This window comes from Accipiter gentilis, chromosome 32, assembly GCF_929443795.1.
Source record: "Accipiter gentilis chromosome 32, bAccGen1.1, whole genome shotgun sequence".
Lineage (NCBI taxonomy): Eukaryota > Metazoa > Chordata > Aves > Accipitriformes > Accipitridae > Astur > Astur gentilis.
The window spans coordinates 12,122,411-12,264,000 of record NC_064911.1 but is presented as its reverse complement, the minus strand read 5'-3'; the positions used below and the strand labels follow the sequence as shown (position 1 = coordinate 12,264,000).

Here is a 141,590-nt window from a genome sequence, read left to right as displayed (position 1 = left end):
CTGATGAGGCAGGACTTGGGCCAGCCTGTGACTGGGCAATTTGTTTTCCTGTCCTCAAAGATCTTACTCTTCCCAGGGTTTGGGCACCCCATGTACCACATGAGCAAATATGCTCGGACCAATGCAGGCAAGGTCATCCTGGCTGTAACCTGGGCAAGCTGTCCACATTTATATCAAGAGTCCCATGACACTCTACAAACAATATAGTGAACAGGAGCTGCAGTATCTCCCCCTGAACTGCATGCCCTCCTGTGTGTCAGGACTGCAGCCAGGCAGACAGCCAGCACACTGAGGGATGTTCTAAGCAAGGCCTCTGAGACAAACCTCTGCTTTCAATAAAGTGCCACAGAATTTTTAATGCCCATGCAGAGCAGGCAGCTGTTACCCAAAGGACATTCTCCACCCTAAAATTACATGGAAATTATTTGCCTCTGAAGCTATGTTTAGCCTACAGAGATTCAAACATATAATTCTAGGATATCTAGTTATTTGATTAAAATGCTAATATAGCCACCTAACTGCTAATGCTGCCAACCAACCGGACTCCCTAGGGCAGTGCTGTATGTTTGCTTTTCGTGTCTCACTCTAAGCCAGTCTCACCCTAAATCGGGGGATCGTGATCACTGCTTTAAGCTCAGGGGTTCAACCTCCTCAGCACAGTGACTCAGATCAGCCAGCTCAAAGGCTGGAGAGGATGCACAGAGGTTTGCCCACTGCTTCATTCCAGGCAATTTCCCTCTCCCACTACGAGCTCCCGAGCAGCAGAAGTTGTGGCAGGTTCCTGAGGAAGTTACGCCTGCTGAGGAGGCACGTCTTCTACTGAGAAACTGCAATTTTTTAAAAGGAGCAGCTAAGTATGTGAATGGGTGCCACGAGCTTTCCCCCACAACTTTTTTTAATTGCCTTTTGCTCACTGTCACTACAAGGACTGGGAACTGTGCCTTCAACATTTTCCCTGTGAAGAACAGCTCTCATTTTATCCAAAATTACCTCTGTCCAACTTGATTTAAAATTTGTGATTTGTCATAGTTAATTATTTCCACTGAAAATCCAGGTACCAAGATGCTCAAAACCAATATTAAGTATGAAGCAACCCACTGCACATCATTTTAAGCTCCTGATATGAGCAAACATCCCTTCATCCTACATCCTTTTCCCGCCTCAGGGTCTCAGCAAAGAACTACGCCCCAGCAATACTACGTGATTTTATGATAAATAGATCTAAGTTCTTCTTCTAGTGATTCCTGGGGTTTGTCACAGCTGCTATTCATTTTTTAATAGCCCCTTTTGCTGAGAGGGCACAGAAATGATGACCATCCTGATGGTGTCAGTCCTAGTGCTCCAGCCTGACAGCAGGGACTGAGCACAAGACCGGTGATGCTCTGTGCTTCACAGTATCCGTGTCTGTATAAGCTGTCTCATCGCTGGCTCCGCAGGAATCGGGAGAGAGTCTGAGAGGGTACTTTTTCAGAAGAACAAGGAGGGGAAGGATGAGTGTACATGCCTGATTAGTTACAGGCAATTAAACACGTCTAGCTTCCCCTTGCCTCTCATCCCTAACCTCCAGCCAGTGGAACAGCTCGCCTAGCAGAAATCCAGCACAGCCATCTCCTGATGCACGAACCCTATATCGCCTCACCTTTGTAATATGGTGCCTGAACTTTTTCACCCCTGGGCATCAAGGCACTTGCACCCACAGGAGAGTGAAGCACCTCAGGACTGTAAGGAAGGAGATCATGCCTTGCCTGCCGACCGATCCTGCCTCTAACTCGCTCCCTGAAGCTGCCGTTGCTCATCTTGAAGCAGAGCAGAGGCAGCTTTCAGAGATACAGGGTTGCAAGAAACTTCTGTCACCCTCTAGTTTGCAGGCCTGTGGGCTTCCCTGGCTTCACACTGATTTGACCCAGGGCACTTCCTTTACAGAAACATTCTGTCTTGACCTAATTTAAAAACTGCTTTTGCTCCAGCACCTGTCCTCCCTGAAACTTTTCTTGACCAAGAGCAGAGCAGTCTCAGGGGTTCTCCCATAAGCTCGCTGCTGTCCTAGGGTGGGAAGGATCAGGGTGCTTGTCCCCTTCCTCCTGTCCTTCCCCAGGGGCTGCCATATAGCCTCCTAAGACCCTATCATCCCCTCCCCCCCAGAGTTTCTAGTACTGTGGCCAAGCTCTCCAACAAAAGTCTCACCTCACCAGGGCTGGGTATCATCCCCACCCACGCTCCCCATCCTGCTGCTTCTGCCACTTCCACCTCCAGGGAACAGGCTCTAGACTGCTCCTGCCAGCGAGAAAAGCAGCCTCTTGCTGTTTAAGGAAAGAGGTGGGTGGGGAGAGAGTCCTCAAGCTAAGCAGAGAGGTAAAATCTGCAGTCAGAACTGCAAAAGCTGTTCCTCCCCAGTGTACTTGTCCCTTCCAGGCCACAGCCTTGGCCTTCTCCCCAGAATATGTTTGACCCTGCTGTGTTAGACCCTTCCCCACCTGAGACTCCCAGACCAACTGGTCCATTAACAAAAGAAAAGGAAACGTGTCCAGTACTTCTCTGGCATTACCCACCACCTGCTCTGTCCATTGAGCACCTGGGCATGCTTTCACATCCCAACAGATCTGCAGAAGAGGGTCACACGTCAGCGTCCCCCTGCCACTCCCTGGGCTACTTTTTGCATCAGGAGCCCTCCCTAGTCTGTCAGAAAATTGCATGTGTCACAGATGATCTTTTTCTCCTTCCAGCTGCCACTGTTCCTACTACTGCTGAAGCCGTAGGTGAGAGCTGCTGAGGCCAGTGCTTATTTCATTACAGCCTGTACCTCTTCCAAACAGAGTACAGGTACATGGATGGAAAAGACAGAATAAAAAAGTCCACAGGATTAGTCTTACTACAGCATGTAATTGTGTTTGAACATGGTCACCACCAAAAAATCACTACAACTGAACACATCTCAGCTTTAAGTGCACACAAGAGCAAATTGGGATCAATTTTAACCCCTGTGTTGCCAAGTCTCATCATTTTACCAAAGACCTTGTGATACCCAATACTCTTTAAAGCCTGTGTTCCGGGATTCGGTTTACACGAGAATTTCACATCAGTCTCTTTTCCACATATACTTCTTTGTGTCTGCTTTTTTGTCTCCCTCATACAGCTTCCTGACTTTGTGAACCCCAAAGTTTCAAAAAATAGATAGACACCCTCTTCCTCACTGAGATTTTTTACCTCATGACCAAGGGGGGCAGCTGGACTTCCGATTTTACACTAGTTGGACTTCGCAGTACTATAAGCACAGCAACTCAAATACAGACAACACACAAACTTCCAAAATGCCTTTTCCTCACAGACACTGTGCCAAAACCCATGTCTAATGTCTAACCCATGAACACAATGGTGTTCAATTGTGAGAAAACATTGAACTGAAGGCAGACCTTAGCACACAGAAGAGGGCTAAAAACAAGAGTGAAGAAGCTGAAAGCATCTTTACCTTTTTCTAAGATCTCTCTTCATGCCCAGCATCTCACGTCATGGCCCAGATATACCTCACGCAGCCCAAACCTTCTGTCCTGCTCTCCCTGCGTGTCTTTTTAGCCATCTGCTGTAAGCTGCTTTTACACAGAATAAAACCGAGTTCTACTCCAAGTTATGTGCTGTCAATCCAAAGCATCGGCTCACTCTGTTTAACTACAGGCATGGGGAACATTAGAAACTATTTCCATAAAAGGGTACTAGACTGTGATTTGATACAGGGGTCAGAGTAGAGGACATGGTCTAGATTTGACCAAGACAGAGTTTAAAAGTGGTCTGGATAAATGGAGTTTCTCTGTAGAGTAGACAAGGTTAGAGGTCAGCCTTTGCAGAGAAAGAAGAAAAGAGTACTGATCCAACTAGGTAATTTCTGCAAAAAGCAGACTTATTTATCAAAAACTGAATTGATCTAGCTCGCACAACATTAAAGCCAAAGAATAAATAATAAACAGCACCTCCATTTGTCACATAGTAAAAAGAACAAAAGTGCACAACTGGGAAAATGTAATTTGGAGGAAAGTCCAATACGGAAAAAAATAAGGCAGAGTTGCACTAGTGAAATAAAACCAACCTGTGATTTATTAGCTACTATTGTGTGCTCTGTGCTGTATTTCTTTATTCAAATAAAGCCCTGTGCAAATTCCTCTGAGATGACTTTTCAGCAACATTTAGCACATTGCAAGGCAGGGCTTGAGGGTCACGAGTTCAAGAAAGGACTTGTGTTCCTCTGTCCTCCAGCCACCTGATCTGAGCTACAGACATGACTTATTCAGCTGTGGTGATGCTGCTGGTGGGAGGGAATAGTCTGCCTTGTGCATTAGCGTCTCCTGTAAATTATCTTAGGAACAAGACTGATATAGCTACAGACTGAAGCAGCATTTCAGCTGTCCTAGGCTGGAGGGAAGCTACAGCTGATGACAAGAAAGGGAAAGAAGCAAGGAAGAGAGAAAAATGTAATTTTGGAGGGTGCAGTATGAAAATTTTAACTGCATTATTTGCACAGGCCAAACAGCAATAAAACACAAACGTGTTGGAATAGCTTATTCTCCTCTGGCTTCAAGCAATGCGGGAAGATCTGCTGTTAGGTCTCCCAATGCCACTTTTTTTTTCCCCTGTTTTATTATTAGCCTCCTACATTTTCTCTGCCTTTAACGGTAAATTGCTTTCCAATCAGCATGCTGTGACAAGGCTAACCAGAGGCAGCCAGAGCCTGTGCAGTGCAGGGCCCAGGCAGGCGGTGACGACTCCTATTCACAGCAGTGACACCTCCGTGTTATTTTTCTTACCTTCCCTGACCCTTTGAGATCAGGGGGCCCTGACCATAATGCTCAGGCAGTGAAAAAACACAAATCCTGCTGGACTTGCAGCTGGGGGAGAAACAACCTCAGGAACTGGGAAAGGAGCTGTCAGCCTTCATTATTAATATCCAGCTGTTAATATTTAATGTCATAAAACCGCGGCTCCCTCCACAGCCTAGTCATCAGACATGCAGGGGTCACACCAGCCAGAATCCTTTAGACAGACGATTCAATGTCCCTGTACTTTAGCTTCATGCCAGGACTGCTAAAGGTGTTCTAGATGTATTTGAGATTAAATGCTAGAGCTTTAATAAAGCCTGAGATTAAAAAAAAAAAAGAGAAAAGGAAAAAAAGGTGGTTACATTCTTGCCTTCTCAGCCAGCTATGCTCTTCAGCGCTGACCCCATCCGCTAAGCCAAAGGGCACCTGCAGCTGGCAAAAAATAAACAGCACTGGCCAAAGCAAGAGCGAGTGTTAGCATAGCATGGACGTCACCCACCGCTGCAGCTGAATCTGCAGGGCCAAATCGCTGCCCTAGGCTTGGTGTCCTGGCACAGAGGAAAGGTTTGAACACGAGGTGAAGAGAGGGCCAAGATTTAAATCCTTTAGGCTACTAAAGCCAGACAATGCTACATTAGGAAAAAGACCATCTAGTCCACCCCAGTCTGTGTTCCTGGGCAGTGTGGCACAGGCTGAGTGCAAAGCAAAGCACGCTAGGAAATTATATTGAATGTCTGATCTCTTAGCAGATGAAGAGAGACAGAGAGAGGGCCTCTATCACAAGGGGCAGGCAAGGGGCATTTTAGTGGTTATTTTCAGAGCCTTCATCCTTACAGCTTCACAGAAGGGTCAAACACCAATGTCGCTAGCAGGCAGTTTCCCTCTCGCAGGAGCGGGAGTGCGGCACCTCTGCTGGCACAGAGCCACAGGTCCTGTTCCCCCCCTGCAGATCCCGGGCTCTCCCTGCTAGCGGTTCTGCTTGCTCTGCCAACATTGCCACTAAAGCTGCCTCGCAGTATTAATTTTTAAAGACTCCTTCCTCCTCCCGGGCATAGATTCAGAGACAGCTCCAGAAGCCCACACATACATACCAGCACAGCGTAGCAGCCAAACGCGTCAAACGAGATTTTAAGGGAGAATGGGGGAATAAAAAGCACAGCCAGAATGTTTTGGCACACAGCGCAAAGATAAGCGTGGCACCCCGTGCTACATCTGCTACTCCTTGGCCTTTCCTGCCTCTCCTGTTTCCACCTGTAAGCTCAAGATTGATTTCTTTCTTTTTTTTACGGAGCAGTGTAGTCAGAGGGGCTGGAGCACTCCAGGCAATGAAGAAACATAAGTAATGAGAATCCTCCAAGTTATGTTAGTCAGCACGACGTGAAGACAGCTGAGGCGGTCCACAAAGAATCGGTCAGATCCAGCAGAGCTCATTAGCTCTGGCTTGGGGCTACTTCTGCCAGACCTAGGGTAGCACGAGGTCCCAGGTGTCTCCGAGCTGCACTCTAGGCTCCAGGCCGTCGCATCAACCCAGCACCAGCCTTTGCTGGCACTGTGGCTCAACATAGCACAGCCCCTCAGTTAGGTGAAGTGCTGCAGAGCACGGTGCAGAGATACCCAAGTGGGTCTTCAGAAAGCAACCTGGATGCAGCAGTGCCTATACTGAGATGGAGCTGTAAAACTTAGCTGGGCTTGAGCTGGCTTTATGCAGTGCCCTCAGGTGCCTCTATACTCCAGCCCCAACTTGTGTTTTGGGCAACACAGTGCAGAGACACCCCAATGGCCCTGCCTATGAAGCCGTCTCGGGTTTGCAGAGATTAGTAGTGCAGACTCAGCACTCTGGAACATATGAGGTCCAGACCCGTTTTGGTCTGGAAGCAGATAGCTGCATCCTTGCAGCGCTGTGCCAGAGTCCAGCTCAGGCTGTTATGAACAAGGGCAGTTCCAGCTTCGTACCCTTGTTATGGATAATCCACAACTCAATTAAACTGACTACAGACGGTGAGGAACTGACTGCAAGCGAATACTAAAAACAGGGTGATTATGACTATAGTGGTCAGATGTGATGAGCAGGACAAGGCAAACCTCCCATTCCACCACACTCAGTCATGGTAAAAGTGACTATTTGCAGATAGCGTCTCCCTGTCTATGGATAACAGTAACTTCAGACAACTCTTGCAAACTAGGACAACAAGTCAACTCCAGCAGTTAATTATAGTAAATATTTACATAATGGCTGGGCCCTTCAAATTTAGAAGGAATACTTAATGCAAGGACATGCCCTTTAACCATCCCATTTTATTACATAAATCACTAGGGAGCCCAGCACACTAAGATTTGCAAATGAAGTGTTTGATATTGGCTGAGACATTAAACTACTTACCTAGTGCTATAAAATGCATAGGTACAGTACATTATTCTTTTTGCAGAAATTTCAACCCCATTTACTTTAGTTAACTCTTCCTCTGCACTTAATGTTTTGTGTGCTACAAAGAAACACAGTACATAACCCTGAATAGACCTGGTGCCACTGCTTAGCAGAGTCTGACTTAAAATAAAACTGTTTTCCCCTTTGCTGTTACTAAATTTGGCATCACTTATGTAGATTCTATTGATGTGTCTAATCTACTTAACATCCTCAATGTTCTCCTATTAGCTGGTTGCTTGGGAATTTGCCTCACACAAAAGATTCTGCTTCTGTGTCCCATCCCCTGCTTACCACACACACACTGTGTAATTAAACCAGGTTCTGTAAGTGGGGTAATATTTTATCATCCAAAATGACTTGGTTCTCATGAGCATTGTAGCAAGTCCTGTAACAGCAAATGCTGTGGATGCTGGGACTGAAGGTGCTGCATGGTTTCCAGCCAGGACATAGTTTTAAAAGGATCATGGTCTGAGGTTGGGAATCCAAGTCAGTCACAAGCACCCTCGACTGGCAGGATTCAGATGTGCCTTCAGTAAGGTTTGATCTACACCAGGAGCAAGATGAGTCACTGGCGACTCTCAGGAGACACCAGTTGTGGCCAGTGGCTGGAGTAGCTCCAGAAATATCTGAAGACAAAGCACAATGAGATGTTCGTCTTCAGGAGCTCAGTGTGGAAGAAAAAGGAAAGGAATGAAACGCAAAAAATTCCCCACTACAAAAAATTGCATTCCCAGCTGCACAAATCAAATATGGGAAAGGGTTGCCCATGGTTGCATTAGACATAGTTTTAGGTCGTCCATAAAAGAGCTCTTCTTTCTGAAATGTTATCCCAGGTAGTATTTACTGCTCTATGACTTCCTTTCTAGAGGATTTTTGTGTTACCTTGGGGAGGAAAATGCTGAAAGGTATCATAAGTCAAGGTGCCAAAGTGTGCAGTGTAAAATTAGCTGAGAAGAGAGGATGAAGCAGCCCAAGAAATGGTCAAGTTTAGCCAAGGGACAACTGCTGCAAAATCAGGAACCCAAAGCACTTAATGAATGGGGGTTTTGCATGCATCAGAAACCTTCTGCCAGGCTGGCTGATTTATGTGACTGAGAAGGCACAGATGAACCCTCCCTCCTGAGCTTGCTCATAACATTATGGGGTAGGCTAAGAGGGTTACTCAACGTTATTACTGCTGTTGCTGTTGTTTATTTATTAATGCATCTGTATCAGAGACGGTGGCTGATCCTGGGAGTCTCGCTGTGCTACGTGCACAGGATGCAGAGCAAGAAAGAGCAGCCCCTGCCCGAGAGCACTCCGGGTGCTCCCTTTCCCCGGAACCGGAGCAAGCTCCCAAAGCTGCCCCCAGGGACACAGATCCCCCTTTGCGCTGCCATGTTAGCCACTTATTATTTCCCAGCATAAATATGTTTTATAGAGAAATAAAGTCTGCAATTCTGAAAAGGGAGTGCTTTCACACACCCGCTTCTCATCTATAAAGGCCCATGATTTGGCATCTCAGGTTAGAGTATGAAATTATGACACCAGAATTGACTTTAGGAGTTTCTGATGCTTCCTTGGATGATTGCTTCTATAACTTATAGAGACAGGGGAGCGTTTGTATTCTACTGAACACATAAATTAATATCCATACATGAAAACGATGTGGAGAGAGCAGGACTGGGCCAGGGATGAGTTTTCTATAGTGTGTAACACCAAAGGACGGCTTGTCAGCAGCAGTTTCTGTTGTATTTGGAGTGTTGTGGTTAAAGTCTGCAAGTGTAATGAAGTAAAATAAAAACGTTTTATACTTGACTTTTTAAAGCAGCTGAGAAATTTATGGGTTTTTCCATCACCACGCCATTTTGCAGGGGGGGGAAGCACTACCAAAAATAAATATACATTTTGATTCTTGCTGGTAGATACAAACCAGATTTTCATATTTTCACATGTGCTCTGTATACTTTACACCATGAGCAGGGCAGGTTATTTTGCAGACTAAAGAACAGGTGTCAAGGTATCAGACTCTGGCGTTATAATGCATAAGAGATAAGGTTCTACTGTTCATGCTTGCTAAAAGATTTATTTTAGTCTGTCATGACAGAGACAAAATTATTTGGGTTTGCTTCTCCCCTACGTTTCTAACAGCAGCAATATTATATCTGTTGAAAAGAAATTAGAGCAAAATAGGCAACAGAATGCCCCATCCCCTGGACCCCAAAGCTTGTTAAATCCATGTCAGCAAAGCTTTAAAAGCAGAGGGGATGAAAACCCTAGCCCCATTGATGTCAATGGGAAGCTCTCAGTGAGGCACAGGAAACAGGGGAGCTAGATTTCACCATGTCCCCTGATACCGTCTTACATTAGAAACAGCAACTAAGATGTTTCTGTTTCACTTGCCTCTGAATTAAATCCTTTTAAAATTTAAAATAAAATGCTATAGGTGCAACATCAAAGAGTTGGAGACACAAAAGAAACCTTGGGCTGCTCCTGGCCCTACACATTGGTGAAACTGTAATGCTGCGTGAGCAGAGACAGCAGGTAAGACGCTCCCATCGGCGCGGCACGCTGCCTGTCGGATGCCGCTGCCATTAGGAGCAAGAGAAGAGCTGCGTGACACGCACCAGTGGCTGGACCAGATGGAGGCTTTGGACGCCACTGCAATATTCGAGTTCTCCCCAGATCTGATGGCAAAGTCATATGCCAGTTTGTTAGTCTGGAGAGCTCAAAGCGATCCTGAGAGAAACCCTTATTCCACATAAATCCACTGGAGCTGATGGATGGCAGGAGCCTCAACTATAAAAATCTCGGCCAGAAACATGATAAATAGTTGCATCCTGTTAAAAATAGGCAGCAGAGCAGCAGTCACATACATTGGCTGAGTAGGAAAGCCAGTCAATGACTGAACTGCCAAGGCATTTTGGCGTTCATCTTCAAAACAGGATTTCAGGCTATTCTTGCAAGTGAACAACCTCTGTAGTAACCTGCTTTTCAGTTCACATTGAATTTCCTCTGGATACCTTAGGAGTTGGCAGAAGCAAGCCCAGAGGAATGTTTTGGTTGACTCTGGTTTTTATATATAGCAGGTACTGAAGCCAGCTTCTCCTGGCCAAAACCAAGTCTTTCCCTGGGGGCATCATTTAAATTTGTTTGCTTTACCACCAAATCCTTATTTTGTATAAAGTACTCAAGGGAAAAAGTTGCCTCCCTGCCTCCTCCACCAGTGTTTCTGCGTTTACTGTAACAGTAGCATATTTGCATGGCGCCTGCTGCATTGGAGACTCAGACTCCCATAGTGCAGGTAATAAACAAATATTACTGTGAGCTTTCTGGAGCAATTCTGTCCCTCATAAGAACTTCTATAAAACAACAGTCACTAGATTACAGACAGAACAGCAAACCTTTTAAAAAGATTCTCTCAACACTTAAAACTGCAGTCTAGGTATATCGGTTGCATGCAGTTTGCTCTATATGCAGAGGAACTAATGAAACCTTGCAAATTTGGGTCATACAGCCCAAAACTTCCTCCCTATGACACTTAAAACTTTATCTTACTATGGAATTTCCACTGTAGCACCCCAAATCCTTCCCAAGACCATAGTCTCCCGCCTGTTATAGCTTCAGATCTCTTCCATGTTCCTTAAACACTCAAACTAGGTCATCTTTTCACCTCCACTGTGTCTTCCTCCTGTCCTGTGTGACTCCTACTATGACCACATATGCCCTGACACCATTTTTCCAGCCTTTCAGCTTGGCAAGAGACAGCACATGCTGTGACTCAACCAGAAATATGTAGATTTGGACCAGGGAGCTGTCAGGTGCCAAACAGCATGGGTAACATCTTCTCTCCAGCTTTTCTTTGGTGGGAGTACTAATTGGTGTCTTTCTGCTCTAAGTACTGCCATTGCCACTGCCCTCTGCCAAATTTGATTCCATGCTGACCAGCGGAGCTCAAAAGCTCATAGCTGGGCACTAACAGATAAACAGTGTGTTTGTGTAACTTTTGTGTCCCTAGGAAATGAGGCTGAAAACAGGAATATGAACTATGTCCTGTTAGCATGTTTACAGGTATCTTTCTTGCTAATATTTCTGTTGAACTTGCCCCTGAGACTCTGAGCAACTCAATGCTAAGCACTGTATAAACAGATAGTAAGGTATGGTCTCTACTCCAATTAAAGAAGACAAGTAAAGTATGAAAAGCTATACTGTTCAGCTATCAAAAATAATGGCTCTTGTAAATATGCAGTGAGGAATAAATTGCACACAAGCATGGCACACAAACACAGTCACAGCTTCAGGCTGAGGTTATCCATATCTGATTAGCTGAAAACAAAGATAGATCCAAACTTGTCTTATCTGAACCCGACTTTGAAAACATACATGGCTTGAAAAAGGCATTCACAGCAGTTCAAATGCTAAATACAAAACCCCATCCACAAGACGGGAGGAAATGCTAACGAAAGGGTTAAGTCTTAAACCACATCCCTTGTACGGCATCAACCACTCAACTTCAGACTGGCGACAGAAGCTTATCCTCTCTAGAGACTCACCACTCTGCTCCACTGCCTCATCATTAACCATCCATCATGTTTTCCTGAATAGCCATGGGTTCAGGATACTCATTGGCAGGGAGGACACTTGTCTCAAAACTCCACTTGGCCCAGACTTGAACCTCTATAGATGCAGCCTCTCCTCATGCTGCTGTTTCACTTCATGTTTCCTTGGAGCAGAGATTGGCATCTTTCTCAGCTGTAGCTCAGGGAGATGCCCTAGCCACAAGATCACAGAGGCAGCAATCATGTTGGCTCTAATATTTCATCAGTCTATATCATCGTGATGGGCTCTGATTGGAATAGTCAATAGCTTGATGGTCAGGCCACTTTGCTGGGAGAAGGTCTTAGATCTGCCCAAATTAGGCAGGGTGAGGCTCTGAAAACAGGTTTTCCATCTGTTAAGAAATTGCTCTAACCAATGGATGATGGGTGGAACTTGCCCACAAGCTCAGGAAGTAGCTCAGTGGGGAACATGGGCCTCTCAGCATACCTAACTAGATGCCTGAATGCCTTAGCTGATTTGGGCCTTATTTTAAAACTTTTCTATACATGTGAACCAAATCAGACCAGAGTTTTTTCCATCAAGGCTCTGCAGATAAGCAGGACACTCAACCATCATGTTTCTTTCTCTTTGCTGCATCAAGAAGGGGTTATGCAACTTTACATTTTGCTGATTGGGGCGTACAAAACAGACTTAGCCCTTCCCACAGAGTGTCCCTTGGCCATCCCAGGAAGCTCTAGCATGCATGCTTGGCTCAGTGTGAAGCCCCTAAAAGAGCTCGTGTTGGTTACCAACATCAGCAGAACATGACTTGAGAACTAGGATTCCTGGTTTGCAAAATACTGCCATGATACCATCCAGCAAGTAGCTAGAAGTTAACTACACACATTGCAATGAAAATGGACATGTAAAGGTTCTCCTCACTGGTTAATATGGTTTTGGTTTTGGTTTTGGTTTGGGGTTTTTTTGAAATGGAAGAGGTTTGGGGTGGGTGTAGAAGACTTGGCAGTGAAGTATCAGGAAAGCAAATCAAATAGAGAAGTGGTAAGGACTTAGTTTTTACATCTCGTCTTGAATCCCAGCTTTCCTACAACTAGATTTATGGGGAGGGATGTGGGAAGGGAAATCTGCACTTATTTATTTCTGGAAGTTAGGATGAAGTCATTATGGCTTGCACAGTATGTTTGCTATTATGAAGCTGCAAACAGAGCTACAGAAAGGGCATTTAGTGGGAAATATTGTCAGCTGGCAGTCTCGGGCACTTGAGTACCCTCCATAACATGCATAACGGAATCAATTTAAACCTAGTGAAAGGGACATTGTCTGATAAAGTAATTCCTCTTTGAACACAAGATGGCAGCCTTAAATAAATGCAACCCCGCACAGCTTTTAATCTTACACATCATTAAATTCCTAATTTACACATTATGTTTTCATGGGCCAACCCATAACTCATTAGTGTTGAACTCATGAGTTGTAAAGACCAACACACTAGACAAATGCTGGTTTCTTTATCCGCTTTTCTTTGGGTGGCAGTTCTCTTTTAATTTACCACAGAGCCAAACTTCAAATTCAACATTAAGAAAGCTTTCTGATCTTGTGCACTTTGTGCACCCTCTACCCCGAAGAAAAACCTCTCTGATTACTGCACTGTACCCACAGATTTTACTGACAGAGGGTGGAGTACGGAATGGGGAATACCAAGGGTTTTCTCCTTGTTCAAGATACTGGAGTTCCTTGGAAGATATATCTTTCTGCGGGAGAATTTCAAACAGGCCTTGAAGTCAAAAACAAAACAGACTACAAAAAGCTTAGGGTTTGGAGCTGGTCTTCCTACTTTTCCACAAAACTTAACACACCACATAATGTTTTGATCTCCTGTCTTTCCATTTTCTTGCCAGGGTGTTGCCTGAAAGAAGGTAAATCACAAATGCCATCTGAAGAGGAAGGGCTCCATAGTGCTCCAGTACCATGACACTAGAAATAACTGTACCAGCATGGGTGGCGATGGGAAGAGAAAGGTTACAATCACTTTCTCTGCCTTGGAAACGATATGTCAAAAAATGTCAAGCGTAGAAGAAGTCTTTGCAAGAGACTTGGTACCACTGCTTTAATATTGCATGTAAGAACATAAACGGCTATTGGAGCAGGTCAGGCCAAGTGCCCTTTCAAGCCAGCCCCTAATCTCGATTGCACCATGCAGGCAGTGGCAGTGAGGAAGTATGAGTCACCATGTGGGGCCATGGAAAGCAGAGCAGCAAGGCAAGGCTTGAGGCTAAGTTTGTTCTTCCTGGGCTGGGCTGCAGTTTATCATGGCCACAGGGTTATTGGTCTGTAAGAGCAGCTACTTTGAGCAAGCCAAGGTCCAGCAGCCCAGAGCCCTGTGTGCCCTGCTGGAACAGGGCTGAGGTTCACAGATGGCTGGGAATGGTGCTCATGACAAGGAGAAGTTCAGGATCATCCCTTTCCACCACGGTTGAGCAAGCTTCTGGGGAAAGTCAGTACTCCTCAGGGGAATATTCTGCTGTGCTACTGCCCAAGAAAAGCCACAAACCTAACAGCAAGTAACATTGTTAAGGAGAGAGGAGGAATATTCCCACCTCAATGTAAACAGTTGCAGGATCTCCTCCCCATCCTCCACTAAGCTAAATGAAGGCCATCCACAACACCAGCCGAAGAAATCATCGTGAAAGTCCCCATCTATTCCCTTGTTAGTCATGCCTCTAGCAGCTTGCAGTGCTTGCACCACTGGGCACCCTTCAACCCTTTTAGAGAATGACAGTGCTGACACGAGTCATCTGCTCGGCATCCCCCTGTAGCTTACTTCTTATTCTTATAGGATGGACATCTTCACCCTCACCCAGTCCCTTTTTCTATTTGTTTTATTACATAAGCATTCATTTTTCTCCAGTTTTCTTTATCGCTCCTTTCTCTTTTCTTTTGGTGGATGAGTACATACAATTCTGTTCATGATGAGTTAACGTCCACCTACAGGGGGAAAGTCAGTAGAGAAAGACATAATAACCAGGCAAAGTATCTTTCTACTGACACCACTTCCCACTGGAACCTCCCAATGAGTTTGTGGATGGTGAGGGACAGTCAGTGTGTAGCAGTGGGGGACATTCTTGTGTGGCAGATAAAGGGACTGTGTCTCTTTACGGAGAGTAAACTACCTGGGGAAGAAGACAGGCTTGTGATGTACAACCGAACATCAGCATCAGTAGGTTTTGCTTTAATCTCCAGCACAGATTTTCAGTATGACTTAAAATCATACTGGGCTTCTCTATGCCTTAGTTTACTCCTAGGGGAAAAGGGTCGGAGCATTTATACTTTTACTCGGAGCATTTATGTGATGATTCCACTTCACACTCCTGCAAACACATTGAGACTTGGAGACTCAAGTTGCATTCTGTCCTTTCTCCACGTCTTCCCCATTAGTGATCACTCTAGAGGTCTAATGCAAACCCCAGCAACAACTGTGCAACCTCATAAGGACATAATTTTAAAACAATGGATTGCACAAGCATACCGGGAAGGGATGGATTCCTTTCGTGGTTAAAGCACAGCAGGAGGCCTTCGAAGATTTAGGTTCCATTCTCAGCTCTGCCCAATCGTTTGAACAAATCATTCAATCTTTCCAAGCTTCCTGTTCCCCTTTGTGAAAGGGGAACAGCATTTAATGGCGATGGCTATGAGGATTAATGCACGTGACATGAAGGAGGTGAGGGTTGTATTCCTAGATGCATAACAGCGAATACTCTCCTTGGCTTGCCAAATCTCCTATACTCCTGCCAGAGATGGGACACAGCCTCCAGAGGTGGCAATTACAGCACCGCCAAGTATTGCAGCGATGTGTGGCACAGGGCACGGCCACCCCTCCTTGGCAGGGTGCCTCTCCAAACAGGGTTGAGCCGCACAACCGCTCCCGGGTAGGGCAGTGCCCCTGCAGGCAGCCCAACCCTGCCCACGCAGCTCTTGGGCGGCTGCGGAGCCAGGGCAGCCGGCAGCCTCAGTGCCCGCTGCCGCGCTGCCCGCCTCTGCTGCCGTAAGCACGGTGGTGGGCCTCAGTGCAGCCTGGACCGGCCAGCACCCTGCCTGCGCTGCTCCAGTGATCGGCCTGCCCGCAACTTGCCTCTGCTGCCCACAACCTGCCTGCCTTGCCCGTGCCACCCTGCTGCCTGTGCTGCCCCGCTGCCTGCCCTGCCCAAGCTGCCCACACCCTGCTCACGCTGCCTTGCTCCCCATGCCCTGCCTGTGGCACTGCTTACCCTGGCAGTGCTGCTCCTCTGCCTCCCCAGAGGCTCACCCAGAGCCCCCCACAGCCATCCGTTGCCCCACACCCCCTAGTTCTGCACAGCCCCTCTCCAGCCAGCCCCCACCAACTCCTCCAGAGTCAGCACTTCCCAAGCGCCTGCCCCCGCTGCTGATATCCACACACACAGAGTCAGGTTTATACACCTTTCCATGCACCGCATCACGGCTCACTCCCATGGGCACAACCCACCTGGCCATACGTCCCGGTGGCCCCCACCTCTGCACACCCACAGCCCCTCTGCAGGAGACTGAATGGAAAGACAGCAAGGCGGTGTGATCGGACCATTAGTGGAGGGAAGCCTAAAATCCCAGTCAGGAGCCAGCGTGCTACTTTTTAGGAAATGTTGTTACGACTCTTGCAACTGCATTCACCTCAGTCACACGCCAGCTCCGTTATACACTGTGTCACAAGGTCTTCATCTGTACTCACCACTTGCCCATACCCCACTGACATTTACCATCCAGGCTGTTCTCAAACACTGCTATAATGGACAAACCCTATGGCAGAAACAAATGCTCTGAATCAAATATATCTCTCCACCGGTTTGCTCCACATGTGCAAACACAAAAGTCCTGGCTCCAGGGCTGTGCTGCATATATCCCAAGCGCTCCCTACCTAGCTCTATGCCCGTATACTTTACAGACACTACCTACTTCTATAAGTATCCCAAATAAAGCCCCTACATTTCCACAGGAGTGACTTCCCAAACTCTCTGTGCAGCTCAGGCGCCATGAGTACATCCACGGATCCCATATGGATTTTCATCCTATCCAAGCCAATAGTGCTCTACTGGCAGGGCAAGTTACATTGTGGCTGCCAAATCAAGAAACAGATCCCTTAGATCTTCATTAGAGGTAGATGCAGTCTGCCCAGAACGGGGACTCAGACTGCTTAGGGCTTTACCCAGCTTATTCATTTGTCCACCTGTATTTAACAAATTAGCTAAAAAAATTGTAATATTTATTTCTATTTTTGCAGCAAAACACACATCACGATCCCATTGTGTCTGATGCTGTATGAAAATAGATCAAGAGCTGACCTTCGCGCCAAACAAAAGCAAGAAGATACAACAACCAGTAAGTACTAGAGATGATGGCATTATGCAGAGCCATTCTGTTCTCTCCTCCTGCCTTACCACTTGAATTTACTTTCAAAATCTCTTATCATTCTTAACACTGCAGTGAGCTGCTTTATGCCTTCCTGCACTTTGGACACTAGAAAAAAGCAGGGTTTTTCTCTCTGTCACACTGGTGGTGTAATCAGCTCTGCCTTGGTTTTCCCTGGCTTCCATCTCCAGTTTCTGGCCATAGGTAGTGCCTTTGGTGAGATTTCACCCCACTTGATGCCCTTTCAGTTGTCACAAGGTCAGGTCACTTCCTTAGAAGTGACCTGCTGTGGTCAAGGTTGTTTTCCTTGACCTGGTTTATTGCCTTTTAAATGTTTTAGTGTTTTGACTGTTTCTCAGGTTGAGCACAGGATGTTTGTTGCACTGGTAAGAGGTTAGCACTGTGAAGCCTAGGGAGTGATATATGGATGGTTCATGCTTTCTTTTGGATTTAATTTTTCATCCTCTAGTGCTCTGTGGTGAAAGGAGTGTTTGCTGCTAGCCTAGGGAGACATCTGACATTTAGACTTTATCTTCTGTAAAGGCTTGGGCCAAAATTCTCTTCTCTGACTTTGGGAGTGGCAGAAAAGGACGCACAGTTGAAGTGAAGGAGGGGACAAGGAGGGATTTGCTCCCTTCTGATCCCAGGCTGCAGTAACTACACAGCCCTCTGACAAAAATCGGTTGTTCCAATATAAAGGGGGCTTTCACTCCCCAGGCACCTTGCAGTTTGCCCTGCAGAAACTCCTCCATCCCATAGTATTCCTGGGCCTTGTGGTGGAAGAGAAGAAAAGAAGAGCAAATTGGGCTATAGCATCCTCCTATAATGTCCTGACCAGGGGAGTGCCCAACATCTGGTTTTGGAGCTTTCACAGCCCCTGTAGACCCAAGCAGAATACAAGGGCTGAAGAAAAGGGAAAGAATCTTTCCTTTGAATACTTTGTGCTCAAAGCACTGAAATGCACAGGGTTTCCTTTCTTCTTCTCCCTCACTCTCTCTCTTTTTTTTTTTTTTTTTTTTTTTTTGGCTGAGACCTAATTTTGCATTGTCCTAACCTGATTTGGCTGCCCCTGCCTCTGGCTGTAGCTCATGTCCTGAGCCAGTAATGTTGATTTAACAGAGACAGATCTGACAGGAGCAGAAAGAACAGGGAAAGGAGACCTTTCTGGAGATAACCCTCCAGTGTAAAACAGATAGGTGTGTGAATCTTCTCATCTCCAGGTTCACTGGGGAGCAACGATCTCTCCCTCCAGAGCACTCACTTTCCAAGAACTAAGCACACTGGCTTTCGGAAATTCTCTCCTTAGCTGCTTACAGCTGATTTTCTAGGTGGGACTAACACCAAGAGATGCTATGGGTATAGCTGGTCTTCCCATAGCTCTTCATTCCTGACTTTCCCTACCCCGACCAGCCACAGCAGCAGAGGACGGTTCTGAAGGGGAGGGCAGCTCTGTGGGGCATATGAATGGTTGATCATGGGTCAAAGATGCCAGGAGAGGTTTCTTCTGTGAATGAAAGGCTGAAGGTTTGTGTTCCTCGCTCCTAAGACACAACCATCCTGTGAGGTTAGTTCGTACTGCCTGTGCCCACACCTGCGCCTTCCCAATCATTCAGATAATCTAAGCTGCAATGACTGATGGTCCATTAATAGCTAAAAAGCCCCCTTGGCACAGTTGCTAAAAGAGGTGTGAACTTTCTGTAAATGGCACTGGTTTATAGTTGTTGGAATAAATGCTACTTAGCTGGTTTCCCAATTTTAGATAAGGATTTTTTGTCTTTCTTGATGTGCTCAGTGTGAGAAAAGATCAGTATGGTTGCGTTTTGCGGTTGCCACTGCTGGCTTCCCTGTGGATAAGTAGTAACTGCTTGCAGAACTGTAGGTGAAGATCTTCCGCATAAATCTTTTATTTCATCAAGTATCATCAAGGCTTTAAAAGTTAGACCTGCAGCTTTTACTCCTATGCAAGAAGGACAGAGTTACGCTCTGTCCAATTCTTTTTTATCAGAAATCTCACTGGCGGGTTGCATCTATCAGGTGGATTGTTCATAGTGTGGAAATGCTGGCGAGCACTCCTTGTCATGCTTTGAAAGGAGGCCTGAACGTCCTTGGTCTGATAGAATTTAGAGTGTGTTTAATTTCCATGTCGCTGAAATAAAATAGTATTTGTTTTAGAGATTTTGTGAAATACTGTTGTTGTTTTCTAGGCTGACCTTTAGAGGCTTTGTATTGCTGTGGCAGTATGTTGCTATGGGGATCACCTCACATGGGTGAGAGCACGAACCAGTACCTAAAGATATACTGGGTGCTTTATGCTGCACCTATTCAGTGGTGCTGTACAATTGGAAAGTGCTCCCAGAAATCTGGTAGGCTGACTCATAAACACATAGGAAGATCTTGTTTCAAATTACATCCCTTTTTTTCTATATTTTCCTGTATTGTTTGGTGAGGGTAACTTTTTCATAAGTAAGTTACTTATTTTCAGTGGTGCCATACATTTTGCTTTCTTCTAGCAAATACAACTTGCAGCAAATTGAGGATCAGTCCTGGAGGAGTCAGATTAAGTCAAGGATTTAAGCTATACATATCTATGATGTAATTAAGTACTTTCTTCTTTTTTTTCTTGTTTTTTCTATTTTTACATCACCTGTAAGGTAGAAGTATGCCAGTGGTTAATTCCTCCTGGAGAAATCCAATACAAATTCAGAAATACTTTGTTGTTGGACAGATGGCTGAAAGGAAATGATCAATCTACTAACCTTGGATTTAGGAGATATGGATTCGAGTCCCTGCTTGCTGCAGATTTTCCATGTGACACTGATGCATAAATATCCTAGAATATGGCCACTAGCCTCTGTGCTTGAGTTCATAGACTGTAAAATAGCATCACCCTGTCTCTCAGGGCAAGGTGAGAAGAATGAAGGCACATGGCCTCAGCTGGGTAATCCCAGCTTCTTTATGAGGGAGGCTGCAGGCCCATGGCAGCAGGATGAGCAGAAGATGACTGGGACAGTACCTGAAGTGTACGTGGGAGGGAAGGTGGTGGCAAAATATTTTGTTACAGTTCTAGGGTGGTGTAGACATATATTACAAACTGAGCCTCTTGGATGCTGTGGGGATGGGTACCATACAAGCACCTGGCAAAAACAAGGCTGTTTTCAAGAAGCTAGACCATAATTTGCAACTGCTCGTGCTGACACAGATTTTTCTACAGTTTCATGTCTTGAGGACACTTCTGTTCTGTATGGGCATAATTAGTGCCAATGACCATCTCCCAGGGGAGTGTCTGAACTGGAATGCAGCCATCCTGAAGACACAGTATCATGTGAAGGTTTTCTGAAAAAAACAGGCACGTCTTCCTAACACCCCTACCTGTTCTCTTTCTCCATCCCCATATCCCATATGCAACCTCCTTTATACAGACCCAAGTACTTATTAGTTCCTCAACTGTTCTGAAGGACAGACCTGATATTTGCCAAAAAGCTCTCTCCTTCTTTGGCACCCCACGTGCAACATGAGACACACTATGAGGCTGGCTGTAGGTACCGCATACACTCTTCCGACACCACCACACAACTCAAATGCACAAGTCCCACGAAAGGAGTCTTTGCATGTGGAGCATACTTGTTAAACATGTGTGATGGCCCCTCTAGTGACTAATCTACAGGGGAAAACAGTTCATGCTTGTTGCTACACGTGCTATCTTCAGACCATCCTAAAAAGCAGAGATGAAGGCACAAAACCCCAGTGTTCCACCTAGTCCCTCGCACATCTTCCACAAAAGTACTCCCCCCCCCGAAACAGGGCTTCTCTCTGCCTTTTTGATGAAAAATCCATCATCAAAAGTATTTCTTTGGTTTAAGTGAATCCAGAAACCAAGTCTCCGAGCTGCTGTCTCTTGCAATTTCCTGAGCCGACCCCACTTCTCTACACAATTCATCATTGCTTTCTTTGTGCTCTGCCTGCTCTACCCCCAAGAAACGTTCAAAGACAATGAGTACAGGCCTTAAAAGTACACATGCCTGCACACGGCTGTCTCTACACATCCTGAGGCTGTATAGGCTGAATTCTCTAGGATTTGGAGCTTGGGGGAGGAATGCATCCAGCAGACAGGTCGTGGGCAGGGGCTGGGAGAGGTATTGCCAGGGTTGAGTGTAAAGGTAGATATGTTGGAGAGAAAAATCACAAACATTCCCCAGCAACTGGGACCATGGTCCATCTCCAAGAAGGGCTTCACATCTGGGAAGAAACTGCCTGCGGGTAATTGGGTTAGCTAGATTTGCCTCTCTAATTAATAAGTGATTTGACTTGGAGATTGGAAATAATAGTTGAAATGATGGCATAAGCACAGGGGCATTGGGGCTGCTGCTGCTGTACTATTAAGAAAGGACTTTCCTGCAGAGTCTAATGACACTATATGGCAGTTTGAGGAATGTGAAGTTGTTTGCCCAGGAGACCAACAATGTGATAATATTGGCATATAACCTTCTAGTATTTGAGTAATTAGTTGCTTAGCTACTTTGGATAGGTCATTATTTTGCAAACTGGAAACATTTGCAAGTGGTGATATTTTCCTCGGTATGGTGAAAGAGCTAAACCTATTCTGGCAGTGTTCAACTCCTAGAAATATATATGCATAAATTGTTTCTAATGAGACCATCTGCCTTTTATAGCCCCTTTGGAACTAAATAGTACCCAAAGACCACTCTGTCTTTTAGATATCTGTGGTCAAAAAGGCTGCTCCTGGCAATAACAGTACATGGGTTTTTGCAGATAGAGAAGCTTTTTGATTCCTACATTTCAAGACGTGTGTTTGTCTGTGTATATGTATGTGTCCGCACATGATACTGCTTATATTTGTTAAAATTATTAGAAATCACCGGCCCAAATCTCTTAAGAGATAGCATCTGGTAACTCATCTGCCAAATTAGTATTTTCAAAGATAACAGTAAGTCCAATCTCTCACTTACAGGGCTGGGGGGAGCTCTGCAAATCTTCACCATGTCACTATCTTCCTGTATTTGCAAATAAATAGCATTATTTTAAAGGAATATCCTCAATTTAAAATCACAGCTGAGTTGCTCAGCCTCAGCCTCTCACGCTGAAGTGCTCACATTTTGACTATGGTACAAAAATTGCGTGACGTGCAGGTTGCCGCGTACTCACAGCTCCTGCTGAGGTCAGCCTGTCGCCCTGCAGGTGGGGGATGCACAGGGGCTCAGCACCTCTCAGTCTCCAAGCAGCTGTCGTCCTGGTGCCTGCATCAGGCCGAGGGAACAAGTTTCTTCTTTTACTTGTGTTTATAACCATACACCAATTACTACAAAAATAATATGGTAACCTGTAATTCAGCGCTTGCCTCCTCCTTGCCTTCTCTTGGCTGGCAGCTAGAGCCGACCAAAAGAGTATAGAGGAGTCAGGTGCTTTCTTCACTGCTAGTTTTCAGTCGAATCTCCTTTCAAGCCCTTCTGCGGCAACACAGACCTTTAAAAAGCCTCCAATGAATGTTTGTTTGTTGTTTTACTCCGCAACCACGTGGATGTATTGGCGTTAGTCTGAAGCTTCATAAAGTCATACTCCGTGCGGTTTCTCTTTAAATACTCCCCGCGGTTTCTGTCTTCTGAGGAGATGGCCTTAGGTGTTGCCCTGGCTCTGTCTCGGAGGGACGATCCCTACAGGGGAGAGCAAACCCGTCCCACGGTGTTACAGGCAGCACGGAGGAGCGCTAACGTCAGTGCGACAGGGCTGCACGCAGCACCGTCACCTGGGTAAGCAAAACCACGCGGTTTTGTCCTGGTGACTTGAAGGCGTACAGCGTCAGCTCCGCTTGTCCCGGAGGAGGAGGAGGTGTCTCCCTCTCCCGCAGCCCGCCGCCCGCGCCGCCATCCCTCGCCCTGCTCCCATCATGGCGGGCAGGCCCCGCCACACGCGCAGTCACCTGGCGGCACCGCCACCCAATCGCAGCGCCTACGCTGCCCCACCAGCCAATGGCAACACTGCGCGTGCCTCGGGGGGGACCAATCAGGAGGAGGGTGGGGCAGGCGGGGAAGGCAAAGGGTGGCAAGGCGGGTCGTCATGGCGTCTGCCCCAGGGCGGCAGGGCCCGTGCCCGGGGTCGTGTCTCCTGGCAGCTCGCGAGGGCAGATGGAGGCCTGGCCTCCGGCCCCGAGCTGACGGCGGCTGGGCACGCTGGTTATACTGGGCACGCTGGTGAGCAAGCGGTGTTCGCTCAGGGAAGCGGCGGGTGTAGGAGGAGGCGTGATGGGCCTGCGTGAGGGAGGAGGCCGGGGGGCACGGGCTGTTGAACAGGGAGGTCACCCGGGGAATGACCGTCTTGAGGCAGCTCTGCAACCCTCTCCTTCCTGAGGAGGCCCTTCCCCTCGGCGTGGGGCTCCAGCCCCTCCAGAGCCCTTGGGCAAGCCCACAGCCAGACCCGCCTGGCTTGGAGGGGCCGGGGAGCAGCAGCAGGAGAAGCCAGGCAGCTAATCCGCACCCCACCCCAGGGAGAGCAGCGGCGAGTGCAAAAGGAGCCAAAAAACATAGTGTAGGAACAGCCTTGAGCCTGTTTCTGGATTATTAGCTCAACTAAAAGCCGTCGGTGCCCCCAGGACGGCGCACCAGAGGGGTTTTTCAGGGCGTACCTGGTAGGTGACCAGCCCTGAGGCAGTCAGATGTTTCCGTGATACTCTGTCTTGAATTAAATATTATCTGCCAGGTCATGTTAATTAACATTCCATCTGTCATAACACAGCAGGGTAGTGAGCTGAGGGGGGGGAGGATAAACACTTTCCTATTCACTACCTGCTGTTAATTAGTGGAGGAATTAAATAATAAAAAATAAAAAAAGACTGCACTCTTTTTAGGGGTTGGTGAATCAGTGCTTTGTGGTAACTCAGCTGCTTTGGGTGAATCTAGGGTCTCAACCATACCCAAGATTAATCCAGAACTTCAGTCAGTGAACCTCGTGCATATTCTCGTCTTAATTACAGCCTGACAGTAGCCATGCTACATACAGCTCAGGACAAACGCACATTCAGGAGGCTTAGGGTTGGAGTTTTTCAGTCATCTTCTCTGCACCCCAGGAAAAAAAAACCTCTCCCTTTGAAATCTCACTTGCCCTATTTCCTCTCAGAGGAAAGTTTTTCTGGGAAGTCTGATAAAACTCTTTTGGTGTTTTTAGAGCTGTAGTGCTTTGAAATGTATCTGAACTTTCCTTTAGAGAACTTTTTCTCTTTTTTTGCCCATTTTCCTTTCTTGACTCAAACACACTCCACAATTGCTTGGCCTTGTTGTATACCTGTCTGAGGTAGGTTAACTAGCATAATAAGAGTCTCAAGGAGTTAGTGGCGTGTCCTATTTCACTGTCCTAATGCAGTGAAATCCCACTGTCTCTTCTCATGTCAAGTGTGCAGTAGTCAGCACAGAATTTGTTATTTTAAATTACTTTACAGCTAAGTATTTGTACGCACCATTGCAAGGGATAATATAACACATGGGAGTTCTTACAAGGTAGATGATAGCTCTGCACCGACTGTGTCCACCACCACAGCCATGCCAGTTGCGAGAGAGTGTTAGTGTGATCCTGCCTCATGCAGGTGCATTCACATCAAGCGAACCAGTCACAGTTAGCTTGATGGCTGCTGAAGCTACTTGTTTTGCTCTTTGGCAGGGGTCTTTTTGTAGTTTTATCTAGCCAGCCTTACTGCTACATCTGCATTCACAGTAGAAGCGCTTTGCCAGTACAGAACAGCGGTATTGCCTTACCTACAAAGCACCCCACTGCAGCTACCCTGTGACTTAGCGCTAAGAAGACAGCTCTGACAAAGAGCTTGGTGGTCCCTGTTAGTCTTTGTTCCTGAGATAATGGGATTTTCAAGATATGGGGAGTGGGGAGACAGTTTACTTGTTTTTTGAATATAATGGCTGGACTTGGTTTTGGTATTGCTTCCAGTGAAACACGCTTTAAAGTGGAACTTTGTTTCTTTCTTCAGGAGCTTGTTTGTTTGCAAATACTGAGTCTCTATCAGCAGGCCAGGTCTTCTGCAAATATGTGTCTTAGCGTGGTTAAAGGCCATCCGTACACAAAAGTTACCATCTGGCTTGTAAACCACAGCCCCCAGGATCAGAAGCGGACTTCCCTTGCAGCTTTTTTCAGAGCTCCAAGACACCTTCCTCTGGACTGGGTCACAACTCTGAGCTGTTGTAATGTCATTACACATCTTTGTGCATTTCAGTAAAAATGACCAAAAGTTCACATCTTGGTCAAGAAAAGAAAGCAGCCATTACAGTGTATCAAGATAAGCAGATTGCTTCTGTTGCATTGAGAGTGGTGTGACCAGCATCAATATTATGTACATGAATGAAATGTTATACACGTGAAAGGACATTCAACCACAGCCAGGAAAAATAAAAGTTCAAAAGAAATGCAAGATGTAGGCAGAGCAGGGTCCACAGAAGTGGATGATCAGAGATGGACAGCAGGTGAGAAGCAGGGGTGAATCTGTGGGAAGTCCAAGAGTGTGCGGGGTTCTGTCCCTTTCATTGTAATTGTAATTTGCTCATGTGACAGATCCCCTGGAGGAGGGGAAGTGACAAGAAAAATGGCTACATTCATTTTCATGGGTTTGGGCACTGAAAGGCGGAATCCAAATTTGCAGAATAGTTGCTGTCTTGTGGTATTTCACAGCGTAGGGCCGTCAGTAGGATTTTTTACTCCTTACCATCTTCAACATGAGGTGGACTCACCAGAAAATACCAGAGCGTGACTAATACCAGAGGTGGACAAAGTGGTTACATTTTAGAAAACATGTCTTATTTGTGCTGGGGTGTACCTTGTCTGTCATCAGTCTGAGAGTTAGAGAGGGAGAGATGTACACAAATGGTCTTGACTAGCGGGTTGGTTCCGGACATACGTTTCTGGCCGTGCTTGTACACAGGCTCACCGCTCCACGCTGCATGTGTTGTTGCCTGGTCAGTCTCACACTGGGCGACTGAACACTGACAGGTGAATTTTGGTCATTGGACAGGGCAAGGTCCTAAACCACTGGTCTGTCTTCAGCACCTCTCTTAGCAAGACCTACATTTCAAGCAGCAAGAGAAGCAAAATGTTTTTACACGGAGTGCACGTACAGAGTTCAGCTTTGCTTGTCAACCGATTGTGGCTATCTTAAACAATGCAATCACAGTCCCACTAGCAGCATTAATGGGAAAACGCTCCTGCAATCAGCTTTCTGAAGGTTACACTGGTAATCTTCCATCTTCTACCCAGCTACAGGTAAGCTGTGAGAGGGTGGGGGTCTATGTGTGCTGTGTGTATTTGCACCTGGGGACAGGGCTTTCCTTTAGCTTTTCTTCCTCAAGTACTCCCTTTTGGACATGAAGAATGTAATCAGAATCCTTTCCAGAGAAAAAAAAATTATTTATTTCTGGCGTCATAATGAAGTCATGAGGGAAAGTGTCTTCACCCCCACCTGCCAGTGCAGACAACACTCACAGATTGCTAGAAATAGCAATCCCTCCAATAAGCCCTGGTGTTAAAATGTTACATAAAGCGCAATGATTGGCAGGATCCTCTCTTTGTGTTCCCCTTCTGCCTTTTCTTCCTGGTCTTCAGTTTCAGCTCTATCTCCATAGCGCTGCTCCAGCCCTTTGTGATTTTATTTTATCCTCTTTGCACAAAGACTGTTTTCTTTTAGGAATTGTCCCTGTTCCCTGAACTATTTTTACGAGTTCCACCTCAGTCTCTTCCCCCTCTGACTCACTGCTGGGAATCCTCTCTTGGATCATTCCTCCTTCCCTTGTCCCCACAGCGTCACTCCTCCTCTGCTAGAGGTCAGAGCACACTTCTCGATTCCTGGCTATAAAAAAAGGGACATCTTGGAAATCCAATGCCTGGGGGCGGATCGGTAGTTGCTCCTTCCAAAAGCAGAGCAAACAGGCTTCCCTGGCTTTCGCAGGGCTTAGCTGAAGTTCCCAACACTCATGGGGTTTCTACACTGCAAGGGGAAGTGTCCTTAGTGTTTCTGCTTGGTCCCTCTGCACTGTCCTTCGGAATCTAGGCATCTGCCAAAAGAGACTGGGCACAGAGTGGAAGCTGGCACTCTGTTGACGCCTGCATGGTCAGAGACAGATTCTCCCTGGAGTCGACCATGTTGAGAGGCAAAACTCTGTTTCTCGCCCCTGCCTCCTGGCATTGTTCATGCAGAAAGTTGTTCTCCTTGTCCTGTTAATAAATTTTTTAAAGGCAATAAATCTCCACTTCTTTTAATAATTCATTTTCATCTGACCAATTCCAGGTGGGTGTTTAGGCTCACACGTTCTCCTGGGAGTTGGTGGATGACTAGGAGCCGGTAAACCGCACCGGTTAAAAATACCCGTGCTCGCACACCTGCCCTCAACATCCCTCGCTGCCCGGGAATTGCTCCTTTGGCTGGCTGGCTCCGGCTGCCTGTCAGCAGAGGCGCTCAGTGAAGCTACGTCTTTAAGAGCTGCATCCTCTCCCAATGCCATGCCTTTGGGGTTGTGCTCTCCCTCCCCCAGACCTTAGATTCCCTCTCTGCAGGATGTCAGCTGTCCTCCTTGTCTCCTCCCTTCAGTGGGATGGCTTCCTCTGCTCTTACTGTGATAAGAGTTTTTCTTCTCCAACATACCCTGGGCTACTGCCGCTCTCTGCATTTTTCTGCTTTGATACCTGCATTTATGTTCTGATTTCTCTCTCTCTCCTGGGGCCATACTGCTTTTCTTTTCTCACCCAAAGCAGCTCTGCTGTAAAGACAGGTATAACTAATAGCACTGGGCTTCATCAATGAAGCAGAGTTCAATTTACCCTTTGCAGAGATCGTACGGAATCAGGCACAGGCAAGAAACATCGGGCTAAGATTTATATGGAACCGTTTGTCTAAATGGGTTCCCTACTTCCTTATTTCCATGGAGCGAGGAAGCTGCCGACATCTGCTCTGTGCCTGATACCGTCTCCGATTCCACTGGTAGAAAATTCTCCCAAGAGACAGGAGCAGGTAATTTCCCAGGCTGGCAGGGTTTTTTGTATCAAGGGCTCCATTTCCACCATGGAGATAGATAGGTGCAGGGTGTGGGTTTTCTCTGCAGCTCCTGGCCGTGTGCAGCCTACGTGAGCGGTGGAAATCCCTTGCTCCGGGCAGCTTGTACACCACTTGCTCTCCGAAGGAAAGGGGAGACACACAGCCTGAGGTCAGCCCTCTTAGAGGCTGCCTGCCCCGGGCATGAGGGCAGAGAAACTCTTGCTTTGCTCAGGCATCAAGCATTTTAGCGTGCCCCGTCCTCTCCAGAGAGAAACCCCGCTGTTGTTTCCATTGCTACCGTTGCGCGGGTCTGATGTGAGTTCCGATGCTTGTCCTGCCCGAGCTGCGGCAGCCCTGTCTCCTGCGGGACGGCGTACAGCTTCTGGAGAACCAGCAGCAGGTCCGGGGCAGGCTGCCTGCCACTGGGCACTCCCTGGGTTTGGGGCTGAAGGAAGACTCCAGTGAGCCACAGACCCACAGAGACTCTTCTACACCCAGGCTTAAGCCAGAGAGAAATTTGGGTTTATGCCTAAAAGTTACGTGTTTTATGGCTTTTGAAATGTGTGCTAAAGCTCTTATGTGTCACATGTGGCCCCCTGCGCAGCTGTGCAAGCGTCCCGGGATTTTACTGTGCAGATCCTCCTGCCTTCAGATGGAAGGGGATGTTGAAACTAATGAAAAATAGGCTGACTTTATACTAGCCCTGTAACAAAATAAATTGAGGGGAATGTGTTAACTTTTGTTTTATTTAACTTTGCCAACTTTCAAGTCAGCTCTCAAGCACCCAGAAGGTTTTAGAAAATGTTTAATCTAGCTCAGACAATTTCCTGAACTCCCTAACTGGACCACCCCATTTTCTGAAACACTGCCAGAAGGCCTTAGTTACTCGCGGGCTCCGGCGTGCTGCTCTTTCACAACTTCTCGCTGTCCCCTCACCCCCGCCCTCAAGCCGTTGTGAGCGCCTTAATATAGCCTGGAAAGAGGAACCTCCTAGACCTCGCTGTCAGTGCCTGATGAAGCAAACCCTGCCGATAGCCACCGACGTGCCTGGCAAACGACCGCCCCGGCACGCTTCGAGGCCGTGCACGGTGTGAGCGTGAGCATGCAGCCTGCCTGCGCTAGCCTGCCTGCTCCAGGTGTGCCTTGCCCACCCTCCCAGCTCCCCCTGCCCGTGGCGTGAGCCTCTGAGCTCGGCGCCCATCCCTAGAGAGCCCGGGATCACTCCCTGTCGTGGATGTACTGGAGAGTGGTGTAGTCTTTCTTCAACCTGGCTCATATGACCGGTTTGCTGTCCTGATGCCCCTGATGCCCTGTCGGGCAGCCACTGCCTGTGTTTAGCAAAAAGCAGCAGGGGCTGTATCGCAGGGTCAGGGGACAGCGAGTGTCACCTCTCTTCTCTCACCTCCCTCACCACTGCGTGCTGTCTGTGCAGCTGTCCCAGGGCAGGGAGCAAGGAGGGGCACACATGGCACACAAGGATCCCGTGCTGATGTCAGAGCCCTCAAAGATGCAGCTTTTAGACCTTAAAAATTATTTATTTTTCCAGCAGAGCTGGAGCATAGCTCAGTTTTAACAGAGCTGCAGCTTGCTGGGGTTTCTGTCACTCTCCCACTGGGCGATGCTTGCTGTTTGGGGGCTTATCACCGGGTGATAAAAGTTTCCTCCTGAAACTTCGTTTCCTGCTCTTCTCCTGTGCTTCCCTCTGTTGTCCACCCACGGTGCTGGCTCCTAATAATGGCAGCGAGCTCCCTAGAGCTCTCCACCACCTACTCATCACCCTGCTGTCCTTCCTCCCCTGCCCGCTTGCCCTGTCCCCTCTTGGTCACAGAGGAGGCGGGAGGAGAGGAAAAACCGGCTGGGCTTTTCCAGGGATTTCTGGAGGGATTTGGTGTCTTTCTCTCCCTGGACCTGGACCTGACTGGCCCATTTTTAGGATTTTTACCGGAAGAGATGTCATTCAGCCACAAACCCAAATGAAATAAGTTGGGGGGGAGCGGGGGAGAGGATAAAGACAGCAGTAAGAAAAGTGATTAATTAAACTGCTAGTGTCACACATCTGTCTGCAGCGTCCTGCTGGCTAAAACTGGCAGAGCTCATCAGAAGCCATCCGAAGCCCGTGGGGTCAGAGCTAGCCCTGCAGCAGAGCCCTGCCGTGGGATGCTCAGTCCCAGCATGTGGAGGAAAGGGGCCTGGCATTGCCGTCTCCCCAGGCAGGGCTGGGGGGAGCGATGAAACCTCCAGGTTGCAGGGCTTTCCTCTCCTCTCCCCCAGAAAGCAGCTTTGCTGCAGGGGAGATACTGCTGGTAGGGAACAACAGTTTTCTCAAGGCAAACTTTTGCCAGGGGCAAGGGCTTTCCAGGGGGGAGAGCCATCCAGGACTGGCAGGGCTGGGTTTCATGTCCTCAAGATGGCTGGCTTTCCTTGGGTCTTGTAGGTGTCATGCTGCTCTTAGGAGGTTAAACCTCCTGCTTCCACTTGCTGGAAGTCTCTGCCTTGAGCATGATGGCATGCAGGGTCTTCCACTGCTTCAGAGTCAAGGAATTATTGCTCAGAAATAATTTCCCTATCCTTCACAGAATTATTGCAGGAGGGAGAGGATTAACAGGTATGCAAATCACAGTGGGTGGGGGAGGGAGGGAGGGCTATGCTAAAAAATTAATAAATGCCACAGTGGTATTGCTGTTCAAGCTCTCCGGTGCCTTTTTAGGAAAACTAATGTGTTTGCAGGGTGACTGCAGGCCTGATGGGAAGAGGGAGCCAACCTTCCCCCTCCCGGCTCCTGCGCTGGGTCAGGTAACAGGATCTCCTGCAGAGCTGGGGCTGGGGACAAGCACCCAGACCCCCCCCGCCCACGCACACGCTGTGCAGAACTGCAGTATCTCCCCGCATCAGATGCGTGGGGCTGCTGCATGCTGAGGAGAGGAGATGGCAGGAGCGCAGCAAAGGCTCCCTGTTCAGCCAGCGTCCGAGTGAGCGAGGGAAGGGACTCCCCGGCATGTCCATCGCTGCTGGGACTGACTGTGATCCCTGATCCGCTGGGCTGCACTGAGACCTCATGTCATGCCGCAGCCACGCTGCACGCCGGCTCCTGCCGTCTGGCTGTCATCTCTCAGTGGCCAGCGCCAGGCAGCAACGCCGGGTGAGCGGGCAGCTGAGTCCCTCCTTCACCCTGGGTACCTCCCCAGTGGCCCTGTCCCAGCTCCCAGCCCCCTGCCCAGGTCTGATTTAAACGTGAAGCAGCACATCTGCACCCCCACCTCCCCTAACCCAAGAGAGTACCCACTGTTAGGGGGGAGTGGGTAATGGCAAGCTGGAGGGATTTGAGTAAGTCCCTTAGTGCCTGATCTCAACTTCTAAATAAATCTGCTTTAAATTACATTGATTTTTGATTCACGTATTTTTATTTGATCAGTCAGCGGTGCTCCAAAACCTTCAGGCACTTAAGGTGTTTCTAATCTCCCCATTCTGTCGATGGAGGCACCACTTGCAAAAGGCTTCGTTTTAACCCCTGAATCCACCAGCCACTCAGCCAGGACCAGCCAGAAGCCTGTCTCCCGTCCTCTTACTGAGGCCGTCTCTTTTCCTGGCTCTTGTATATCGTGGCCCAGTGTGACCACCGTGTAGATTACCCAGCATCTCTGGGGTCCCCAGCCGTCATGCCGGGACACTTAACGTGACTCCAGGTTGAGGATATTTTGGACACTGGCTGTGACAGTACACGTCTCTGGGAGTTTACATTTTAACATTTGTACCAGGAAATCAGCTCTCTCAGTGTCACAGGGTTAGACAAATACCTGATAAAGAAATAAACCTGTCAAATAAATTTACTTTACAAAAAGACCAAGCCCTGCAGAAGTCTCCATTGTGTATTTTTAAAAATGCCTTACGCCTTCACAAACAGACTGCCTGGGACACAGCATTCCTCCGCGCTTGGGAGCCGCTGGCAGCAGAAGAGGGGTGCACGTACGGGAAGGTCCTCAGGGCTGTTCTGCTGCGATTTGGCACCAGCTGCCGAGCAGACTCGCTCTCCTCCTCCTTCTTCTCCGGGGCTGCCTCACCTTGCTCTGGCTCCAAAGCAATGCCGAGGGCCCCGCTGCGCACCGAGAGTTAAAACAGGTGAAGTTAAGGCAAACACTGAGCGGGAAAGCCTGTGACGTTGTCAGAAACTTAGCCGGGTGTTTGAAGCCCTGGCAGGTCAAGCATGGGCTGAGCACAAGGCTACGTTTTCGAGATGATCTGTAGCTGTAGAAATAAACCTGGGAAGGGGCTTTCTGGATTTCTCCAGCCCGCGCTGCCCCTGCCACAGCTCCTGCTGTGCTCACAAAACAGCCCAAGCCCGAGTGCCTGGGCAGCAGTGGGTTGCTTTCCTCCTGACAGCACTTGTTTACTATTAAATAACCTTGAAGATAGAGACGCTGCTTTGTGTCCACAGAGCCACGAGCTGGTCTGAGCCACTGGTTTCTCCAGAATAACACACCCTCCCTTTTCTAATGTTTCCCAACAGCAAGAGCTGTTGCTTGCTACCTGGGGCATTGACTCCCAGACTAACAAGGCACCTTTTTGCTGCAGCGTATTTGCATCTCTTTGTTGACTTCGCTAATCAAGTTCACTCCTGAGCCTTTGAAAACAGGAGTAGTCAAAGGCACGCTGGTTCTTCGGGCATGGCAGCCATTTCAGGAGAGGTAACCCCTGAGGACCAGGCACTTTTGGTCACTAGACTGTTAACGGCTTAGGGAGCTGGTGGATGTGCTGAGCAGCCAGGCTCCGGAGGCACACGTTCACCCATCTTTCTGAGCCAAGGTAATGCCACACTGCCACCAAAAGGGCAACGCTTCGTTGCCCATCCCTGACCCCTTGCCCTGCTCCCGTGGCCAGGCACCACAGCCTCCTCTCTTTGCAGGGGGCTGGGGTGCTCTCCCACCCTGTATCCCCCCCACCCCGAGGGTCTTCTGGGTCTGGTTTCTGCTGATTCAGTGAGCGCAACCAGCCCATGGGAAGAGCAGGGCACGTTCCCAGAGGGGACCACCCCATCCAGCAGCAGGGATCCCTGAGATGGACCCCGCTCTATCACGTAGCTGTCGCAATCGCTGCCCTGCTGAGCTGGCCCTGCAGCAAGATGTCCCAAATCCCCAGGTGCTGGCAGCAGCCCGTGGGTAGCACAGGTAGGGAGGGTCCCTGGGCTGGGGAAGCCGAGTTGGCCAGGGCAGCCAGGCAGCTACAAAGTCACTGTCGTGGCATGGAGCTGGGGGCAGAAGGGTGAAATCCGCTCTGCACCCAGCTCCCATCCTGTACTTAACTCTGCCCATGGGCTGGCCCAATTCAGAAAGGAGATTTTTTTTTTTTTTTGTAGGCTGGCGTAACACAAAGATACTTAAAAATGCTCTTTCCCCGAAGAGGTCACAGCGGGGAGGTAAGATATCCAGCTTCAAACTATTTGTTTCAGTTCCCTCGGTGCTTTATGCCACCAGTTTCAGCATCTCAGCAAGGACGCCCGAGCCTGGCCCCACCGAGCGGTCAGGCACCAAACACCCATTAGATTCCTGTGGTGGTGGAAGAACTTCTCCTCAACGAGCACCCACAGACCGCTGACCTAACACGTGGCAGTCGCAGCCCAGGTCTCCCCGCTCCCAGCGCTGGGCTCTGTGATTAACAGCGGCGGTTTGAGAGCAGCCAGGCCAGGCTGTTAGAGAAGAGTCCCTTCGGCGCATGTTGGCTCCAGTGCTAAATTTGCATACTGTATTTGCCAAGGGTTATTAGTGTTGATCAGCTGTTAAATAATCTGCCCTTTTCATTTCAGGAGACCTGTCAGGACTTGCCTTCTCATAGGCTTTACTTAAACAGGAGTTTTATGCCATATCAGAAAAGGATTTTCTTTACAGAGCCTTTTCCTTGAAATTTCGACAGCTACAAATACTAAACACTGTCTCTGACATCATGAGCGTCTGGCACGTGTTGCCTAACCTTCTACACCCTCAGCACGTGGAAATGGCTGCAGCCACGGAGCAATGGAAATCAGGCTACGGCCCCGCTGGCACCCCTCATTGTGCCAGGCAAGGACGCGAGAGAGGAGACGAAGGTAAGGACAGATCCCACATCAGAAAATGAAATTATTCCCTGTTGGAGAAGGGCACTGGGAGGTTGCTGTACATAGGTTTTAAAAAACAGCCTCGCCCTGCTCTGCACCCAGAGGGATATAGTCTTTGGGGTGACTTACGGCTGTGTTGCACCATCCTCAGTTTTACCTGTGACTCTTCAGGGCCGTACACCCTTTGCAATTAGACAGCAACAGAAGCTCCTGAGCCTGGGGAGGCTGGGAGCACGGGCCAGCGGTTCAAAGGAGGTGGCTTGTGACTCATAAGGAAACAGCAGGATGGGGTAAGAACCGCATTTGGCCTCATGGTTAGGCAACACCGTCAAAGGCCTCTGGAAAGTCAAGCCAGGAAAAAAAATAACTTGAGGACTGAGGGGAACTTTGCAATAACCAGCTGGTTCCCACACATGTAATTATGCCCAGTACCCCACAAATTGTTAAAAGAGCCAGAAAGGAATGAAAAATATGGATGCAGCAGGGAGCCAAAGAGGGTTTTGATATGCATGCCAGCTAAGCTTGAATAGCCTAATAGAAAAAAAGTTATGCTACTTTGTGGGCAAAGGACCTCACCGTTACCAGCAAGTGAACTAAAATACCTGCCTGCAGGACAGCCCCGTGCTCCGCATCTCCCATTCCTCCTACCTGCAGCTTTTGAGTGGCTGTTGAACCCCAAGGGCTTTTCCCCCCAGTTTCTTCGGCACAGGGATCCACCTGCCCCACCGTGCCGGGTGGGAGCGTGCTGCCCACCTCCTGCCTGCCATGCCGGAGGCCATCCTCCTCCTCCTCCTCCTCCTCCTCCTCCTCCTCCTCCTCCTCGGGGCTGAGCCGTAGCTGGTACCAAGGTGGTACCCACGGGGATCACCTGCCAGCGGAGATAAGGGGGAGCGGTGGGGGGCCCCGCGGAGCCACGATGGCCACATTTCCCTCAGCCATGCCGGAGAGGTGCAAATAAGACAAGAGCGGCAGCTGGTACCGCACTGGGCACCGTCTTCGCTTTCTCTCCCACCACTCCTCTGGAGGCAGGGGAGAGAAACAAAAGCAAAGAAAACCAAACAATTTGACTGTAACGAACCATAAAACACGGAATCAGCTGTCTGCCCCTTGCTCACCTCGCCGGTACAGCAGCTCAGTTGTGCCTTGCTGGTACTGCCTGCGTTACGGTCATCAGGTGACAAAGCCAGCAGTTAGAATTGATTAATTGATTTGTACATTAAATAGGTATTCCTGCTCAATTATTGGCAGGTTTGCTAATGGATTACTATTTAAACGATTCTGATATTTTAAATTACATGTTATTTTATAGATGCACATTTACTTAAAAAAAGAGCACCCCTTGCATCTATTAACATATTAAAGAGAAAATAAAACATCCAGGCTGATATAATGCACAATGTGGCATTACTCTGGGTGCTTCCTAAGGTAGGGAAATCTTATTTGTTTAATAATAAGTTGGTCATGAATATGCAAATCTGCATCAGTGCAGTACCTCACTGCTGTCACTATTAATGAGTTGCAAATTAATGTGACAACAAAAGGAAAATCTATTTAGTGGCAGATTTGTGGTTCATACCTGGCTCAAGAGAGCAACCATCTACAGTCACATCGGTCTGCTGGAGCAAAATGTGCTCATGGTGTGGACAAGGTTTGCTTCGGGGCTGGCAAGCCAGAAACAAGCAATGTGCTGCCTTCACCCCCAAGGGTAGAAGGCAGCGTTGCTCCTAATGATCCATCACGCTTAACTTGCAGGAAAACACAATCTCTTCACTCTGCGATCACAGTGAACCCATACAAAGCACACTAACAGGTGAAATGCAGAACTAGCAAGAGCGTCGTACGTGGGAAGACGGTGTGGACATCTAGACATGGTAGTTAAAGAGAACTTCATCTTCTTCAGATCTGTTTGGGGATTTTTTTCCCCTGACAATGCTACAAGCTCACAAAGCGAAACTTGTTGGATTCCAGTCGCTTTCCTCTCCTCCCCCTCCTTCCAGCAGAAATGCGATGGTGAATAAGCACATTGAGAAAAGACCTAATACATGTCTTCACGACTGTGGCATTCAACTCTTCCGTCTTGTGTAGTGGTGCCAAGCCCTCTCCTACCAACACTGGACCCATACTGAAATGAAAATATGATGTTCTACAAACAATTTTTTTTTTCAGTTAGCTTGCATCTGCACAAGTTTAAAGTAGCAATGAGTGCCTTTTTCCCATATGAACTGAAGAAATGATGCTGAATATTTACCAGCAGCTCCGCAAAGCATGGGAATGGCAGCTGCCTGCATTTACCACTCCCTGACACCTTGTTCATATTAATGCACAAATGATGGGTCTCATCTATAGTTTTGTTATTTAGCACAGAAACGGAGGGAGGAGTCAGCTTCTAACTCTTTGATTCACGGAGTGAGCTTGGCCCCTGGGAGCAGTTTTTAAGACAATTTCCATTCTGCTCCTGTGATCCTGCAAACTAGAAGCTGGGTCGGCCTTCCAGTGGGCATCTGGGCTCTCCCTTTAGCAGATTGCTCCCCAAAAAGCACAAACGAGGACCAAACGCCTCTGGTTCTTGCTTGCCACTCACTGTATCGGTGTCTTTGGCTCAAGTCTCCAGCTAGGCCACCAGAGCAAAAGGGGGAGACAACAGCAAAGCAGAGGAAACGAGAAGAACATCTGGAGGGAGAAATCACCCAAATGGGAGACTCCCAGGGCTGAGCCCACTGTGCAGAACCCAATCCTCTTGGATAAGGCAAGAAGGCAAAGGAGTTGTTCAGTATTTTGCAGACCTTAGCAGCACCACTTATCTCAGGGCAAACCTCCCAGCACTGCCAGCAGCAGTCTGGGATTTCCTGGGATTTCCCAGCCAGCACCACGTAAAAGTTTGACAAAGGAAACTCCCTTCAGTGAGGCTCATCTGCCTGCTCTAGCTAGAAACGGGGTTTTTCCCTATTGCACCAGTGGTTCTCCAACACCTCCGCGGGGCAGCACAACCTCCCAGCCAGGCAAAGCCAAGTGATAAACAGGGGAAATGCAAGGAAACACCTTGGCTTGGGCCCCAACAGCATCAACGCTGCACTTTCACCTTGCAAAAGGCAGGACACGGGACCAGCAGGGTTTTACCATCCCCAAAGGCTGCGTTTCTGTTTCCTTATTTTTACTAACCTGGAGCAATGCCAGCAGTGTGAAGCGAGTCTCTTTTGGCCCACGGAGGACGCACAGGAAAGTGCTTCAAAGGAGAGCAGCGTGAATCCAGAAGCTGAAATGCTGAACATCAAGCCTGCCCTTCCGTGCTGGTTGGAGCTAGCTCAGTCCCCGGCTCTGCGCCGTGCAGGATCCAGCCAGTCCCGATGCTGGCAAGGCAGCCAGCGTTTTGACTCCCTGCCTACGCTCGCTGTCACCGAGTTTGCTCCCTGCCGGCACGCTGCCATCTCTCCTCTCCCCAAGGTAACCGTACCCTGGGCTTGCCTACTGCAAAACTACGCGCGCAGCCAGCCTCTCCCGTGACAGTCTCTGCCAAACTGCCCAGAATAGGGTCAGCCAAGCCAGCCTCGCGCACCCAGCAGCACGGGATGCTGCCCTCCTCCTTCGCTGAACCCTCCGTGCTCTCTCAAGCACCCTCGCACAGCGAAGTCCCTTTAAAAGAGCACATCCTAGAAGAGAAAATGGTTGCGTTATGTCAAGAGGCAGCACTGCGATCAGGTGTTCCCCACCACGGCCCTATTTTTAGAGCGCAGACGGGCCCCGGGACAGGCACGCGCTCGCATTACCGCAGCATGAGGCCGTTACTGTATTTGAGCACAGATGCAAGCGCCAGCATGGAGAAGGCCCAACTGTACTCGGTGGAGATAGTGGAAAGCTGACTAAGCGGAGATGTTTGGGGAGCACGTGCTCAAGACCATTTGAGGAGGAGCTGGCCAGAAGAGGAATCCGCGTCAATCTTCTGTTTTGCCTGCAGGGCACGGCCAGAAGTGAGGTGTCTACCCCTGGAAGTGGTACGAAGCCGATTTATGCTCAGCTTGAACCATCCAAGCATTACGCAGCTGATCAGATAAAGGCGTCTGTAACAACTGCTTTTAACGTTCTCCCTCGCCTTTGTTTTTCTGGCCCACCTCTGCTTTCTGGGAAAATCAGGGGGCAAAAGCAGCCGGCACTGGAGAGGAGAGATGTCTCCGTTTCAGTTCCTTGCAAAGCTGGAGGCTGGCTTAAAAGGAAACCTAGGGTGTGCGTTTAAGCCGTACAGGAGAGACCATCATCATCCTTATCCAAAGTCTGGAGAAAGGTGGTGGTGGTTGTACTAGGACTAAAAATTTCCTGTCCTGTGCAGAAATGGGACTTCAGCTGCCAGCAGCGGACAGCTGTCGGGCTCCTCTCTCGCCTCTTGGCTCAGCTACAAAACCACCTTACCCCCAGAAGCAGTCCCACTGTAAGCCACGCAATACAAACATCTGGCAAAAGACTAGATGGCAACACACCACGAGAGGCATCAGCTCTGCGTCTTTCCCTCTGGGACACCTTCAGGAACGAGGCATCACTCTCCCTTACCTTCAGGGCGAGGGTAATTCACTTCACACCCTGTCTTAAGCTCCTGCAAGAGCAAAGATTTAACCTGCGGCACGCTGTCCATTGCTCAAAGCCTCTGAGCCTCACTGCTCCAGACAGAGAAGCTTTTTCCCAGATGCTTTTCTCAGACGGACCAGGCGCTCTGCTCGAGACCCTCTCGGTGGGTGTCCTGGCCCTCCTCAGAAGAGCAGCGCCATTTAAACACGTCAGCTGAAGCATCTGGCTATCGCAGGACATACGACTGTTAAGAACAGCCCCAAAGCAAACCTCAAGAGTTTGGGTTCACGGCAAGAACTTCTTTCCCGAAGGGGAAGAGCAGACCCAGACCCTTAAGAGAGGGCCTGCCCAAGCCCAGGGAGCCTAGCCTCTTAGATGCAAGCTCCCAAGCTGTGTAAAAGTGACATTCTGGTCACCGTCCCTTTAGATCCCCCCCAAAGTGCGCTCATAGCTTTAACGCTCCACATTAAAACTAAAGCATTTACCATGGTACTATTTTCCTCCCCTCTGCAGACACGACTGAAAAGAGAATTCAGTCAATTCAACTTAAAACGATGACAAAGGAGGGAAAATAATTGAACCTATTCACAATTCTTTAACTAAAAGGCGATGCAGAAAGTATTGTGAATACCGCTTTGAAACCTCTGTCCTACAAAAGGCGCCCGCCCGATGTTTTCTTGTAACTTTGAATTTAGAAAGCCAATGCAGATTCTACCTCAGACTTCATCAGCTGCTCGCCGGCACCTGTGCCAGCTCTGCTCCGCTTCAGGAACCGCACGCGGAGCCTCCTTTCATAAACGTTAATGAGTCGGAGCTCATTTCGCAACCAGGCACGGAATTAATGGGAGTCACTTTAGCCCCTTCATTTCTCAACAGTTTTATTGCCTTTAAGAAAATTTTTGTAAAATATAAATACAAAGGCAGGAGATTTACTTACAAAGTTAAAACACAGATCTCAAACATAAACACACAATTCAGAAAATTTAGTTTATGTACAGTTTCAAGCAACTTCAACATATGTTAGTTTTTCAATATTTTACAAGGTACAGAAAAAATAGTTCAAAGTCTTCTTTAAATAAAGAGCATAAAATGTTTAAACATATATAAACAATCCGGTTTGATGTGTGAAAACTAAATTTCACAGCTTTTAAATTAGGATATAAAAGTTCTTACAATTAGTTGATGCGTATGGATATGGTTTAATTTATATTACAAACTATTGAATTATATTCAATAGTGCTTACCTGGCCAAAGCAGGTAATTCTGTAAACAAAAAAACAAAAATAATATCACCAAGTGCCTTACCGAATTCTATCTCCCAAACAAGCCACACGACTTTGATCACATCACCTAGAAAAAGTATGTTCTGTGTAATCAGTGCTTTGTATGAAACAAAGTCAATGTGTGGGTGTGTTCTTTAAAAAAAAAATGTGTTCCGAGTAATAACAAACTTATCCCAAAGCCTGTGTGCATTTAAAGAAACATTATATAACAATTTTGTAAAAACTGATTGAAGTTAAAAAAAAATTCTTCCAAAATCCATCCAACTGGAATTCAGATCTCTTATATAAAGGAAAGATATTTTCATATTTAATAGTGTCCTTTCTTTACAGAAACAATTGCATTTGAACACATATACATAAAGAAGTAACTGTATAGAGGACTGTACATTAAATGGCCTGATGGTTCACCAGAGGATGTCGAAGGGAGGATCCTCGTGCGGATGCAACCAGTGAAACGAGGAGCCGAGCAAAGTCTTGAGTTCGCTTGTAAACTCTACCAAGTCCAACAGCTCTTTGCTCTCCGGGTTAAAAGCTTCAAGGTCCGTAGCGCAAGAGAACAACTGGCTGAGGGAAGTCTGTTTGTAAAACTCTGCCTCCGTGATGGTGACAACTTCCAGATTGGGGAAGTTGCAGCGGAAGATGCGAGATGACATTTTTAGCCTCTTCACCACGTCTGAGAGCAAAAGCCAGTTTCGTGGTCTGTGGAAGCGAAGAAGAAAGAGGCTCCAATAACCGACATTAAGTCAACGGGCTTCTTGCCTCTCCACTCTATCGCTGTGTGACAAACCCTCCCTGGCCGTACCCGCGCAAACAACCCCCCCGAAATCGAGGCCATACCCAGGGGGTCAAATATAGCAGATGTGCAGGCGCGTACGTATTTACTCATAGTACCTCTGCCCGCAGCTTTGGGGAAGGAGGGGGACCAGGCATGGGGGGGCACTGGAGCCTACGGCCGCTCCCGTGGTTAAAGGTTCGCCTGGCTGAGAGCCCAACTCCCATTCAGCAAGTTAGGAAATGGCCTAGAGTTATAATCAGAAATTTCAGCACCTCTGACTTCCAGAGATGCCAATACTAAATGCAAGTCAACAGAGGCGTTTTTCTCAGATTAAGAATGCGATTTTTTTAATTCAATCTTTGTACTTGTCCACTTCAGAGAACTTAAGTTATATCCATCACCCAAATAATAAAAAAACATGCTAAAACCCACACTCCCGCATGATTAATATTTAAAAACTATTTCTCCCACGGCTGTCATCAAAACTGGTGCAAATGACGAACGGTAGCTCTTTATGAAGCTAATTTATATCTTGAATATAAGAGATGATACAATTTTCCAGGTCTTTGTTTATGATTAACTATCACAGTACCTTCTGCAAGGTGTTTATTTGTTTGATATGATTCAGGGCTTTAAACCAGTTTTGCTGCAAAGTCTAGAACAGTAGTAACGGTGTCATTTCATCATTCACAAAAGCCCCCCACTCAGCAAAACAGACAAGCCCACTAAATAAAACCAAGAACGCCTTACAAACATGATATCCAAACTTAAGTGCTAGAAGCACTTGTGTTTTGGGATGTTATACCAAGATGCCTGGGATGAGGGAAGGAATCCGTGTTCAAATGTCACTCGTTCAGCTCAGGAGTACGGCACTCAAAACACAGCCCCAACAAGTCAGCCTTTCCCCCTCTCACCTCCTATTAGCTTATTTCTAAAAAGCCTGGCAGTTAACGGTATTGCTCTTTCATTTACGTTAGATAAATGCAAATGTATTTCCCCACAGACACAAACTGCTGCCATCCCAAGCAGATCGTCTCAGCTATTTTTACCCCAAGCTCTGTATTTATTCTTACCCCTGAGAGAGACACACTTGAATGTTGTAACACGGCAAGGGAGGCTCATCCGAAAATTCGAATTCAAGCACATCGCTAAAGCCATCTTCATCTTCATCACCTGGGCCAGGAGGATTTGCCAAGATGTCAAATCCAGATTCATCTTTTGGATCTAAATAAAATTGAATAAAGGTGCCAAGTCAGCATTGAAGAGACTGTTGCAGGTCTTGCTTTTTCTTCCAATAACGTGATCTGTAAATAAAATCAGTTTGCTTCCTTCCTAGCTTCCTCTACCACAAAAACAAAACAGCCCCCACCCCCACGTGCCGCATGTTTTGAAAGTCTCCACATACAAAGAAATAAAGGGTAACATTTGCTCACCGCACACAGAGCTGCCATAGAAATCCCAGTACAAACCAGGGTCATCAACACTTCGACCTTGCAGGTCAGTTAAATACTCTGGAGAGGAAAAAACAACAACAAAAACATACTGATGAGAATAAAAAGCTGGCAAGTTTAGCAGACCATGTGTCATACAGTCTCACTATGCATCCTCCATACCTTCCACCCAAAAAAACCCCACACCGTATTCCTGATGCACGTGCTACAAACAACAGCATATACACACCATTCTCGCAAGTATTCCTGGAATTCGCTTTTCTCCCGCATCCTTTCTCCCATCAGCTCAAGTAATGACCCACCGCATCAAATAATCACTCAAAGTCTAACAGGGACAGACCCAACCTTAAGCTTCAGAAACTGAGAGCGGCATTTTATTTTTGTGAAAGATAGGGATGTACCACACTTTTTAGCCTGCACAGTTATTCTGGACACCAACTGCAGGGTGAAACAGTGGCCCCAAAGAAAACTGATAGAAAAGGTTTTTCCACACAGATACGTTCAGAAGATGTAATTCTTTTCTACAGACATCATTTGCGGGATCTGCTAGTTGAGTTGATGGAAGGATACTGGGATTCAAGATGTTAAGAAGTCCAAGATACTGGACTTTACTGGAATCCCGATACACCTATGCACTTTCTACACTGCACCATTTAAACAGGTAAGTGGATGAGTACATCAACTCATTGACTATGAACACTGCAAACATTTTCAGAGGTTAAGTTATTAGGGAATGCAAGTATCTTTACCCAAAACTAACAGGAAAAAAACCCGAAAACAATGTTAGAACATGGATGTGTTTAAAGACAAGAGCCTTTAATACAGTTTTAGAGCATTTCAGATATAAAATGAGGCAGAACTTGCAAAAAGACAAGTACTAGAAGGACAAAAAGCAAGACCAGGGGAAAACATGATTATGTTTAACAGCTATTCGATTTGGCAAGTTTCTTATTTTCATTTCAAGCAGAAAACTGAAGGCACCGCAACAGCCCACTGACCTCCCACCTACCTATCAAATCTGATAGTGGCATAATCTTTACGACTTATTAAGAGTTTCAATTAGAAGGAGCCCCCATGCATGGCTATGCTTCCCACCTGCAGCCGCTGGGTTTTTGCAGGCAGAGAAGGCTCCTTGGCGTGGAGCCATCCCTGCCAGTCAGCAGGGACTTTGGGGGGCCAGGGAACGTCCCCCCATTTGCCACGACCGGCAAAGCCTCACACAACGTGGCCACAGACCTGTGAGGAAGGTCTCCATGAGCTCGCTGTGGGTCATTTTCACAATGGTCCTCCCAGAGTAGGTCGCAAGCGTTGGATCAGCACCGTAAGACAGTAACAGGCGGACAATTTCCAAGTGATCGTTTTCAACCGCGTCGTGGATTGGTCTAGGGAGAAATAAAAGAGATCACGGTGTTACATTTTGACTCAATCGTATTAAACAAATGCGCCTGAAAAGAAACTTCTGACTTCAGATCAAAGTTATTTATAGCAAATAACACTATTAATACAGCTGCCAATCATCCCATTGTCAGTTTTACTTGCACATCATCCCCTCCCCTCTTGTCTTTTCACAGTCAGACTGCTCGGGGCAGATATTTCTGTTACGTCTATTCATTGCCGTACATTTTTCGAGGGCCAGTAAAATAATTACACCGCCGTAACAGAAAGCAGGAGTTTGCATGAAGCCTCACAAACATCATTTTGCTGCAAGTCACTCTACCGTTCCAAATCTCTCCCAATTTAACAGCGTGTTGTGGAGTAAGGGCTCATTCAGCCTGCCTCTGGGCAAGCACAGAAATCAGTTACCCAAAGCTCCTAAATTATGTACACAGAAATAAGTTATGAAAATTTGCTGGGAATTAAACTTCTGTGCCGTATCCTCTTTAAACAGTACTGGCGAACATATTTGCAGCACAATTCAACCCTTCTACTCAGAGAATAGAAAAATGTGTTATTTTAACTTTAGTCCACCCAGAAGTTAAGGCATTTTACGCAGCATGAGCAATCTATACAACCTCAGACATAGATTTTGTGAGCCTACAGAAGGATTATTCATTAATACACATGCCTGCAATTCCAGGTCTAGAATTCCTTATCGCTAATTATAAATCGCATTAACTTTTGCCTTTAAAATTGATTATACGTAACGGGGAGTTGTCTGGAAGTAGAACATATTACCCCTCAGACTAATGAAGATGTGTTAAAATCCCATCTTTTCCTCAGACGGCGATGAGCAGATGAACTGCCAGCGATCGTTGCAGTTGCAACTCAACTCTACACACCTCCTCCTTTAGGCTGTCAACACCGCTGCCCCCCAACAACGCTTTCGAGCTCTCAAACAGATGTATTAAAAGGCAAGAGAAGGAAGGACTTCCAACTAGGATCACGTACTGCCTTGCTGGAAAGCTTTCAGAATGACGGTACGAGGAGAAGTCACCTGGAAGCACAGACAAGCAATGCCCTCAACTCCGTCTACCAATCTCCCAAGCGATGCTCGGCTAACAACCACGGCTGAAATTCCCTCTGCCAGGAGGCAACGTCCCCGCTATGTCACCACCGCTTTGGGACGGGCTGGCACCCACATGAGCTCAGGGCAGAGGAGAGGCAGATCAAAGCAGTCAGAAGAGGAAGGCACACCGCCGTTTTCCCATCCATCACGTAGCGCGGCTGGTGAGAGCAGGACGCTGACCCATCTCAAAAAGACCTATGTTCCAGGTGCGTTGACTCCAAGTACCTTCCAGTAGGCTGTGATTTAGGGCGATTAACATCCGCCACACGTGAAGCACTCTCGCTTGCCCCCATCTTGCTGGAAAGCTGTACGCAGGTTTGGTTTTGGCATATGCGCGCTATACTGACACGAGGAGGTGCGCTTGGGAGTGTTTGCGGCTCGTTCCCTACGGAAAGAGGGCTTACCCGGCGCTGCCTGCCTCCTGCACACCCCAAGCCACCCACCCAGCCAACAAGCAGGTGATCCCCGAGCTGCTGAGCACCGTCCTCGACCCACCTCGTGCCACCCCTCAGACCCCTGGCACCAGAGAGAGCAAGACGCACCGCTCTTTGGGAAGCCACTTCCAAACTTTAAGACCAGAGAGGTCCACGAGGATCCCTTGCAAAGGGTCGGGATATCCCTTCTCCTTTTCTCAGGGAAGTCTCTAACGTAACGCTGAAACTATCTGACGCCCTCGGGTCCCCCGCAAGCCTCAGCCTCCCACCTCCACCCACCAACGCAGTTCTGCGCAGCACCACGTGCCTACGCAGCACCCAGCGCATCCAGGATCTGGCCAGCGCGAAACATCCCAGGCGATACAACACAGGAGGTAACAAATAATAGGGGTGCTGACACGGAGGCTGAAGAAGTATCGGGTGTTTCTGGCTGTCAGCAAGCATCGGAGGCTTGAGCTGTCGGGTCACGACACTCTGAGCATCTACAGCGGGAAAGGTCAGCCTTGCTGCAAACCCTCCTGTCCCCCACCGGGCATGAAGCATCCTTGGCTGAAAGTCTGGCAACAGGCACCGGGAACAGATGAGAGTTACGGCTGCGGCCAAATGCTGGGGACGCTTTTTCTCCCCCACTGCCTCATTTTACTGGAGTCTTTAATTTGAACTGTTTTCCATTTTATTTTAAAATTAGGATTTTCTGATTTTGGAGGGGGGGGGTGGAGAGTGTTGTGGGTTTATTGGTTTGTGGGTTTTCTTGTTTGTTTTTTTTTTTTAAACCGACTTACCTAAGTGGCTTTTGAAGCAGTAATGAATTCAAGATGATCCCTTAACTTATTAAAAACAGCATCTAAATCACCGCCCAGTGTTTCAATCAATTTAACAACACACAGACGAGTTTATTAAAGGGCGCCTGGGTATTCCCCAGGAAGGAAAAATAGCGGCGCATGGGCTGTAACCCCGGGATGGGACCCCTCTCCTTTTTCTACGGGTCACCCAGCCCAGCGCAGTGGTGCAGAGAGGGGCAGAGGCAGTGGAGCAGGCAGGGGAGCAGGCAGGGGAGCAGGCAGGGGAGCAGGCAGACCCATCTCTAATGCCTGCCAGAGCACACAGAGGCCGCCCAGAGCACGAGAGGGGATTTTATAGAGGCAAGGGGAAGCAAAGGCGCAGTAAAGCCACGTGGAAGAACAATAAATAGAAGGAAGCGAAGGAAGGAAAAAAACCACCGGTGGGGAGGGGAGGGAAAAGGAGATTCCCCATAGATAAGGCAGGGGGAAAAAGGCAATAACGGAGCGCTGACAGACTCTTTTACTGGCTAGCACAGCTTCTTGGCAAGCTCACGAGCGGGACCATGCAAAGGCACAGCTACTCGTTTGCTTCTCCCACCAGGGCCAGCAGAAGAGGGAGTATTTTTCAGTCTTGGCAGAGTTTAGCCATCCTCTTTGTAGGATGTAAAAGTGACGACTGGAGTCGGCAACTTTTTCAGATGTGAAAATAAGATTCTTGGGAGTCCTCTCCTGGGCTGCTTTGCCCATATAATCTTTTCCGCCCTGAGCATCATAGAAATAAAACACTCTCTATCCCTAATGGTACAGTTAATGGTAGTATAGCTTGTTTCTAAAACAAACTCTTCGAAATGCCCCAGAAGGATCTGGGGACATTCGAGAGCTGCAATATCCTACAGAAGACACACATCTCAACCCTCTCTTGTGTACTGTCGAATTCTTCCTACTATTTTTACTGCTACTAGAGTTACGAAAACATTTCACTGGGGGTTTATCATTCCACCACCAAAATTATAAACTATTTAGACCAGTCAGGGTTTGCTCTCAGCCTTTCAGGCACCATCAGAACTTTCCTCGCTGCACTAAGAGGTCTCGTAACTCACGAAGCAATACCGTATCTTGGCATTTTATTTATACTTCCATCTACTCTATTATGCAATGCTGCCCCACAGAAGAGGCAAAGCACAAGTTGCAGGAGGGCAGCTACGCTGGCTGCCTCTTCTTTAACGCAATTAGCTGCTGGAGGGTATCGCTCTGCCAAGACCAGCTGAAAGGACACAGGAAGAGAGCCATCTTGGCATGGTCCTCCCAGGGAAAAAATAAAAAAGGCTGAGCTCATCAGCTGCCAGCGAGAAGCATAAAGCAAAACTGGCTGCGGAGAGCGAATCTAGCGAGCGAACTCTGAAGCAACGGAGAGGTCTCGCTAACAGGCGGGAGATGCCTGTATTTTTGGCAGGCGGCTTTGTTTTTAAAGCGATGCCGGTTCAGCTAGGTCGTGCTGCAGAGGTAAGAGAAGAACAAGGAGATAAGGCCAAACACACCGGCAACTATCCTTGCCGATGTCAGGCACCGGTCGTGGAATGCCCCTTGTTCAGCTACTGCACTTACTGGGGTCCTGTCAGGGAAGGAAAGCGCTCGCCTCTTAAGCACGGTCTATTATTATTTATAGGTAAGACGATTAAGAGCCCTTAGAGACTGTGGCACCTCTGAGACAGGTCTTAAAAGATCTCGCCCCGTTCTACAATAATCTTTGATTAGCCACTAATTCGGCAGCGGAGTGCTTGTGTATTCAGGGTCTGCAGGCGCTGCATTTGGAGAGCCACGATCAGCATAGAGTTTAAGGGGAAAAACACAGGAGACCACCGTAGTTAGCCCGGCCAGATGTGCTGTGAATAGGGCAGACAGAGGGACATCGTGTGCTGCAGGCAGCAGCAGGCCACTACAGTCCGGCGGCACTTCGTTTGTTTTTGGCTTCACCGAGATTTCTGATAGCATCAGGAACCAGTGGCTGAAAGCCTACCTTATCTACGGAACTCACCACAGACTGGCTGCGTAGGTACATAAAAGGCAACACCAAAGCAAGAGGCTCAGGTTTTTGCTTTGTTTTCAAAATTAAACACACGCATGCAAAACCACCGCATTGACCGGAGCACCTGCAGCACTTCGGACAGGACTGAGAGGACAGATGCACGGACTTTGCAGAACTTTCCTACATCCTTCAGGTTCTTAGGGACATTTTGTTCAGACTGAAGCCGTATCGACTTTTCAGAATATCCTCCAAAAAGCTGACCACCGAGGCAGCAGGCAGCAAGTAACGCAGACTGGAGCTTCAGGCAGCTGGGATCCAAGCGACACGCCAGGCTGCCACACTACATCACAGCTCGTGCGGTTACATCACAGCTCGTGTGGTTACATCACTCCTCCATGCAGATTTACGTTAACTGGCTGAACAGAACTCAACACATCCACTGTTACTGCCTGGAGACTTGGGAGGTTCCTGCACGCCCAAAAATATCTTTGGCTAGTGGGCTTGCGAGGTGGCGCAAGGGGCAATAAGGCATATTCAGTGTAGTTAAAAAAGCAGAGGAGGGGAGAAGTCTTTGATGGTGGGTTTGTTTGGAGGTTTTTGGGTTTAATATTATAGTATCTTTCCAAGCAACACAGCTGAGGAAGACTGACGCTTCTTTCCTCGTAAAAGTTAAAGGAGGAAAACTCACTGAGGCTTCAAGAGAGAGATGGGATTTGTCCTATGAATACCTGGCCCTACTAAAAGGCGGTGGATAACACTGATCAGAAGTTCCTTGCAGAAGCTTCTGCTCTCTGCCCTGCCCAACTCAGGGCAGCTAGACCATGTTTCTTCTGTATATTAGATGTGTTTTGGTTTTGGATTCACACTGTTCGACAGCTTTTCAAACAAAACGTAAATCTGTCATCAGGAAAGAAAGGGAACCGTAAGCTGAGTTCTGACATTACCATCTATGATATTATTATTATTATTATTATGTTCATTCCTAAAATGTTCACTCCCCAAAACAACTTTTCAGGGTACACAAGCCAACTTTTTTTCTTGAAAATCAGCTCCATCTGTGAACCAAAATCAAAGGTGGACTCTGAAGTGGTGGGTGATTAAGACTGGTCAGAAACTTGCTGGGGTTACTTTTCTATATAGGTTATTCCAGCAAGCGAGACAAAAATAATTTAGGATTCTTTTTATGGCAACTCGCCACCGTTGCATAGGTCACGTACTAAAGCTGGAGACAGCAGAAAATGCGGGGCTGTTTGTCAGCCTAGAGAGCTGAGATTTCTTACAAAGAAGTGGGAGATGGAGAAGGAATCCGACAATCCAGCCAGCGTTTCAATGTTTCTCCAGAAACGTTTCCTTTGGGCCCTGATGGGCCAATAACGACTCACCATCATTAACTTCTAATGGACCATCCTAACCAGACCTCTTGGGACTTTTGTTTTCCTGACTCCTCCCTTCCCAAGTTAATAAATAAAGGGCTTAAAAACAAAAGAAGCAGACTCTTAGTTATGCTAATTTTACCTCCCTGGCTATTTGGAAGGTGATAGTGAATTCGATAAACCATTTAAGATAAGAAGCTGCAGGAGCTTCAAAGAATACAAAGCAACCTGTCGCCAAAATGCATAGACTGGATAGTGCTCTGCATATGTTGAGAAGTTACCCCAAGGTCAGCCCTGCAGAGGTGGTCAAAGAGGTACTTTAGGAGATGCACAAGAAGCTTAAAAAAGGTGCGGAGCGGCATTGCTACCTCCATAAAGCAAAGAAGAAAAGCTCGCTATCTATTCTGCGAGCACAGGAACTAAGCATCCCTACTATTTCGTGAAGGAAACTCAAAAAGGCTAATTCGGGATAAAAAAAATAAATCCAACATATCAAATGAGCAGATAGTTTTAACAGTTCAGCAAAACAACATTGTGATATAGCCTATATAGGACTCGCACACCCAATCACAGCAAAAGCCTGAAGTGCTCTTAAAAGTAACCCTGCAACCAAGGCAAAGCCCACTCTTGGCACAACTCAAAGGACCCGGAGCGCGTACGAACAAGGCTGCAGCTCAAGTATCACTCCTTCCTGCCCTGCAGCTGGCAATTTCACAAACTCTTTTAAAAAAAAAAACAAACAACACAAAGCCCAACTTATTAAAATTCCCAGAAGGAGGGAAAAAAAAAAATTTTACACTGAACTCGAGTCACACCAAAAGTGTGCCCCCACCAATTTATTAACCGGAGAGCGGAGGAGGTCACCAAGTCCTGCACGTTCCTGCCTAAGGACCAGCAAAATACGGAGGACACCGTGCAGCGGGACCTTGGCAGCAGCGCTGCCGGCTTTGGGGGGCTCATGCCGGATGAGGAGGGGGAACAAGGGGAGGGCAAAAAGACGGAGGGAAGGGGTGCTTCCTCCCACCATCGTGGCCAAAGAAACCACCGCCGGGTCGGTGGTGGGGACCAGCCAACGCCGCTAACCTGGTTCCATCCTGCGCGCTGCAGTTGACGTCAGCCCCGTACTCGAGGAGATGCCGCACGATGCTCAGCCAGCCTCTGGCACAGGCCTCATGCAGGGCGCAGTAACCCGCGTTGTCACGATGATTCACGTCACACACTTTGTTTTCCAGACAATACAGAACCACTTCCTGGAAAAGAGGAGGAAAAACAGATACATCGAGTTATTTCTTGCTGCGGAGATGCACAGATTTCTCTTCCCGAAGGAGAAGCAGGGGGGGAAAGGGCTAAACACAAAATCCCTACGACATGTCAAAGTTACCCTCTTCAAGACGGGTCACTCAAAAGGAAAAGAAAAGGGAGAGCCGTTGCAACTTGGGTATTTTCAGGAGAGACAGCAGAGACCACGACTTCCCACCAGCAGACTGGCTTGCGCAAAGCGGCACCGAGAGCTCTGCGCCCCGCGGGGACCTTCCCGCAGCCCCCAACGTCAGGAATCGTCGCAGAGGGGGAACGTGCAAGTTTCGCAGACAAAACTCACAGCTTTCCACTTCTCAAAACTTCCACGCATAAAGCTAGCAGGAAGGTTTTTACTCTTACATCTGCATTTTTTAGCAGAAAATTCTGCAAGCACAACAGCAGCCCAGCCGACGTCAGTTTGATTTTAAAAAGAAAAAGCGCATGACCCGAAACAAAACACGTTTAAGACACACAAAGGACAGTTTGCTATCTGCAAACAAAAAAAAAGCCCGGCTCTATCAAGATCGGGGAAATCCCATTTTCACCCACCCTGGTTTTCTGCAGGCAGAACTAAAGCCAGGCGCCAGGTTCCAATAACGAGCCCAGCGCCGTGGGAAGCCATGTGAATTTAACACAATTCATCTTGCAGTCAAATATACCACGGTCGAGAGCCTAGGCCAGACTCGGCTCTACGTTGTTGTGAGGCCTTGAAACAATGACTGCTCCATCACTCAACCAAAAATTTAGGATGGTGCGAGTCTTCCTCAATTTGTGTCAGATGCACAAGAAGAAGCCCCCACACATTTCTAAGTGATGCTGTATGTATAAAATAGCCCCCACACTCCCAGATTAGTGGCAAGCCATTCATTTTGCATTTGCTCCTCTCGAAGGCTGAGCGACATCGTTCGCAAAGCCAGACACGGCGCGGAGGGGGCACGTGTTTGCTTTGCCAAAACGAGAAAATAAAAACAACCGCCAGGTGCGATGCATTTATTCTTCCCGTTTCAAAATCTACCGGAAAGCCTGCAATAATCTGTGTTCTGGGTATACCTGACCCGAGAGCTGGTATCCAGGATACAGCATGAAGCTGCTCTTTTAGCAGGCCCTCACTAACCAGGCTAAAGCGGGGAGCTAACGAGCTGCCCGTCCCAGGCACCAGAGCATCCCCATCATCTGCCGCCGGGACGGAGCGGTCCACCACCTACACCTGACGCAACCACCAGTTTAACCTGGCATCCCCCCCACAGTCCCCCCCTCTCGCCGAACAGGGGCTCTTAATGTTCCTGCTCATCAGCCCAAAGGCCAAAAACCGGTCCAGAACGGACGCTCTTTATCCTGCACTCGCTCAAGCCCGTAAGAAAGGGCTGTGCAAAATTATACCCTGGAGGTATGAATTTTCCTTCAAAACCAGACCACCCCGCCAGGCAAATTAGCAGATGGATATAGGTAGGAAAAGCAGCTGCCGTATTCGGCTCCACTTTTAGCATGCAGTTGCCATTTAAAATAGATTCTGCAACTCAAAATAAAAGACCTTTCATCTATTTTTGTAAAAAGGAAAGGCTCGTCCTAGGGCGGAATACCTACTACTGGACGAAAAGGCTAATTTTGTCGGGCAATTCTGTGTTAAGAGGCTATAAGAAGAATGTCATTAACCACAAAATGTAACCATAAAGACCATAAAACTCTACATTGTTAATTAATTAAATGCCTCATTAACTTTTTTTAACATGATTTATTCAATTTACAAAAAAATTAGCCATCACTGCCGAATACAGGAACATGTGGTGCCACAAACACACTTTTGGTTTCATAAGCACCTCTCGCAAACGTTAGAGAAAGGCTGTGAAAGTGCCACGGGGCAATTTAATGTCTGTTCAGGCGCTCTATTTAAACCAGCGATCTGAAAATCACTCGCAGTTAATCCGAAGAGTCGAGCTAGCATGTCACCGGCAAGATCCGTGCCGCTGCCGCTCCTGCTGCCTGCAGTTTCGTTAGCCGAATCGCAAACAGCAACCTTAAAAGGTGCGTGCAAATAGGCACGCTCCATCCTCGCCTTCAAAAAGGTCCCCTTCGCTCTCGTCTCTCCCACCTTCTGCTCCTCTCCAGCAGCTCCTGCCCCTTTTCCAAGGGAAGGGCTCAGCATCCCCCCGTGCATCCCCCCGTGCCCCGGGCACGCGTGCTGCCACCGAGAAGCACTATTCCCCTCCACCCAACCTCGAAACGCGGCCCTTGGGCGAGGTGTTATAAGCTATAATGCTTCCCCGCAGCACCGTGCCAAACCCCAGGAGTGATGCTCGTCCCCGGTGGGGCGCGGGACCCCCAGGGGAGCTGTGCCAGGGACCCTGGTGTGAGGCATCCCCAGGGCAAACCCTCTCCCCTTGGCTGGATGAGCCCCGTCTGCATGAGTGTTTAAACCCCCTGGAAACAAAAACCATCTTTCGCCCACCCCTATCACACACCACACGTTCCTCTGATTTCATTGCCTTCCCAGGCAGGATTTAATCCCAAATCCACCAGAGAACTTTCCAACTCCAGACACACACCAAAAAGCAACAAGCAGCACAAAGACGACCCCTGTTTCCTCTCCCATCAAATTCATTACGCAAGCCTTTTGTAATTTTTTTCCCAAAAAGACTTTACGCTCCCTATAATTCCCCCTTCACAAAAAGTAAATTACAGTTTTAAGACTACTATTATCTCAAGTCATTTGTTTCAAATGGGGAAAACAGCATGGATTCGAGAGCATCCATACACTGGGATGGGTTGCTAACATCCTGACGAAGCGAGGCCGGGTGCAGAAGCCTCGCAAAGTAAAGGCAAAGCTTCCCACCAGCATCGCCAGGGTTTTGCTTGGGATTTTCCTCTGGATTTCCAGAGCCAAAGACCATTTGCCACGCTGTCTTTAAGTAGCCTTGCTGGCTGCGGCCCTGCAATTTCTCTGACCAGACGTAAGCCGCATTTGTCCTTCAACGTTTCGCTCCCGTGTCAGCTTTCACACCCAAAATCATAACCGCGTGCGCGTCCCCCCTTCCCGCAACCATCTGGGGCACATCCACGCTGTGCAATCGAGAGCGGGGCAGAGGCACCCGAGCTAGCAGCATTCGGGTTCCCTGTGGGTCCAGGAGCGACATATACAGCTCACCAACATCTCTGCATGCCAAAGGTGCCAGCGCTGCCTCTGGGTTTGGGGTGGCATCTCCCCACGGCCGCAGGGCATCCCCGCTGCAAAGGCAGGCAGGCAGGCAGGGTGCCAAGGGCAGGCAGGAGCTCGCTGGGTCTCAGGGCAGAGCTGCTGGTGCTGTTCTACCCCCGTACAGCAGCCCTGACGCTGGCCCTGTGGTACCAGCCACTTCCAGCTCCAAGTCCCGCGCTGGCGCTCGGCATCCCTTTTTTACAAGCCACGGCCCCGGCGGCGCAGACTCAATTCGCCTCCGCTGCCGTTGGGCTGGCGAGGGGCCACGGGGGGCTGCCGGCTGCCACCGCAGCAGCTCTGAGAAGCCCCCACGTGCCCCGAGAGCTTCCAGCGCTTCCAGTTCAGCATCAGCCCCCGGCCATCGCGCGGCAGCCACCGAAAGCTGCTGCCCCGCTAATGGGGACGGCGGAAAACAGACGTGTGCAGCTGCCACAGGTCACAGACCAGCAAATTACCTTGACCCATCGAGATTTTATTTTTTTTTTTTTTTTTTGGTAGTAAATAGAGGGATTTGTAACTTCTTGACCACTCTAATTTTTCTGGAGACAGAGGAAATTCAGCTCTCTACTAATTGCAGTAGTCTGGTCGCTAGCAAGAAAAACACCACAGCGACAGAGCTTCCACGGCTGACCAAACTATCACAGCTCACCACAGCCCAAACGAAGCCCCGACACGCCGGCGCAGCCACCCACCACTCCGAGCCTTGAAAGACACAGACGATGGCGGATCCCACGCTCCGCCAACGACGGGACCCTGCGCTGTCAACGCCGGCCGAACAACCGAGTCAAATGATCGGAATATTTAAGCCTATTAAAAAACGTGGTGTTCACTTGAACTTTTGGGTGAATTCAAGTCAGGAAATCGAATCCCCGAGGATGGGAAGGCACGGTGAGCACACAGGGTTGCCCCAGGACCCCCACCTTGGCGAGCCTGAGCATCCCCACTTTCTGCGACCAGCCCGCTAAGGACCAATGCTGCAGAGAGCTCCCGCTATCAGCAAAGCAAACAGAGAGTCCTCGGTCCCTGCTTGAGCAAGACCTCAGCCCATCAGTAAGTTTCGGAGCCGCTCTCATCGAGCTGCGCACCGGGCACAGAAAGCAAAGCGCCCAAGCGTTCTCACCGAGACACCGCACAGGAGGAGAATACACAGGGACAGCTTGGAGCACGTGCTAGAACACATTTTGATACTGGTTCCATAGGAAATTTTAAGTCCGTAGGAAATTAAATCATTTAAATTATGGGGATTACCATAGCAACGTTGTAACAACCACTTCTCCTCCTCCTAGCTAGAGCTGAAGTGCCCTGGGTTGGAAGAAGCCTTTGTCTAGGGTAAACAAAACCTTTCCAACAAACCCTGCCTTCCAGAGCTGTAGAAGGCCTCTCTCCACACAAAGCTCTCCAGCTATACAAAAGGCATTTCGAGGTTTCAACAAACCCCTGAAGCTGGGCAGGCTCCACCTGGGCCCGGGCTGATGCCACCTTCCAGCGCGGGGCTCGAGCCCACCTCTGAGGTCCAAGCGGTTTTCTCGCCACCAAAGCTGCGCCGAAGGCACCCATCGCTCTCCGCAACGGAACACCTCTTCGCCAGATCCGAGGCTGAGCGGCGACGGCGCTCGTGCCTACGTGCCCGTATTTCCCCAATAAAAGCGTGCTTCGAAACAGCAGAGCTAGGGGATTCATCGGTTTCTGATTTTTGTAGCAACGGGGGGGCTGTTTCATTAGACAACATTGTTCCAGCTACGCCGAGCAGCTCCAGACTCCGAGCATAAAGCATGCAAAGTGCTCCTACGATGCATCTGATCGTGCAAGAGGACACGCCAAGCGCTACATCCCGTGTCACATACCAGATACTACTTGGAGAAAAGAACAAAACAAAAAAAAACCCTTCTCCTAAACTACCCACTCTTCACAAATAACAAAAGCAAAAATCGTACAGCTCATTAAAGATCACCATAAAGACTACTTTAAAAAAACACAAAACAAAACAAAAAAAACATTCATTCTGTTTGCAGATGGTTTATATTTAAACGGAAGCGAGGGTTACCAATAAAACTTTACCCTTTGCTCGTTCCCGCGGGATGCCGCTCACCCTGCGTCCTCGCCAGCTGACCCAGCAGCGGTGGGCGCTCGTCCCCGCAGCGACCGAACCCCAGACCCCACGCACCGGGGAAGGGAACGCAAGCAGGGGAAGGGGGGGGGGGGGGGGGGGCTGCAAATGTCAATGACCAAACTCAAAGCTGCCGCTTCGCAAAATTGCCAGCTATGAAACCGGCAAGAGGGTTTTAACTTCCGAAATAAAAAAAAATAAAAATTTAAAAAAAATAAATTGAAAAAAAAGCATCGCGGGGCACTGAGGGACCCCTTACCTCGTAGCCCAGGCGCGCCGCCCGCTGCAGCAGCGTTTCCCCGGCGTTCTTATTGACAATAAGCCTCCGCGCTTCGGGCGGCATGGGCCGGCTCGGGGTGGTCTCCGGAGGGGGGCTCGCGATCGGCAGCTGCGAGGGCTGTGAGACGGGTAGTAATGAGGGAGTCTGCTGCAGGCGATCGTACAGCTTCTGCTCGTACGACTTGGCTGGCGAGGAGTCGCAGTCTGAAGTGGGTTCTGGTCGCTTCCTGACTTTCCTCGTTACCGTGACCTGTCAAAACCATTGTTGTGGGGCTTTTTTAATCCTCGTTTTCACAATACAGCGACGGGATTATATTTTGCCAGCGAAGAACGACACTTTTCTACTCCTATTTAGGTTTATAAGAAAGACCCGCTACAGCTTTTAAATGCGAGGTGCCTCGCCCCCCGCAATAGTGCCTTTAACTCAGGTTAAGAAAAGCAAATACAGAACGTGCAAAGCATCCACAGACGAATGCGAATGCAATCCCCGCTACCCTGCATGCGTGACAGCGCATTAGTTTTAAGCAGGCTGGCTCTGCCTTCTGAGAGGCTGGTGGACAATTAAGTCTAAATAAAGATACCTTATCTTCAGCATTTTCGATATCTGTGGTGTCATCCCCTGTCAGAGATGACCTCCTTCTCCTCTCCTGCAGTGCCAAGTGTTTTGTTTTACACTGACGTTTCCCTGATGGCTTCTCACACTCGCTGTATTTCTGCAGCAGAGATGCATGTTGGAAATCCTCCTCTTCGTCTGTGTACAGCCCATCTGTCTTCCGGCTTTCTTTAATTTTCTGCTGTTTGGCAGCCAACCTCGAGGCTGGAGTACAGCTTGGCTGAGCCTGCCTTTTGCTGTTTGCATTGGTGGATGAAAGGCTCTTCATGTGCGGAGACACTGGGAATACGGGCAAGCCTAAATGGGAAGGAAAAGGCATTACACGTTGCATGGTGTGTTAAAAGGAAAACACGTTGCTAGCGCTTAACACGAGCTCCTCGACTGCTTAAGAGATCTACCAATTACATTTCCAAACCATTAATATTTTAAGCGTTCCACATTCAAATTGTAAATAGCATCTTGCCAGTTAACGTTACGTTCGCAGTTATAACGCCCTGATAAAAATCGCTAAACGAAACGCCCCGCGCCGGCTGCCGGGGCACGGCGAAGGCTGTACCGTGCCGTGCCGTGCCGTGCCGTGCCGTGCCGTGCCGGCTCGGCGCTGCCGCAGGCGGAGCGGAAAAGCCGCCGCTGCGCTGCCTCGCTGCGGGGGGGGGGGGGTGTGGGTGGAAAAAATCTCGCCTCCTTACCTGGAACTGCTTTATCTGAAGGGGAACCAACTCCTCCGGCAGCCTGGGCCCGGCCGGGCTTGTCCGCCTTCGGCTCGGTGTGGTCGCAGGGCAGAGAGAGGGATGGCGGGGGAGGAGGGAAAAGCCAAGAGAGGAGGGGGCATGGATGGGGTCCTAACGGGACAGCGCGAGGGGAACGCCGAGGTTAGCCCCAGGACGGCGATAAGATGGGGAACATCCCCTTGGCAAGCATTTTTACTCAAAAGACAAACCAAGAGAAGAAAGGCGACTCAAGGAGCCGTCCCTACAGAAGCGCCGCGCGAAGTCTCTTATCAAAAAGCGCGGGGAAAGCCATCAGCTGTGTTTTCCCGAGGACTCCGTCCAGAAGCGAGTCTTTCTGCCAGACCAGAAAGCCCTGGGACGTCGGGGAACTAAGGCCAGTGCTCTGCCGCCCGTGGCAGGATACCGGCAGGGCCAGGTTTTCTCCAGGGATTAGCTCTAACAAGCTGGATACCACAATCTGGGCCACATGCAAAACGCATGGTTACTTTTTTTTTTTTTTTTTCTTCCCAGAGCGCAAGCAGGTTTACAACAAAACAAGGACAGGAAAGTTGACTTTTTATAGTCTGAATTTCCCTTGGGAAGAGAATTGAGGTGACCTCAGAACCAACTCCTCTGCAGAAAAATTAAAGGTTGCTGGAAAGGAAGGGACACTTCAGCCAAACAATACCACACCGCTGAGGGAAGGTGCGGAAAAAACCCTGAGCACTTCAAAGAGGCTCCTCTGCTCCAAGAAGTCTCTGAAGTGATGCTACTTTCAGAACAGAAGAGATGGCAGGAGCAAATAAGGCAGCTGCTCAGAGAAGAGAGGCCTTTATTTAAAGAGACTCGGTCCAGAGCCAGTCGGGAAAAAAGAAAATAAAATCTAGAATTTTCTTGGTGGGCAGCTTCACACTTTTGTCTTCCTTTAAATAGATCCGTGAAAGCAACTTGCAGAAGGCTTTCTACATTAAAGATGAAAACAGAAATCCCTCAGTTCTTTCGAGCCACTTTCTAGAAAAAGATGTATACCGCGGCTTGCCAAGCAGATGTCAGGGAATTTACGGGACACACGATGTGCAGATTGTTCAGCAAAAATCCAGTAGGTTTTTTAGGCTCTGCAATCCTGAAGGAAGGCGCCTAGTTGTAGGCTGAGCCTACGGATGCAAGGCTGCCTTTCCAGCTCTGCAGACAGCACGAAGTAAGGAGTGTTTAATTCTCCTGTTCCCAACTAACCTAATTGGAGTAGCACGTGAAAAGCCCAATTCCAATACAGAAGTATCACCATTATCTACTTACTAAAAAAATTGCAAAGATGGAAAGCAGCAGTGACGAGGTCTGGTGAGTGCAAAGTAAGAAACCGCTGCATGTAGAAAAACCAGAATAGAAAGAAAAAAACCTCACAGGTCTGGAGAAGGACAGAAATACCAAAAGGATGGAGGGAAAAAAACAACAGGAAGAGAAGCCTGTCTCAAAGAACTGCAGGCTTTCCCATGCAGGCGTGCTGAGGCATTAAAAGCAGAAGTTCAATCACCACAAAAAATGTACACTCCAGCCTGCAAGCTCCACGTAAACTCTGCGCTCCACTTCGACCCTCCACAGCGGTGACAGCAGGCACCAGGCTAAACGCTGAGAGATGGAGAGTAGCAACGCTATGCCCAGGAGCTTCGGGATCAATAACGTTGCAAGAGGCCAGCGCTATCCAGAAAAAGCCAAGCGTCAGCCTGTGAAACGCAAGACACGCCGGCAGAAAAAAAGAGGCAAGCGATTAATCCTGGAATCCCACCCCATCTTTCTGACCGCTGCGTGCGTGAAGGGAGAAATAAAGCAAGAGTGAGCAGGAACATCCCCAAATATCCATGAAGAAAAACAAACAAACAAACAAAAACTAACCCAAAAACCCCCAAAAAAACCCCAGGCCTCCGACTGATGTGGGTTGTGGCAAGTCTGACTCAGAGCAGGACCTGCCTCCCTTCCCGCAGGAGCAGGCTGCGGAGAGGTCCGCGCGGAAAAGCAGCTGCTGCCGCGTCACCTGAACGCTCGCTTCGTTCATCTCCCACCCCGGCAGCTGCCTCCCCTGCCTGCCAAACCAGCGGCCGCCGCGCTGCCTGCAACCCCAGGCTGCTCCTGGGGGCCGGCAGCGGCTTTCCCGCTGGGCGAGATCCTCCTGCTTCTTTCTCCTCGGGGATTTTCTCTCCTCGCCGCCCGGGTTTTCTCTCCTCGCACCGGGCGAGCGGCTGCGGCTCCCCGGGGGACTGTCGGAAAAGCTGGCTATCGCACCGCCGGCAGCGCCGGGAGGTTATTGCTCAGCTGGGACCCCGGCAGAGAGCGTGGCTCCCGCCTCGGCGGCGGGTCCGGGCGAGCGGCACGATGCCCCGAGGTTACGGGCATCCCCACGGTCACGGACGAGAGCCAGCACCGGCAACGTCATCGCACGAGCAGGATGAGGCAGGGCCCCGAAACTATTTCGGGCGAGCCACATCCTGGCTCTGACGGTTCTGACCCGCAAGTCAGGCTGCAAGGAGGTGACAGCCAGAATAGTCACCGGGGGAACATTTCCAGCAGCCGCCGCTTGGTCACCCGGCCAGCAGGCACTGGCCGGGGGACAGAGGGGTGACAGCCCGGTGGCGGCTTGCAACGCAATGCGTGACTCTCCCATGCTAAAATCCCGGGTTGAAGACGACTGGAGCAACGAGGCCAGAAGTCAGCACCCTCCGTCTTCCCGGAGATTTGCAGGCACAGGCGGCAAATCGTCCCGCTGTTGGACTAAGGCTTCATGGGCGCAGGGGCAGACCTCGATGCCCCCTTACAGCCGCCTTCTTGGGATACAACCAGCTTCCCAGCAGCAGAGGCTGCCACGTTCGCAGGCAGTGCTTGGGCACCAGGAACAGCTGTTCCCAGCCCCAGAGGGAAAAAAAAGCTGCAAGCGACACCGTATATTCTCATATTCACAGTAGCTGCTTGCTTAAGAAAAGTTTGAGGACTAGTCCCGGGCAAGAAAGACAAGCTGGAAGTCTCCACCCCATGCAACTGTCACGCAGAGGATGCTCTGTCGCACAATGTGGAAAAATGTCCTCGTCCTAGTGAACTAAGAAGGAGATTCAAAGGTTTACACTTCAACAGGGCTGGAGGAGCGTCAGCAAAGTGGTCTGAACAATCTCCAGCGCCTCTGCACAATGAATGGCGAGGCATAATCGAGTCAGGTTTATGGTTTTATAGTAGCTTCCAAAACCAAGAGGTTCTTCATAGCCATGGGGCGACCGAATCTGAATGCCTTTGGGAACGGTGCATAAATTGGGAGCCACCTCTTTTTCTTTCCCAAGGTCATGCGTTAGAGAAGCCTGTCGCTGCCACGGGAGGCATTGCAGGGGAAAGCTAGAGCATCCTTATACAATGCGGCTTCTTGTTAGTGACCCTCGTTTAATCTCTACAAGGTATCTCTTTCTGAAAGTACAAAGGGGAGCAGGTGATGGGCAGGGACGTTTGAGACGATACCATGCTCGCCAAGGCAGCACATAAAGCAAGAGAGTAGGAGTCAAAGCTCCTTTTAAAAATTAAGTTTTGATCTCCTGCTCCGCGAATCCTTTTGGAGAACCTTCCCCATCAATAAGCATCAAAGTTTGGGGTTTTCTGCTCTCAGATAATCCTACCAAGGGGAAAGATGGGTGAGGAGCTTGAGGACAGAAGGCAAGCCGATACTTTTGCCTGTGACCGTTTCGGAGATGCTACTCAGGAAAACTCTCACTGGTGCACAGGATGACCTGGACTTGGTCCTTCCCATGGCATGGGACGAGAGGATCCACTCTCCTCGTGTTTCTCTCTTCTGAGGGGATCTCAGCTAAAGGCCAGCTGGAGGGTGAATGTCAACCAGCTTGATGAAGCTCCCAGGCCTGTGAAGGAGGAAGGAGCCCAAACGTCCAACTCGGAGCTCCCTCTCCCAGAAAGAGCCTTTCCTCAAAAGCAGGCAGAGGACTTGAAGGAATAAGAGGAGGTGAGGAAGGAAGAGAAGTATTTGCAACCTTCTACCTAAAAAGCCGAAAGAGGAGACAAGGGGTCCCTGCTGTGCCCAGAGGAGATGGGGATTCACGACGAGGTGCAGGGGACGCGCAAGGGGGGGTCGGCCACGTGGGCGGCACGCTGCCGTTCCCCACCGGTCCTCCAACCAAGCTACGGCAGCAAACGTCGCAGAGAAGGGGAAAAGCAACGGAGCAGACGATGAGCCGGGGGGCTGAAGACAGCAGGGACAGGAGAGCGACCTGTCCGTCTGAAGGAAAATTTAGCAGATTGCCTCTGCGGGCTCTCCCCCAGGATAGGCAATGTTGTTCCAAGAGAGGGAGAGGACGGGGGAAAGGAAGAAGCGGAGCGAGGGGAAAAGAAGCAGCCAGAAACAAGTCAAGGAAAAGCTGATGTGCTTTGAGGAAGCGACCCCTTAGGAGAGAGCCGCTGGGAAAATCTCTGCCAAGGGGCCGGGGAGTGGGGCCACGGGGGTTTGCAGGACATGCGTGGGACAAACCCGCAAGGCATCCTCTTTGGGAGGAGGATGAGCTTTGCTCTTGAGCGTATGCCCTGGGAAAGGCAGGGAAACCCAGCAGTGCTGAGGGTGCTGGAGGCGTTGGGTTCCCGAGATTAAGAGCTGCTAGCTGTGCTGACGCTGTTCCAGAGGGTCACAGCCCCCCATATCCTACGCGTGGTTAAATGCTCTCACACCCACTAGCAGCCCGTTTGCTCCCTCCCTCGCCCAGAAGCATGCCCGCGTTGTATGCCCCCCCCCAGCTCTCCTCTAGAGACATAAACTTCATCTTCACATTATCTATGAAAGAGTATTTAAAGCCAAAACGCACACACACACATGCACAAACACATAGTTACACACACATACACAAACACGTTTTCTTGTCTGCCAAGTATCAGCTACAGTGCCATTCTTAAAGAGGAGGTGTCAGTCCTTAGACAAATGGACATCTACAGAAATATATATAATATAAAAAAAGAAAAAAGAAAAAAAAAAAAAGCTCTTGACAATTCCTTAACATCGGTGGCAGCATGCGTCACTGTAAATGCTAAAGCCGGCTGGTTTCCCTAGTAGTCTCTGCATACCTTGTTCATTGTCACTTGTTTTGAGGGACTCTTCAGACCAACTTCTATTGCTTTTGGCCTCTGACCTTTTCTTGGTGTGCCTTTCTTCTGTGAAGTCTTTGACCTTTGCAGTGGCCTCTGGCTGAACAGCCTCAGCTAAATCTTTCCTGCTTTGCCGGCCCAACTTGCCGGACGGGGATCTCTCTGGTGACACCTGCTGCTCCCAAAGTTCCCTAAGATGCTGCAGGTGACGCTGCTTTTTGGGATGGAGCCCTGTTAATTCAATGCACACCTTCAGGTTGGTCACCTCATTACAATTGGGCTCTTCTAAGTGGTTAGAGGAATTGTTTGTCATTTCCCTCTCAGGCCAGTCATCTAATGGAAAAATAACTAAAAATTAATCAAAAAGCCCCCTCAACTTAAAACAAAAGCTACATTTCACTTTCGGGGCATATAGTCTCAGCTTTACCACCACACTATGCATTTTAAAGGTTCGCTCATTAAGGGTTACATGCACTACAGTAACTTGCACTGCTGTGGCTACAGCGTCCAACAACTAGTGCTTTACCCTTATATACCAAGCTTTTTTATATATACATATATATATATACACATATATATACATACATATATATACATATATATAATTTTAAGTGAAATGACAGTGCTCACATTAGTAACTATCAAGTTCAAAAATGGAAACACATTAAGCCAAAGGGACGTTCCTTTCACAAGACATTCCTTGAGAGAGACCAAAGCAAAATGCTGTCTTACCTTTGGAGTTCTTCTTCTTTTTTGCTTTTGATATAAGTTCATCCTGCAGTTCATCCACAAAGTTTTCATTTTGGCTGCCATCGTTTTGCACTCTCTCACCAGAGTGTTTACGCTTCCTGTCCAGACGTGGACATGGATGTTGGCCAATATCTTCTGTTGGCTGGTCTTCTGCTTTTTCATATATAGAATGTCTCTCTAAATAACATTTCTCATTTGAGAGATCTTTTTCCTCTGGAGTTTCAAGAAAGTGACCTTGATTGGTTTCTGTACTAGTAAAGTTACCTAAAAATTACAAGAAAAAACAACAACACAAGACCTAATAAATACAAAACAATTCATTGTGAGAAAGCTGTGCTTTCTGTTCTCTTCAGTGTCATCTCCATCATGACTTATGGTGCATGAAGCATGCAAATAAACACCAAACTGTACTTCGGAACAAGTCTCCTCTGGTCAGCCTAAGGCTGACCAGTTTTCTCCAACAGTTAAGTACAAAACCCCCCAAAGCGCGATACTTTGTGTTGTTTTTACATCAATTTAAGAAGTACAATATTCACAACACTTGTATCCATAGAAACATCACAATACGCTTTTTTAAATAAAGAAACGTCTTTAGATATTGGAAGCACAGACCCTTTTCAGAAAGCAACCTCCCCCCCCCAAAACCGTGGTAAGTAATAAACCAAGCTCCACTTTGCAATTCCTTTGTTTTCAAAAATATCTTCTGATGATAATGAAGTATTCGTCTTTTGCTAATTCCTAATCCTTCCCTAACTCCTCACATCAAATTGCAGAGTCTGACTTAAAAGCATTTGTCCCTTCTTCTGGAGATATAAATGGGATACGGAGCACGCACACACGTACACGGGAATACCACTAAGAATAGCTGTGATATTTTGCAAAAAGCACTACTTGAATCCAAGGTTATAAAAAGGCTTCCTCACTTCAAGTAACCAGCCAGTCACTGTGCATCACATGATCTTTGTCACCTGCTTTTAAAAAAGGCTTCACTTTTTTCAGGGAATATTTCCAGCAGCAGCGAGCAGGTGAGGTTTGAAAAGCTCACCAGAAACTAGTCCGACAAATTAGCCACAAAAACACCCACGTTGCAATGCTTGCCCTAACTTCAGCTTCCCCTCTCCGATACTGTTCCCCCAAATTTAGAGACACCTTAAGCGATCTTAAATGGATGCTTGACTTAAAATGACACTTAATCATCATCTTGAATAGGCTTTTTTTCTGGGGTTTAACCAAACTAGCTGAGGCACGAGTAGGCAGACGTGTGGTACAGACTGCAACACGGTTAATCAGCTTCCCATTTACAACTCTCGCAAACAACCAGGTTGGTTTTCCCACACGTTTTAGCCCTCCTGGCTGACCAATACTCTTTCTGCAGATCTGCTGCTGTTTGGCAAACTGTCCGTACGCTCCGTCCTACTTCCCCATGGCTCGCTGCCCCTTTTCCTCTTCCTCCTCCTTGCCCTTCCTCCTTCTCCCACTTCCCTTCCTGCAAACCCATCTGCTGGTTTCCCACCCGGACTCCGGACACCTCCCCTTCCCTTCCCTCCCCCTCATCCTCCCCATCCTCACTCAGCCTTCTCCCCAGTACAGCCTGGCCTTCAACTTCTGCTCTTCCTCCTCGCCAGGGCAGAAAATTGCCCCCTTGCAGCCCCCCCTCGCCGCCCGTCCCCTCTGCGACCCACCACACCAGCACCCAGGCACTGGCAGTCCCTGGATGCAGCCCAGCTCCATCCCACCTTATCTTGAGAGCACCTTCCTACAGCTCTGCCAACACCTCATTTCACGACTGTCCTTGAAATACCTGTTGTCAGCAACGGAAGGCTGAGGGGGAAAAAATAACCAAACTCCTCTGATGAGATTTTTCTTCACCGCGACTTGGAAATGGCTCCAAGTAGCCCCTAGGGTTCTGCAGATGTTTGCGGGCACCAGAAGACACCCCAGCATCATTTTTACGCTGCTTGGGAAGCTGCCTGCAGGGCTGCTTTATAAAACAGCAGAAGATATTTGGCCAAGACAAATCAAAACAAAAGTTGACTTTTTCCAGGCAAGCGGTACGCTCGGGCCATTCTGCTATTTGGCGATGCTCCTCTCCGCAAGGCCGTCTGGCCAACACCTGCTCCCTTCAAGACTTTAAACCACAGTTTGTCACACTTCTTCCAGCCAGCAATGCCGCCGTGTTCCAGAAAACAGGTATCTCAGCTTACTGCGACTGTGCCTCTAAATCGCCAGCGTCCCCCCGAACCAGAATGAATCTGGCAACACCCCATGCTTGCACATCTGGTATGAAGATGCTGCCCAACAGCTGTACCCTATAACCACACCAACCGCACCGGCAGTCCCGTTTCACACAGAATAAAAGAAGCTGGACCAGCCATGTTTTAAGTATCACTTTAGAAATGCTTCTCTCGGGTTTCATTTTACATTTTTAATGCAATCTGCTATTTTTCCCCCTTTCATAAGGAAACATTATACTTATATGCTCGGTTTCCCCGAACGGATCGGCTAAGGGCACTCTCCGCCAGGCTCCCGCTGTTTATAGCCTTCCCGTCTCCAGCAGTACCAGCAGCTCCACGCCACGGTTCACACGGAGAGTCCCTATATCGGGACAGCTTTCCTGCTCCTAACGCTGTCTGGCCTGAGAAAAGGCAGGCACATCCTGACCAATTCCCAGAGAAGCTTTCGCAGGGTCAGAGGAAGTATCAGGCTATGGGGGGGGGGGGGGGGTGTGGGGGGTTCACCGTCTTAATCTTTGGGGCTTGCAGGAAACAGCAAGCTAATTCCAGCCTGCCACCACCGCAAGCGACCTGCTGCAGATTAATTCCTTCTCTATCTGCAAGAGGACTTGGCGCAGGGATGCCGAGCACCGCTCGCTCAGACCGTCCGTGCTAAAAAAAAAATAAAAAGGAGGGGAGAGACGTCTGCTGGAACCTCGCTCGTCACTGTCGGCGTTTCTCCAGGGCTCCACGCGCCAAGGAGAACAGCACACGCCTATTGAAGTTTATCCAAAAAGCCCTCGCTGCCAGAGGCTCTGTGACACCTTTGCCTCTGCTCTCCGGTCACATCCGAGGAAGACCCCTCAGGTGACCAGAGCTACACCTCCTTGGCCACCGAGCCAGAAATCCCTCTCGAGGACTGCCCACCGCACACGCGTCCCTGAAATCCGTCCCGCTAGATGCGCTGAGGACCATTAGAGGAGCCACCTCTCCGCACATTAATCCGGGTTGTGTAACCATCCTGCATCGACACGGGAGGACAGCGATGGCAACGCCGGGGAGCCGTGCGGGACGCGTCCTCGCCTACCTGCTCCGTCGCCGATGCTCCCCGCCTCTTCTACAGGCGGATTTTCAGATTTTCACCGCGAAAGAACAAAGGTCAGTCGCTGTTCGGGACGCTGCAGAACCCACAGGCTGTGAGGCTCTCTACGCAGCTTGCACGGACATGTCGCACGCCCAGAGGTTTTTCCCCTTGGCACAGCGGCGACCGCCTCACGGAGCGCAGGCTCTATTAATATTTTACCACCGGATTCCACTCTGTCCTCAAACTGTTTTGCAAGCAACCCGGATCAGACGCAATGTCTCCCCAAATTAAGATATAAATGTCAACGTGAGGCACGGCAACATAAGCATATCGTGCGTGCCCAACAAGGACAAGAATTTATTTGCTTTTGTCCCCGTCATCTGTCGTCCCCCCCCCGCCACCATGTATCTACAACATCCTTTTCTCCGCCTGAGGAAGAAAACAACAACAAAATACTTGGGAGTTTTCATATCATCATTATTCAAACAGTGACGAGGTAGCCAGAAACACAGGATAAATGCTGAGTTCTCATAGCAACACACCTCTATGAGTAAGGAGATTAAACTCTTAAACGTGTTCTTTCCTCAAGCCTCCAGCATTTTGCCAGTCTCACACCGGCTGTGAGAACCAGCACCAACAACTCAAGCCATTTCTCACTGTCCTACCAAACTAGAAACAAGGAAGAATTAAGAAGATGCTTCTTCACATATGGTTTCTGCCTGAAGCAGCATCTCCTTAGTGCATGGGTTACAATCTCACGAGAAACAGTTACACGCACGCATGCACAAACACGCTACCCAGAAGAACTTTCCTTCATTTTTCCATCTTCCTGTTGCGATCAGCTGCTTGAGACCAGGCCCTCCCATGCGATGCAAACAAGGAAACACATCTCGGTGTTTAAGCTGCGATTCTTTTGTTCAAATAACATGGCAGCTAAAAACAGCCTTTCCTCTTCCCTGGAGCAACCTCTCATTGCGCTCACTTATGCAAGGCACCCTTTATTCATCTGAGGACGGTAATGACTATCCAAACGCCAAAACCCAGGATTCAGCACAGAGATCACAACAACAGTAAGAAATTCCGTAAGTCACCTTCAGTATCCAATTCTGAGTATCCCATGGGGCAGAGGGAACCCAGCTGATTTCATTTTCCCTGCAAGTACCTCTGCTTGGGAACTTTCTACATTTTCCTTCCTTCTGCCCAAGCCTATCGCACTGCACAAACAAGCAGCCGCCATTCTCCCTGCACAGACTTTTGGGTTTTTCCCCCCCTTTTTTTTTTTTGCGCTATGTCCCATGGCACGAAGGTAATGACTGACCAGGACAAAGGACATGTTTACTGTCTCCGTCTTTCATTTATTCAGGTATACACACAGCCCAGCAAGCAAAGAAAAGCAGGGGTTTACCATGCAAAGAGACACCGGCACCTCGCTCCGATGCTGAAGATCAGCTCTAAAGGCTTTGGCACATTACACCGTTCACTTCCACACATAGAAACTGCTTTAACTTTTTGCCCATGACCTCACGCCCTAAGATCAGGCTTTTAACGTATCAAGTTTTATTTTTCCCAGCTAAGGCTTAAACGGGCAGTGTCCTCCTCCTACAAAATTAGATAAATGGATAAAAATCACACTCCCCGATCAAGAAATTCACAGCTTGTAGAATTCACTCAATCTTTCACACCCGGGTATGATTTTCAATACCGCTAGAAGAGCTTTGTTATGAACTGACATGCGATCATCACATGCCCGTATTGATGCGTGTGTCCGTGCCAATAGCTTAAATCACTTGATCTCTGAACAATCCTATGACTCATGACATATGCATCCCATAATTTATCATGTTTGTGCTATGGAAATGCACCGGAGCAGCATCGCCTCAGCAACATTTACAAGTCACCTTGGCAACAAAGCAGCTTCGCGGCTGCTTTCAGAATGCCCGGCAAAACCTAAACGAGATGGGAGAGAATTAAAGCACTTCTACTTTACTCCTTGGCTTAAACAGCTCATTAAGTAGCTAACACAGCTACCTCCTTTAAATCGGGCTTTTTTTAAAAAAAAAACAACAAAAACATCCACCTTTTTTACCCTTCTCCAGAAGGCACAATGAAGCTTAAGAAGACTCTCGGTAGGGTAAAGCCACGCACCGCCAAGTCAGAGGAAAAGTTTAAGGGATCAGATATTGTGCCTTCATTTGCTTCCCAAAAAAGTCCGCACGCGTGCTATACAGCTAGGAAAACGAGCAAGTCCCAGAGCAAGCTAAAAAAAGGAGTTTCCATCCCATCAGATGCCTCCGTAAGCATCACCTGCCCGTGTTATTTAGCCTTTTGTTGTTGTTGTCGTCGTCGCACCGGTAGATTTAGAGGAGCCGAGGGGGCGAGCAGCTGCTGGGGCAGCTCCACGCCAGGCACGGCCGCAGCCACGCCGAGGAGGAGCCCCGCGAGCCGGCTCTGTGCCACGATCGCAGTTTCGGTTGCGGTTTTCTTCTTCCCCGCCAACACTGGGCAGGTGAAGTGCTCGCCGCGGGGGTCGCACCTAACAGCTTGCCAGTTTTGCTCCTAAATTCCCCGCTCACACACGTAAAGACGCGCCGCTTTGCTTTTAGCCAGCACCGGCCGAATGCTACGTAAAACGAGGTGAAACGTCTTTTCAGCGGCAAGATCGCTTGCAGGAGGCAGAAAGGAAAACGGAAGAGGCTGCAAACCCTCAACGAGTTCCCGTTGGAGAGCTTTAAAGCCGAACGCACCAACGGCGTGGTTAGAAACCGGATGGAAAGGGAAGGCGAGAGATGAGCAGCTCTCGCTGGCGATAAACGAAGGCGAAGAGCAGGCAGACTGCCCCTTTGCCAGTCGCTCGGCAAGAGATGCGTCAAGACTGCTGGCGGCTCAAGCCGCGCCACAGCCCAAGCCACTACACTAGAGGCATTCAAGAAGTGTGAAAATCGGCTTTCTGATTTATCAGCTGCTATCCCGAGGGGCAGGAGGTGAACCGCCACGATAAAAAACTTTTACTGAGACTTGAATCTGTACCGGTAAGTATTTGCTGCTGTCCAGGCGGGCATACAGAAGAGGAGCTTCCTCAGCAAAACAGAGCTGCGCTTTTAGGAGTTCGGACGTTCGGCCAAACTCTGAAATAGCCCATTAAGTCAGAGCTAATTAGTAGAGGAGAGGAACGAACTAACGTTAAGACTGAACATACTTTCCCTGCTTTGAACAGTCATTTAATCGTCTCAAACACACTTTAGCCAGCAGACTCAAGTGCCGGAGACCTCACCAAATGATGAATTTAAGGACGCGCTGTACACCGGCCTTTTGCAAGGATGGGAGGGGAGGTGTTTCAGCCAGCAGTGATGCTCTAAGGCTCTCTCTCCCCGCAGCCCTCCCCCGTCCCCCCCCCAGCAACATGCCCCATGCCCCCGAGCACGCTCTCCCTCCCTCCCCTGCGCCCACCCCTGACCCCGCAGCCCGCCGGCCCCCTCTCCCCAGCGGGACCCCTCTTGTCCTGCAGCCAGAACAAGCTGGCAGGACCCCGCTGCTGCAGCTCTTTATGCTTTCCAGCACACCCGGGGTGGGATTTAGCAGAGGACATCACCAGGGCGCCCTGAGCTCTCGGCTTTGGCACGGGGACCGCAAAAGGCAGCAGCGCTTTCCTCCCCGAAGCTGCCTCGGTACAGCGTGGAGAAGGGAAAGCCCGCTCAGCTTCCAGGGGCTCAGCCTGCCTCTCCCCACCCTGGTACCTCCTGCACTTCCACAATTAAAACTTCCCCTTGCTATTCTGCCAGGCCGATTGTTGTTGAGGCTGTTATTTCAGTGACAGCAATACCACACTAACTTGATTTAGGTGAGTAACCGAGCAAGTACAATTGACCAGCATGCTCTCTGCCAAAACCATTAACCAAAGACCAGAACAATAATTCAAAGTTATTAAATTGCCTGAACAAAATTTTCTACTAGCGCTGCTCATGAATCTCCACCTACAGAAGCGCACACTTAAGCACCGAGTTACACAGTGCACGTGCGCGCACACACACACACGATGCAGTCTGCAGTGTGTCTCCTCTTGTTCTGCAATGCTTTCAGCATAGATCGGTTTTTCTGAGTTGTTCAAAACCAAGTAGCAGCAGAAGGAACCGATCCGTTCCTTGATTCTATAGGTAAAAGCAAAAAACTTGGGAAACTGATGGAAGCCACATGCTTACCAAGAGTTACACAAAAAAAAAAAGTGATTTTTCTTGCATACAGTAAAAAAATCCCCCAATACCATTTATTTACTTACTTTTACATTTTTCTCATTTTTAGGACAATGTTGCTAGCACACATTTCCCATAGTCCTCTGACACCTTGCCAGAGCCTAGAGGGAGCAGCCAGCCCCATGGGGAATTTCACAGCCCCCCGCCTGCCCCCGAGGACCTGTGCTGGCCAGCCACACACACACACACACACACACACACACACCCCCAGCCCCTGCAGCAAGAAGTCGCCCAGGCAAACTAGCTTCTCATTGTTTGGAGTTTTACAGCCAGCTCTTATGGATAAGGCAGCCTGGCAGATCACGTCCTTTCCCGTTCCCCACCACCCTTCTGTCCTCCATCCTTGCTTTGCCCGAAAGCCGCAGCGTTGGCATCTCCCAACACTACGACAAGTTCGGGAAGCTGAACGGACTCCTTCTTGCCTCTCTCTCTTCCCCCGCCTCCTTTCTGCATTTAAAATATAACCTTGGACCTGTGCTTTCACCGGTTGATGTGGTACCCCATCAATTAAAAGGACGACCTCTTTACGACAGTGACTTCGGTGACAGTAAACTATCTCCTGAAAAGCAGGTACGACCGTAACCAGTAACTTGCAGACCCCCAAAAAACAAGCACGGAGAGCACCAGCCGCGGCAGCTCTGCACCTGCAGAGGCCGAGGTCAGTGACTTCAAGCAGCGACACCGCGAGAACACGAAGATTACGCTGCCGGCGCAGCTTTGCTGCAAGGTGCCGCGGCACAGAGACACGTACGCGCTTCGGAAAGCCATCTAAATTCGCTTACATCTGTCATTGTCATTTTGGTCAGCAATGGCATCTTCCAGAGCGACAGACTTTGGCTTCTTTTCACTGTTTCCTTTCAAGTTTTCCCAGTCTGCCTGGCTGAATCTGCAGACCTCTGAGTCTTTGGTAGCTGTTTGGCCTTCTCTCTCTTTCATCTCCAACTCTGAGAAGCGCATCATTGCACGCTAGAAAGAGAATTGATATGAAAAAAAAAGTCTTGCGATAAAAGCTACTTCATTTACCTTACCTTATATGAAAGCATTTCCAAAGAAACATCGGCTCAAAACCAAGGTTTCAGATGGATAGCTAGGGTAGGAGTTTAACACACCTGACTTGTAAAACAGTGTTCTAGCATCTATATGCAAATAGCCACAGAATTCTTTCATATATAAGAGTGTGTGTGTGTGTATATATATATATATAAAAGATATATATAAATGTATACTGTATATAAAACAAAAACATTCCATTTTGGAGGTAAAAAGAGACAAAAACAAAAAGAAAAAAAAAACAACACAAAACCGTACAATGAATAAAGACGACCATGGCCCACAAACTTCCCTTTGTGTATTTGGAAATGAAATTTAACTCAAAGGTTTATGTAAGAGTCTAGTAATAAAAATTTGAAGAACTGACCTCACAGTAAGCAGCAGGTAGACATAAAATACTGTCCTCTTGTAATCCTTCCATCTATGTAATTAAAATGGGCACTCAATGGATCATTTAGATAATTTCATCCATTTTTATAAGCATAAACCAATTCTTTTCTTAACAATGCAAAACAATTTGGCTTAACTCATCCCTTCATTAAAAGTAAAATACCTTAAGGATATTCCTATACAGTATCTGTCCGTCATCCCTCAGCATCAACCTCAACACCGCTCCTACTCTGTCCTACGCGTTCGCCTGGCGCAAACGTTGCCTGAGACCCGCTAATACATGGCTGCGACTCCTCTCCGTCAAATGGCACGTTTGGCATGCTAATCACAACTTCTGGGTACGCTTTGCTAGCTGGCACTACAGGCCAGCTGAGAAATTACAGCCATCGCTAGCGCCAAGGTAACATGCATGCCTGTCCGACTCCCCTCCGTAACTGCGCAAACATTTCATACGTACATTAACATTTTTATCCGATCTTAGTAAAAGCCCTTTAAAGCTTACTAGCGCGTACATACGTAAAAGCCATACATACTATTCTTTACATCGCCTCGCTCTCTGTAACGAACTTACTCGGCTATGTAAAACCGTTTCTGGCGAGTACGCCCCTAACAAAAAAAATTTCTGATTTCCCCACCTGCGTTGCTTCTCTCAACTTTAATACTCGACTGTGACTTGCAACAGAGAAATCGCAACAAAAAGCGCGGCGGTCGTTGGACCGCGCGGACTCACCTGCAACGCCCGCTGCTCCCGGCTGAGCTGGCTGGAGTCCGCGTACAGTTCGGTCGTCACGCACTTGAATCGATCACCTACGTAACCGGCAGAGTTTGCGATCCTCTTGGCCAACTTAGACGGCTTGGGCTTCAGTATTTTGCCATCGCCAGATTCCGCGTCCTCGGCTCCGTCTTTGGTATAGGTCTGGCTGGCGTCGATGCTTGGCGGCGCGGTCCCCATGCAGAATGGCTTGGCGTCCTCCTGCACCTTGCCAAAAGCCAGAGCCGGAGCATCGCTCTCGTGAGCGCTTTCCAAGAAAGCGGGCGAAGGCTGGACCGTCACTCTCTCTTTCGGCTGGCTCACAGATAAATCTTCTTTCCTTAAGCCGAAAACCGACGAACTCTGGGCTTGCTTGAAATTATAGGTTTCGTGAAGATCATTATTTCTCCCAAACTCCTCTCTCATTACAATAAAATCTCTGTGCTGCGACGCCTGCTCTACCTTGTGCTTTGTAGGGTCATTAGCCTGATTACCGCTTTCCGTAGCAAAGCTGGCTTTCGTTACGTTCGCTTCGCTTTTCGCCTCTTGCTCATCTCGCAGAAGATCCGGGAAGAGGTGTTTGTCACTTTTGGCCGAGTTTTTACTGTGGCCGGAGCTCTGGTGCAATTTCACGCTCTTGTCACCGGGTACTTCGAAATGCATCTTCCCGCCGCTCTCCAGGAGCTCCGGCAACCGGCTCCGCAGAGCCGGGTCCTCGTAGCGGACCCTCTCGTGAGACCGCGACCTCCTCTCCGCCTTCTCCTCCTTATTGATCTCCAAAGCCGAATGCTGCAGCAGCATGGGGTGCACCATCCCCATCCCCAGCGCGTCCTGGTAGGTCATGAATTCCCCTCGCCCCGCCGGCAGGCTGTAGGGGAGGCCGGGTTTGGGAGCCAGGTGGCCGGGGTAGAGGCTGCCGTTGGGCAGCAAGACGGGGTGCGGATACACGTGTCCTTTCCCGTGGAGGGAGAGAGGGCTGATGGCTATTCCCTCCGGCACCGGGTACGGGAGGTAACTCCGGGGGTAGGGCAGAGGCGGGGAGCGAAACGCCTCGTTGGGCGGCAGGAAGATGGGGCTGGAGGCCAGGGCGGTCTCGCTCGCCTTGAAGTTGGCTTCCTGGCCGCAGGATTTGGCCACCTTACTGCCGTGTTTCGCAGGGGCGGCGACGGGCTGCCCCACGTGCTGTATGACCGAGGCGGCGCTCTCCGCAGAGCTCCTGGCCGTCTTGGCGCAATCGGCGTTGGCGTTGGGAGCCGGCGACGCCGACGCCGGTCGCCCCGCCGCCGACACCGTCCCCGAGACGCTGCCGACGACCGCCTCCGTGCCACCCATCCTGGGGCAGGAGGAGCTCCGCTGCTGCGGGATCACCCAGTCCAGCGCCTTGTTTTTCAGCTGGACGCTCTTCCCGCTCTCCTCGCCGGGGCTGGGACCGGGAACGATCCAGGAGGACGGTGCCGTGCTGATGATGTCAGGCCTGTAGATGGGGCAGCCGTTCCCGGGAGAAATGGTTTCCTTCTGAACGATGTCGCCGCCGGGCAAGTGCGTCCCCCCTCCCGCCCTGCCGTGCACCAGCACCGTCGGCGTCATTTTCTTACCGTGCTCCGACTTGCCGGCGGTTTCCGCGTCGACGACTTTCGCCGACAAGTCCAGCGGTTTGTCGGTGACGTCTTTGGTCGGGGTCTGCTTTTCCAGGAGCGGGGGGGATCTGCCGTCTTTGCGGTCGTGGCCGGCTTTCCGCGCGTGGGGGGCGGCCGGCGGGGGAGCCTCCCCGGCGTCGCTGCCTTTGGGAAGCTTCCCGTTGGAGAGGCGGGAGGGCGGGAATTCGCCGCCGACGTTCACGTAGGGCTTTGGGAGGGTGACGGCGGAGGAGGGAGAGGTGGTGATCCTGGGGAAGTGTTTGTGGAAATCGGCGTAGGCGTCCCCCACCTGGGCGGGCAGGGGGAGGCGGGGGGACGGCCGGGGCGAGTGCGGCAGCAGGAGCGCGGGGTCCGCCGGCATGTTGGCGGGGGCCGGCTTGGCGGCGGGGACCCGGGGCTGCTTGCTGCTCTGGATGTGGGGGTAGGCGTGCGTGTCGACGGGGTTGCCGGGGCTGACGCCCATCTTCCACGACAAGCTCTTATCCGGACAATGCACCAAAGGCGGGATGGCCGGCGAAGCCGAAGCGGTCGAGAGCCTCATGGGCGACGCCAGCGACGAAGGGATGTGGGGGGCGACGTAGTGGGAGGGAGGCAGGTATAAAAAACGTTCACCGTTCGTACATACGGGCGAGTAAGCCAGGTGCTGCGGTAAGCTGTAGGTGGACTGCTGAGGTAGCAATGCCTTGTACATGTTCAATGAATACTTATTTGGTGAGTCAAGGAAAGGGTATATGGTGGGCGTCGCGCCCTCCATATAGGGGTTTACCCAGGGGAGCCTTAGGTAACTAGCACCATTGACACCGAGGGGACTCTGCTTGTCACCCGCAGCTCGGTCCAAACCCAGCGTCTCCCCCGTCGGGACAGAGTTTTTTTGTATTCCAGGTGGCGTTTTGTATATAGCGCTGAAGCCGTTCGGGGCTTTTCCAGAGACGGCTGCGTTTTCTACCGCTTCGGGGGGATTAGACTTGAACTGCATCTCTGGATTTCTTTCAGGAGTAAATCCGAGCCCAGCTATCGAACTCGTAGCATCCCGTGATTTTTCCGAGCCGAGTCCACACAAGCTGGAATAGACAATACTACTGGGGACTCTGAGTCCTTCTCGCATGAGTCCAGACCTGTCCATACTCAGAGCTGCGAGACTGTCAATGCGATGGGCTGTAGTCGCATCCACCTTTACAGAACAAGAAGTATGTTACTTTCACATTTCACTAACGTGACTACCGCTCAAGCTACAGATACACCAGCATTTTGCAAGAGAAACAACACTAATGCAAACACACCGTGCGTCATGAAAACATACAGAGGCTGATCTTGCTGGAAAACGGAAGAACAGGAACCTATGGAGCAATACAGATCACCGCAAACGTCAATACAAATCTCTCCGCATCCAAAATTCATGGGCGTGAGGACCCACAGCCCAAGCGGCCAGAAGTGGCCCAGAGACGATGCTCAGCGGCACCGCTCCTGTGCGGCGGCAACCGGCTCCTCGGCCCCAGCCCTGCCAGAGCAAGAGGATGCGGGCTGTGACACGGAGAAGGGGAAGAGAAGGATGGAGAGCCTCTCCTCCTCCAGGACCTCTCCCCCTCCGCCGCAGCTCTGCTCCCGGGCTCGCCACCGCCGCACGATTCGTGGGGCGAGGCGTCTGAGGACACAGCACGAAGAAAGGTCCGTCGTCAAATTTCTGCCCCGCTCGCCACTCCCCACGTACGCTCAAAGGAGAAAACCACCAACTTCGCTAAAACATCGCTGTACTTAACGCTTACATGAACTGCATGACATTATCCATAACAGAGCTAAAGGAAGAACATGACATCCTTCAACAACACACACCACAAAGCCAGCGTTAAGAGATTAACGAGATAAATAAACAAAGCCCCATTTCGCTGTTTCAAGAAACAACTCGCGTGTGCCCGAGCCCGGGTAGAGCTGCAACAGAAAGGTGGTTTACTCCTTTCCCCAAATGGATGGCGTAACAACACCCAGGGGTAGGAGTCAAGGTGGGGAGGACAGGCACAGATTCAGCTGCGGCATGAAGCTGTTAACTTCTTACCACACTGTGATTCAGGTGATTTTCTTCCCTCAACTCCAGTCTGCTTTTCGGTGCATCGCCATCATTAACGGGAATTTTCCTATTAAAAAACAGAAGCTTACTAGTTGAAAACATCCTGCGCATCTCAGATCAGTACAAGATTATATCACCTCCATATTTTGATTCCCCTAGAGAAGTCCCATACGATACCGTATTTATCCTTCTGCGTACCCATGCACAGCCACTACTTTACAAAGCAAGGACCGTTCGAAAATAAGCATAAAGGGTTTTGACACCAAGAACACACCAAGCACATCTCAGAGCAGCCTCTTTCAACGCAAGTGATTTTTGCCAAGGTCTTCTCTTTTGCCCCTTGCCCTTTCCTTTTTCCAAGGAGAGAATATCCCATTTTAAACATACGCTGTTCAGGTACCATCCATAAATGCTGCCGAGGAGAAAATGAACACACACACGTGCTAATATCATACGAACGTCAGCTGTTTCATGCTAAAGAGGGAGCTGCACATCTGTGCCATACCAGTGCTGCAGCGCTGGGACTTGTTACCACAGAAAGCACCAGTAAAGAATATACCTTAGTGCCAAATTTCAAATCCCGGGGATAAAAATCATTGACATGCAGCAGAAGGAAATTTTCAGCATTACCCAAAAGAACTCCTTTCAAAGTGCTTAAAGGCACACGATCACCTTAAAGCTGAAATGCAATTTTAATGTACTTGTTTTTAAGCGATTCACCTTTCCTGCAAGTAGCACGTAAAATTATTGTCCCTAAATAACTGGGAGGAGAGGGAGGAAGGAGGGCGTGAAAGCAAAATGAGACGTTTGGCCGCCTTCCTTCAGCTTATGTTTGCAAATAGCATTCCCTTGCAAGGACCAAAAACTTTCCCCAGCTTCTCAGAGGCTTTTCACACAACAGTAAGAACACGGGCTCAAAGAGAAGACAGAAAAATACTAAAACCACACAAAATCGGCACAGAGAAGTGCAGGCATACCTGCAGCTTCTGTTCAGCGTTGTTTCGCTTTTTAAAAAGCTGGGGTTTACGGGAAGAGGACACCGACCAGCGCCTGCATCACCCCACTGAAAATTATTAAAGACTGTAATTTTAATTATCGAATGAATGACGTTCAGCAGGAAAAAAGGTGGGGAGGAAGAGAAATTCACTTGTGGGAGACAGAAAAGCCGCTGTTGCTATTTCACAGGACAAGTTGTTGGTCCGAAGGCAGGGAACGCCAAATCGCAGGCAGGAGCCCCTCCGCCATAGAGTCACCGCAAGAACACGTGCGCTATTTGGTTTAATTCCCCTTCACAAATACGAAATAATAAAGTAATTGTAAAAGCGCGTTTAAAGGCTGCTTTGGGGAGTAATCTCTTTAAAGGGCGTCCCCGCTTCACTGACCCAGGTTGCCTGTTAAATAGTAAATCAGCGGCTGCTCTGCCGCTCTCAGGCACGTCTTGTTTCCCCCCCCCGCCCTCCCCTCCAAGCTGGGCTGATCTCGATGCAAGGCAGCAGCTACCTGCTCCAGTATTAGGGAAGTGAGCAAACTCCGAGACCTCACGCTGCAGAATTACAGCGTGGTTTAACTTGCCAGAAGCTTAAATATTTACCTGTCTTCATTAATTCCACACATGCGGACCCTTTCATTGCTCATCCAGCTATGAACGTTGCCATACAGGGGAGTTGCAGAAAGCATGACGTCTTCTTAAAAATCGCCGCTTTTTCTTCACGGTTTTATATTCTGTTAAAAAAAAAAAAAAAAAAAAGAAAAGGAAAAGAAAAAAAAAGTTGAGCAGATTTGTCTAGGAGGAAGTGCAAACATCACGGCGGAGCAGCCAGCCTCCCTCCGGGTAATTAATAATGAATGCAGGATTGGTGCGGGGAGTGAGCTGCCTACGTTAACCGCTAAGGGAGATACCCTGCAATAAAGGAGCAAATTGAGGGCATTTATAGGTCAGAGGAGATGGATCTTTTCCCCAGCGCACATCCAGAAAATTAAGAATCATTCCAGGCTATCGACAAATAAAAGTTTCTCCACTGCATTTCATTTCCACAAGAAATGACTCAGCCGGCCAAGCACACACCAGTCCCCAACCCTTCATCTCACGTAGGCTGAACCAAGGAGGGAGACCCCACGGGCTGGGGGAACGCGGGAAACTACCCACAGGCGCTCACAAAAGCCCCGCATTAGGAACGCGCAGGAGCGCATCGCCAGAACAGCCACGTACCGTGCGTATTAGCTACGCTGATTGCTGATAAGAGCTTTCACGCGAGGACTTAAAACTGAAGAGACGCTGCTACGGAAGGGATCTAAATAAAAACCTTCCCTTTAGCGTCTGCACATGACTAACTTGGAGAAAGGGGTTAAAAATAGTAAGTGGGTTGGCGAGCTCCCCACCCCTTGATTTGATTAAGCACCAAGCCCTGGTGGCTTCTGCATTGGAGCTGCTGCTGCTGCTGCTGCTGCTGCTGCTGCTGCTGCTGCGAGTGCTTTCAGTAATTCAATGATGCCTGCTCACTCCAGGGAAAGAAATCATTAGCGGGCTCGCTGGAGAAGTATTAGCAGTCCAAGAGGATCGGCGCTGTGTGCAGCCAGAGAGGCAGGTGAAAGGTAACCGCATTTTCGCGTCCAGCGGCGGAGAGGGAACGGCTTTTCCTCCCCTCTACCTTGCCTAACGCCACCTCCGCTCGCATTAAATTCTAGTTTGCTGCATGAGCGAAGTGTCAGGACAAGCTGCGTTTTATTAACAGGATTATCGCGGCGCATGATTTATTCCAGTGCAAGATTTTAATTGCTCTTTGGAGGTTGAGTCGTTTCTTTTGACTGAGCTTCAGCCTGCATCCTGCTGCTAAATGCTGGGTTAATAAGTAGGGGGAGCCTTTAATGCACAGGATATCCCTCAGCTCTTCCTCTCTCACAAAAATAGAAGCCTTTAAGCGGGAGGCATGATACTCCTTTTACACACGCGCACACACACACACAAGCCAGTAACGGGCGATTGACCACTGGGAGTTTAATGCCTAACGTCTCCCAAAGCATCCATGCTTCCCCAGCAAACTCATTTCCTTTGTCAGGCTACAAAATATGCAAATGATCGCTTTGGCATTTAATGGGGAAGAAGCCCAGATCGGGCCTTTAACACAATACTTCACACAGGTTCAGAGAGGTTTAAGAACTGAAACGGCAGGAAAGCCTTGTTCCCCAACACTTTTTTCTCCCCTCAGAGAGGCCTTTTGTGCAAAACTCCACGTCTGGAACAAATGTATATTAATGAAACGGCGTGTTGACCCTCCTCTCTCCAGAACGGTTAGCCTTCCCTAATGAAGTCCGCAAAAATCGCTGCGAGGAAACAAAAATCCGCGGAGATTAGATACCGCGCTATCATTCAAAAGGAGTTATTTCACTGGAAAGACGGTTTCTGGACAGATTTACTGGTTTCCAGATGCGCCGCTCGTAATGTTTTCAATAGAGGCAGCAGCAGCATGGAGAGAGTGATTTAGGGTTTTACATAAGGTTAGTAGCCGCCCCGTGCGCTGCCTCAGCCGCGAGGGACGGACGCCGGCTCGGAGGAGACGGGGGCCTCGGCGGCGCAGGGCCCCGCTCCCCGCTTTCCTTTGGGGGTACACGAGGCCAACCCACGCCGCTCCTCCCAGGGGCCGCCTGCGCCCGCCTGGCTTCCTCGGTGGAAGTGTATCATTAAGATAAGGCGCAGGGCCTGAATTAGAACCCGTCAATCCCCTGACCCGTGCAGATAGCGGAACGCTTAAGTCGCACGGGCGGCCGAGAGCTTCCCCCAGCCATGTCCCACCACCGCCACCGCCACCGCCAGAGCAGGGCAAAGCCCGCCGGGGCGCAGGATGCGGGGAGGCGGTGGGATGTCCCCAGGGCCCACCCGGGTGGGTCAGAACCCACGCCCCGACGGCTGCCAGCCCCTTCCCCAAAGCCGCCCCGCTTGCCGGCGTGTGTGCCGTTCTAATCGCCGCCCTGATGAACTTCTTGTGAACTGTTTAAAAGTGGAGGTCTGCCGAACGAGCAGCGGCGCCACTGCCAGCCATAATTTCATTGCAACAAGCAGCAGACTTTTAACTCTTCGCACGCCCCGTCCCTCCTCCTCCTCCTCCTCCTCCTCCTCCTCCTCCTCCTCCTCCTCCTCCTCCTCCTCCTCTCTCTCCCGCCGTCGGGGCTCGCAGGGGACTCCAGCCGCTCGGCCAAACGCCAGCAGCTCCACAAGCCCTCAGCGCTGCGGGGACAAGGGGGGGGCCGACTCGGGGGGTGTGGGGGGCACCGCTCCTATTTATACCCGGCTTCCGCGGGGGCGGGCGCAGCCGGCCCCGTTATGCAACCCCGACGGGCGGCGGAGCGTCCCAGCGCACGGTGGAAACCGAGGACACGTCTCTCCCTCCCTCCTCCTCCTCCTCCTCACCGGGCCACCGCAGGCTCCCCGCCGCTGTCAACGAGCCCCAGGGCGCCGCAGCCCCCCCGCCCCGCCTCGCCCGCCCCCGCTGCGCTGCGCGGCAGGGCGCGGAGCGGGGCTCGGCCGCCGGAGAGCGCACGGCATTTCCTCCGGGAGGTGTCTGGCCGATAAAGCCATTTGCGGCTAAATATAGACGGTGAGGCACGGAGGAGGGAGGGAGGGAGGGAGGGAGGGAGGGAAGGCGGGGGGGGGGGGGGGGGGGGCGAGACGCGCAACGCACACGCGGTTCCGCAGCGATGCCGCCGTGTGAAACCAGTTGTGAAAAGCGCCTGCAAGCACTAACCTGCTTCCGAGCGGGGCCCCGGCGTGCCGAGCCGTGCCGTGCCGAGCCGTGCCGTACCGGGAACACCCACCCACCCACCCACCCGCCCCGCCGCTGCCCGCGCCCCGCCGGCCCCGCGCCGCAGAGGCAGGCAGAGACACACACCGCGCCGTTCGGGCAGCTGATTAAAAAGGGAAACGTTCGGGTCTCCCTCGCAACGTCAACAGACTTTTGGCAGCCATTGACGCCAGCAGCAGCAAAGTTTTTGTTAACACGCTCCTGGCGTGGAAACGAGAAAAACCCGATGCCCGCGGGGAGGGGGGGGGGGGGGAGGAAGGAGGAGGAGGAGGAGGAGGAAGACGCCGCTTCTCCGTGCCTCCGGGGAAAAGAGGAGAGCAAGGCAGGGCAGCCCGGGCCGGGGCAGCCTCCTCTCGGCCCCCCCCCCCCCCACACACACACACCCCGCGGCGTGCTGAGTGTACGAGGTGAAAGTCTCGGCTCTAAGGAGGGGGGGGGGGGGGGGGGGAATGGAATGGAGGAAGCCCGGCGGTGCCGGCGGCTGCAGCGAAGCCAGGAAGCGGGGCGGGAGGAGAATTGCAGCGGCGCACGAGTTCCCTTTTGGCGCCTTTACTCTTTTCCACCTCCGAGCTCCGCCTGGCAGCCCGCCAGTTTCCACTGCACAAGCCACAAGAGCCAGCGGCAGCGGCAGCAGCAGCGCAAACGGCAGCCGGCGGGGAGGGCTGCGCGGGGTATTAAAAAAAAAAAAAAAAAAAAAAAAAAAGTCTGAGAGCGCCGGTGGCACCGACGGAGCGGCAGGCGCTTCGGCAAACAAGCCGGCCTTTCGGGAATTAAAAAGCGAGGCAATAAATTATCCGGCTCTGATCCCCCCCCCCCCTCCAACCTTCCATCATCACCCCCCCCCAACCGCCGCCCGGTTCCAGGCCACTGAAAGGATCATTTCTAGATTTGTGAAAATCCCGGCGAGAGGAGTGAAAAGCAATCGGGGACTCGTAGCGATCTACTTCGATTAGCCCTCAACCCGCTCATCTGGAGCTTGATTTAAAGGGCAGCGCTCGTACGGTATTTATAAGCTTAAATACGGGCAGCTGCTTATGAATGTGTTTAGGTACCTCGTTTATCTTGTACCTCCGACGTACATATTTACGAGTTATAAAAAACAACGACCTGTGCCACGGGTAGAAAGGAGACTTTAAAGACACTGTATTGCTGCACCGTTTACAATGCGCCGTATAAAGCTCTGGCAGCAGCCAGCGATCTAATATTAGACAAGCGTTTAAAGAACAGGGGTGGCTGCGCTTTTAAAAAAAAAAAATAAAAAAAATACCGTGGGTTATTTTTTGCAATCTCCACACGGCATCACCGCTAGTGACACGTTTTGTAAACCAGAGGAGGAAGCTGCAGACTAAGTAGCCGCCGCACGGATCCGCGGATTAGAGAAGAAGTTTGACCTTTACCCGGGACGTGTGGCATTTCATTTAACCATAAAGCTAAGCACAATGCGCCAGCGAGATCGCTAAACCGATTTAAAATACATATTGAGTCATGCACGACAGTAGTGCATTTCGATTTAGGCAACGTGCAGGCACCGCAAGGGGGTCGGCGTCTATTTTAAGGTTCCTGCCGCAGCCGTCGTCGTGTCCCCGTCCCGTGTGTCCCCGTGTCCCGTCCCCCCCCCCCCATCGCGGCTCCCACACCGTCACGTGTCGGACGGCGACCGGGACTTTCTGCCGTGTAAACACGCCACGGCGGAGCCGTCCCGAGGATAACCGGAGCCACCGAAGCCAGCACCGGCGGGGCATCTCCTCCCCGCCGCCGGGCACCGCCGCGCTGCGCCTGGCTCCGGCCCGGCGGGGAGACAGACACACACCACCCCCCCCCCCCGGTCCTCCCTCCTCCTCCTCCTCCTCCGCCCGCAGCGGGGCTCCAGCGGGGCCCCCCCCCCCCCGGCACAGGCGGCCCGAGGGAGAGGCGGCCCCGGCCCCCGCGCCCCCCCCCCCCCAGCGCCGTCTGTCACGCCTTGGCCCCTGCACAGACAGTCGCTGCGCCGGAGCGGCAGCGGCGCTTTTCCCCCCTTTCCCATATGCTGCGAGGCGAATCATTGCATCGCGCTCAGCGCCGGCGGCAGCCAAAAAAAAAAAAGAAAAAAAAAAAAAAAAGAGAAAGGGGGGGTGGGGGGGAGAGAGAGAGAGAAAAAAAAAAGTTTTCAATTAATAATAAGCCTAGGAACTGGGGAAGGGGGCGGGGGAGGAGGCCAATAAGGGAAAGTTAAAATGGCTGGCGATCCTTCAAATAACCCTGGCCGCCTTCCCCCGGAGCCCACACGGCACTGCCTGCCGCGGAGCCCCGGGGGAAACCCCGGACCCCCAGACACACGCCGCTTTGGGGCGGCCCCCCCCCCCCTCCCGGGGAGGGGGGGCGGCAAGGCTGCCCCCGCCACACGGCGATGCCCACACCTGAAGGTTACGGGACATTTGCAGGGCGGGGGCTCTCGCTCCCATTTCCCCCCCCCCCCCCCGCCCCGGTAAAAACGCATCGAGGGGGTGCGATAGTGAGGCTGCCAAGGCTCCCACACACACACCGGGGGGGGGGGGGTTGGTACCCAACTTTGAGGCATCGCTGCATGAAGGATTTCCCGGGGATCCGCGGGAAACACCGACCCCGTCCGCCGCACCGGCAGCCCCGCACCGCCGTCTACGGCGGCCGCCCCTCCCCCGGCCCCCCGGCGCGGACGATGCCTCCGCAGCGGCGGCGGGCGGGCAGGCTGCTCTCTTCGGAGCTGGCTGGGGGACGGGGGGGACGGGGGGGGGGACCGGGGGTTTCCTCCCCTGCAAGCCGAACCGGGCAGCCCGGCGGTTCAGCCCGCCGCCGCTCCCCGGCCGTGCCGTGAAGGAGACTACCGGAGGAGGAGGAGGAGGAGGAGGAGAGCCGCAAACCGGCTCTGCCGCAGAAAGCCCCGGGCCCCCGCTCAGACGGGGCCCCCCGGCGAGAGCCCGGCCTCCCTCCCTCGCCCACCCGCCGCGGCATCTCCCTACCCAGGCCGTCCGCGCCATTTTAGAGACACACACACTCACTCTCACACACACACACACACACACACACGCACGCACGGGAGCGAGGTTTCCGCTGCTGCTGCCAGAGACAACAGGCAGCAGCCGAGCCCGGGCTGCGAAGGAGGAGCAGCGGCAGCAGCGGGAGAGGGACACACACACACACGCACGCACGCACACGCACACCCACGCACCGCGGGCCGGGCAGAAATGTGCATTTCAGGTAATTTAAGGCCGCATTCCCGGGCGCGGAGAAGGGAGAGCAGAGCGCAAGGCCCTGCGCGCTCCCACCCCATTAACCCGCCGCGCACTCGGCATCCCGGGAGCCCCTTCATTGTTTGCCTTTATTCCGTATGGCTTTTGCTTTTCAGGAGGGGGAGAGAAAGAAAAGAGAGAGGGGAGAGAGGGGGGGGAGAAGAAAAAAAAAAAAAAAAAAAGAAGAAAAATACCACCAAGCCAGCCCCTTCCCCCCGCCCGTCCCCCATTGTTCGGCCGCGGGAGGCTGGGCGAGCGTAGCGCCGCGGGCTCGCCATTCACCGGGCTCCGCCGTGCCCCCCCCCCTCTGATAGCTCGGGAAACTTATCGGGCTTGGGGGGGGGGGGGGGAGGACACATACAACCCCCCCCCCCATCGAATACAAAAGTCCCAGCGCTCCTGCGAGAGAGAGAGTTGGGCGAAAGCCTGCGCTCACTTCCGCAACGTTATCCTTGCAGAAATACCGGAGCACGGCCCCCGTTTCCTTCCCCCCCAGCCCCCGCCGCACCCCCGGGGAGGGGGGGTGGGGGGGGGGCGGAGTGATTAATGGGACGTACGCCCTTGGTTTCCCTCCGGCCACCCCGGCGCACCGCTCCCCAGCGCGGAGCCGCCGCGGCACGCCGGGCGGGGGCGGCCCCCCCCCCCCCTCCGCATCCGTCGGGGACGTTGGGAGATATTGATCACGGACGACTTCATTTTGCATAATTGCGGCTGACAGGGCCTGTGGTTCCCTCATTTACGGAGCAACAGCTTCGAGGGGCTGATGGATGGGGAGCGGCTCCCTCCGCTCCCCCCCCCCCCACCAACTCCCCCCCTCCCTTTCCCCCGTCCCCCCCCCCACGGCAGCCCCGCCGGGGGACGGCGGCTCCGCGTCTCATGCAGCAAATGGCCGGCGCACAACGGCGAAATATTAAACTTAGGTGCCTCCGTCTCTCGTTTTACCTAGCGCGGCCGGCCTGAAAGCCTCCCGCTCCCCGCAGGGCTTTGTCTGCACAGCCGGCCCCCGGTGCACCGGGGACCTTCGGTGGCCGCACGTAGGAAAAAGTGCTTGGGAAGTTGGGGCTTTTTCCTCCTTTCCCCCCACCCCCCTCCATCTCCCAACAACAAACAAATAAACAGCTCGGTTTCTGCTACACAATGCATAAAAAATTAGCCTCGCCCCAAAGTTTATGTCGGGTTTTTACACGGCGCTAACGTTTCTCCTTGGTGGGAAACGCTTTCCCGAGCACTTCTGGAAAGCGCTGGCCAGCCCTCGGTTACGAAAGCGGCATTGCAAGCACCTCGACAAACGTCTCCGCAACTCCGTGTCCCAACCTCACATCACCTTCTCCAGACCTTCAAAAGAAACGCACGTCCAGGGCGAGCACAGCCAGTACCGCACACCGCCCGTCTCGGCGTGCGGAAAACACGGGGGGGGGGGGGGAGGAAACCCAACAACAACGCTCGCTTTTTCCGGGAAAAAAAAAAAGGGGGGGAAAAAAAAAAAGATTAAGAAAAAGGAAATAAAGTTGCCGGTGGCAGCGATGCCCCGACGGAGAGGAGGGCAGCGCGGAGGCCGCCACCGGCCCTGCCTTCCCATCCCGGCGCTCCGCACCGAAACAAAGCAGAGAATCAACTGCGATGCAGATGGGCGGCTATGAATTTTTTGCTGCTGCTTAGAGCTTTAATTACTCGTTCTTGATCCGTGGGACTACGACACGACACCGCCAAGGTTAAAATGCCCTGAACAGCTCTGAGCAGATGTGAACGAGTTGGCAGACGCGCAAATGAGGTCTGCCTCTAAGCATGATAACAAGTGACTAATACATTGCATATCGCTGAAAGAAAATTATTTTTCTCTAATTTGCATTAGCTTTTCTTTTTTTCTTTTTTTTTTCTTTTTTTTTTTTTTAACGCCAGCGACATTCGCTCCTCAGAGGCAGCAGCATAATCCTGAAAATATTACTCCGTGACTTTAAAAGATTTGGAAGGAGGCAGAGATTGCCAGTGTTTTGGCTATGCAGGCTTGTTTATCTTTCCGCCTTTGCTCCAAGGCGAAACTAGTTTCGCAAGCAGTATTCTTGCAGAAAAATGGCACATGTCATATAAAACACCAGTTTATAGGAACCGATGCTAAAATTGTTGAATGACTACTGGCGCACTCTCGCCACTAATAGCACAGCGTAATCCATAAAGGACCAAGGGGACAGTCAAGGCCAAAAGAGAAAAAAATAAATAGATTGACTGGAGAGAAATAGATAAAGGCAACCCATCGACCAAAATTACAAAAAGGGGTGGTGGGGGAGGAAACCAGCATCTCCCCTTCCTACCTGCTTTCCACCCCAGAGCCGCCTCCTCAAAAAGACAATAGTACGTGGAGGTCACTTACTATATAAAACACAGCGATTCTCGTAGGTAGCAAAACTATGTCAGGTACAAATATAGGCCGGAACCCAGTTCTGCGAGTTCCCTCGACTTTCCAGAGGCTCTTCTGAAAGGGCCGGGAGATCACTTTGGGTACTGGAGCAAACTTCAAGAACAGGCAGCATTTTATATCCTATGCTCAAAAGGCAAACCGAGGGGTTTAGGCTTTGAGGAGAAAACAGCCGCTCGGGCTATTTACGCAGGAGGAGTTTTTCACCGCGGACCTACTCCAGGGCTGCCTGCACGTCCAGGGTATCGGGGCTTGCCGCGCTGCCATCTCCAGAGAAAACAACTTCTCCTCCGCCAACACGTGCTCGGGGGGGCGAACACGCACCGCCACCGCACCCTGCCCGGCCCCGAGCGGGGCCGCCCTCTCCTCCCGCGGGGTTCCCGGGACGCTTGGCCCGCCGCTCCCGCGGATTCCCCGGGGACCGGCTCAGACCCGGCGCCGGGAAAGGTTTTTCCCAGCGCCGAAGCCTCTGCCGGGGTCGGGCGCGGAGCGGGCCGCTCCTCCCGCAGCCTCCCTGCGCTTGTAAATCAAGCCGGAGGAGGAGAGAAGCGGGGGGGGGGGGGGGGGGGGGGGGGCCGAGACGGCTTCTCCCCGCCTACCGCCGTTCGCTTAAGCGACGCCGGCGGCGGCGGCAGGGGAGCGAGTGCTCGGCGCCCCGCCGCCGCCCGGGATGCCCGGCGGGCCCCGCAACGGCGGGCGGTGTCTCCGGCAGCGACGGGGCGGCCCCGGGGGCTGCTCCGGCCGCAGCGAGAGCTTTTGTGTGCGAGTGCCGGCGAGGCGCGGGCTCTTCGCGCTCCAACAGCTGTCACATTATTTGCACTGGCTGTAAACAGCCTTCGCCTTAACCCCCCCCCCCCGCCACCCCCCCGCCCGCCACCGAGTTAAATCCAGACTAACAATCCCCAGTTAGAGATCAAACCAACAACAGCAGCATTGTGTCTGCCTTCATTGCTTTACCATCAACTACTGCAGCTGGTTTACTCGAAACAAGGAACACCCTCTACCCCACCTCCCCCGCCCCGGGGCCAGAAACGTGCTTGTTCCCGGCGGCTGGTCAGGCGGAGCCGCGCTGCCCCGGGGAAGGGGGGGGGGGGGGCTTCTGCGGACCGGGGCCGGGCCCGGGGGCTGCCTCCCACCAGCTCGATGCCGGCGGGGTCCCGAGCGCTGCTGGGCTCTCTCTCTCCCCCAACAGCGGAGAGGGGTTTCCAACCCTCCCCCCCCGCCGAAAAGCCTTTATGAGAAGTCGAGCGCCGCTCTCGGTTTGGCTTTTGGGAAGGGCGAGGGGAAGCCCCGCCGCCGCGGGGAAAGCCGCGCCTGCAGCTGCGCGGCGGCACACGGCGAGCTCGCCCCCGCGGCGAGGCGCGCCCCCGAGCAGCCCTTCCCCGGTAAGGCCGGGCTTCACGCACCCACCCCGCAGCCCCCGCCCCGCACCGCGGTGGCAGCAAACCGAGGGCCCCCCCCCCCACCACCACCACCTCCGTCCCCACCGGCCTTGCCCCGGGCGATGACCCCGGCCCGGCCGGCGGGAGACGCGTTTCCACCTTCGGCCCTTCTCGTAAGGAAAAAAGAAAAAAAAAAAAGGAACGAAAAACCCCAATAACCTAAAACGTGAGCGCAACTTCACTCGCGGTACAACCACCTGGCAGCAAAGGAGTGGTGCTGCGCGCTCTCAGCGGGCCTTTTGTTGGGCACAGCTGGAATTGGAGTGTAAATCCCCGTACCTCCTTCCCTGGCCTTGCTTATTTTTGCATCAGCGGCAAAGTTAGAGGAGAAGTGGAATTTACTGAACGGAAGCGAGGGAGAAATAAATTCACTCACGGAAACCTTTCCTCGCCCAGTCTGACTGCTAGCATTGCCCAGATCGTGCATCGCTAAGGGAAAAAAAACCACGCCACGGCCACCGTCTCTGAAATCTGTGTACCGCACGAACTCCCGAAGAGGCCACGGGAGCTGGACGCGCACTTTCTAGGCGCCGATATGCAGTTTGGGAGCAGGCACCAGCAAGGGAAGAGAGCGGGTTTTATTGGAAGCACATCTCCATCTTGGGCTGACTCCTGCCAAAGGGCAGCCCTCCCCAGGCAGGTAAGGTGCTTCACACCAACGTGATACATCTCCAATTGACTTCCGAATCGGATTCACCGACAAACGATGCCAGTACGGACTCGCAGGTCAGTATCATCGACTATTCATTGCCTATACGTAGCTAGAAATCTGCTGGCCTGGTAAAAATCACTGCTAACAAAACAATGTCAGCAAAGGCTGCAACACACTCTTGTGAGAGACCGGCGATTCGTGCCTACTGAGGCTCTTTCAGCACAAAGGCTTTTAGAGGAAGAAGAGAGAGAAGGGGGGAAAAAAGGAGGGAGGGCTCTCGTGTTTCAGGGCTGCTGTCCCCTGGGAACCAAGAACCAAGTGTAGCTTCAATCAAATGCTGACTTCTCCTCCGGGAGCTCAGTAGGAAACCTGATCTCACTAGCTCATGCCTGCCTCCATGCATATAGGCTGGGTTTTCTTTCATACCAGCAATTTGTATAAAGAGGAGAGCCAATACAGTTTATTGCAAACGAGATCTCGCAGTAACGGATCTAGAGAGATATTTCTGTAGCTAAAATAAGACAACCTTCAGCCGCCTGCTCAGGGCAGGCCGCGTCGCAGCCGCCCCCGGCTCCGCACGCACGGCTCCGCCGTGGGCGCCCCTGGCACGGCACGGCACGGCACAGCCTCCCACGCATCTCCGCCAGCCCTGCATCCTCCCCAGCTGGCGGCAGCCGCCCTGGGTTGGGTTTTTTGTGCAATGCCAGGTTACACTTCCATTAAAACGTTTACCCCGGGAGATCACTTCCTGCTTGGAAGTATTGTTCCGGCTTCCCCTGCCGCTCGCAACTTTAGCCGGAGCTATTTTTCTCCTCGCCCACTGTGGCACGGAGAGCCCGGGAAGCATCCACCCCTGCCCGCCGGCCCTGGGCTGCCCTGGCACGGCAAAGCACGGCACGGCACGGCACGGGAGGTCTGCGGGGGGCAAGGCAGGCGAGTCCTCCAGGCGGAGCTCGGCATAACTTCGCACCGGGCTGCTTAATTCTGCACGGGGGCTTTGCTAATCCACTTTCTGCTTGACTACTGAAACGGGAGGAAAGGAAAACACCGCGCGGGGAGCAGGACCAGGCCGCAGCAAGGTAAGCCAGGGGGGACCGCAGCCTGTGGGAAGGGCTTCCCCCAACGCCCGGCTCAGCCTCCTACTGCTGTGGGCAAGCCAGAGAGGCTTAGAGCACAACCCAGCACGCCGGGGCGTGGGAGCAAAGGGGATTGCTCAGGGATCAGGGATCCCTGTAGGATCTCTCCATAGCCAGGGGCTTTCACACGGAGAAAGTTTGGCTCAGGGAGGGAATTTACACTTAGAAAGAAGAGGAGCTCAGCCCATCCCTTCTCGTGCCATTAGCGAGTTCTCTCCGAATTTCAAGGAGAGCCGAGAATACCGCCCCTCCAGCTTTGATTTCACTTCTCTGTCCCTACCTGCCACCATGCGCAAATGCCATACTCCAGCCGTGGCTAAACGAGCCCCGTAAAGCTCTTCCCCCCCGGCTCCAATGCCGCCCCGCTCCTGGGGAGCGCGGGGGAGACGCAGCAGCGGGTGAGGGACAGGCAGCCCCGCAGCACCCGGTCCACGTCAGCACAGGGACAGCCATCGGGCTGCCCCAGGCGTGGGGTCTGCTGCCCGTGGAAGTACGGGCGTACTTCTCTCTGCTGTCGACCGTGCCAGGCGCAAGCCGCTCCGATAATCCCGTGGAGGAGGAGATCTGACTTTTATAAGTGAGGATACAGGCCCAAATGTTTTGTAATATGCAAACATTGAAAGACGCACAAGGGCCCTAGGTGAGGTATTCCCGAGCTTTAAATGAACACCTGGGGTAAGAGCAAGAGCTACTCCAGCTGAAAAGGAAAAGCAAAACACGCTCCGAGAAGGAACGGGCAGGCTGGCAGCGCCGGCGTACTGCAACCCACCACGGGCCGTACGGAGGTGCACGGGGAACGACCCCGCCGCGGGGCTGCAGCTCCCGGCCATGGGAGATTGCTTCGAGGGCAGCGGGAGCCGCGGAGAGGAGAGCGTGTTTGGCTGGGAGCGCTCTCGCCCCTCCTGGCCGAGGAACAGGCAGAGGAAGCACAATGCCAGGCTTTCCCGGTGCAGGCTCGGCCGCGGAGCGCAGCCCCGAGCCTCCCCCTTTCCCCAGCGCTCTATTGAACACACTCGGCTCTTTATACGAGCCATTCCCAGTGTGGCTGGTGGATTCTGCGCTTTCCACTTTAATTGTCTTATCCAAATAAAGCTTTGTTTTCCTTAGCACGACAATCCCAACATTCAGGCCGAGATTTTCATTGGACAGAGGAGATATTTTATTCTCCGATTGTTTAGAGAGTCGGGGCTTACACGGAACAGCCCCGGCTTGTGTGCCTCCGCTCACAATGGGGTCTTTGCAGTCCCGGTCTCCACCATCTAGATTCATTTTCTGGAGCGATCGGGACGAGAATCATTATTCTCTGAATTTCGTAGCTTTCCAAGTCTACCGTAGACTTTAACAAGTCTTTTAGTTTGCACCTAGACAATAAATTTAGTTTAATTTAGCTTCCGGTCTTTAATTTTAGCAGGTCGTCTTTTTGCATGCAAATCAATATGGCAATTACCATCTAAAAGCTCGCCCAGCCCCAGGTCAATGTAAATTGATCATTGTCCGCCTTCTACAAAATAACACCGGGAGTCTGTGGTGCATAATGAGATTATACTGGAAACTGTCTTTCAGATCACAAATTATATTTCATGCTGTCAGGATCTTCTCCAAGCGGACTTCCTTGCATGTCTAATCACATGGCACCGAATCCCTTAGCTCACGAGGTAGGTTTGGGGCGCGAGGAGCGCTTGCGTGCGGAGGGAGACTCCCAAATAATTCAGACGACACTTTAGGAGAACAGGCGGGCAGGTACTGAAGCGTGCTCTCACTCGCTAACTTTTCCAGCAGTGGAAGAGAGGAAGGGAAAAAAAAAAAAAAAAATCTCTGCTCGGCCAAGAACTGCTGTCCAGCAAACAAGGAAAAATGAATTCCCTGCTGGAAAGCAGCAGAACTTTCCTAAATCCGCATTTGCAACGAGTTCTCGGCCTCCTCCTTTCTGTCCCCACCTCGTCTGCCCGGCCATTCAAAGGAGCGCTGCCCGCCCGCTCCGGAAAACCCCCCCACGAGAGACGCGCTCCCCCGGGACGGGGGGGACGACACACACACGAGATGCCCCTGCCCACCACAGCCTGGGGACCTGAGCGGGTCAGATCGGAGGGAAAGGTTTCTCCGGAGCAGCGACTGCCGTAAGCCGGTTCCCCGAAAGGACACGAGGATTAACGGGAGCTGCTCACGGCCAAGGGAACTCCCCCTGCCTGCAGCCCGGGCCTCCGCTCTGCCTCCCGCACGCACGCAGGCAGCCAGAGCTGCTCGGCGTAGCGAGCAGGGGTTAGCCCGGCTCTCCCCAGCCAGCTCCGCTTATCGCAAAACCAAGCAAGAAGGGAGCAGGCCCGCTCTGGCCATCAATTCTTTCTGAAGCGACGCCAGCCTAAGGAGGGAGTACTCGGCTTGGCTTCGCGCCGCTCTTTCTAAGCCCGCGCTAAAACGTGATCTATCGCGGTGTTCGGGGGAACGACAGCGTGTGGCGTATCACCTGTGCAACCCAACGACGCCGCAGGGTCCCGGCGAGAGCCCACGCCTTCGTCGAGACGCGCAGAAATCGGAGCCCGCTTCCCCCCCCCCCGTGCCGAGCACGAATTTACTCCGAGCCACGTTGACTCCCGGGGCAATGTAGCTGCCAGAGCTATGACCTGAGCTGGAGCAGGCCTTTCGCTCGCCTTTGCAGGGGCCGCTCACCGGTCAAAGTTGAGAGACCTTTTAAACGACAGCCACAGATTGCTAAGACTACTTTGGTATGCGCAGCACTCATTATTTTGGGCTGTGGTGGCCCGGGTCCATTTTCTCCGCAAACGGAGACCCGAAAGCATGTCAACAACTTTGTGCGGTCTCGCAGCTGCACAGATCCACAAAGTTCGCTCGCGCGGACTGTACGGGAGCCCCTGGAGCTCAGTCGCTTTGCCGCCGGCATCCCTGTTAGGGGACCCTGACTTCTTTATCAGCCTTAGAAAAAGTGAATTACCATGGGGTGGGGGAAGAAGAGGGCACAGGGACAACAGTTTCGAACGGCCTCAAAAGCTGCAGCTCTCGGCACAGCCTGGTAAAGGCAGATACAGTGCGTGACACGGAGCCTGGATTGTCCACCAGCGCAGGAATAAAGCCAAGGCACCAGTATTGTTTCAAGACCCAGTCCATATTTGGGCATTCAGTTCACACATCCTAAGTATTGCTTTAAATATTAGAATAGAGACATTCGCCAATGCGGTTCATAACGCACTCAGATGGGAAAAGTCATTGCTGTTTGGTCTCAGATTACTCGCTTGGTCTTCCTGGTCTTTTGGGGGGGGGGGGGGAGAAGAGAAGGAAACCCTGCTGAGTCTGTTTGCACTGGTCTCTATTAGATATGCAACAAATCTGCCATTTCCGGCGTTGCTTCTATCTAATTAGAGATGTATTTAGATGTGACGTGTAAATAAGCGCTGAGCTGCCTGCTGCCCTGGCTGCGCGGACTGCTCGGGAGCATTTCCAATAAGGCTGTAGCGCCCGGAACCAGGGCTCAGACAAAGAGGAATGGGAATGGTCTGCGCTGCAGGCGAATCCAACAAAACCAGCTTTTATCTATCGCTCTAAAGCCTTAACTGCTTTTAATCTGTACCGCCCGGGCTTGCACGCCACGATCGCATCTCATCCACCGAGGACGTCTCCGTACAAAAGGAAGCAACACGCACACGCACGCAGGAGCTGCAAATAACCCCCGACCCACCCAAGCCCCAACGCAGACCCTGCTCTCCGCCTGCCCCTTGCGCCCCACGAGGCGTGCCAGCCCCCGTGGGCTTCCGAACACCCCGAGGCAGGTACGCCCGGCTTCTGCCTGCGCGGACACGTGCCGAGGGCTGCCCCGCGCTGTGAGCGCGCACGCAGCCCCGTGGGGCGAAGGGCGTCGAGCTGCCGCCGGGGGGGAGAAGTTGACGGGACCCGAAGGCGGCCACGGAAACTCGCTCCCTCCCACGGGGCTGGGAACCTCCACCGCGGGGTTTCCATCATCAACCCACGGGAATGGGGTGGGGGGGGGACGGGGGGGCTTGGGGGAGGCAGAGAGCTGCCGGGGACACCCTGCTGCCAGGGCTTGCCCGCCCGGCTACTCCCGGGGTCCTGTCACCCCCGAGCCCAAGGGGCTGCGGTGGCTTCCCCGGCCCCACGGCCGCCCGACCCCAGCGCCAAGCGCTCCTCAGAGTTTCCAGAGAGAGGAGACTCCTGGGAACAAAATAATCTGGCGCTCGCCTCATGAACTCTTTTCCTGTTGTGGGAAACAGCTCTTATAAAACCATTAAACGGACGGGGCAGCGCCGGGGGCCTGAAGCACGCTGCCCCGTCCCCCCCGCTCTGGCAGCATCCCTGCGACCGCTGCTGCTCCTGCATCCTGCCAGGCCGGAGCCGCCGGCCCCGGTCCCCTCTCGGCTTTAAGGGTTAACAACCATTGCCACCAAAAAAAAAAAAAAAAAAAAAAAAAAGAAAAAAAGAGGAAAAAAAAAAAGAAAAAAATATCACGGTGACCTTTTCCTCTCCGACTCCCCCACTCTCCCTTTCAGGCTCCGGTTCCTGAGCTCGCAGGGAGCCTGAGCGGCTGTCTAGACCGATCTATCACAGACGGACAAACAATACCAGGAGAAGCCCCTGCCCGGTCCCTCAGCCTCCGCCACTCACCTTAGAAATGGCGAAGAACAGAAAAGTGACCGCGATACAATCCTCCCCGGTATATTTATAGCCTGCCACACAGCCCACCTTCATGCCTGACAAATGAGATTTTGTCTGCTCTCTCAGCGTACGCTCCAATAAACACACACACACACACACTTTTTTTTTTTTTTTTTTTTTTTTTTTTTTTTTCTTTCGGTGCCTGTTTGTTTTTGGTAACATTCCGGGCTCGTCCCTCCGACCTCGGGGGTGGGTGAGAGCCCACCACGCCCGTGCGGGGAGGCAGGTTTGATAACCGGGGCGGGAGGGGCTGGGGAGAGGCGCGGGGGGGGGGGGGACACACACACTAAGAGGGGACCCGTCCGCTCGTCTACACGCAACCTCCCAACCTGGAAACTTCAATGTCCGTATTCATCACACCCCTTCGCACCCAGCCCCCCTCACCCGAAGTGCTCCCTGGTCCCTGCCAGCCCTCCGGGTTGCGTATTAAAGAGGTATACGAGGCGAGGAGCCGGAGGTCCAACGCTGCAAAAGGCTGGGGAATAACTAATGAGCTGTGCAGCCCATTGATCCGGTGCATACTTCCTAATTAACTCTGAGTCACCTATTTGTGACAGCAATTCAAAGAACTGCACCAGGGATAAACTGCAACCCCGGCGCGCGAAGGCAACCCGGGGAGGGAGGGGGGGGGGGGGGGGGGCGGCGGGGGAGGCGGGGGGGGGGGGGGAGAGGAATTTGCTCCTAATCCTCCTAAAAGCAATTAGGGTGAGCGCTGCGCTGGCTACCTCTCGGGAAGCAAAAAAAAAAAAAAAAAAAAAGAAAGAAAAAAAAAAGGAAAAAAAAAACCAACACCCAGCGGCTCCGACAGCAGAACCGAAAGGAAACGCATCGGTGTGTCGCAAGCGCGACGGCACCGGGCTCCAGACCGACAGGCAAGCACCGGCGTCTGGGGGACGAAAGTAGGCGAGAGCGGCGGCAGGAGGAAGCAGCGGTACGGCGGGACCTGCGGGGAGGGGGCGGCGGAACCACCGGCGGGAGCTGCCCCCGGGGGCCGAGACCCCCGCACCGCCCGCCCGCTCTCGCCCTCAGCTTTGTTCCCAAGCGGCCCTGGCGGGGTCCGGCTCTCCCCGGCCGCCCCCCGCGGTGGGGCCAAGGGGAGGAAGCGGGAAAGGGGGGAGGGAAAAAAAAAAAAAAAAAAAAAAAGTTAATAGAAACCTTTGGAAAATCCGGGCTTTGCTACGGGGCTACGTGGTGCGGGCTGGGCTCCCCCCACCCCCCACCCCCCTTTTTTTTAATACAAACAGGAATACAAAAGCTGCAGGCTCCAAAGAGCAGATGAAAGCAATGAACGGAGTTTCTGGAAAAGATTCATTAGTGGGAATTAATGCTGCGAGGAGCTCCGAGGCGATACCATTAAAGCCAGTCCCCACACTTTGTCAGTTTTTACATCGCTCACCACGGTCGGGCCGCTTTTTTTTTTTTTTTTTTTTTTTTTTTTTTTTTGGTCGGGGGAGAGGGGGGGGAGGTGCTCTTCGCCTCCCCCCCCTCGCCCCCTCCGCGATCACCAAACCCGGGATCCGACAGACATCGCGGAAACGAGGGAGAGGGAGGAAAGGGAGGGGGGGGGGGGGGGGAACAACCACACACAACACACACACATCGAGAAAGAAAGAGGAACGTGAACGCTCCGCAGCCCTCGCCCCCGGACTCGCTCCGCGAACATCAAATGCATGCCTCATATGCTGCGCAGAGCCGCCCCACTTGGCCCCGGCTTCACAAAGCAGCCTCCGCTGCCTCCCTGCCTGGCCGGCCCCCCCCCACCCCCCACCCCCCCCCCTCCGGCCGGCCCTTTGATGGCAAGCCCCGAGCCTCCCTCCGGCTCGTTCTCCCCAACTCCAAACTACATTTTAGGGCTGACTAAACTTCCCGTGTCACGCCGGACCTCACGCCAGCAAAGCTCCGCGCACGGGAAAGCCCCGGGCCGCCCTGCCCCACGTGCGCGGCGGCGCCCGCCCCGCCGGGGCGGAGGGAACCGGGGGAGGGGGGGGTGGGGGGGTGTTGGGGTTTTGGAGGGGGGGAAGGGGGGGGGAAGGGGGCGCAGAGCGGTTCCCCGGGTTCTCCTCGGCGAAGAGAAGGCAGCCCGCAGCGGGCTCTCCCCGCCGCTCACCTGCCCGCTGCCCCCGCACCGCCCGGCTCGGCCGCCGCGGGAGCCGTTCCTTTCCCCGCGGGTGGGTAGCGCCCCGCTCCTCGCTCGCCCCGGCCACCGGGAATCCCCGCACCGCCGTTTGCCCCGCAGCTTTTCCGATCGCGAAGTGCGAGACGAAGGGAACACCACCACCACCACCACCACCCCACACACAAGCGCACCGGAGCCGACAGAGCGACCGGTACCTTCCACCCGCCCCCCCCCCCCCCCCCCACGCCGCCCCAAACGGGCATCTTCCAACCAACTGCCTCCAAACTTCCCCTCCGCCACCGCAGCCCCGGAGGCGCACCGGGAGACCCCTCTCTCCCCCCCCTGTCGCCCCCCCCCCCTCCCCGCTGCCCCGCGCCCTAACTTTCGGCCGCGGCGCCGCCGCTGCGCTGCCGTCCCCGCGGCGGGGCGAGGGGAGCCCCGCGGCCGCCCCGTCACCGCGGGACCCGGCGGCGGCGGCGGTAGCGCTTCCGTACGGGAGGTGTTCGCGGAGCGGAGCACTGACCTTCCTGCCGCGCCGCGGGGCTGCGGCGTGCGCGGTCCGCGGGTCCCCCACACCGTCGCCTCGCCTTGCTGCTCTCCCGGGAAGGGCAGCCCCGTCGGGGGTCGGAGGGGTTGGGGCGGGGGCGGGGGGGGGAAAGAGGCGAAAAAAGTTTCCCGATTTCCCCCCTCCTCCCCCCTCTCCGTGGGTGCGTGTGCCGCGGCTTGCCCCGGCGCGGGCGGGCCGGGGAAGGGGTGCGGGAAGGCAAAGGAGCTGCGGAGGGGGGGGGGGGGGGGGGCGGGAGGAAAGGGGGGGGGGGCAGGAGCGTGGCCGCCGCCTGCGCCGACGGGGCAGGTGCCCGCGGGAAGGGCTTTGCTTCTCGGCTCGGCTTGGGCTCAGCGGCGGGAGCGGGAGCGGCAGCCCGCGATGCTCATTCCGGCTGCCGGCTCTGGTTTGGCAGCGCCATGTTGCTGGCTTGCTCCGGGCGAAGTTCCTGCGCTGGCGAGCGCGGCGCTCCCCACATCTCGCCCGCGCCGCCGTCTCCCGTGCCCTGGCCGCCGCGGCTTTGTGTGTGTGTGGCTGGGGATTTAATTCTCCTCCTCCTCTTCTCCTCCTCTCTCTCTCTCTCTCTCTCTTTTTCTTCCTCTCCCCCCCCCCCCCCCCCCTCCCCTCTTTAGTCCGCCGGGAAAGCCGCTCTTCCTCACCTTGCCGCTGGGAGACCGGGCTCCGTCTGCTGCACGCTGCGCTCCCCTCGCATCCCCCCTCCCTCTCTCCCTCCTCCTCCTCCTCCTCCTCCTCCTCCTCCTCCTCCTCCAGCCGCCGCCTCCCCTCCCTTCCCCTCCCCCCGGGCAGGCGCTGCACCGAGGGAGCCGCCGCCAGCAGCAGCGGCGGCAGCAGCAGCAGCAGCAGCGCCGCCACCGCTTTTTCCCTCTGCAAGTTTCCCCCTCCCCTGGCTGCGTTTCCCTGCCCAGGCAGGGCTCGCCCGGCCGCTCGCCCGCTTCCACACACACACACCCCCCCCCACCTTGCCCTGACTAATTGATTTACCCCCCCCCCCGCCGCGCCGCCGGCCCCTCGCCTCGCCTGCTCTCCCCCCCCCCCCCCCGGCGGCTGGCACAGGTCGCTGCCAAGCTGCGGCGCCCCGGGAGGGACTCCGCGTTCCCCGGCCGGCAGGGAGAGGAAAGCCACCCCCCCCCCCCCAACTCCCCCCCCCGCCCCGCCGATACTCCCCTCGCTCGCTACCCAGAAGGCCAGTGGAGAACCGCAATTACCATAAAGCTCCGCTCACTCCGCTCCGCCAAGCTGTCAAAAACCCCGGCGGCGGCGGCGCTGCCAGACATCGCTGCGAGGCTCCGCGGCGGGTCGCGCCGCGCTGCCATCCCCCCGCCCCCCCCCCCCCCCCAAGCCTCCCCGCTCGCCCCCGGCCCCTCCGACGGACGCCCCCGACCCTCCCGCCTCGCTTTCCCCAGCGCGCTCCGCCGCATCGGGGCGGACGGGGTCCGGGTGTCGTGTGTCGTGTCGTCCCCGTCCGTCCTCCCCCCCCCCGGGCGGTGCAGCCCGCGCCCCCACCCAGACCCGCTGGCTCCGGGTTCCCCCCCCCCCCCCGTCGCGCAAGGGCATCCCCGCCGCCCCGGGACCCGCCGAGGGCTCGCAGCCGTCCTGACCCCTCGCAGGGGTCACAGCGCGCACGGACCCTTTCGTCCGCAGCTTCCCACTCGTGAAAGGGTTCGTGTGTCCCCGTCCCCCCCCCCCGGCCCCGGGGCCCCGCTCTGGTCCCACCCGCCGCCCCCAACTTCGCGTGGTCCGCGTTGATTTCCGCGCTTCCCCCCCGGTCCGCTTCTCCGAGCTCCGAATATCGGGATGGAAAAAAAAGCCACTCGTTTGTCAACGTCTGCATTGCGCGGGGCGGGGGGTTGGCGGGGAGGGGGGAACCTTATTAAAGCGCGTTTTCGCCTGATCCGGCTTTGGCAGCCCTTAACGCGGTTTGTTTTTTTTTTTTTTTTCCGCGTGTGAGCGGTGTGGCAACCCGGGGTGGGGTGGCGAGTGAAGCGTCGTTTCCCTCGCTGGCATTTCTACGGCTGCTTTAAGATTTCTGCCCGGGTTGTGGAGCCCTTTAATCTCCGGGTTGGTAGTTATCGGCTGCATCTATTTACTTTGGCAAGGCAACTTTTGGCTCGGCGAGCTCGACTCGTAAATTTCACGTTCGTAACGCCCATCCCCGCCGATACTTCCAGGTTCGGTCCCGTGGAGCCCGCGGCACCGAGGCACCCGGGGCAGCCCCGGGGCGGCCCCGGCTTCAGGGCCAGGCGGGCCCTCGGTCCCGCAGCTCCCCCGCACCTCCCGGCGCCTTCCCGGGGAAGCGGGAGTTTTGCCACCTCAGCGCAGCAGGCGCCGCATCGAGCCCTTCTCGCCGCCGCTCCGTGTGGGAGCGACTGCCAGCCAAACGCCAGGCGATTAACGCGGACAGTTCGCCCCGGGGGAGGCGAGGGGCGGGCGGGGGGGGGGGGGGGGGGGGATGGATTTTTAATCGCCACGTCCAAGACCCTGCGCGAAAAGGCTGCGGAGACGCTGCGAGCTGCAAAAGCTTTTCCTCGCCGAGAGCGCACAAGCAGCGAGCAGGGCGGTGAGGATTCAGCGGCAGAGCAGGACTGCCGGGGCTGCCTTGCCTGCTTTCCGCCGCTGCTGCTCAGCTCCGAAGATGGAAAAGCAGGAGTTCCCGAAAGTGGTCCCTACCAAAGCGCCCCCCCCCCCAAAAAAAAAAAAAAATTTAAAAAAATCCAGAAGTTCTTAATCGAGAACCTAAGCCACGTCCGGCAAAAACGCGGGGGTTGCCAGAGGCTCGGGAGGGGGACGCAGGGTGCGCACACACAGACACACGCAGCAGGGGCACGGTCAGAGGCTTGGCATTTCACGAAACTGCCATCACGGAGCTTTGGGTTTTCGCTACGTCTCTTAAAAAAAAAACCAAAAAACACTCGCCTGCCTCAAAGCAGAAGTGAAATATCCACCGTCTGAAACCCGAAACTCCAGCCGCACCGCTCGGCTTCCTCGCAGGGGAGCCCGGGGAGCCGCCGAGCGCGGCGGCCGGGGCCGCGGTCCCCCGTCCCGGTCGGCGGGGCACACAGCCCCGGGCAGCGGCCGGGTTTGATCCCGGTGCGGCGGGCCACGCATCTGAAAAGGCTCCCACACGTTTTTTTAATCTCCGATAACAAGCAGAAGGACACCTGGCCTATTACGCTGTAAAGCTATTTTTTATAAAGATGTTTTAGGGCTAGACATTAAAAGTTATTAGACTGAACACACGTGAGTTACAGGCACACAGCTGGAGGAAAGGCCTCTCGGGTTTTTTTTTTCTTTTCCCCTTTCCTAGGGAAAACCTCGTTAAAATTGCTTCTTTCGGTAGGAAAGCAGAACTAGCGCGTCTCCGGGCGAGGTGGCCGCAGCCGCGGCTTCCCGGCTACATTGACCTGGGCTTTGTGTCTCTCCCCGCAGGTCTGGCTGCACGGTGCCATGGGCCCGCACTCGCATCACAAAACTCGCCCGCTTCCCTTCCCCCGGGGCTGCAAACTCCGGATCACACGTGTGAGCCTACAGCGTGGGGCTGGGTGGTTGGGGCTGGGTTGGTTTTTGGTTTTTTCCCCCCTCCTTTAACTAATGACTTCAAGTTATCTCGGGATAAACTCGCTCCACTTTTATTTTTAACCGTAGTTAAACTTTCTTTCTTTGTGAACGCAGTTTCCTCCGTGGCGGGGAGGAACAGACTAGCGCTTGTTCGCCTCTGTGCCTTTTTTGTTCCCCCGGTCCCCGAGCTTTGCAGCGGGAGGCTGGCGAAGACATTGGGGCTTCAGTTCGCTCCTCCCGCGGCCTGGCTCGGCCCGGCTGCGCGCCGCGCCGCCTTCCCCTGCCGCGGGTACGGCGGGCACCGCCGAGCTAACCCCGGAGAATTCAGAGCATGCTCTCGCCTGGCGGATTACCGGGCCGCCTCTCCCCACCACCACCACCACCACAGCCCCGCAGGGAGCTGACCCCCGGGTCAGGCCGCTGCACACTGCTTTCTCCCCGGGAGCGGAGCTGGGGCGGGGGGGGGGGGGGGGGGGGGGGAGTCTCCGCGCACAGATGCTCGGGGCTCCGCGATGCTGCTGCTGCTGCTGCGGCTGCTACGGCTGCTGCCGCCGCCGCGAAGCCCGGCGAGGATGCGCTCGCAAAAACGGCTGCTCCGATAATGCTAAGTACTTAACCTCCTCGTAAAGACAAATCCATTGTTAATGGCAGAATGGGCTTCTCGCAGGAGGCTTCCAAGTGGGATGGCTTTACGCCGGCTCTCATTTACCTCCCAGCGCCGCCTCTAATTGGAAACCTCCCCAAACACACACACACACCCCCCCCGGGCCCGCACACCTCCGAAAGTTGGGGGGTTAAACCGGAGGAGCGGGGAAGCCGGGCCCCCGGACCCCTCCAGGCCCCGCTCCCCTGCCCACCGACCGGCAACCGGAGCAGGCGGGTCTCCCGGGCACGGGAAATGAGCGAGAGGGGAGACGGGCGCTGCGAAGGTAAAATGAATTAATGCGAGCGAGGTGCTCAGACAGCCTGGTGATGAGTGCTAGGAAAAGCCTATAAATAACAGATCACTGTCCTAAGCTCTGAATTGCCCTGCTTGAGTGTGTCTTAAATCAGACCTTTATCATTGCTTATTGTAAGGCTGTTTTTAATGGAAGTGTAGAAATCTGAATAACAAAACAAGACAAGCCTCAATTGGCGTTATACAGGGTCTGCAGCGCTTTCAGACCTGACACGGTGCCAGCATATTGTTACACCACCACGCAAACTCCCCGTGCAATCAAGGGGGTTTTGCATAGCAGAAGTACTATAATTTTACTTCGTAGTTCAGGGCTACTCTGTTGACAGGAGATCCATTATTTTCTCTCCCTCTCCCCAGAAGAGCCCGAGACGCGCTCGGTTCACGGACTAAGCGCCGCTATCTTTCTTATAAAGGCGAATGACAAATCTCTCCGGTTTGCGTTTGCTTTGCTCCGCAAAAGAGCGGAGATGCCTGCGGCCCTCCGGGCCCCGTTCGCCGCTCGGAGCGGACAGCAGGACAAGCGGCAAGGACAGGCAGACAACCACACGCTCCTCCCGGGCCGGCCTCCAGCGGAGAAGCCCGGCCTGCCGCCCGGGACCCGGGCAGAGCTCGGTGGGGCAGGCGCAGCGCCGAGCCCCCCGGGGCGGCCGCGGGGGGACGGGCTGGAGGCACGGTCCCTGCCCCGGGCTGCCGAAATGGGGAATCCGGGGAGGGACGGCAAGCCCCGCTGCAGGAGGAGGGCAGGCTGGCTGCGAGCTGCCCCTTCCACCTCTCCCACTTGCATACCTCGGCCATTTTGTCTGCTTGCGGCGCGCCTGTGTCCCGTGTCGTCCATCCCCCGGCCCCGTCTCCCCCCCAACGCCGCCCCGGCCCCGTCCCCTCGGGCAGAGGGGCTGCTGCGGGGCGCTGCCCCGGGCGCAGGGGCCGGGACCTGCCGGTGGTGGGGGGGGACGGGCAGGAGGCCCGGCCGGGCAGGAGAAGGTGAAGAGAGGGCCGCCGGCAGCCCCGGCCGCTCCTGGCAGCGGGGAGATGCTGCCGCTAGGCAAGGCCCTGCAGGGGAGGGGGCGTGCGGCGCACAAGTCTGGAGAGGAGTAAAAATAGCGGCGACGAGGTTGTCGCTCTCCTCGCCTCCCCCCCAGCCCGGCGGGGGGCTCGGCGGGGAGGGCGCCGGGGAGGGCGGGGGGGGGGGGGGGGGAGAGGACAGGAGCCGAAGGCAGACAAAACCCCGTCCCCGGCCGGAGAGCGGTGCGGGCGAGGTTGAGGCTTCGCCCTTTGCAGGCGATGCGCGGGAGCCGGGGGCTGCACCCCCTTTTCCCGGTGGGGTCCCTCAGGCCCCGGCCCCGGGCGGCCCGGGAGGAGCGGCAGGGAGCGGCGGCTCGGCGGAGGCACGGCAGCCACCACGCTCCCGAGTTTAAATATAATACGGCGGCCGGGGGAACCGCCATGGTTTGAAGGTGTGTTTGTGCAGACTACAGCTTGTATGTTAATAATTGGATACAGTCGATGAATCACCTCCGTCCTCCTTCTGGTTTTGTTTTTGTGTTGTGTTTTGTTTCGGAGGGGGTGGGGAGAGAAAAGCGAGGAGACGATGCCGTGGCTCGGCGCTGAATACCAATTCCGCGCCCGGGTTCATAAACACTGGGGTTATTCACTCCGCCCCAGAGGTGACAGCGGAGGCCTCCGCCGCCGCTCCGCGCCCGCGCCCCGCGGCGCGGCCCCCGGGCTCGCCGGCGTGCGGAGCGGGATTCGCGCCCCGGCTGGAAGCCCGGCAGCGGCGGGTGGCTCGCCGGGGTGCATACATATGAAATGAGAGCCTGCAACATCAAAGCGGCAGCGGAGCGGGGGCAGGGAGGGGCTCTCGGTGCGTACACGTGTGTACTTTTCCAGAGAAAAGCCCCTAATTTTTCAAATCGGATCTTTTTCTTTTTTTTTTTTTCCCCCCCCTCTCCCCTTCGCTCGCATGGCAGACACGCGGAGAGATTCTTTAGTCCTGTACTTAACACTTCACAGTGTTTTTAGCAATTAAGGCGAGAGGGGGGTGGGTATAAAGATAAGCCACTTTTTCGCCCTGCAAGTGTGAAAGATAAGATAACAGTAAGCTGGGGCAAAACGTCTGCTTACAACCTCCCCCCAGCGATTCTGATCGGTCACCTCTTATCGCAGAAAATGTTCATTTCGAAAGCAGCTTCAAAAAGCCAAGGGAAAATAAAAGTCTTTTCCGTTCAGAAATGCCATTTTAAAACCCCGTCCTCACTTCGGCTCCCTACGTCGTCGTCGTCGTCGTCGTCGTCCCCGCCGGCGCGGTACCCAAAGCAGGGCACCAGCCGCTTCCCATCGCGCCTCTCGGAAGCCAAATCACGCAGGTAATCGGAGGACCGAAACCTGCCAGGCACCGAGATTAGCAGCGCGCCCCGTTCCCCGGCGATCCCCGGCCCTGCCCGCCCGCCGCCCCCGTCGCGGGCGGGGGACGCGGCCCGCCTTACCGGCCCCTCGCTGCCGGTAAAAACGGGCAGGGAGCTGCGCCGGGGAGAACCCCACGCCGCCACCGGGTGAGGCAGAACGAGAGCAAGGCTGCCCTTTCCAGGCCGTTTCGCTGCAGCACCTCCGACGGCATCGGGGCGGTGGGGAAGGGGAGGGGGAGGCGGCCATGCCCGGTCGTCGTCGTCCCCCCCCCCCCGGCCTGCCCCCAGCCAAGCTGCAGGATCCGCTGTCGGCGGCCGCGTTCGGTGTCGAGTCGCTTCTGCTTCCTCCCGCCCCCCCCCGGCCGCTTCCTACCCCGCGGCCGCCCCCGCGCCCCGCCGCCCGGCAGACACCCGCGGAGGCCGCGAGTGGGCACGGCTCCCGGCGCACACACGGCGGTGGCCCTGCTTTCCGTGGCACCGGGCAAGGCCCCGCCGCGCCCGCCCCGGGGCCCGCGGGCAGGATGCGGCCGCAGCTCCTCCCCGGCCGCCGGGCAGCGGGGCTCGGCGCGCCCACGGCCACGGGTTACGCGCTGCTTCCCCGTCTCCTGGGGGGGGGGGGGGGGCCCTCTCCCCGGGCCCGGAGTTTCCCCCTCCCGTCCTTGAGCCGTCGCCACCTGCGATAAGGCGAGATGCCGAGTAGAAAAGGCTTCCCGACACCTCCCCGAGGGCGAGGCGCGGCCGCGCCGTGTCCTCGCTGCCCCGGGAAACCTCCCCACGGGCCTCCACGCGAGGCAGCGGAGTGTGTGTGGCGTGGGCGGGCGGGCGTCCCCTCCTCCCCTGGCAAAACCACATCCGGGGCCCCGCACGGGAACCGGGATAGCGGGGACCCCGCGCAGCCCCGACGTGCTCGGGGCCGGTGCGGAGCCGGGAGGGCTCGGCGGGGAGCCGAGGCGGCGGGGGGGGGGGGGGGGGGGGGGGGGGGGCCTTCCCCGGTCTCGCCGCATCCCCCGTCTCCTCCCGCCGCCCTTCTCAGAAACCCGTCGGTGCCGTGCTCTCGAAGTGAGTGGGTCAGCAGCTGATGACAAGGGGGAAAAAAGAGCGAGCGAGCGAGCGAAAAAGAAAAAAAAAAAACCACCACCACACACACACACAAAAAAACCACCCTCCCAAACCCTAGCCTGGCGCGATTACTCATCCCCAGAGTTCCCCTAAGTCAGAGAAACTTGGCGGAGTCCCAAGGCCGAGCCGTTAGCACGGTCTGAGGCTCCCCGGGCACCTTCCGCCGCGGGGCCGAGGGCGCGGGGCACGGCGGGGGCGGAGGGCCGGGGCCGGGGCCGGGGCCGGGGGCCGGGGCCGGCGGGGAGTGCGCGTCCCCATCCCCGGCGCTCTTCGCGCTCGAGTTATTGTGGAGCGTTTTATCTTCACAGTCACATCGGCAGCTAACGAAGCTCGGCGGCTGCAGCCCACACGACTTTGGTTCTCTGCATTTATCCTTCAATAAAAGCCGATTCCTTTATTAGAAACAGGAGACGTGTCTCCTACCGCCCCTATCAAATCCCAACTGGCAAGGCGCAGCCGACACCTCCCCCTCAGCCCCCCCAGCCCGAGAGGGGGCAGGCGGCACCACCCCACGGCCTACGCCCCCCCCCCCTCCCCTCCGGACCCCCCACCGCGAGCATCCCGCTCTCGCCCTCTCCAGCCCCCCCACGAACAGGGGCAGCCCTCGCCCCCTTCCACCGGGGCGGCCAACGCCCCCTCCCCGCGCTCCCCCCCCGGGCAGAAGCAGCCGAGGCCAGCCGGCCCCTCGCCGCTGCGCGCCCCCCCCCCCCGTCCCCGTCCCTCCTCCGCCAAATCAATCGCCCCCACCAGGCGCACCCACACGACTTTCGTTCCCCTGCATTTATCGTTCAATAAAAGTCGTTTCCTTTATTAGAAACAGAGGAGACGCTTCTCCCACCACCCTCACCTCCTGCCCCCTCCGCGGGCACAGCCGGCGGGCCCCCCCCCTCCCCCTTTTCCACATCGCCCCTCGCCGAGCGCGGCCCACCCCACCGCCCCCCCCCCTCGCTCCCACCACCGCCGCCCCCTAAAAATAACAATAACAGTAATAACAATAATAACAGCCGCCGTCCCCAGCAGTCGCGGCAGCCGCCCCCCCCCCCTCCACCGAGCCCAGCTACCCCCCTCCCCTTCCCTCTCAAATCCCCCATCGCTAGGCGCAGCCAACCCCCCCCCCCCCCCCCGCCCGCCTTTCCCCAGGCGCAGCCAACGACCCAGCAAATCCCCTCGCCAGGCACGGCTCGGCCCCCGCCCGCCTCGCAGCCGCCCCCGGGCACCGAGCAGGTCTGCGCGGCGGCTGCTTGTGCGACTCCGATCGGAGCTGCCGCCGCCGTCGCCGCCGCTGCCGCTGCTGCTACCGGGCGGGGAAGGTTTCCCCGGGCGCCGCCGGGAGAGCCGGTGCTCGCTCGGAGGATGCCAGCCCGCCTCGCCGTGCCGTTCCGTGCCGTTCCGTGCCGTGCCCCTCCTCCGCGCCGCGGCTGCGGGGAGAGCGCCCGGCGGAGATCTCCCCACCGAGGAGGGGCCGGGACGGAACCCGCTCTTGTATCGCATTAAATTAATCGCCCGGCTCCGGAGGAGGCAGGTGATTCTGCCAAACACAATGAGGGGGGGTTGAGAGCTGCGGAATAAAGCGCCCTTCATGGGGGGGGGGCCGGTGGGCGGCCGGGCCCGGGCTCCGCCGCGGGATTACCGGCTCCCGGGGGATCCCGGTGCGGGGAGAGCTCCGGCTCGGTGCACCCCACCCTCGCCCTCGGGATGGATAAAAGCAGGGCGCGGGGGAGCAGCAGCCTCCCAGGGACGGGAGACGGGGGCTGGGGGGGGGGGGGGGGGGGGCAGAGCCGCAGCCAGCCCCGGCCCCCTGGGATACGGTGGGGGGGTGGGGGGTGGTGAGCATCAGCCCCCCGGGGGGAGGCAGGGGCCCCCCCGGGCGAGTGGTGCGGGGCGGGCGACGGTGGCCGGGTTCAGGCGGTGGCAGGCGTTGTTTTTCCTCGGGAGAGCGGAGGAGGAGGAGGAAATCTCCGGGTTTTTTAATGAGGGGGTGCAGCAGGGCTGAGCGCTGGGGATTACACGGCGCGGAGACAGAGCTGCGGGCTGTGTGTGCGCGCAGGGCTGGTAGTCTCCGCCCGTCTGCCTGCTAATCGCACGTTTTCCGCTGTTAAAAAGAAACCGAGACGCTGTGGCCGAGCCCAGCGCTGTCTCTGTGACTGTGACATGAAAAGATGGCGCTCTCTCCCCTCCCCCAGCCTCCCTCTCGGCTTACACTTCCTCCCCAACAGCTTTTGCCTTCCAGTTTTTTAAAGCCCTCTTTTCTCCCTTCCTTCCCCCCCCCCCCCCCCCTCCCCCGGCCGGATACCACCAGCTTCCCAGCCGATCGGTGGGTCCCTCGCTTGCGACGTTGGTTTTTTTTTTTTTTATCTCTACCTCGCTATTTTCGCCTCTCCCTTTTCTCGGAAACCTCGATCTCCCTTCTCTTTATGTCTCGCTCTTTTGTGAACTTCTGCGGCTAATGGGAGGCAGTTTGCAGGAGGCGGGGGGGGGGGGGGGCGGGATATGAGGAAAAGCGGGGAGGGGGTTACCCAGCCGCTTCTCCCCCCCCCTTCCATCTATTTCCTCCCTCACCCCCCGAGGCAGCGGGGGCAGGAAAACGAACCCGATCGAGGTGTGTGCGTGGCGGGGGGGGGGGGGGGGGGCAGGAAAGAGGCACCAGCGACCTGGTCGCGCTGCGGCTGCCCCCGCTGCCGCGGGAGCGACCGCCGGGGCGAGGAGGGGGGGGGGGGCTAGGCCGGGGGGGGGGGGGGGAGCCGCGCTGGGGCGGTGCAGCGGGAGGCATTCCCGTCGGAGGAGTTTACCTGTCTAGAAATGTTTTACGATGCTGAGCGCAACTAAGGGGGTCCCGGCTCCCGGGACTGGCCACGGCCCCTCTCCGAGGCAGGCGGGATGCTCCGCCGCCTTCCACCTCGCTCCCCACGTTCATCACCAGACCGTTTCGAGTGCTAAGCGGTTGGGATTTTTTTTTTTTCCTGTTTTTTTTTTTTTTTAAGCCTGCAAATTAAATTCAGCGCCGCTCTCTCCTATTTTAGTGTCTGTTATGTTAATTGCACTTAGCGCTGGGGCGCTGCTCGCCAGGGATGCATGAAGGCCTCGGAGATTAACCACAGGCTCCTGCTCGGACTTTTCTCAGCCAGCAGCGAGTTGGCGAGGGGCTGCCGAGGAGTTTACACGATCCCGTGTGTTTTCGGGGCGTGCTGTGGCCGGCCGGCCGCTCTGAATCCGGGGCCAGCGACTCTTGGCTGGCAGGTCAGGGTGGCAGCGGCTCCCTGTGTGCCCGCAGATCTATTTGCGTAGGGATTTGCATTGCGGGAGGACAGGTATTTTTTCCTCCCCGTGGATGGTAAAAATGCAAAATTAGCGCGACTGTTTCTAGGCAGAGACGCCACGATTACGTGATCTCGCTGAACCTGTCGGTTGTGCTTTCTGGAGCAGCAGGGAAACCGGACACCTTTATCAATGACTCCTGGAGCCGTTCTCCGGGCCGCTCGCCGTATTTATCACCATCTAACCCCAGGCAGGCCGCGAGTGGCGTGTCGCAGCCCCTGCCCTGCCCGGGGCACGTCTGTCCAGCCAGCTGTGCCCCGCGGAATTACCCGGCCTCGCCACGAAGGAGTGGGCATGTGTGGCCTTCCCAGACGCGTCCTTTCTCCAGCGCCTACTTCATCTATTCGTTATCAGGGGACGGCGTGTGGAGTGACTGAGCCTAATAAGTTGTCCACTTGTTCATTTCAGGAGCATTGATTTCTGGTTCCAAGGCACTCTGTTCTAGCACTGGCTACAGCTGCGGGGCATTTCGCAGCTGGTCCTTCGCCTAGACAAATATCAGCGAGAATGTGAGCGTTATTAGCCACATAAATAAATCATTAACGTCCACACAAATGTTATTTTAGCGTAACTTCCAAGGAGAAAATAGCCCGGCGGGGCAAGACAGAGAGGCGGGTTGCGCTGGACCAGCCTCGGCGCAGCCTGGCCGGCAGCGGCGGGCGGGGGTCCGCATCCCTCCCCCCCTCCCCGGCTCCGGCGTGGGATCCGGGAGGAGAGGCACGGCGCTCCCCTGCTCCCGATTGAACATTAACAGGGCCGGCCCGCCGTGGCACGGCCGCGGGGCCTTGCCTCGCAGACCTTTGTCTGCTCTCCTGAGGCCGGGCAGGGACAGCCGGGCGGTTTTTCTCCCCAAACGCGACGGCACTAATGAGATTACCGGCCGGCTGGCCGCAGCTGATGCTTGCGAAGCGCCGAACCCACGGGCAGAGCCCCGCTCAGTCCAGCCGCTGCGCCTCGTTAACGCGGAACCCACGGCAGAAACGACGTTCGCTTTTGGCCTCCCTCGAAGGGCTCCCGGCTCCCCCCCCCCCCCCCGCCACCGTGCCCGGGGAGCGGCAGCCGCCACCGCCGCCGCCCGGGCCGCGCTCGCCCTGCCCCGTGGAATCCCGCGGGTGCCAGTAAAGCCCTGCCTGGGAGCCCTGCCAAGGCGCTCTCGCTTTGATAATTCCGCGCCACGGCCGCTCCTCCGCTTGCTCCTAATCACGCAAATGGGAGCTTGCTCCGGCACTCGCCATAATAAACAGGGAGAGCGTTTCGCCGGGCACCCGAAGTAAATAGTGTAGCTGGGAAGCGCTGGAAAGCTGAAATCTTTCACTTTTTTTTGCACCGTAGCAACCGACCGGAGCGTCGTGCGCTCCCTCCCCGAGCCAGGCTCGGTGTGATTTACTTTCTGGTTGCGATGCAGATATTCACTTGTCAGTTCAAGGGCAGGACAGAAACTGTGCAAGCGGAGTCTTGTGAACGGAAATCTCCCATTTACAAGGTTCTGCTCTACCACCAAAAGCCACCCTCCAGCACCTTTGTTCTGCATGCAGCTGCTTTTATCCCCCCCTCCACCACCACATCTCCATCCGACCCTTCTTCCCACGTCTCCCTCCTCAGATGGATTCCCAGTCTTTTCCCGACTGACCCTGGGGGAGGCGGCGGGGAGGGGGGGGGGGGGAGAAGAGAACGACGACAAGGGGGAGGGAGACCGGGGAGAGGTTGATGATGAATGACAAGGCAAATGATAAGAGCCGAAGCGACAGCAAAAGCAAACAGAAGTGGTCTCTGCTCTCTCGCAGGGCCCAGCCCCGGCCGCAGCCCCGGGAGTTGCGCCTATGCCATGAAAGCAAGGTTGGCCTCCGCAGGCAGCCCGGCTTCTCCGGGGCGAGATAAACACATTTCGGTCACGTGGCGAGCCTATACGGTGCCATGCTCCTATTTGCCTTCCCCGCTCGCTTTTCACAATAACATGCCATCCGTCAGCCAGCTCCGAGGCTAAACCTCACCTCCCCTGGCGCCCGGCCAGCCTGCCCGGGCCCGGCCATACGGGGAGTCACCCGCGGCTTCGCCGGGGAGGCTGCACCCCGGCCTGGGGCTGGCTGCAACCCCAAATCGGGGCTGGTTGCAACCCCGACCCGGGGCTGGGGCCGGCCGCATCCCCGGTTTGGGGTTGGGGAGGATGGGGGGAGCTCCGAGGGGAGAACCCGAGGGGAAGCAGGGGCCGGGGCTGGCCGCATCCCCGCGACGGGGCGTGGGGGGAGAACGCGGTGTGTGTGTCCCCTGAGGGTCGCGGGTGGGGTTTCACCCGGGGACCGCAGGTGCGGGGCGTGTGCGGGTGGTGTCGCCTTCGGGGACGGGGGGGAGCCCCGTATCTCCAGGAGCGACGGCCGGGCGTGGGGTGGGCTCCGCGGGGAGGAAGGGGGGGGGGGGGGGGGGGCGCCAGCTTTGCCGCTTTAAAATGGCTGAAAAGGGTGTCCCCGGGCATCCCGACCCCGGTAGCAGCAGCGGCGAGCCCCGTCGCCCCGAGCACGGCGGCCGCCTGCGGCGGCCCCGGCTGGTGACGGGAACAATGAGGCACCGCGGGCGCGCCCGGGGCCGGGGCCGGGGCCGGGGCCGGCCGGGGGCAAGCGCCGCGGGGCCGGGGGGTGCAGGCGGGAGGGGGGGGGGAGGGGAAGCGGGAGGCTGGAGCCGGCCAAGTCCCGTCCCACACACACCACACACCCCCCCCCATCCTCCCCGGCCGGCGGAGCGAGCGTGCCGTTTAATCCCTTTATCCCCGCTCGCTGGTGGCGGTGCGAGCCGCCGGGCCGGGAGCCACCCGCCAGCCGCCCGGGGAGGCGACGTGGTGGCTCCGCGGCGCAGATGTCGCCGGGTGGGAGTAGGGAGCCGATCCCCACCGGCACCATCTTCGCAACGGTAGCAACGGGGAGGGGGGGGGGGGGGTAGAGGGCGGCCCCCCGGGGACCCGGGCACCGCTTAGCCGCGCACCGGGGGGTTGTCGCCCTTCGGAGCCCCCGAGGGCTCCCTGCCGTCGGGCCCAGCACCCCCCACCCGGGGCCCCGCGGTCTTCGTATCCCCGGTCCCGGGGCGGGCCTCGCCGTCTCCCCGCGGGGACGCGGTCCGCAGCCTCTCCTCTCTCCGGGCCTCCCCCGGGCGAGGCGAGGAGCAGCCCCCGGTGCGATGGCCAGGTCGCTCGGCTGCCCGTGCTCCGAAATCCGGCAATTATGCAAATGCCCGGGATGCTTCTCCCCTTTGATCTGAACTTCCTCGGAATGATCCCCTTCTCATTACGGAGCATGAAAATGCCTCTCGGACGCGTAAAGTGAACTACAGAGCTCCTTTCATCCCCCTTTTGTTACCCGCACCGGGCTCCTCTCTCCAACCCCGCATTCCCCAAACGCCGGCAAAAGGGGACGGAAAGGGGCTCCCGGGGGGAGGCGCCGGGACGTGGGAGCAGCCCGGGCCGCCGGTTGTCATGGCGAGGCCGAGCGTCTTCCCAAGTTATGTGCGACTAATGGGTTTGTGCCCCGCTCGCCTCCGGGTTCACCTTCCCCCCCCCCCCCCCCCCCCGCTGCTCGGCTCCCCGCCGACCTCCCCGCCCGCGCCCCGGGAGGCACCGGCGCCCCCCGGCCCGGCCCGGCCCGGCCGAGCCCCCGGTGCCTCGTCCCCCCGAGGCACTGCCCGCAGATCAAACGCCGCGGGGTTGAGAAGCGGAGCCGGAGAAGGGGGGGGGGGGGGGGAGAGGGCTCCCGCCGACGGGAGCGCGGTCCCCGGGCGGCTTTCAACTCCATCTTTTGCTGCGCTCCTCGCCACCTCTCGCTTCGGTTTTGATAACTGAGACTAACGAGGCACTGAATGTATCATAGGTTTAGTATGTCCACGCAACCGTGGATATGATTTTCAAGGCTCCCGAGAGTCACGGCGGGGATTTTTTGTTATCTTCTTTTTTTTTTTTTTTTCCCCCTTTCGAGGAGATATTAGGAAAGTTTGTGCTGTCTTGAAAACTATTCCTCCCGTGTAAGAAAAACATTCTGACCATTTGCTGGAGGCCATTTTATGCAACCTCAAGGAGGTTAATAGCTTGCATAATTTCAGCAATACCAGGTGTCTCCTTAATACCTTTTTTCCCTTTCCCTGCCATTCATTCAGGCAAGCCAGGAGCTCTGTAGGCCAAGGGCTCCTGTGCCAGACAATGAATTCCCACCTGAGGGGCCTGCACTAGAACACGGATGGACTTCTTCCCTGCTCTGCTCATGCACGGTGCGGAGAGAAAGCCTGCAACGTATCTGTGAAACGAAGGGATGCATGTGAAGGAGGGCATGGACTAAGGGGGGGCTACCCTAAATACGTAGGTCGCTTTTTTTATTTTGCTGGAATTTGCAATTTCATCCAGAGAAACAGTGGTAGATACGGCACTAATGAAATTGTGCCGCTGCAAGACAAAGCTGAGCAAACGGGAGAAGGAGAATTATTTGAATTGTTTTTTAAAATGTTGTCATGTTTGTTAACAGCTGCTTAACTCTGGTGCCTAGCAAGCTTTTGGAAAAGAAGTTTTATTAATTAAAAAAAACCCAACACCACAATCCCCCTGCCTGCTTACAATTAAATGATGACAGCTTATAACGCATTCCTTCAAGACCTCCAGTAATATCGGGGCTCAGGGGACTTGAAATTCCTAATTCATAGTTTTTTTAAACCAAGAACGGACCATTATGATCAGCTGCTCTGACCTGCTACATATCATGGGCCAGTGAATTTCAGCCAGACGTTCTTGTATCAGACTCATAAATTCTGGCTGAGCTTTTAGCCTGGCATCCAATCTTGCTCTGAAGACTTTTAAGTAACAGAAAACCCACTGCTTGCCTCAGTTGTTCCAGTGGTTATGTCCCCTCACTGGTTTAAAAAAAAAATGCACCTATTTCTGCTCAGAATTCATAGAGCTTCATTTTCCAACATAGGATCTCATTATGCCTTTGTCTGCCACATTAAAGAGATCTCTACTATCAGAAATCTCCCCATAGAGACACTTAGGGCACTTAAAGACTATGATCAAACCAAGTCATAGCCTCCTCTTGGATAAATTAATAGATGGGATTTCTTTAGTCTTTTGCAATAAGATGCGATTCCCAGACCTTGAATCACTCTTGTAGTTCTTTTCTGATCCCACAGTAATTTGCCAATGCACTTTTAACATGCAAACCCCACAACAGAGCCGGACGCGGTATTCCAGCAACGGTCTCATTCATGTCGGAAGCATTAATGGCATCATTAAGTTTACTTGTTTAAAACCCTATGCAGATTACCTTTATAGATAGCCTTGGCAATACTGACTTTATTAAAACCCCATTTAAAAAGTCTCCTGTCTTCATGCAGACTGGTGTTGTTCATCAAATTCACAACGCTGAGCATCACTTGACCAAACTGCAGAGCTAGCTCAGTTTTTCTAGCTGGGGCTTTTTCAGTGCTCCATCAGCCCCAGCCTTCAGTAGGGCTTCATAATTTTTTTTTTCTTTTGTCTGTAAGAAGCAACTGCTGCGTATTCTCATAACGGCACTAGCCCTGGCTGGGCACTAACAGCGAAGCGCGTAGACAGAGCTCCACTACACCATTCCCTCTTTTCCCTCTTCCTCTCTTGCAGTGCCGAAGCCCCAGTTAAGTTCCAGCAAGACTCGGGGTAGTTCAGTCCTTTCAGCGGCCGTGGTGGAGCTCAGTTTTGAGACACTCCTCCCCAGACAGTTCACTGACAGCTTCTTCAACCACAGCAAACGGTCTGCTTTCCCACCCGAGCCCATTCCCCATCCACCTTCACATGACCGTCTGCTCCAAAAGACAGACATTAAGCAGGTTGGGGCTCTCCCACTGGCTACCAGATGAGACATGTCCTCTGATAAAGAAATAGGAGATGCCCTTCCTCTGCCCATCCTGGTGGCGCCCATCCATTTTTCAGTCTATCTCAGCTTCTGAGATAGCCTTGCTGTGCAATAGCAGCATGGAATGGCAGGATCTCGGAGGACCAAGGTCCATGTGTTACGCAAGCATTAACTGCACCGCTCCAGTAGCTTCGCAATCTCTGATCTTCTCGAGCTACACCGGGAAACGCTGCGAGCAGCGAGTGCCATTGCGCCGGGGGCTGCAAGCCTGGACTCTGTTCCGCATGAGAGAGGGCCTGAGCTGTGGCTGGATTATCTGGGTGAGACTGGCTCCCAAAAGCCTCAACTGTAGCTAGGATGGCATTGTGCTGGGCCTCATATAGCAAGGGTGAAAGAGTCAGTGCCCCAAAGATCTCTTTCCGTATCATTTGTACCCTCAAAAGCAGAAAATCATATAGGACAGACACGGTCTTGGAAATGGCTGGGCCTCAGCTTCAGACACGATCCCTGTGCTTCCTAGCAGGACTCATACTTGAGCAACGCTCCTTTATTTATTTTCCTCCCAAATGATAGGCCTTTTTCCATAGTCCCAGTTGGAGATTCACGTTAATCACGATGTCGCGGTCGTGCATTAGACCAAGGCGCTTTTCCCACCAAAGGCAATCAGACTGGCCCACGGCATCTTCTAGCTCGCTCAGCTCCCCAGGCTGTTCCCACTGACCCCTCTGCCCTAACAGAGGTCACGGCACACGCTGGAGACGGGGTGAGCATAGCGGGCCTGCACCGTGGGCACCTTCTGGTGGGAAAGCAGCTACGACCCGCCCAGGAAAGCTGGTCCCCGTGTAGGAGTGATTCTCCATCTGCACAGAGCTGATGAAGGGACTCGTACACCACTTATTCTGCTACTGCCTCCAGGGACACGGTGCCAATACAGCGTAAAGCCTGTGTAGCTGTGCTTTTTACCCTGGGGTGAACTATGATGAAGTTCACATTATGTTAGAGGACCCCGAAGCTGCTGCTGCAACACCCGGAGAGGGCCAGCCTGCATAAACCAACACCAAGATGAGGGCAGCACAGGATAAAGGGTTAAGTTGCTTTTGTGTATATGCTCCACCTCATGTTCTGTGCCACACAGTTGCACCACAACTCCCCCTTTAAGCTTAAATTACCCCCAATAAAATTATTTTTCCCATGACACATGGCAGAGCCTTCATGTCCTACTAGTAGCAGCCCTCCCCTCGTTTATACTTTCCACGTGCCCTCATTTTACTATGAGTCAGACACACTTGCCCTCTCTTCCTATGACTTACACTTTCCTACCTCAGAGGACACGTATATGAGAAGATAAATCTGATGGCCTGGTTTATGGGCATCTTCTCGTACAATTGGCATCACTCCTGTCCAAAACCACTGCTAGATAGGCATTGGGTTCAAATCAAATTCTCCGTTAGCCCCGACCATGAAAAAGCGAGCACAGAGAAGTCACCTTTGTTATAACAAAACACCCGAGTTGCACTTAATTCTAGCAAGCAGCACATTACCCTCACTTGCTGTACCAAAATGCAATTTATAATTTTAAAAAGCAATAATCATTCAAACCATCAGACCTGCAGCTTTGAAGCACGGCGTATCGCCGGATGGGATTGCTTCTCTTCTTTCTAATTTACCTGCAAGCGCACCATCGCCCAGCCGCTCGTGACAACCTGCTCTTTCTTCCTTCCAGGCTGCTGCACCCAACAGCATTTGGGTCTGAGCGACTGTTTTGGGGTCTGCTCTCCTCTCGCCCTCCAAGGGGTTTGTCATTAGTTTTCATGGAGAGCAGAACTAGGCTGTATGTGGAAAACCAATATTGACATTTCCTTGTTTAAATATCATACATCAGAGGGGGGTCACGGGAGCCAAGGCCACCAGAAAGGGTTCCCCCACAAGCTATTATTTCCTTTTAAAAAGCACCAGGGACCCAGCAGTCTCCCCTGGGCCTCACACCCTCATGTCTGCTCTTCTCAGCGAGCTGGCTGACTGCTGCCAGTGCCACTTAGCAAATACAGATGTGCAGGTCTTTTTCTTTCACCACGGGTCTCGCTCATCCCCGCGCCGAGGCCGGGTACTAAATGAATGCCTCGTTTAAGCCCTCTTTTCAAGGCTGTGCGAAATACATACCCCATCTGCGCTTCACCTTGGTCTTTGCTTGCAAAAATCTACAGCGCTTTCCTATCAAATTTGAAACAAATGGCATTCAAACTTATTTTAAAAATTAATTGAACCAATACATCAACAACTTCCATGTTTTCAGAGCCTGCACAGCCCTCGCCTGGGAAATTAGAACTGCGGGAGGGTAATTTTGCATTTAAATCAATGGAGCTCTCTTTCCCGACAAGATTGCCTTCACACTTTGTAAAGCCAAGCAGTCCTACCACGGTTCCGAAGAAAGCCTGTTAGGTGTCCTGCCCCCAAGCTCCCTTCCTGGGGGGGCTGTGGGGGTGTAACCCCCCCCCCATTAGCACCACCCAGTGCAACGCTGTTGGGGGGTACTTCTACACCCTACACCCCGGTTCCCTTCTCCTCCCATTCATCCGAGCACCTCACCTGCTGTGCCTTATTCCTTGCGTTTTCCCCTACTCCCCGTGTGAGAGCGTTTCACCCTGAGAGCGGGCAGGCTCTCAAGGTGAGATCGGATGCCGAGCTAGGAAAAAGGGTGTTTGGGGAGCGCTCGGAAAAAGGAGCAGAGAAAGCGACAGGAGACAAGCCCTTTCCCAGGGAGGGAACGGCTGCAGGATTTCTCTTTTTATCTAAACCCCTGAAAGGATTTGCCGCTAAAAAAAAGGTAATCCACATTATGTAGAAACAAAATTACATTCACATGAACACACGCATACAAACGCACACTGTTCTCTTCTAACTGCAGGACACAGCCTTTGGGAGCGGTGGCCTCGGAGAGCCGTGGCAAAAGAGCCCGCGGCTGAAGCCCGGAGCTCGCCTGCCTCCCTGTACCATTGGCATCGCCGTCCTGGTCATCTGCCGTTGTAGTTTTTACAGTTTTGCTTCCGTTTTTTTTGGGCAGACAGGAACAATCTGCCTTCTGTGCCTACAGAGTGCCCAGCACGCTAAAGCTGCTGTCAGGTAACACAATACTTGTGAACCTGGAAAGATAAAATAGCACTGAAATTTAGTGCATGTCGATCCCCCTATTTATCCCTCCGCATCCTGAACCTTGCCCTAGTCCAAAACTTCTCCCTGCTGTTTTGTGTTTAGATGATAGCCACAGTCCATTAGGCGATGCAAGGCAGAGTCATACCCCGAAGAGCTTACAAATCTAAACAGAGCCCAGACAGGCAGCATAAACAGAGTTTATAAGAATATGAAGACATCATTTAGGTGGTCACGTAGAGGTCTTTAAGAGTTTTGGTGACAGGACTTGTGAAATCGTTTTTTCTCCTTCTCGGGAGCATTCCGGAGGCAGCGAGTTGTTAGGAAGTGGTGAAAAAGAGAGACGTTGCGACTTGATAACTGTTACTGGGCAAACGTCAAAGGTGTAAGCCCGGTTGCAAGAAGGCCTGCAGGCTGGTGAGGACGGGGTGCCCGCAGCCTGCTGCTGCTGCCCGGGGAGGGCTGGGGCTGTGAGGGGAGCCTGGGGTGCGCCTGTGCTCCAAACTGAAGCAGCTTTCATACTTTTCGGTGACCCTGCCAACTGCACCAAACCATCGGGGTTTGCTCGTTCTGCTTTAGTAGCGTTCTCCACTGCTTTGTTTCTGAGGCTTAGCCATCGCCACATAAGAGCGCTTCCAAGGAGATATTAAAATGCCTTTGGGGCAGCGAGGGACAGCAGCAGGAGGACTATCCGAACCACTTTGGTCTGAGACATTTGGACTTAGATCCATCCAGGCGTTAATTCAGTGAAAGCCAGACAGGATCAGGCTGAAACTGGCATTATGCGCTGTTGGAAGCAAATCCAATTCACATAGTTTTAAGCACACGCAAACCGTTTTCTATGGGGACCTGGAGTGCTTTACAAGAGCGCTCGAGGGACCAGGTGACTTTTAGCATGGTGAATTTCAGCAGTGTAACCAAGGCTTAACATTGTGGCCATAGCCCTCCCTGAGGTAGGGATGACTGCCAAGGCCGAGCCAACAAGTTGGAAAGGGTTTTTTTTCTTTTTCCATTGCCACTGTCTTTTTTCCAGCTTCTTGTTACGTATACTGCTTGGGGAGAAAAGCGCTGTATCTTATCATCACGACACAAGCCTGTGTTTTTCTCTCCCTGCTAAAATGCTGGGGGTACCTAGCGAGACAACAGCTCTGTGCAGAACCTACAGGGAGGTGCAAAGACCCCGGGGCCATTTTTGCCTACTGCTCTTCAGGTTGCTCAAAAGTTTCGGTCCTACTTTTCAATCAGTGAACGAGGCCCAGGGCTAGAAACAGCAGTGGCGTGTAATACCTATGCAATACCTCTGCTGGCACAAGGCAGGGACCTGTCAGCTACACCCAAACCCCATCAGGCCCCTGGGAAATGGGTTCCAGCACTGGTTTGCCACAAATCTTGCCCCAAATACGGAAGAAGGACCTCGTCTCAAGCCAACCTGAAACGGTTGCGTAGACACACAAACACATATCCGCTGTCGTCTCGTTCTTGCACTCTTCCTTCAGGTGCTTCCTTGCCATGGGAGGGGGTGTCCCCAAGCCCTCACTCGCAGGTACCTACAGGACCGCTTCCCAGCCACAGCTTATATTCAGCTTTCCCCAGACAAGACTTGCTCTGACATCTTCACACACGCACACACGCAGGGATCTTTCTGGATCCCGTGTTCACGGTCTTTTGCTCTCCCGCTCCCCGGCAGACCGGGGCTCAGCCTGCCCAGACATGTGCCACCCCACACCTCGTCCCCAGACTTTCCCCATCTCCCGCTCCTTCCGCAGCCCCGACACCAGCCGCGTCTTGCAGCACCAGAGCAACCGCTTGAGGTGCAACAAGGGCACACGAGTCATTTACCTCCTAGCCAGCCCTGCCTGCTGTGCTCCAGCGGGAGTGACACAGTGCTCCTGCTCCCGGTTCTTAACCGGCGCTCAGAGGTACAGGGCAGGTTACAGATTTTTGCCTTTCTCTGGCTTTCGGGCTTAGCAGCAGTGCTTTGTACACAGCAGGCCTCGCGGTCTGCTCGGCTGCACAGGCTGCTGGCTTGCTGCTTTCCCCCTTCGCTTCCTCTGCCGTCCCCGATGCATTAAAAACTCCTCCAAGGGCCAAGTTGGGGGGGGGGGGAGAGGCGGGGGACGGCGTGAAGGGAGAAGGCAGGTTCCGTGGGGCACTGGGGCTGGGAATTGCTCCAGGGTGCTGGTGACAAGCATGAAAGTAGCTGGCCTGCTCTGCAAACGCAGGGCAGTCGGGAGCAGGGGGGTCGCAGGCAGGGAGGTGTCGCTTGCATGACCCGGGACCGGGGCCATCACCGGGTCGGGGGGGGCACACAAACCACCTTGGGTGGCTCCGGTCGGGCTCCTGCGGTGCTGGGACATCGCTCCCAGCCCCACACCGTGCTTCACGGCCTCCTCGGGGACCCGGGCACGTCTCTACCGGCCCCGCAGTCCTCCCGGCGAGCTGGTCCCGTGGGACACCGGGTGCAGGCCTGCCCCGCTGCTGCCGGTCCCGGTCCCGGTCCCGGTCCTGGCCCCAGCCTTCCTCCCGCAGGGCTGGCCCCAGGCAGCGGGACGTGGCCTAAATCGTCCCAAGCCACAACCCTGACGGTGCAGTCACCGTGTCGTGGGGGGACCCCGCGACGTCCCGCCTGGCTGAGGATATGGGGTGGGGCGGGGGGCTCCAGAAAATCCCGAGTGCGTGCTTGGACTGCATCAAAGGTATTTATTTGGATTGTCCCTTGGCTATAACTTCCATCCTTCCCCCTTTGTTTTATAGCTGCTCAAGTTTACTTGCAGAATTAAGACAGATTTTGGGGGGAGGGGGAGGAAGGGGGGAGGAAGCCTTTGTTCTCCGGAGTGTGCTTGTCTTACTTTTGCATCATGTGGCCTGAGCGGCACCCCCCCCCCCCCCTCCCCGACCGTATTTACTCTATCTCGAGTGAGTCCTTTGAAGGAGAGGGCAGAGTCGTCGTTAACCCTCTGCGTGCCTGCTGGGCCCTCCGCCGCAGAGCCCGCCTTGGGGACACAGCAGCTCCTTGAAGCCCAGGGTATCGGTTTGACGGACGGCATCGGTGTGTCGTGTGTGTCCTCGTGTCCCCCCCCCCCCCCCAAAAAAAAAAAATCAAAACCAACTCACAGCGCCCATCCCGCGGCTGGTCTCCGCGGCAGCCGTGCGCACGGGGAGCCGGCGGTGGTGGGCCTCTCGGAGAGAGCCCGGGGATACCCCCTTGATCACTAGCAGGCTAGCCTGCTTAACACGAGGTTGGAGGTGCCTACAAACTCGAAACAGCTGCCGGGCTTTGCTCTGGCCTGCCTGCTAAAATACGCCGATCTCCTTTTAATCTGTTTCATATTCACAAATTAAGCACTTAGCCTAGGTAATAAATCATGGAGCAGTTTACGAGGCTAGCAGGAGACAAACAAGTGGAAAGGGAAAACAATCGCCTAAAAGTGCTGCATTCAATGGAACCGGAGAGACGCGCTCGGATAACCCAGCCCGCGCTCCCCGGGGCAGAGGCAGCACCCCCCGGCCCCGGCCCAGCCCCGCCGCCGCCGGCCCGGGGAGGACGAGGCGGGGGGGGGGGGGGGGGGGTGTCCGAGCCGAACCGAGCCCGGCCGAGCCGGCAGCCCCCGCACTTGTCCACGCCGCGGGGCTCCGGACGCAGCCGGGGCTCCCGCCTTTGTCTCCCCCGGTACCGGCCGCCCGCACCGGCTCCACCTGGGAGAGACTCCCGCGGCAGCCGGCCTGGAAAGAATGACTCGGGTTGGCGATAACCTCGTCTCGCACACACACACACACATACAAACAGACCGGCTCGGCCTCAGCCGGGGCGAGGGGGCGGGGAGGGGGGGGGGGGGGGGATGTGAGGAAAAGGATGCTGGAAAAAAATAAAGTGCCCCCTCGCAAGGGGCCCGTGGGGGACGTGGCGCTCCACGGTGTCCCGGGGGAAGGGAGCGCACACGTCCGCTCGCTTCGCCCCGGTGCTGCCGGGCGCGGGGAGGGGGGGCAGCTGCAAAGTAGCGCTTTGGTTGCCGGAGTTGCCCCCCCCCCCACCCCGGCCCACTTTCTGCAATGCCGGTGGAGTGACTGGCGAGGGACCCCCCCACACACACCTTGGGCCACTGTCACGCTGCGGGCAGGACGGGGCTCCGGAGGGCCGGGCTCACAGCCCGAGCCCCTCGGCTCCTGCGGCCGGAGAGGGGAACCGGCAGGCGGGCGAGCCTGCAGAAGTGCCGCCCGGGCGCTGATAGCGGGGGGGAGGGGGGGCCGGGACCCTGGTGCCCGCGGCGGCGGCAGCCCGGGACGCCCCGGTGCTTTCCCCGGAGGCTCCTCTCGGGAGAGCCGCCAGCCACCCCGGGGGACGCAGGCGAAGGCCCCAAGACAAAAGACCCGGCGCTAAGACCCCTCCTGGCAAAGGCGCAGCCTGCCGAAAGTATTTCAGCAGAGACTTTTCTCTTCCCCCCCCCCCCCCCCCGCCTCCCTTCCCCGGCGGGGCTCCGCGCCGTGCCGAGCCGTGGCAGCGGGGCCGCGGCCGGCTGCGGGAGGGGGAACGAGGAGGGGACGGTGTGCGGGGATGGGGGGGGGGGGGGGGGGGAAGATCGGCAGCATCCCCCGGGAGAAGGCGGAGGGGGGAGGGGGGGGGCAGCGGTGATTTAAAGGGACTCCCGCGAAAGGGAGCGACACAGACCTGAGGCCGTCCGCCGAGTGCAATCTGCCGAGCTGTGGGTACGAAGAGACGCTGTCAGGGGTTATTTAGGTCTCGCCGGAGCGGCGGCTCCGGTCCCCGCATCGCCCGCCGGTAACAATGGCAGCGGCCGGCGGCTCTCCACGCGCCTGGGCGGCGGGCTGGATGGCGGAAGATGCCGCCGCGCTCCGCTCAGACGGGCTCGCTCATGCATCCCTCTTGGGCCAGAGCCTCTCCTTACTGCCGCTCCGCCGAGAGCTCCGGCCCGCTTCACCCACACCCCCCCCCCATCCCACACACCCACCCACCCCCACCCCCCCCCCCCCACACACACACTCCCCGCACCGCCCGCCCTTCCCCAATTTTCCATTTTCAGGACTTTGGCGCGGAGCCAGAAATGTCAGGAGGGGATGAAACTTGACACAGAGATCTCAACCCAGAGCGATTTCCTCCTCCCCACCCCCCCCCTCCACCCCCTCCCCACCCCAACCTCCCCCGCCTCCCGTCCCCCAGCCCCTAAGTTAACTTGAAGATAGTTTGGCCATATTTCAGTTTGAAAAGAAGGGGAAATTGCAGGTCACTGGTGCACGGTCGGGCCGGGTGCATTTTTTTTTTTTTTTTTTTTTTTTTTTTTAATTTAAAACGGTAGACACCGAGGCCTGAAAAGCATCTGCAGCCCGTGCACTTTAACTGCTCCTCCCGGCCGCGGCGCGGTTAACCCCTGGGTGCCTCGGCCGCCCTCCCAGCGCCGACGGCATCCCCTGCCCGGGGGGGGGCCGCTTCGGGGCTTCCCCCCCCTCCTCGCTTCACCACCAAACTTCGGGGCTGGGTCGTAACCGCCGGCAGGATGAGGCCCCCGGTGCGGAAGGGCGACCGAACGACAAGCGGCTCGTTGAGGGGCGATACCCCCCCCCTCCCCACACACACCCACCCCCCGGCGTTCCCCGCGGAGCCCCCGCAGCGCCGGCGGGGCAGCACCGGGGACTTGGGCACCGGGAGGGATGCTCGGTTACTCTCTCCGCTCCCAGCCCGACCTCCCCCCTCGGTCCGGGACCCCCCACCCCCCCTCCGGAGCGCTCCCCTCGCCAGCTGGGCGTGCTGATAAGGGAGGGGGGGGGGGGAGCCGGGGTGCGGGAGGGGAAATCTCCCGAAACGAGGAGCGCAGGGAGCGGAGCCCGAGCTAACTCCGGGGAGGATGCCTCAGCACTTTCTCTATTATGCATTTCCAGCACAAGGAAAGCTAATTCCTCCGCTGAGGGCCTCAATCAGGCATTTATTTGACACTCATGATGCATGAACGGCTAAACACTAGTCTAAGCGGAGGATCAGCCGCTAGTTTATAGCTCGCGAGGTTTTTTTGATGCAGGTGAATTATGCTGATCTCTGAATGCCTCGTATTCCTGGGGGGGCGGGGGGGTGGGGAGAAAGAAAACAAGAAGGGAGGGGAGAGTGGGGGAGATTAACTTCTTCAAGCTCTTCTCCCGCACACCCGGGAAACTCTCTGGCCGGGAGTTTTGGCTGGCACCCCTCCCCACGGCCCTCTCCTTCCCCTGCCGTCCCCCGTGTGTGTGTGTCCCCCCCCCCTCGCCCCTCCGTGCTGCCTGCTGGCCCGGCTGAGCCCGGGTAACGGGCCGCGCTGCCGGGGCCCCTCCACGTCCGCGGCGGGGAAACGCTCCCCCCGGGGCCGGAGGCGTAACGTGGAGCGGGGAGAGTCACGGAGACAACATGGAAGGGGGGGGGGGGGGGGGGTTGGAGAGGAGGAGGGGAGAAACCAGATGGAGCAGGAGGGAGAGAGGCGACGCGCAGGGAGCCAGGCGGGAGAGCAGGGGAAGGAGAGGGGAACCGGGCGGCCGCCGCGGCCCGGGGGGGCTGGGGCCGGCGGGGGTGACCCCCGTGGCCTACGGGGGGCATGGGGGGGGGGGGGGAGACGGGGACGGGGAGGGCAGCCGGGCCCTGCTGGCCGCGCCTGCCGAAGGGTTGAGCTTTCTCTCCATCTCCCTCGGGCTTTCCCGGGCACTGCCCTTTATTCCTCCCGTGGAGAATTTATTTTTAATTTTTTTTTATTTTTTTCTTCTCCGTCCAGCTGGCCTCTTTCCAACTGTTGTTCCAGGACCGAAAAAAAAAAAAAATAACAATTAAGTAGGAGTCATGTCTTGTGACTTGCACAATCTCTTCTAACGCCTGAGTTCAATTTTACACAACATTTAATACAAATATTAAAAATCAATATATCAAGGGGGTTGTTAATGAAATGTTACAGTGAGTGTGTGTCACCAGATAGAATTTCGGTGGGAAACGTGTCTGATTTAGCAAAAGCTGAATGCGGTTGTATTCTTTATCCTCCTGCTAAAAAACAAAAGATAAAGGTGTTCATTAAATCATATCAAATCGAATTAAGCTCTATTGGCGGGTCCCTCCAGCAGAACAGAAGTCTGAAAAGCAGGGGATGGCAAATGAATCTCAATGCATCTCTTGATAACGGAACAGGAATCGGAACGCATTAAAAATAAATCAGAGCGCTGCTGTAGGTCACAACACAAGGATTAGACTGTACTGAAATAATGGGACGGGAGACAGAAAGGCAGAGACTACCCTGCAGGTACACCCTGGCACTTAGAAGGGGAAGCCAGATTTTTGAAGCGATAGGTCACGTCAGGTCTGCAAGAGACAGTCTTTGCCCCATTCAGGCTGCTTCTTCATCGCCCCTTCCCTGGCTCTCGGGACTGCAGTACTCCCCAGCTTCTCGGCATGCTGCCAACTCAGCATTTCGCAGGCTGGTGGCTTTGCCTTCCCCTTCTTCCCCCCAGCCGCCCCCCCCCCCCCCGGCTCTCTGCACCTCTCCCTTTCCTCCACCCCGGCTGGTCCCCGCTCTCCCGTTAGCCCGGCCTCTCGCACTATTCAGCTATTCCCCATGACCCCTCTCAGCCCTTGCAGGAGTCCTTGGGAGACGTTTGCAGAGCGATCTGCCAAAGAGCTGGCAGCTGCCCGGGCGGCGAGGAGCGGGAGCACCGCTGACAGCCGCCGCCGCCCCCCTGCCCGGCGCCCGGCCCGGTCGCAGCCCCCGTTGTCTCCGCGCCCAGCTGCGAGCCCTGCGCTGGGGGGGAGCGGTGGGGTGGGGGGGGGGGGACGGGGCTCTGCCGGGAGATGCTGGTGACGGTGGAGTGGCGCTGGGAGCCCAGGCCCCGTGGGAAATTGGGGTGCGCCGCTCGCCCCCGTGCCTTCTCCCGGCGTACCGGGGCCCCAGCCCGGGCCGTGCTCCTGGGGGGGAACGACACGACCCGAGGGCAGCGGCGAAAAGGTGCTCCGCTGCCACCGCCGCGCCGGGAAAGGGCTTTGACCGCCGGGGTGGGGGCCGCCGGCCTCTCCCCGAGCTTTCGTCCAGCTTCCCCAGGCTTGGACTTCGCTCTCGGCTCCCTTCGCCCTCCTCTCCTGAGGGCACGCCGGGCCAGCCTCTCTCCCTTTCCCCCTGGGGACGGCGGGGCTTCTGCGGCCCGGTTGGCCGGTGGGTGCTAAAAAGACGGCCGTGCCCGCCGACCCCTCCTCGGGCAGAGGGGCTACACAGCCCCCTGCTCAGGTGGGGGCCGCCTCTCGCCCCGCGTGGGCCCTGCAGAGGGACGGCGCTGCAGAGGGGCCAGTCCGCAGCTCGGGAAGGGAACTGGGATGCTGGCGAGAGGAGGAACGGACCCCCCCCACCCCCCCCCGGTCCCCCTCACACACCACCACCACCCCCCCCCCCCCCCCGAGGACGCACGGCGGGCAGTGCCACTGGGGAGACCGCGGGATCCGCGCTTGCCCTGCCGCCCGCAGAGCCGGCAGTGAGCGAGGCGGCGGCGGGAGGCAGCGCGGAGGCTGATGAGCGGCAGCCGGGAGTGCTCGGCACCGAGCCCGGAACGCGCGGCGAGAGCGGGAGCGCGGTGAACACCACCCCCCACCACCCCCCCGCGGTGCGGCCAGCGGGGCCGGCACCGCCGAGCCCTGCCGAACCCCGGCGGCGGAGCGGGGAACCCCGCGGGCAACGCTGGAAACCCTCCGGCAGACTCCGTCCCACCGCTTCGCGATCGGGCGGCTCCGTTTTCCCCCTCTCTCCATCTACTCCCTCCCCGCCTCCCCGGGGCCGGCCGTGCCTCACGGCCGCGGTTACGCGAGCGGCACCGCCGGAGAGCGATAAAGAAGGGCGGCCAGCTGCCCTCCCCGCCCGCTGCCAGCCCGGCGGCACCGCGCCCGGTAGCGAAGGGCGGCAGCTTCCCCCCCCCCCCCCCCCGCTCCTGTCCCGGGGCCGCGGGGAGCCGGCGAGCCTGTCCCGGGGCCGCGGAGCGGGGCGAGGTTGGGGGGGCCGGGGGGGGGTGTCCGGAGCTGCTCGCCGCGGCGGCTCCTCCGTGCTCGCCCCGCGGACCGTGCGGCGGGCTCCTCTCGCCCGGGAGCGCAACTTCTGCTCCGACCTGAAGTCGCAGCTCCTCTGTTTGTTTATTTCCCCGGCCGCGGTGGCCGGCTGCCAAGCACGCCGACCTTGCCTATTAAAAACCCATTTTTCTTGCCCTGCGCGGAGCAGCAGTTTGCTCGCTGCGCTCCGTTGTTCCGTTGAAATAAAGCGCTGCAAAGTCTGCTCGGGGGTGCCGGGGGGGGGGTGTGGGGTGGGTGGGTGGTGTTGTGCGTGTGTGTGTGCGGGGATGGGGGCGGCGGTGGAGCAGTGCCCGCCTCACGCGTCCCACCCGGGGCCGGCGCGGTCTCCCGGGTCCCCTCCCGCCTCAGCCCTCTCCCTCCCCGGCCGCCACCGTGCCCCGGGATCGCGGCGGGGCGGGGTGACCGCCCTGGCTCCCCCGCCAAGCCATTTCCTGCCCTCCGGAGCCGCGGCCCCTCGCCGGCGGCCAAGCGGTAGCTGGGTCTGGCTGCGGGGGGGGGGGGTGGACGACGGGGACGACGGGGCCGGGGGACGGCGGGCAACGGGGCCGGGCGGAGAGGCGGCGGCGGCGGGCTGGAAATATCAACACGAGGCGGCGGAGGGCAGCGGCTGATCCCATTAGCCGCGCCGAGCCGGAGCCGGGCTGAGCCGGAACAGCGGGGTCACCGCTGCCCGGGGCGGCGGGCGGGCGATGCTCTCCCACCCCCCCCCCCCCTCCGGGCCCCCTCCTGCTCGGCCCCCGGTGTCCGCCCCGGGGCCCCCTCTCGCTTATCGGTCGCGTCAGCCGAGGAGGGCGGCGGAGGCGACGTCGCTGCCCACCCCCGGGGGCGGGAGCCCGACGGCTTTGTGCCGCTGGGCGAGGGGGGGGCCGTTTCGCTTCGCCGCTTTGTTCGGCGGCGGCGGCGGTGCCCGCCGGGACGCGCTCCGGTCAGGCCGCCCCGGCCGGGCCCTGGCTCGCAGCTCCCTCGCCCTTGGCACTGCCCCTCCGCTCCGAGTCTCCTCCGACACCCGAGGGCGGCGGGCTCTTTCTCCTTCTCCTCTAGGACGATCTACAAGTCGTCCGAAGCAAGCTGCTTTTAGTGCAGATACAACAATAAAGTATAGTGAAATAAGTCTGCGGTTGGTGAGTTTCCAGCGATACTTAATGGCACTCGCGGTAAACAGTCCCTCTCTGTGCTAGCGGGGAAAATCATCCAGACACAAGCACATTCCACCCTCTTTAGGGCTCCCTGGCTGTTATTATAGTTATTGCATTACTCTGGTGTAAGCCTTTTGTAACTAAGCTTCTATAAAGCCCCGCTTACAAGCACCCTGATTAGAATTTTCCTTGCCAGTAACCAAAGGCCACCCGCTTTCCAGTGCTATACAGAGGGAGCCGTCAACAGCCACCCCTCTGAATGTACGCTTTGTTCCTGGCAACAAGGAAACGAGTGGGCTTCTATTGGGGAGAATGCAACCCTTCTTTTAAATATCACACAGCGAGAGCTGATGGGGCGCCGGGCTCCGGAGGGGCCGCTACGGAGGGAGAGAGACGCGGCGGGGTCACGGGAGCGCGGAGTGGCCGAGGCCTAATGCTACCCACGAAGCGGCTGCCACTCAGCCGACGACGGCCGGAGGATCATCTGGCTGATCCCGGCTCAGGGGCGGGCGGGGACGGAGCCGGGGCCTGGATGGAGAAAGAAAAGGAGGACGCCGGATCATGGTTTCCCAGCGGCGGACACCTCGCCGGCACCCTGGCTTCCAGCTCCCTGGGCGCGGGGCAGGCAGCGGGTTTGCAGGCCCAGGAGGGGGGGGGGGGGGGTAAGGGCGGGTGCCAGGGACGGACGTGACCCTCCTCGGGGGACCCGCCTGGCCCACCAGCATCCCCTCTCCCCCCCGTCCCACCGCCCCTAGGTGCCCTAGGAAAGCAAACGCCGGGTGGGCTAGGACACGGTCATTTCTGCAAATGTGGCTTGACTGCCAGGCACCCGTCTCCAGGGTCGAGGAATCCCCCCAGGTGGCGGGGAAGGAGCTCGGCTCCCCCCGGGCAGCTGCAGCCCGGCCGGACTCACCCCGGTGGGCTCCGGCTATTGTGAGCGCCCGAGAGAGCCCTTCTCGCCGGGTGTAAGTAATTACTGAGATACGTCCAACGTGTATGTTAGTGACATTAGGAAGGAGGTGAGAGCTTGGCGCTCAGAGGGCCGAAATGCTGGGCTTTCGCTTTCATTCAGGATGTGTGTAACGCAGAGTCTTTTCTCAGCTCGCCTGATTTTTAACTTCCTCTAAACCTCTCTCTCTCTCTTTTCCTTTGCTCGGAGAGCAGCAACGAGAGACCGAGAGGAAACACGCTGCTGCTGTGCAAAATGTGGACCATGTGTGGGAACTATTTACTCAGAGTGCAACTGCAGGCACCAGGCAGGGGCTGGCAGAACCGGGGGGCGGTGGAGAGAGAGGCTACGTCTCTCTCTCGCTTCCCCCCCCCTCGTCTTCCCTAAAGCCAAACCACGTTGCTGTGTGTGTAACGGTGCGTTTTACTGACTTCTCGCTGGGCGCGTGTTGGGTTGGGTTTTTTTCTTTTTTTTTCCAGTTCAAGGCTTTCGCGATCTGCTTTTGTGCTTACCCACCTCAAGCCTCTGCGGGCAAAGGGTTAAATCTTCGGAGCCCTGCAAGGAAGCAGCTGAGTTTCAACAAAAAAAAAAAAAAAAAAAGAAGAAAAAAAGAAAGAAAAAATGGGGGGGGGGGGGAGAAAGGAGTGGGAGCGTGAAGAAGCGGGCAGAGAGCGCTGCACGGTCCCCTGATCGTCCCTTTGGCTGCCGTAGAATAATAAAAATAATTAATAACAATAATAATCCCAGCTTTTCTTTTATATTTGGCTGTATCAGGAAGTGCCTCTGGCCTTGAAGCTCCCTATTACCTCTCTTCCTCCCCCCCCCCCCGTCCTTTCCCTGGGAAGTGAGAAGAAAAAGGTCTGCAGCTGACAAATATTATCCATCCTTTTCATCGATCGGAGCATATACAGATGTGATAGCTTGATGTACACTGCAAACCGGCTGATCCATCGCTTTCTCCCTCTCTCGCTGGCTCTGGTTCGGCCCCCTCCTCCTCCTCCCCCTTTGTTCTCCCCCCCCCCCCCCCCCCCGCCTTTCCCTCTCTTTAAATAGATTTCAAGGCGCTGCCTGTTGGAGAGCAGCTCTCTAGAGAGAGCGAGCTATTGCTTCCCTGCCGATAGCCTCCCCCCTTCTCCGGTTTCCAAACAGAAAACAATCCCCGGCCCGAAGAACCTGTGCTGGGGCTGCAGGAAGGAGTTAAACCAGCAGCGAAGAGCGAGATAAGGAGGCAGCTCCCGGCACCATCTCTTTCGAGTCCTGTGTAAAAAAAGACAAGAAAAGAAAAAAAAAAAAAAGGAAAATAAATAAAAATGCAACCCGGGGCTCCCCGTCGTGCACCACCACGTGGGGAAGGGGCAGTTTGTCCCGGGCCAGCGCCCGACCTGGCTCCTGGTCCCGGCGGGAGCTGCCCCGAGCCCCGGGGCCGGCTCGGCTCGGCTCGGCTCGGCTCGGAGCGGGCGGGCGGCTGGGAGGCGGCTGGCAGCGCGGAGCGAAAGGGTTAAACCTCCCCTCCACCGCCCTCCTCTCTCGCCAGAGAATAAGCGCTCGCACGAAGCGTTTCTGGGGAGGCAGGCTGCGAGCAGGCCTGTCGCCGTGGATCCATGGCTACCTCGCTGTCCGTCAGTGAAATGATGACCCCCCCCCCACCCCCCCGGTGCCCCGTGCGGTCCGCACGGGCTGTTAAGAGGCACTTGCGATCAGTTTTTTCGAAAGGTTAGCCAAGGTCCCCGGTTCTTGCAGAGGGGAGGCATTACGAAACCGCCTTTGTAGCTGCATGCACTTACATTTAAAAAAAAAAAAAAAAAAAAAAAAAAAAAAGGCGAGGAGGAGGCGAGGGGGAGAGAGCAGCCCTCTCCGGGTGGGGAACGTGCCGGGGAGGTGGGCTGGGGGCTCTCCCCCGGGTGGGCGTGGGGACCCCCACGGGCATCTCCCTCCACGGAGTCACCTCGCCGTCCGGCAGGCAGCTCGCCCGTGGAAGAGCTGGGCTGGCCCTCGCCGCCAGCCTCCCCCCCCCCCCCCCCCCAAAGCCCTGCCCGGTGCCCGCCCGGTGCTGGAGAGAGCCAGCCGGCGGCGGGGCTGCCGAGGCGAAAATGGAGTGGGAGGAGGGAAAAGTGCTACCCGGAGAGCTGTTGTGACAGATGCTAAGCTTTGCCCTACGCGTGCTGGTGAGAGAAGGAGTTAAAAGCAAGCTGCTTTTTCGATCGAGCTGCTTCCCCGAGCGTCGGAAGGAGCGGCTTGCTAGAAAGCCGTCCATCAGCAACCAGTCCAACCTGCCCGTGATAATATGCGATCAACACCAAATCACCCCCGCTAGGCACGATCCATCATCGCTACGATGCAATGGGCCCTTGTATGGATGTGTCTACACGGGGGGCGGGCGGGGAGAGGAGGGGAGGGAGCGGAAAAGAGAGAAGGGAGAGCGTGTGTGGATGGATGTGTGTGCGAGGAGGGGGCCGCATCATCCACCGGAATGGGAATCGCCGCCTTCCCCGGCTCTCGGCGAGCGGAGCCGGCCGAGCCAGCGGAGCCGAAACTTGCTGGGCCGGGGCTGAGCGGGGAGCCTGGCACACGGCCCCGCCGCCGCCTCCGACTGACATCAGCCTCCCCTCCCCCGCTCCTCGCTCCTCCTGGGCAAGCTCGACTGGCGTAAAATTAATAATTAATAGGGTGAAATTGATTAAAGGGCTGGGCGCGCGAGGGGGGCGCTCGGAGAGCCCTTCCCTTTTCCCGGCCGCTCCGCAGCCGCCTCCCCGCCGGCAGCGGCCCGGGAGCGGGAACCGACCGCCGCCGCCGCCGCCGCCGAACCGGGGGAGCTCCGGGGCAGCCCAGCCCGAGCAGGAAGGAAAAGGGCGGCGGGGACCGGGGAGGGGGGAGGAAGGCGGCGGCTGCAGCGGCGAACCCCGCTGGGTGGCTGACTGTAACCGAGAGCGGCCGCGCTAGCGGCGGCGGCGGCAGGCGGGGGCTGGCCCCGGGGCTGGCTCGGCTCGGCGCAGCTGGGTGTGTGTGCGTGTGTGTGTGTGTGTATGTGCGTGTGTACAAAGCCGGGTCCCGGGAGCTGCCCGAGGGCGGTGCTCGGCACCACAAGGCCAGCCTTCCCCCCCCCACCCCCCCGCTCTTCCCCTACCGCGATCAGCCTCTGCCACGGAGGGAGTGGGGAACCGCAGGGGACGCGGCCGGGCCAGCGCACGCCTCAGCCTCCAGCCCCGTGGAGGTGGGAAAGGGTTAAACGTTGGAAGGGGGGGGGGGGGGAACCGGGGGGGGGGGACACGACGACGGGGGATGGGGAGCGAGGGGAGGGGGGCTGCCGAGCAGCAGCGCTGAGCGCAGGGAAACCACAGCGCACCTGGGCTCGGCTCGGGAGCCGGAACGAGCCGCCGCCTCCTCCTCCCTCTTTCCCTCCCTCCCTCCCGCCCTTCCTCCAGCTCGGTGCCTGCCTGGCCCGTATCGCGGCTCTATCTCTGCAGCAGCGGGAGCTCAGCTCCTCTGTTCCTATCAGCTGCTCCCTCTAACCCCAGTGACCCAGATAAGCGCGGCAGCCTTCCCCCACCCCGTCGTCCGTCCCCCCGTCCCCCCCCGCCAGCACGCCGAGGGCCCCGGCCCGGCTTCCCACCAACCCCCCCTGCCCGCCGCGCCGCCTCCCCTTGCCTCCCCGCGGGGCTGCGGGGCCGCCTCCCGGTCGCCCCCGGCCCGGCCCGCCGCCTGCAGCCCCAGCGGGCTCCTCCCGGCCCCGAGCTCCGGCGGGAGCAGGAAACCTGGCCCCGCGCCCGCCCCCTCGCTGGGCTCTTCCCCCCCCCCCCCCCCCACACACCCGGTGCCCCCCCTCGGACGGCTTGGGGTCATTGTTTGCCTGCGCTGCGCCAGCCCGCCGTCAAAATAATAATTAAAAGCAAAACAAACACGCCGATCCGGTCTTTCCTGGACACGCGGGTCGAAGCCACCGCAGCCCGAGTGTTGTTATTCCCGGGCTGGAAATAGCCCTGGCTCCGCCCTGGACAATCGCCTGTCAGAGGCCTCTTCTCTCCCCTCCCTGGAGGCCCTTCCCTGCCCTGCTTTATTTACTTTTGAAGTGTCTGGATTGATGGAGAACTGCGGACGGCACTTTCTTTCCCCTGGCTCCCTCCTGCACCAGGGCTCCGCCGGAGCCTCTTTACCGCACCCGGCGCTCCGCGCCAGCTCCGCATGACCCAAGATAACCCGGCCCCGGGGAGGCCGGGGCGAGCGGGGGAGGGCGCTTAACCAAACCAAACACATCGATCCGTCCTCGGCCGGGGCCGCGGGAGCCCTGGGGGGGGGGGGGGGTGGGGGTCGGGGGCGCCCCTCGCAGCGGCGTCCGGGCGGCGGGGACGGAGGGAGCCGCCGTCCCCGCAGCCCCGGAGCGGCTCGCCTCCCCCCCACACCCCCCCCCCCCTGCCCCGGGGGGGAAGGGAGATCGCGGCCGGGCCCGTAACGACACAAGGGATAAACACCAAAGTTATCACCAGCCGTGACCAAAATAAATGCCTGTGATAAAAAAGCACTGACAGGATGATCCATTACGCGGGTGTCACTGCCTACAACGAGGTTCAATCAGATACGCCGGTTGCCGTGGACAACGGGGGAAGCGGCGGTACCGGGCTGACGACTTTTCTGGAGAGGCGGGTGGTGGTTGCCATCAGGGAGGTGACACGCCGCGATCTGCACAAGGGTGGCCCGCCGTCGCGGGAAGGGACAGACCGCGGCCCCTCCGACCGCCTGCCCACCCGGGAGGCGGCCCCGAGCCCACCGGCACGTTTTCGGGGAGCGGAGCGACCTCCCCCACAGGCGGCCCCGGGGAGGGGGACGTGCGGCTGTGCGCCCCGGGGGAGCAACACCCTCCCGTCTGGGATGCCGTCGGGTACCTCCCCGGTTCGTGCCCCCCCCCCCCCCCTCGTCCCCCGAGCTCGGCTTCTGCCCGCTCCCCGGGCGCCCCGCGTCCCTCCGCAGCCCGGCGGTGGAAATCAATGAGCGTTTGTTCCGTGCGGCGCGACCGTCTTTCTGAGCGATGCCCTGTTATTAGCGGGGAAAGGGGAAGGGGGAGGGAAGAAAGGCTCTCTGCGGGCTCGGTGCTGCACGTCCTCGCCTCCGGCGGAGCCGCCTGCAGGTGCCGGGGCGGGGGCAGCGGGGGCCGGGGCTGGCTGGCAGCGCCGCCGGGGAGAGCCGTACCCCGGGGCGTCGGGCTAATCGCTTGGCAGGTCAACTCGGCGGGACGCCCGGGCCCCGGGCGGTGCGATTAATGAAGGCTCCGAGGCAGCGGGGACGGGCTGCGGGCCGGTCCCCCTTGTGCCACATTCCTCCGGATCGGGCCGGGCCGGGACTCACCCCTCACCGGGAGAGGGAGGGGAAGGGGGGGGGGCGGCGGCGGGTACAAGGTCCCCGAACCGGACGGGGTACCGGCCTCTCTTTCCCGTCCCCCCCCCCCCCCCGCAACCCTCCCGGGAGCAAGCAGCCTTTGGGAAAGGCCGTGCCCGAGGTGGGGGGCGGCGGGGCACGGGGGACGGTGCCCCCTCCGCCCGCGGGAGGAGCGATGCCGGGGCCGTCCCCGCCGGTGCCCCGGTGCGTGACACGCCAGCCCGGTGCCTCTTCGGGGTGAGAAACTTCCCGGCTGCTAGCGACGGGTGGCTGCGCCGCCGCAACGCATCCCCCGGTCCCGAGCCTTCCTCCCCCCCCCCCCCCCCCCGAGCGTAAACGCATCCCGCCGCCCCCTTCCCGTCACGATTTAATGCTTTTCATGTTCTTCGGCAACTGCGTTTCCGCAGAGAAACCCCGGCGCGCTCCCAGCTCGGCTGCTCAGCTGTATTGTGGCGAGCTCAGGCACAGCCGGAGTGAATCCATTACGCCTCGATCCTACAATACAGGTTTATGCGGATACCCTCTGATTTACATTTAAAACAGTGCACGGGCATTGTCTGCTAGCCTGGAAAGAAAACACAGCCCCGTAACTTCAAATGACCTTCAAAGCAATGCAATTAACTCTCGTAATTATCAGTACACGCCTTTTAAAAAAAAAGACACAGGTGCTCGCCTCGGTGCTGTTCCACCTGGTTAAGCAGCCTCGTCCTACCAGGGAATGAACGCCTTCCCCCGCTCCCCCCCCCCCCCCCCCCCCCCGCCCTTTGCAGTCCCCAAATCTGGGACTCGCTCCGCCGTTCCTACATTTCGAAATCTCCCTTCATCCTCCCCTTCCCCCGCCCGGGCTGAGGGACAGCTTGCTCAGCGCGGCGAGGCTTTGTCACACCGCCACACACACCACCACGTCGCTGGCTGGTGCCGGCGGCGGGCGGCGTGTTTGCTTTCCCGGCTCCCACAAAGCCCTCCCCTCCCGCCGGCCCCCGGACCGCAGGCCACGCAGAGCCGAAATTTAGGTTAATAGGATGGGCTTTGATCCGTGGTCCCCTTCGCCCTCCCCTCACCCCGAACGACATCGATCCGCTGCATTGACTCCCGCGCCGATCGGCCCTCGGCGCTCCCGCAGTCACGCTCTGCGCGACCGGAGAGAGAATAAAATAAATATCCCCGAAATACCCAGCCGGTGGCGGTCCCCGGCCCTGCCCTCCCCACGGCCCCACGGCCGCGGAGGTACGGACGAGTGGCCCGGTCGCCGGCGGCTGAATGTGCAGTGTCATGATGGCTCCCACGGCCCGCGGGCAGCACCGGGGGCGGCATCGGGGGGGGGGGGGGCGGCGGCGGGGCCGCGGGCAGCTCGGGGAGGGCTGCCGGCCCCGCAGGAACCGCTGCTGGCCCCCCCCCCCCCCCTCGCTTTTGCACACACACACACACGCACGCACACACAAAATAAATAAATAACGAGGCGGCTGGAGCCATCTGGGGTTGGATGGCTTCTCATCTCATTACAGAGCATTAGGAGAAACAGGCAAATATACAGCTATTAAAATTAATCGCCTCGCGCTGTCAGCTGAACATAATGGAAATTATTTATAGGCTGCCTACGATGCCTTTCTCGTCACGGAGGCTTGGTGCGGAGAGGCGCACTCGCGGCTCCCAGCACGGAGAGGCGTTGCGGGGCCGTGCGGGGGCCGCCGGGCACGGCTCGGCCCGGCCCCGGCCGGCGAAGTTTGGGAGCTCGGTACGGCGAGGGAGGGGGGAAAGGGAGAGGAAAAACAAGCGGCAGTGGCCGATTTTCAGGTGACTGGAGGGGAAAGAGCAAACGGGCTGAACCGCGGTGCTGGGGGGGGGGGGGGTGGGGGTCTCCCCGGGCTGCTCTGGCGGAGTGTCCCCGGGGCGGTGCGAGGCAGAGGGGTCGGGCTCTTCCAGAAAGCAAACCCCCCTCGGGAAACGGCGCTGCGTGTTTAGCAGCCACCGTGCGATGCGGCGAGGGCACGCCGCGGGTGGGTGGGTGGGTGGGGGGGGGAGCGATGCGCTTCCCGAGCGATCTGCCTGCAGATCTCCGCTACCAGATGAAATGTTAATTGTCAGCCCTTCCGCTTCTGCCTGGGGTTTCGGAGCTGTTTGCTTCTGCTCCGGGGGAAACGGGGGTCTCTTCCGCTTGGGGGGGGACCACCCCCCCCCCAAAACCAAACCCCAAACTAAAGCCGATCGGCTATGCCAAACAGAGCTGGCCTGTTTTTCCGGCCGAGAAAGAGAGCGCGTTTGGGAAGCGGGGAAACGCTGCCCGTCCGTTTCCTCGCCCCGTCCGGGGCTGTTTCGGCCAAGAGAACCGCTCCCGGCTCGGCCGGGGCGAGCCGCCCTCCTTCCCCCCGCAGCTGTGGGGCTCAGCGCCGTGCTCTGATGGCGTGAGGACCGAAAGGCTCCTCCGCAGGGGCCGGAGGAGCCAAAGTACGGCTGCCACGGGCAGCGGCAGCCGCCGAGCAGCCCGGGTGGCACCGGCTGGGATGGAGGGGGGAAAGGTGCGAGAAAGCCCGAGCTCCAGAGGCTGGAAGCGCAGCTCCGCCAGGCTTGAGAGGTTAATAAATACACCCGTCCCCTCTCCCCAGCCCGCCTGAGGCTAAGAGTCGCAGCTCAGCGGGTAATTGACAGTCTCAATCCAAAATTGAAACATGTGTTAACAACAACGCCACGCATCCTAGGAGCTACCCGGGAGATCGCCACCTCACGGTCTTTATATATTATTTGAATCCACCGGAGGAAAGTGTCACGAGGTTTTCCGAGCACGTTTCACCCCTACCTGTAAATCAGCTCTTATCACCGCTGGCTGCTCAGACAGCGCCAGCCTCTGTTTTATAGCGCAGGAGGAGGAGAGCCATTGCTCCCTCGCAGCGCCGTTTCCGTGCCGCCTCCAGCCGAAGCCCGCCGGCATCCCCCGCCCGACCCGGCCGCTTCCCGAGGGACCCCCCCCGTGTCCCCCCCACACCGTGTTCCCCCCCCCCAGGGGGGAGCCTCACGGCGGGGCAGCGCCGGCTCTCCCGTGTCCGGGAGCGAGCGAGGACGGGCGGATCCGAGACCCGGACGCCGCCGGGGCTGCGCGGCTCCTCGGCGCTGCCGCACGGGGCTGGGGGGCTCTGGGGGGAGCGCGGCCGCACCACGGCCCGGCCCGCATCCCGCATCATCCCGCAACATCTCGCGTCCGCCCCCCAACCCCCCGGCAGCCCTCCTTCTGGCGAGGGCGAGCAGGACCAGTGTCCGTGTCCCACTCCCCTCCGGGGGAACCGGGGACGAGCCGAGGGCCTTTCTCCCGGCAGTGCTCCAATAGCAGCAGCGGGGTCGCCTACTCCCTGCGGAGCAAGGAAGCTGGGGATCACCCCCCCCCCCCCCAGCTCCCCAAAACCCCTTTAACCGAAACCCCTTTAAGGGCCTACGCTGTCCCCGGCAGGAGGGATCGGGCCGGGGCAGGGAAAGAGCAAACTTGTGCCGAAGTACTTGGACGTGCAGAGGCAGGACAACACTGGCAGGGTTCCCCGGGAAGGGCAGGTCTCCAGGGCCTCCCACCGCCAGCTCCATCCCTTCCCCCCCCCCTCCCCCCCCGCCGCCGTTGCCATCGTCCCCGTTTCACACCGGCAGCCCTGTGCGAGGAGCAGCCTCCTCCGCCGGGGAGGGGGCGGCAGCTCCCGCTGCCCCCGCAGCCCGACCCCCGCTCAGGAGGGCCGCTGCCGGCGAGCCCTTGCGCGGAGGTCACGACCAGCGGAGCAGGCAGATGGAAAAATCCCAGTTCCTGCCGCACATAAACAAGGTGGGGACGGGCAGAGCGGCCCTCGGCGCTGCGCGGGAGGGGAAGGGCGTGGGGTCCCTCCTCCATGGCCCGCTGCCCGCCCGCCCAGCCACGACTCTTGCCCCGGGAGCTCCCTCCCCCGGCGGGCGCCGGCCGCCCTGCACTGCGCGGAGGCGGCTGGGGCCGGGAGCCGCGGCCGGCGAAGGGAAACGGCCTCCGCGGGCGCTCCCGGGAGCGGGGGCCGCCCGGGCAGGATGCCGGCACGGCAGCGGGGCAGAGTTTCTGCCCGGCGCCTTCGGCCCCGCGGCGTTCCCGCCCGCCCCCCCCCCCCCCCTCCGCGCCGCTCGGCAGCTCTCGCCCACGCGTGCACTCACACGCACGCACGCTGAGTCACACGGGCACGCCGCCTCTCGCACACCGTGTCACGCATACGCTCCGTGTGGCGCGCGCACACACGCGCGCTGCCTCTTCTCGCTCGCGCCGTGTCACGCACACGTTCCGTGTCACACGCGCATCGATTCCCACGCACTCTCGCACGGGCACTGAAGCACGCCAGCTCTCACACACTCGCCGCCTCTCTCACCCGGGACACACGCCCAGGAGCTCGCACACAGCCACGCGTTCCCTCTCTCACACCCGGGCTCTTGCCACGCACGCTCACGCTGATCCCCCCCCCCCTCCCCCCGCCATCGCACACGCTCAGGGTTTCCCACGCAGGCACTCGCACCACGCTCCCGGTCCCCCCACGCCCAACGTCTCGCAGGCGCTCGCCGCCGCACACTTCCACACACGGAGCCGCACGCCGTCCCCGGCTGCTCCCCGGGCAACGACGCCACCCGCACACGCCCACACACACACACACACACACACGGCCTCCGCCGCTCACGCCCGGGGCGGCGGGCAGTCGTCCCCCCCCCCCCCCCCCCACCGGGGACGGCCCCCAGCGCCGTGCCCGAGCGGCCGCGTGTGTGTGTGCGCTTGCGGGAAACCCGAGGACCTTCCCCGCGGCCCCTTTGGCAGCGCTCCGCCGCCACCGCCGGGCCAGCTGCGCGGCCCCGGTCCGGAACAGCTTGTGTTTGTTCCCACCAGACGGCCGTGGCGGCGGGGGGGGGGGAAGAAGAGTCAGCCGGCCCCGCGCCGCGCAGCCCGGGGCAAGGGGGGGCTCCACCTGCCGCCGGGCATCCCCGCCCCGGGGACACCCCCGTCCCGCTCCCACGTCCCCCCTGCCTGTCCCGCTCTCCGTCCCAAGGCCGATGCTTGCGGCAGCTCTCGGGGGGGCCCCGGGCGGGTGGCCCCGGGGGAGGCAGCGCCGTGCGCTCGGCGGCCGCGATGTGCGGCGCTGCCAGAACCGGCCGGGGAAAGGCCAACAGCGCCCGAGGCGCGGGCAGAGGTAGCGGCTGATCTCTTGGCAGATCGGAGAGCGATTTGGCCGCCAAGAGCCGGGAGGCCGGCCCGGATTATTCATCACGGGCGGACGAATACAATCCCTCCCCCCCCCCCCCCCCCCCCAGCTCCGCCAGCCCTGGATATTTTGTCCCGGCCGTGCAAACAATATTCAACTTGTATCCTCTTCCGTGAAGGCACCGGGAAGCCGGCGGCTGCCAGGAACAGGCTCCCGTGCAGCGCAACGGCAGCGGGATCCTGTTTCCCTCGCAGCCGGCGGAGAGCGGCAGCTCCGCGGGAAGCGGGCGCTTTCCGCCCCCGCCCGGCTGCACGGCGGCGGCCCCCGGGGGCCCCTGCCAGGCGTTCCCCGGGGCGGGTTGGCCGCCGCCCGGCTCCCGGCTCCTCCCGCCCGCGGGCGAGGGCCCCCGGCGTGCAGCCGCTGCTTTGCCAACCGCACGATCGCGGCTCTCGGAGGGCGGCGCGGAGCTGGCAGCCGGCTCTGCCTGCCCGTGCCAAAGCCGCGGGCGCAGCGGGGCCCGGCGGCCCCGGGCTCGGCAGCGCTCCGCTCGCCAGCCAAAGCCGAAAGAAAAGCCAAACGCCCCCCCCCCCCCCGGGGTTTGCCGGGCGCCGGTTTCCCCTTTTCTTCCCCGCAGCCGCCGGGGAAGGAGGGCGGGCCACTCCCCAGCGGGCGCGGGGGGGAGGCGAGCTCTCCCCGGACCCCCCCTCGCCAAACCCCGCTCCCGCGGGGGCTCCCAGCGCGGCCGCGGAGGCGAGCGGCAGCCGGGCTTCCCTCGCCCCCTGTTGGAAACGGCCGCGCAGTGCGGGGTCGCGGCGCCGGGGAGCGGGGGGGGGGGGGTCCCTACACCCTCCCCCCTCCGACCGGGCCGCCGCCTCCGGGCGCAGGAAACGTCCCCGCCGCGGGGGCGGCAGAGCCCGAGTGGGGCCCGGCGGCCGCGGGCGTCCTTCCCCTTCCCTTCCTCTTCCTTCCCCCTTTCCATCCCTTCCCTTTCCCCTTCCTCCCCCCTCCCCCCCCCCCCCCCCATGGGGGCCACCCCGAGAGCGCACTCAGCCGACTGCATCTCGCTCTTAAATCAAGCCTGGATATTTAAAGCTTAACTCCCAGTTTATTTTCGTCCTAGACCAAAGGCGCTCGCTACTTACTCGGGAAGCTATTTAAATGCCTCCCCCGACCTCCCCTCGAGGTTACAAACGTTTTGCTGCTAGAAAATTTCACCAGGGTGTTTGGTACCGTCGCCCCCGCTGACCGGTCCACGCCGCGGGAGCCGGGGAGCATTGCCGAGGGCGGGGGACACCCCCCCCCCCCCCCCGTGTTTTGGGGCGCCGAAGGGAAAAGACCTCTTTTCAGCCAGGGAATCGCGGTGCTTCACACTCACTTCGTGGTTTATTACTACAGGAGGAATCTGTTTATAGTCAAACCGTATTACATTGGGCCGTATCGATTTTCCAGCAGTACTCCCCACCGATTTAATTGTTTTTAGGAATGTCAATTGCAGCTCTCGTGTTCC

At 55.1% G+C, this 141,590-nt stretch overlaps 1 protein-coding gene across 9 annotated transcripts; it reads right to left on the bottom strand.

Annotated features, from left to right (window-relative positions):
* Positions 1–39,722: 39,722 nt before the first annotated feature.
* On the bottom strand, positions 39,723–123,313 carry BCOR (BCL6 corepressor). Of its 9 annotated transcripts, none has more exons than XM_049834754.1 (15): positions 123,057–123,313; positions 78,583–78,713; positions 76,980–77,058; positions 73,272–76,100; positions 72,519–72,572; positions 71,884–72,067; positions 63,540–63,821; positions 62,787–63,140; positions 56,951–57,279; positions 56,350–56,619; positions 50,575–50,741; positions 43,607–43,752; positions 42,353–42,430; positions 41,993–42,143; positions 39,723–40,843 (listed from the first exon to the last, which is right to left on the bottom strand). In XM_049834754.1, the coding sequence occupies exons 2-15, from the start codon at positions 78,666–78,668 to the stop codon at positions 40,549–40,551; spliced, it is 5,304 nt and encodes a 1,767-aa protein (XP_049690711.1). In that variant the 5' UTR covers positions 78,669–78,713; positions 123,057–123,313; the 3' UTR covers positions 39,723–40,548. The 9 variants fall into 9 exon arrangements, with proteins under 9 accessions (XP_049690711.1, XP_049690716.1, XP_049690712.1 ...); XM_049834759.1 differs by having other exon boundaries at positions 62,787–63,038; XM_049834755.1 differs by lacking the exon at positions 123,057–123,313 and adding an exon at positions 98,678–98,752.
* Between the last annotated feature and the right edge of the window lie 18,277 nt (positions 123,314–141,590).

Coding starts and splice junctions, on each gene's coding strand:
- BCOR (XM_049834754.1), bottom strand. CDS start 78,668: ATGCTTTCTGCAACTCCCCTGTATGGCAACGTTCATAGCTGGATGAGC. Junction 63,141..63,539: donor AAAGAAGAAGAACTCCAAAG/GTAAGACAGCAT, acceptor TTTTTCCATTAG/ATGACTGGCCTGAGAGGGAA. Junction 57,280..62,786: donor AACAAGTGACAATGAACAAG/GTATGCAGAGAC, acceptor CTTCCCATTTAG/GCTTGCCCGTATTCCCAGTG.